The 117,449-nt window shown below is 41.4% G+C and overlaps 1 protein-coding gene across 1 annotated transcript; it reads left to right on the top strand.

The window, feature by feature from the left end:
- Nucleotides 1-19,866: 19,866 nt before the first annotated feature.
- Nucleotides 19,867-108,163, top strand: chsy3 (chondroitin sulfate synthase 3). Its single transcript, XM_056265571.1, has 3 exons — nucleotides 19,867-21,092; nucleotides 22,715-22,998; nucleotides 106,048-108,163. Exons 1-3 carry the CDS (start codon nucleotides 20,486-20,488, stop codon nucleotides 107,608-107,610), a joined length of 2,454 nt encoding a protein of 817 aa, XP_056121546.1. The 5' UTR covers nucleotides 19,867-20,485; the 3' UTR covers nucleotides 107,611-108,163.
- Nucleotides 108,164-117,449: the final 9,286 nt, after the last annotated feature.

Genomic DNA, 117,449 nt, shown 5'->3' with positions numbered 1-117,449 from the left:
TAGCTGGCCCAGTGTGTTGTTATTGGCAGCGCTAAGCGTGTGTTCGGGAATTGTCACTCCCCTTCATAACCGCAAGCTCTACTCAGATGTAAATTTTAACAATGGCATCAATTTCAAACTCAAAGCCCGATTCAGACCCTGACAATGTTAACGAACAAGAGGATTGTGCTGAATGGATTTAAAGCACAGACTTTGCAAGCACGAATTTCACAGGACATTTCAGAGTGGTGTTTTTTTGTGTAATTTTCTTATAGATACGATGTTATCCACCATTTATTCATATTTGTCGGAAAACTATGGTAATACAAACAGTAATCATGGATTGAATCATCATAAGGGGTGGTGAACAGTCTTACAAAAGCGAGAGCTTTCAAAAGCTAAAGTAAACACTACATCAATACTGTAATTTTAGTGAGCAAGTTTAGCAGAGGCAAATAATAAGACATACTTGCAAGTTGTGATTCATAAACAACAGATTGTCCCGAGAAAATGGGAATGGCTCCGTCTTTCAGGAGAAGATTTTGTGCATTTATATGTGTAATCTCTTCTCGTCGGCTGTTCTCCGTAAAATGTGCAGCGCACAGACAAACGTTGAGGTTATAATGTTCAGGAACAGGGTTAAAAATAAACCTTAACCATTAAGTTCCTCAGCCTTAGGACAAACTTTTTCCGGGGTGTAAAAAACAGGGACAACAACACTCCCTCTTCTCTAAAGCAGCCCAACATGGCCTCACCCCCTTTGTTGCGTGTTCCCAGTGGCGGGTTTATGTTCATTTTAGGGTTGGTGATGTCACCATCCCGGGAGGAAGCTCGCTGTAGTCCCTACCAGTCGTTTGTTGTAGTCCTTAAAAAACGATTTCTATAAAAGAAAATATCTCCCTTTGCTCTGAACTTTGAACGTCATTACTTTGCAGATTTTGTTTATGCTCAAAAAGGCAAAATTACACACTAACTAAAGTTAAAAAAGTGAAATCATAATCAAGGACCCCTTTAACTGAAATTCAAATGCACATTTGATGTATCCTTGACAAATGTTTATCTATATGGTTCAGAAGCTTGCAGAGACTCTGTTATGTGGCTCTAAAAGAGGGAAAGGACTGTTTGTGCAGAGACCTACTGCTATATTACCTGGTTGGAATTACACCAGTGGGATTTAGTTGTGTGTCCAGGATTTGGGACTACATAGTTTAATTGATCACTGGGACATTTTCCAAGACTGTTCACACATCTACAACATTCAGATAATACCTTTTGTATTATGAACTATATTACTGCTGTTGCATTCTATGACAGTTTGATACACCTTTCATACTACATTAATTTATGTTTTTGTTTATTGCTGCTGTAGTGTTTTGGTGGTTATAGTTTCATTATCTTGGGTATTCAATTCAATCAAACAAACTATAATTTATTTAGCAATACTTAATTGTTTGGGGTTTGAATTTGATTTTGGTTGTTGGTTTGTTCTAAGCATTGAGTTTAGTGTTGATTTGTTTTGCTGTTTTTTTTTTTTTGGTTCATTAATGTCTTAATAGTTACCATCCAGTGTTTCAATATAGTTGTTTACTCCCCTATTAAAGCAAAAGTGAATCCCCCGTTTTATGGAACTAATGGCTAATTAAGGTGGTGAGGTAGTTACACTGCAACAGTTCAGCTGAACAACAGCAAACACTTCACATCATGTATATGTCATTTGGTATAGAGGAGTGGGTCATACAATTTTTTTGATCTAAATTGCATTTTGTGTTTTATTTCACCACAAGGCTTATAAAAACATAACCAGCTGGGTTAAATCTGTAGTTGATTGTTGTAGTTTAGGCTTAAATTTGAAATGTTACTACCTTTTGGAAATAATCCATTATCCCATTATGAAATGAAATGAGATAAGGAAGAAGTGCAATCTTCATGTGAACAGATGTTTTGTGAGTCTGAAATGCACACTACAGGTTACGCCTCCCTCAATGGAGAAATTAATTTCTTAAGTGGATTTCACTGATACAACCTTTGAAGCAATCTTTTCAAGTACATGATATATCTATATATACATTTTGTAAGGCAAACTGATATTGTATTATAATCAGGTATGTAATAACAGCTATTAATGAAACACTTAATTAATTATGCAATGAAATTCTGGCCTATTGTATATTATTTTCAGCTAGAAAACTTAACCCCAACCCTAAACACAACCATACCCCTTTAATACAATTAAAGGCTGGTTGCTTGTAGATTTACTTGTAGTTTCATATTTAAAATACTTTTAAAAGTGTTCCCAGGGGGAGCGGCTCTGATGGCAGGCTCTTTCTTTGTAGGGGACGTAACGGGCTGGAATAACTTGTGGTGGGTTTGGTTTGTAGTACAGTTGTACATTAGAAAATTTCATACATTTGTACACACAAAAGGAGAAACTGGTGTGGGTGAATATTCAGCTTGTGCAGTCATTGCTTTCTTTATCCCTAACGAAATGCATTATATGCAAGATTTGTCAGATAAACAGATTTGAGTTTTATATGTAGCAACCAGAAACATTTTTCATCAGGTTGTGTGCCGCTTAATGTACAATATATTCACAATAAGACTTAATTAGGCCAAATACCAAAAAAAAGGGTTTATTTTTATCTCTTTTGTTTTGATTAAAGCTACAATATGTAATTATTTTCACCGCTAGGGGTCGCTAACCTCTTACAATAACAAAGGCTTAGATTGATGACGCAGTGAATAAGCGGCATCATGAAACTTGTCATCATGTCGATGGCTCTAATAATGTTTATGGAAAATAATGTTTATGGATGAGTGAATACATTGATGTTGTTAACATGACTGTGGTGTGAAGCAATGCTCGAGTGCTAATGAGAGACAGATCTCAGCGCCACACCAACCTCACCAACACAGGATCCAGCAACCTTGCATTGTCTAGCCTCTGAAGTCACCAATCAAGCTTCCGTACTGGTCGTTCATCAACAGCAGCTTGAGAAATTAACTTCACTTACCGAAGAACTGGTGAGATCCATGCGGTCCCTCACGACGCAAACCGCCGACGGTGCTCAAACCACTGCACCTCCAGTTCAACCATCGTCCAGTGTGAGTAACATTCCAGCTTCCAATAATCCTCGTTTATCATTACCCGACAAATACGACGGCTCGTCAGCAACATGCAAGGGTTTTCTTCTGCAAAGCACTCTGTATATTAACCAGCAATCCTACCTCTTTTCAAACGACGACAGCCGGGTCTCTTTCATCTGCTCGCTGCTGACTGGAAAGGCGCTGGAGTGGGCGACAGCGCTTTGGGCAGGTGGTCAGCTTACTTTCCCCTCTTATGACGACTTTCTCGCCCAATTCAGAGAGGTTTTCGAGCATCCAGCCGGCGGAAAGGAACCGGGCGAGCTGCTACTGTCTCTTCATCAAGGAGGATCTTCCATCAAGGAAGAATGCGCAACAACCTGTCTTTACTGCGCCCGTACTGGTCACATGAGGTCGACATGTCCTGTAAGACCCACCTCGAGAGATTCTGCTGCGGTGAGTTCCCGTGTTCGTTCTCTCAATTCTCTTACTTTAGAGGTATCTTTCTGCTCTGATGAGGGTATTGTTAATGTAAATGCATTGATTGATTCGGGGGCAGCAGGAAATTTTATTGACCTCGCTTTTGCTAAAACTCATAATTTCTCTCTCAAACCATGTGAACCCCGGTTGTCAGTGGCAGCATTAGATGGACGACCTCTGGGATCAGGCAAGATACAGTATATCACTCAACAGTTAACCCTTAATGTCGGCACTCAGCACTCGGAGACCATCCAACTTTTCACCATAAATTCACCGCTGCACCCTGTGATTCTCGGTTTCCCCTGGCTGGAGAAGCACAACCCCTACATTTCGTGGTCTGAGAGGAAGGTAATTCAGTGGTCATCTTTTTGTTTAACAAACTGTCAACCTGCTGTCCTAGGTCCTGAAACGGTTTCCAGCCGCTCCGAGAATCCTGACCTGTTGGGGGTTCCCACTGAATACCATGATCTTGCTCTGGCCTTTAGTGAAGGAGAGGCCTCTCAACTTCCCCCACATCGACCTTGGGATTGCGCCATTGAACTTCTTCCTGGAGCTAACCCGCCCCGTGGGAGAGTCTATCCGTTGTCCCAACCTGAGACCGACACGATGAAGTCTTACATTGAAGAACAACTCGCTAAGGGCTTCATTACTCCTTCCACTTCTCCTGCCTCAGCTGGGTTTTTCTTTGTCAAGAAGAAGGATGGAGGTCTCCGTCCTTGTATTGACTATCGCAGTCTCAACGAGATCACTGTCAAGTACCACTATCCTCTGCCTCTGGTCCCCGCTGCATTGGAGATGCTCCGCACCGCCAAGTTCTTCACCAAACTGGACCTGCGGAATGCCTATAACCTGGTTCGTATTCGAGAGGGTGACGAGTGGAAGACGGCTTTCTCTACGACCACCGGGCACTACGAATACCGGGTTATGCCGTTCAGGCTTTCTAACAGTCCCTCTGTCTTTCAGGCCTTCGTAAATGAGATCTTCCGGGACATGCTGAACCAGAGAGTCATTGTCTACATCGACGACATCCTCATTTACTCTGATATCCTCGAAGCACACGTCCGGGATGTGCGAGCCGTACTTCAACGCCTCATTGACAACCAGCTGTATGCCAAGGTCCAGAAGTGTGAGTTCCACCAGACCCGAATTGCGTTCCTGGGGTATGTCATCAGTGCTGAAGGAGTCATCGTGGACGACAGTAAGGTCCGAGCAGTAGTCAATTGGCCTCGACCCACCACCGTGAAAGAATTGCAGCGTTTCCTGGGCTTTGCCAATTTCTACCGTAGATTTATTCGTAATTTCAGCACCACGGCGGCACCTCTCACATCCCTCCTACAGGGGGGGAGGCAACATTTGAAGTGGTCTCCAGAATGCTCTTCCGCGTTCGAACGGCTCAAGGAGAAGTTCACTACGGCACCCATCCTTCATCATCCGGACCCCGAGCGTGAGTTCATCGTGGAAGTGGATGCTTCGAATTCAGGAATCGGCGCCCTTCTGTCCCAACGACACGGTAGTCCTGCTAAGATGTTTCCATGCGCCTTCCACTCTCGTAAGCTCACTCTGGCTGAACGCAACTACGATGTGGGTGACAGGGAGCTGCTGGCCATGAAGGCCGCCTTCGAGGAATGGAGACATTGGCTGGAGGGTGCTCGTCTGCCTTTTACTGTCCTCACCGATCATCGCAACCTCGAGTACATCAGGTCAGCAAAACGTCTGAATGCCCGACAGGCCAGGTGGTCTCTCTACTTCTCGAGGTTCCACTTTAAGATCACGTATCGCCCAGGTTCCAAGAATGGCAAAGCCGACGCCCTGTCTCGCCAATTTGACGGTAAATCCGATCATCCCAAGCCCAAGTACATTTTGCCATCTACCCTCATCGTAGCACCTGTTCAATGGGACATCATGACTGAGATCTCTGCCACACAAGGGAATCATCCGACCCCTCCGGAATGCCCTCCTGACCGAGTCTTCGTACCACAGGATCTCCGCACTCGTGTTCTTCAGTGGGTACATTGCACTCCCAGCGCTGTTCACCCGGGATTGCGGCCACACTTCTGCTAGTCACTAATCGTTTCTGGTGGTCCACTCTTCACGCAGACGTAGTCAAATTCATTCGTCAGTGTCCTACATGCAACATCTCAAAGGCCTCCCACTTAACGCCGGCTGGACTTCTTCAGCCACTTCCCGTTCCTCAACGGCCATGGTCCCATATTGCAGTGGATTTCGTCACTGATCTGCCTTCCTCTCAGGGTTTTACTACTATCCTCTCAGTAGTTGACCGATTCTCCAAGGCATGCAGGTTCGTTCCCCTGGCTGGTCTACCCACAGCACTCCAAACCGCTGAAGCTCTTCTTCACCATGTCTTCCATTTCTATTGATTGCCTGAGGATATCGTTTCAGATAGAGGATCCCAGTTCACCTCCCGGGTATGAAAAGCTCTCTGCAGTAAAATGAACATTAATGTCAGTCTCACTTCTGGTTACCACCCGCAGGCCAACGGACAGGTGGAGAGGCTAAACCAGGACCTCATCCGCTTCCTCCGAATTTACTGCCACCGTAATCAACAAGACTGGAGTCTCTTCCTTGTGTGGGCAGAATACGCCCAGAATTCTCTCCGCAAGCCGTCAACACGTCTCACGCCCTTCCAGTGCGTGCTCGGGTTCCAACCTCCATTGTTTCCCTGGTCTGGTGAGCCCACGGATCTCCCTGCGGTGGACGCATGGTTGCAGAGGAGTGAGGAGACCTGGAACACCGCCCACGTCCATCTCCAGCGTGTGGTACGTCAGTTCAGTTCAGTTCTGTGAAAAAACAAATATATAACACCAAAATATGTTTTTAAAAATCTATTCTATTCTATGCCATTTTGTAATATAAATAGTGTCAGTCTGTGTTCATACTGAAAATTCCAAATAGAAAAAGTGCACTTTAAATGCCGGACGAAGCACATAATTAAAAGAAAAAATGAGGTGTGAAAGCACCTCGTTAGCATGATTATCGTTAGCAAGATTAAAAGTGTCTGAAAAAATGTGAAACATACAGTAGGCCTACCTATGTCATATCTGCTGTTGGTGATTATGGCCAATTGTTAAATAGCGCTTACATTGACTGAGCCAGATGGCTGCTCTTGAATCACTCTCACTGTACTTTCAGTACAAATATTGCATAGCTCTTTGTTGAGTATCCAACTAAAATAGATCAACATAATTCTACGCTTTATATGGTGTACATCAGGGGCGGGATGCGAATACATCACTGTGTCCCACTAAAATACCATTAATGGAGATTACTGTATACTGACCTGAAAATGATCATATTTCATCAATCATGTGTTGTGTTAGAATCACTCATGCAAATAATTGTTTGCAGCAGTTTTTCTCATCAAAATAATAAAGAAAGAAAACAAAAAGAGATAATTCATATTCATATATCTATAATAGCAGGTTATAAAAAATATATGTGGACACTTTTTTTGATGGATGGCTTGTGCCTCAATAATGATGAAAGGCTAGAAACGCCCCTGTGTATTACTGATGGACTAGTTCAAATGCTGTTATATTGGTGAACTTTATAGGTCATTGTTTCCTATGTACAATGATATCTACATCAAGCAGTACAAATACTGTGTCTGACTCGATTTAGGGTTCAGGCTTTTCAGAATTGACAAATCTGCATCTGGATGTTAATTGCTTGTGTCAAAGACCCACTGAAGTGCCTTGAAATGCACAGCATTTTTCAATACGTTGACGTAATTTCCACTGAAACAGGAAGACGGGACATATCGAACAGCTCCTCCCCTTTTTTGTTAAATAGGCAATAGCGTTTATATCACAGCTCAGAGCGTTGAGCTCAGTAAAGCTTCAGTTTCCTCCTAATCTCTAACCGCTTCTCCTCCTGATCTGCTCCATATCGCTTTAAAATACAGCTTTCTGTGCAGAATACAAATGGGTCTGATAAGTATTCTGGTCTGCACTTCATTCGCCCCGATGGAAAGCATATTCACAATGTCTGAATCGTTCCCTGTCCCCTATATAGTGCACCATGGGCCATTCACAATGTAGAAAATAGTAATTGTGTGAACAAGTGACCGATTTCAGCCGCTTCAGTGTCTAGTTATAATGTAGGGGGCGGAGCTTCAGATTCTAAATAGCATTTGATTGGACAGAAAATCTGATGAGAAGCTGAAGTGCAGAGTGATGTCATCAAAATCCATAATTGATCCAAATTGGCGGAAGTGAGTTTTGATGCTTATATGTTTTTAATGTGAATTTTGTCATTGTTTTGGAGCACACTAGCTTATACCTAACAGTAAGACTAATATATTCATTCATACTAAAAGCCCAAAAACTTCCATTTGGGGGGACTTCAATTTGAAAGGGATAGTTCAGAGGGATTAGTTCATTTACTCTGCTGTTGCTCTAATGCAGAATGAATGCTCTTCGTTCGAAACCCAAACGAAAATAGAAAACGAAGCTAGTACACCTTTTCACTTTTCTGACTTAATTACCTCAAATGTCCCTTGTTAAGATTTTATTATTGATTGCATTTTATGTTGGAGCTAGTAAAGGTGTGGTCACTTTTGTTACATTTCTTTGAAATTACACCGGCAGAAAGGTCCATTGGCCATTGCCAGCAGTGTAGTGAAGTCATGTATGAAGCACAGCTCACACAAGTCACTTTCACAGCTTTCTGTCGGTCAAATCTGGCAAATTCCAGTGAGAACTTGGTCCCACAGTGAAAGTTTTGACCCCGTGTGGATTCCTATTGAAATGTCTGGAATTCGCCTGTGAAAATTCTCCGAACGCCAGCCAATTTTACTGCACCTTAACTCTGTTATAAGTGAAAATGTTTTCTGCTTGTTGTGATGTTAGGAATGCTTTTTCCGGGGTGAAGCCTCAACTCGTTTCTAGTGCGAATACTCAACAGCGTTTATGAGCACCGTTGATTCAAGACACACATCTCAGCTTTTCAAAAGCCATGGTGCACTGCAGTCTCCAGTCTCACGGCATCCCAGACTTCAGAAAAGCTGAAAAACTGTGGCCATCTGAGATTGCGTTAGAGATAAAGGTTACAGCACACTGTGAGTTTATATTTGCGCCGTCAGTTGTTTGCTTTTGGCATCTGAGAGCTTTTGGACCTGGAAACAGCGACTTCAGACTTTACTAGCGGATTGAGACACAAAGTTTAGTGAATATGTACATTTTTAATTATAGTCAAGATGTCAATGTCATTTTTTTTACATTCATTTATTACATGAACATAAGGTATGTGTTTCCATGTATTTTGTTGAGATGTCTTTTCTTGTATAGCCTATTGTATACAAATGGTTGATTTTTCATATGGCTCGTATTATACATTTTTTTTTATGTGTATTCATTGATATTAATCTATTACTAGCTTTTCTTTCAGGTGCATGCAAGTGTACGCATTAAAATGGATCTATAATATGTAAACAATTCTTATTTTGTATTTGGTTCAGTTTGTTTATTATAATAATAGACGTTAATGTTAACCATAGTAATAACATAAAATAAAATAAACAAATAAAAATAAAAAACTAATTTGGTTCCTGATCAGGGAGCCATTTTAAAGGTCTGTCTCGATCATAAAGCCCTCCAGTGCACTGAAACATTCACTTCATTCAGCAATAATCTCGAAACGCTCCGCTAAACCCATTGATGCCCGCCACGTTCCCTCACTGGATATGATGTCACATTTTTTTAAGCTTCTTAGCCTTGTGATATATGGATTAATGGCATGAAACATAAAGAGCACAAGCCATATCAAACATTACATAAGCGATACGTATTGAAACACTGACTTTTCTTGAAAAGGAGTTTGTATATTCTGCTGTATATTCGTTCTTCTGCTATTGAAGGCTCCGCACAACACGCTTGCGTATCAGACAATGTGCAAGCAACGAATTGAGTTCTCACTTAAATAACTGCTTTTAATATAAAGCATGTAACATGTAAAAAAACATGCTTGATAAATTGCCAAATTAAGTCCTTTTGATATTTCAGTAAGTTTTAGAGTAGGCCTATGTTATATTTAATGCATAATTTATGCGGTTTGGAACTTCTTGTTGCGTTGTTCAAAATGTGTCATGGACTACAATCCCCATGATCCTCTCTGGCACCTGGTGCTGCACACCTGTCCATCATCAGCACTCCATTCACCACACTATTAATCCCCAGCACACACAGCAGCTGCGTCCGAAATCGCATACTATATAGTAGATGAAAAACAGTGACAAAAGCAGTATGTCCAAATTCACAGTACTGATAAAAGAGTAGGCACAAAAGTACCTGGATGACCTTCTTCCAGCGAGATTCTGGTGTGCATATCATACTACATACTTTTAGCAGCCCTGAAGTATAATTACTCAAATTTAAAATAAGTGCCTACTCAAGAGAGTATGCTATTTCAGACGCAGCCCTGGTCTTTAGTCTGGCCTCATCTGGAGCAATGGACCAGCTGACCTGTTCATACTCGCCTTCATGGCCTCCTCATCTCCATACACTGATTGTCCTGTCCACCCTAAGCTGGTGTGTGTGTGGTGTGTATTGAGGAGATCACACACACACACACATGTAAAGCTCTGAGAAAAGCACTATATAAATGTAACAAATTATTATTATTATTTGAACAATCTCCAACGGTGTCTCCTTTATATCTCTCCAATTCAACTGTGTGTGTGTGTGTGTGTGTGTGTGTGTTCCACTCTCCGCCTGCCAAAAGATAAGACTCAAGTTATCGGTTGATCTGTTCAATACACCACTAGTTATCCAGATCAATACACCCCTGCCTTGTGTTTATTCTGACACTGGTTCAGTAAACTCACCTGGACAACATGTTTGTTTTTGCTTCGAGGAATAATGTGTTGATCACCTCAGTTTGTTGATGGCTTATTTATGTTGACAGGACTATAGGATAATAATATGTGTTAATATTAACGGGTTAAATCCAATCAAAAGAAGTAAACTGCTAAGATGAAAAGAGAAAAACAGCAGTTTTTCGGCAGGAGGCTCATCTTTCACACACCGAAACACTGAAAGACTGACAAACTCTCAAAAATTACTTATAAAAAAAACATGTCCTCGTAAAAGGATTATTGATCAAATCTAAGTTTTATAAAATGTATATAGACCACTTGATGAAAATTATTTAAAAACAAACATAATAACTGAGGATGTGGTATCTGGTAATGCAGTTTTTTTATGGGATCAGAAATGGCTTAATATCACCACTAGGAGGAGTCATAATACAAAAGACATATCATATCAAACCTTCTTTTTTTTGTCATTATAATGTTCTCTCGGTGTGTGTAACTGTGTGAGTTCTCTCGGTGTGTGTAACTGTGTGAGTTCTCTCGGTGTGTGTAACTGTGTGAGTTCTGTCGGTGTGTGTAACTGTGTGAGTTCTGTCGGTGTGTGTAACTGTGTGTGTTCTCTCGGTGTGTGTAACTGTGTGAGTTCTCTCGGTGTGTGTAACTGTGTGTGTTCTCTCGGTGTGTGTAACTGTGTGAGTTCTCTCGGTGTGTGTAACTGTGTGAGTTCTGTCGGTGTGTGTAACTGTGTGAGTTCTCTCGGTGTGTGTAACTGTGTGAGTTCTGTCGGTGTGTGTAACTGTGTGAGTTCTCTCGGTGTGTGTAACTGTGTGTGTTCTCTCGGTGTGTGTAACTGTGTGAGTTCTCTCGGTGTGTGTAACTGTGTGAGTTCTCTCGGTGTGTGTAACTGTGTGAGTTCTGTCGGTGTGTGTAACTGTGTGAGTTCTCTCGGTGTGTGTAACTGTGTGTGTTCTCTCGGTGTGTGTAACTGTGTGAGTTCTCTCGGTGTGTGTAACTGTGTGAGTTCTCTCGGTGTGTGTAACTGTGTGAGTTCTGTCGGTGTGTGTAACTGTGTGAGTTCTCTCGGTGTGTGTAACTGTGTGTGTTCTCTCGGTGTGTGTAACTGTGTGAGTTCTCTCGGTGTGTGTAACTGTGTGAGTTCTGTCGGTGTGTGTAACTGTGTGAGTTCTCTCGGTGTGTGTAACTGTGTGTGTTCTCTCGGTGTGTGTAACTGTGTGTGTTCTCTCGGTGTGTGTAACTGTGTGAGTTCTCTCGGTGTGTGTAACTGTGTGAGTTCTGTCGGTGTGTGTAACTGTGTGAGTTCTCTCGGTGTGTGTAACTGTGTGTGTTCTCTCGGTGTGTGTAACTGTGTGAGTTCTCTCGGTGTGTGTAACTGTGTGAGTTCTCTCGATGTGTGTAACTGTGTGAATTCTCTCGGTGTGTGTAACTGTGTGTGTTCTCTCGGTGTGTGTAACTGTCAAGTCAAGTCAAGTCACATTTATTTATATAGCGCTTTTCACAATACAGATTGCATCAAAGCAGCTTCACAGTGATAACATGAAAGTAGTACAACACAGTTCAATAATATTGTTGAATATTAAATATCCCCAACTAAGCAAGCCAAAAGCAAGGCGACAGTGGCAAGGAACCAAAACTCCATCAGATTGGATGGAGAAAAAAACCTTGGGAGAACCCAGGCTAGTCAGGGGCCAGTTCTCCTCTGGCTAACAATCATAGGGTTTTAAAGAAGCTTTACAGTAAGTCCATATCAGAGAGTACCTGGAAAAAATACATTTAGTTAATCATGTAATATTTAGGGGATAACATATCGCCGGCGTTGAGTCGTCTCTTCGCAGGCGTTGAGTCGTCTCTTCACAGGCGTTGGTCTTCTCATCACAGGCGTTGAGGCATCCGAAATCCCCGTGAGAGGCAGGATACCAAACTGGAGCCTACGAACGCCATTTTTCTCGGGACAAGCGTCCCGAGATAACAGCAGAAAGGCAGATGGGAAATAATTAGCATAGCTGATGTTCATAATGATTTCCATTACACGGGAGTAGGTGTTAGAAAACCATAATCTCACAACTCTCCGTAACCCGGCGTGTGAGAGAACTGTGTGTGTTCTCTCGGTGTGTGTAACTGTGTGTGTTCTCTCGGTGTGTGTAACTGTGTGAGTTCTCTCGGTGTGTGTAACTGTGTGAGTTCTCTCGGTGTGTGTAACTGTGTGAGTTCTCTCGGTGTGTGTAACTGTGTGTGTTCTCTCGGTGTGTGTAACTGTGTGTGTTCTCTCGGCGTGTGTAACTGTGTGAGTTCTCTCGGTGTGTGTAACTGTGTGAGTTCTGTCGGTGTGTGTAACTGTGTGAGTTCTGTCGGTGTGTGTAACTGTGTGAGTTCTCTCGTGTGTGTAACTGTGTGAGTTCTCTCGTGTGTGTAACTGTGTGAGTTCTCTCGGTGTGTGTAACTGTGTGTGTTCTCTCGGTGTGTGTAACTGTGTGTGTTCTCTCGGCGTGTGTAACTGTGTGAGTTCTCTCGGTGTGTGTAACTGTGTGTGTTCTCTCGGTGTGTGTAACTGTGTGTGTTCTCTCGGCGTGTGTAACTGTGTGAGTTCTCTCGGCGTGTGTAACTGTGTGAGTTCTGTCGGTGTGTGTAACTGTGTGAGTTCTCTCGGTGTGTGTAACTGTGTGAGTTCTGTCGGTGTGTGTGTAACTGTGTGAGTTCTCTCGGTGTGTGTAACTGTGTGAGTTCTCTCGGTGTGTGTAACTGTGTGAGTTCTCTCGGTGTGTGTAACTGTGTGAGTTCTGTCGGTGTGTGTGTAACTGTGTGAGTTCTCTCGGTGTGTGTAACTGTGTGAGTTCTGTCGTGTGTGTGTAACTGTGTGAGTTCTCTCGGTGTGTGTAACTGTGTGAGTTCTCTCGGTGTGTGTAACTGTGTGAGTTCTCTCGTGTGTGTAACTGTGTGAGTTCTCTCGTGTGTGTAACTGTGTGAGTTCTCTCGGTTTGTGTAACTGTGTGAGTTCTCTCGTGTGTGTAACTGTGTGAGTTCTCTCGGTGTGTGTAACTGTGTGAGTTCTCTCGGTGTGTGTAACTGTGTGAGTTCTCTCGGTGTGTGTAACTGTGTGAGTTCTCTCGTGTGTGTAACTGTGTGAGTTCTCTCGGTTTGTGTAACTGTGTGAGTTCTCTCGTGTGTGTAACTGTGTGAGTTCTCTCGGTGTGTGTAACTGTGTGAGTTCTCTCGGTGTGTGTAACTGTGTGAGTTCTCTCGGTGTGTGTAACTGTGTGAGTTCTGTCGGTGTGTGTAACTGTGTGAGTTCTGTCGGTGTGTGTAACTGTGTGTGTTCTCTCGGTGTGTGTAACTGTGTGAGTTCTCTCGGTGTGTGTAACTGTGTGTGTTCTCTCGGTGTGTGTAACTGTGTGAGTTCTCTCGGTGTGTGTAACTGTGTGAGTTCTGTCGGTGTGTGTAACTGTGTGAGTTCTCTCGGTGTGTGTAACTGTGTGAGTTCTGTCGGTGTGTGTAACTGTGTGAGTTCTGTCGGTGTGTGTAACTGTGTGAGTTCTGTCGGTGTGTGTAACTGTGTGTGTTCTCTCGGTGTGTGTAACTGTGTGTGTTCTCTCGGTGTGTGTAACTGTGTGAGTTCTCTCGGTGTGTGTAACTGTGTGAGTTCTCTCGGTGTGTGTAACTGTGTGTGTTCTCTCGGTGTGTGTAACTGTGTGTGTTCTCTCGGTGTGTGTAACTGTGTGAGTTCTGTCGGTGTGTGTAACTGTGTGTGTTCTCTCGGTGTGTGTAACTGTGTGTGTTCTCTCGGTGTGTGTAACTGTGTGAGTTCTCTCGGTGTGTGTAACTGTGTGAGTTCTCTCGGTGTGTGTAACTGTGTGTGTTCTCTCGGTGTGTGTAACTGTGTGTGTTCTCTCGGTGTGTGTAACTGTGTGTGTTCTCTCGGTGTGTGTAACTGTGTGAGTTATCTCGGTGTGTGTAACTGTGTGTGTTCTCTCGGTGTGTGTAACTGTGTGTGTTCTCTCGGTGTGTGTAACTGTGTGAGTTCTCTCGGTGTGTGTAACTGTGTGAGTTCTCTCGGTGTGTGTAACTGTGTGAGTTCTCTCGGTGTGTGTAACTGTGTGAGTTCTCTCGGTGTGTGTAACTGTGTGAGTTCTGTCGGTGTGTGTAACTGTGTGAGTTCTGTCGGTGTGTGTAACTGTGTGAGTTCTCTCGGTGTGTGTAACTGTGTGTGTTCTCTCGGTGTGTGTAACTGTGTGAGTTCTCTCGGTGTGTGTAACTGTGTGTGTTCTCTCGGTGTGTGTAACTGTGTGTGTTCTCTCGGTGTGTGTAACTGTGTGAGTTCTCTCGGTGTGTGTAACTGTGTGTGTTCTCTCGGTGTGTGTAACTGTGTGTGTTCTCTCGGTGTGTGTAACTGTGTGAGTTCTGTCGGTGTGTGTAACTGTGTGAGTTCTGTCGGTGTGTGTAACTGTGTGTGTTCTCTCGGTGTGTGTAACTGTGTGTGTTCTCTCGGTGTGTGTAACTGTGTGTGTTCTCTCGGTGTGTGTAACTGTGTGTGTTCTCTCGGTGTGTGTAACTGTGTGAGTTCTGTCGGTGTGTGTAACTGTGTGAGTTCTCTCGGTGTGTGTAACTGTGTGAGTTCTCTCGGTGTGTGTAACTGTGTGTGTTCTCTCGGTGTGTGTAACTGTGTGTGTTCTCTCGGTGTGTGTAACTGTGTGTGTTCTCTCGGTGTGTGTAACTGTGTGAGTTCTGTCGGTGTGTGTAACTGTGTGTGTTCTCTCGGTGTGTGTAACTGTGTGTGTTCTCTCGGTGTGTGTAACTGTGTGAGTTCTCTCGGTGTGTGTAACTGTGTGAGTTCTCTCGGTGTGTGTAACTGTGTGTGTTCTCTCGGTGTGTGTAACTGTGTGTGTTCTCTCGGTGTGTGTAACTGTGTGTGTTCTCTCGGTGTGTGTAACTGTGTGAGTTCTCTCGGTGTGTGTAACTGTGTGAGTTCTGTCGGTGTGTGTAACTGTGTGAGTTCTGTCGGTGTGTGTAACTGTGTGTGTTCTCTCGGTGTGTGTAACTGTGTGAGTTCTCTCGGTGTGTGTAACTGTGTGAGTTCTCTCGGTGTGTGTAACTGTGTGAGTTCTCTCGGTGTGTGTAACTGTGTGTGTTCTCTCGGTGTGTGTAACTGTGTGTGTTCTCTCGGTGTGTGTAACTGTGTGAGTTCTCTCGGTGTGTGTAACTGTGTGAGTTCTCTCGGTGTGTGTAACTGTGTGAGTTCTCTCGGTGTGTGTAACTGTGTGTGTTCTCTCGGTGTGTGTAACTGTGTGAGTTCTCTCGGTGTGTGTAACTGTGTGAGTTCTCTCGTGTGGGTAACTGTGTGAGTTCTGTCGGTGTGTGTAACTGTGTGAGTTCTGTCGGTGTGTGTAACTGTGTGAGTTCTCTCGGTGTGTGTAACTGTGTGAGTTCTCTCGGTGTGTGTAACTGTGTGTGTTCTCTCGGTGTGTGTAACTGTGTGAGTTCTCTCGGTGTGTGTAACTGTGTGTGTTCTCTCGGTGTGTGTAACTGTGTGAGTTCTCTCGGTGTGTGTAACTGTGTGAGTTCTCTCGGTGTGTGTAACTGTGTGTGTTCTCTCGGTGTGTGTAACTGTGTGTGTTCTCTCGGTGTGTGTAACTGTGTGAGTTCTCTCGGTGTGTGTAACTGTGTGTGTTCTCTCGGTGTGTGTGTAACTGTGTGAGTTCTCTCGGTGTGTGTAACTGTGTGAGTTCTCTCGGTGTGTGTAACTGTGTGTGTTCTCTCGGTGTGTGTAACTGTGTGAGTTCTCTCGGTGTGTGTAACTGTGTGTGTTCTCTCGGTGTGTGTAACTGTGTGAGTTCTCTCGGTGTGTGTAACTGTGTGAGTTCTCTCGGTGTGTGTAACTGTGTGTGTTCTCTCGGTGTGTGTAACTGTGTGAGTTCTCTCGGTGTGTGTAACTGTGTGTGTTCTCTCGATGTGTGTAACTGTGTGAGTTCTCTCGGTGTGTGTAACTGTGTGTGTTCTCTCGGTGTGTGTGTAACTGTGTGAGTTCTCTCGGTGTGTGTAACTGTGTGAGTTCTCTCGGTGTGTGTAACTGTGTGTGTTCTCTCGGTGTGTGTAACTGTGTGAGTTCTCTCGGTGTGTGTAACTGTGTGTGTTCTCTCGGTGTGTGTAACTGTGTGAGTTCTCTCGGTGTGTGTAACTGTGTGAGTTCTCTCGGTGTGTGTAACTGTGTGTGTTCTCTCGGTGTGTGTAACTGTGTGAGTTCTCTCGGTGTGTGTAACTGTGTGTGTTCTCTCGGTGTGTGTAACTGTGTGAGTTCTCTCGGTGTGTGTAACTGTGTGTGTTCTCTCGGTGTGTGTAACTGTGTGTGTTCTCTCGGTGTGTGTAACTGTGTGTGTTCTCTCGGTGTGTGTAACTGTGTGTGTTCTCTCGGTGTGTGTAACTGTGTGAGTTCTCTCGGTGTGTGTAACTGTGTGTGTTCTCTCGGTGTGTGTAACTGTGTGAGTTCTCTCGGTGTGTGTAACTGTGTGAGTTCTCTCGGTGTGTGTAACTGTGTGAGTTCTCTCGGTGTGTGTAACTGTGTGTGTTCTCTCGGTGTGTGTAACTGTGTGAGTTCTCTCGGTGTGTGTAACTGTGTGTGTTCTCTCGGTGTGTGTAACTGTGTGAGTTCTCTCGGTGTGTGTAACTGTGTGAGTTCTCTCGGTGTGTGTAACTGTGTGTGTTCTCTCGGTGTGTGTAACTGTGTGAGTTCTCTCGGTGTGTGTAACTGTGTGTGTTCTCTCGGTGTGTGTAACTGTGTGAGTTCTCTCGGTGTGTGTAACTGTGTGTGTTCTCTCGGTGTGTGTAACTGTGTGACTCCACCCTGTAAAGCAACAGCGCTGTGAATGGCGGAGCTGTCGGGTGAACTGTAGAGTACTGTGAGTGATTCTCTTCAGAAAACCACTGCTCTATTTCTGACTGCTATAATAACTGCAGCCTGACCTCTAGTTGCCTTTGTGGATGTCAGTTTACAGCTTAAAAAAGCATGATCTCATTTTAAACGGTTCTGCTGATGCCATGAGCACTCCAGGGTTTCAGGGTCTTGTTCATCTGGAATATGGTGAAACTAACGGTGATCTTCCTCAGATAGATCTACACATGCACATATTCATGAATACTGTCAAATGAAAGATCGGAAAGAAATAGCTGATGAAATATCATAGCTGATTAAATTTTATCTGCTGTTGATAAACGTTTTTATTCATTTGTCCAATAATATTTAACTAATTAAATATACTAACTTCCTTGATATATAGTTTTGATAAAGACAATTCTTTAAATGTTTTTGCTATTTAAGTGGTGCAGTCAATGCCAAGGTTACACATGGTCTGAAACAGAGCTGATAATCCTAAAAAGTAATAAACCATTTTAAAATGAAAAAAAAAAAAAAAATCTAAAAATATACATGTCTGAAGTTAGCACCAGATAATGATTAAATCTAATAAAAAAGATGTGGTAACCATGTAGTCCACAGTCAATACACGTCAGAATGCTACGAAGACATGAATGCTTTTTACAAGTATAAGAACCACATAATTCCAACAGTACATCAACGCACCATTAATGCCATAAAAGTCGGACAAAAACAGATGATTTTTTTTGTGCGCCTCTAACTACAGCAGTGTGGTGTCTGGGATAAGTATATCTGCCACACCAGGGGTGCAGCTCCGGTCTGATGAGAGGAGGGGTCAAAACTGAGTGTGTGCCGATTATAGGTCATATCAAACACATTCTGATGCAAAAAAGTCCAAATGTTTTTATTTTTATCATTTTGAATTTGTCAGGAATTTTATAAATAGGGAAAATTGTGTCAAGTTGTCACAAGGCCTTCATCCAGGAACCCGCATTGTGTTGCTTAAATCTGCTGACAAGAATAACAAAGCCTGAACTCAACAGACACGAGCACTGAACAGAGACAGTGAGTGGTTCAAACAGATATAAGATGTCAAGACAAAACATCTCAAACATGACACAGCCCTTCTTAAATTTTCTTTAAATTCATTTTCTGATTTTTTTTTTTTAATGTTACATATTTATCTCGGTTATTTACATTCTGGTTCAAAGAATACCTTTGTGCATAATGGTCGAGGTGTTTTGTTTGGAAATGAGGATTACTGGAAACCGGCAGGAGGGATTTCAGATCAGTTTTCAGAGTACGGTAAATATTCCACTTTATCCACCACCATTGGTTTTTTGGGGGGTTATTTTGCTTTCTTCTAAAGTTTTCTCTACATGATTCAGTGCATGCATTAACTTGTCCAAATTACCGTGAAGTAATTTAGATAATTCTGTTAGTTTGACCAATTCATTGACTAGAATCAACTCAAATTAGTGAGTTATTCACCAGTTGGCCATTGCTATTTCAGACTCTAAATGATGTTTTATTAACAAAGTTCGGGAGGAGCACACGCAGATAATTAACAAGAGTGGAGAGCACTCAGCAATCAATGATAAGAGGCATATATCCTCAGCAGTCTCACCTCTATTCATCGACTGTTTTAGCAGCATCCATCCACCACCCCTTCTCCACACTTCTTGTCCTAACCATTTACATACCGGGGTGTACTCTGGGTACTCTGGGTACTCTCAGTACTCTGGGTTCGGGCCGAATTCCGAGCTCGGAGCCCTTTCCCCGGACAGCACGCCAAATATGCATTAAACTTACTCCCTCTAATTGTATGTAAGTGAGAACTAGTGAAATAGCAGACAGAAAATATGCATCATGTGATCACTGAAATATTGAGTGTTGGTAAAAGCTGGAATACACTACACAACTTCACAAATCTGAACAGATTTTAGATTAACAATACCCAGATGACGCACTGCATATTGTTAAGTGTACAGACAGTGGCAAACACGTTGCTATCACATAATACCATGGAAGCTGAGGAGTCATAAAGCTGAGAAATAAAACATACTTTAAAACTATGAGCTCTTTTCTTACATTCAAGTTGTTCCTTGTGCTTGAATTGTTAAACAACACCCAATAAAGGATTTTCATGTTGGATGTTTTATGTCTTTACACAATGTATTTACAGCATACATGCTACAGAACACTTCATTACCAGTCAAGAAGTTCCTTATCAATGTACTATTATAATGAAAATATGGCAATTCGGATGCTAATGACTGTTTTCAAACAAGTTTCCCTAATGTTTTCAATGTTTAAGGTAGTCCCGCCCCAAACTCACACCATTGGCTCAGGCCGTTTCCAATCTTGATTTATTTATTTATTTATTGACAGGCCTCTCAGTCGGGTCTAATGTTGTTGATTTCTGTCAGGTAGCTATATATGTTATTTATAGTATTAAAACATCACTTAGGCCTACAACTGTGACTTATTTTTGATTTCTTGGCTACACTAGTCAGTCTTGTGACTTTTAAACATCGTAGGCTAAGTAGTTAAGTCAAATATTCAGAGTCAATAAGCCCAGAGCAGTGAAATTCCTGCCTTCTGTGTATTTCCCAGCTAAAGTCAGCCAGGGAAGAGAAAGCTTCGCTCCGCCCCGCGACGGAGCGTGTTTGTCCCGTTACATCAGTGCGCCCACAGGCTCAAACCCGGAGACACGCGGGAGACGCGACGAGGAAAAGTTCCGCGTCCTCGCGTCAAACTGTGAGGGGAAATGTCGAGTGTTTGGAGACCGAAGCGGCTGAACGCGGAGAGAAGGGTTACGCGAATGCGGTGTATCTTTACAGTGAGGTGAGGGAACAGAAAGGCACAACGCGAGCGTTCACCGCTTGGGAAAGGAAGCGTCAACTTTATAAACGTTACAGTGTGACGCGTTTTCACTTCAGTAATGTGGACTGGCAGCGACCGAAAGAAGAAACACTCCTCACAGGGCGAGAGAGAATTGACCAGAGAGCTGCGATATCAACACTTGGATGGATTTGAACCGTGATCGATACATGTGAAAGATGTTTAGCTCACGTGTAACGGGACAACACTCCGCTTCGGTCGCGCGACGTGCACGCGAACGCACTTTGCAGATGTTAGATAATCACAGGCGTCAGTCGTTTGACTCCAAACTGCACTGTATATCAGTTTGAGGAGACTGCTGTTTATGAGGGATCTGCTGTGTTGACTGTGCGATGGCCCTCAGGTCGAGGAGACCGCTGGTGAGCCTCATCGTCGGGGTTTTCCTGGGCTTCACCGCCGCGTCGTGGCTGGTTGTGCCCAGAGTTGTAGAGATCAGTGCGAAGAACAGAAGGTCCTCGGTGTGTTCATACTACAGTAACAGCAGGGCTCAGGCTGAAGTTTCAGACACCTCCTCCTCCTCCTCAACCAGTGGCAGACACAGGCATCTGCAGCCAGTCTTCTCCAGCCAGGAGGGCAGTGATGAAGGGGAAGAGGAGCAGCATGGGACGGGGAACAGCAGTGACAGAGCTGCACCTGAGCCTCAGCTGAACAGCTTCTTGTATGTGGGGGTCATGACGGCTCAGAAGTACCTGTCCTCCAGGGCCGTGGCTGCCTTCAGGACCTGGAGCCCCAGCATCCCGGGCCGGGTGGAGTTCTTCTCCAGCGAGGGGTCTGAGCAGATCCCCCTGCCCACCCCTGTGCCCCTCGTCTCGCTGGCAGGGGTGGACGACTCCTACCCTCCCCAGAAGAAGTCTTTCATGATGCTGAAGTACATGCACGACCATTACTTGGATAAATATGAGTGGTTTATGAGGGCTGATGACGATGTCTACATCAGAGGTGAATAGCTGAAGAGCGAGAGTGAAAAGAGACATTGCTGTGTTGAAGCATTTTGATGCATACATAGCTCTTTGGAAATATTTAACTTTTTTAAATAATGACTGAGTTAAAGTGCCTTTTTCTGGAAAATTATAGAAATAACAAAGTTATGGACGCTTGTAGGGCCATTGAGATTTGCATAGTTCTGGGCAACGATTAATCGCATCCAAAATAAAAGTTTGTGTCTACATAATATATGTGTGTGTAGGCCTACTGTGTATAATTATTTTGTATATATAAATACACACATATCCATGTATATATGTAAGAAATATTTGCATGTATATACTGTATATTTATATATATATATATATATATATTTATATATATATATATACATTATTTATATTATATATTTATTTTATATATAAAAAACACATTTTTCTTAAATATGCATGCATATATGTGTATTTATATATACAAAATAATCATACTCAGTACACACACATATATTATGTAAACACAAACCTTTATTTTGGATGCGATTAATCGTTGCCCAGCACTAATTGTGACATTATTTTAATGACAGTTAAACTTCCCCCAATCTGTTTTTTATGGCAATTCTAACTTGATTTAATTTTTACAGTAAAATAATTCTCTAAATATATAACAATTTAAATGATATAACATTATTTTTTATATATTAGAGTAATCAGAATTTAAATAATGACATGAAAATAATGTCACAATGTTAATAAAAATAATAAACCTGAAAGCAGGCTTCATTTTCTTTATGCAAAATATAATGATTTCTATTTCCGGGGTGAAATATGACCCAGATAGGCTCTTGGTGGTTTTTTGTGAAATTAACCCAGATGATTATCAAATGCAACATATATTTGATATATTCAATCAACATATATTTGGTGAAGACAGTAGTTTTTTTCCTCAATAAAAAGGTTTTACACACAAAGATATGAATAATACAAAAAATCACGTCAAATCCGGATTACAGCTATTTTACATATTTTTATTTCACACGTCATCTAATGTGACAAGACTGTCTATGATGTGTTCTACACTTCATTAGAAATGTTGAGGACGTTAATTATGGTTAATATTAGTATTAGGGCTGCACAATATATCGAAATTATTGAAATATCGCAAATGTATATCGCAACAGCTTGCAATAACTGGGGTCATGAACAAAAGACAGAAAATCACTCACAGGTCTTGATTGAATAACTTTTGTAGCTTTAATAAGAATCAGTATATATTTAATTCATTCAGTAAAGACTAAGCAGTGTTTATTTTTACATTTGATTATTCAGTTTCTGTTGTTAAATAACCCTAATGTAGGCCTATATAAATGAAGATGACTTGACTTTCAGAAGTTGTTGGTATGTTTTCTTCTTATGTTGGTTATATAATTTTAAATACTTTTTAAAGAGAATTAAAGTTTATTTTACACACTTTAAGCATTATCATATCGCATATCGTATTATTTAATGAGTTATCGCATTTCGCATTTTCCTTCAATATCGTTCAGCCCTAATTAGTATGTTTGAGAATATTAGTCATTGAGAGTTTGTGTAAATGTTCCTGCACCTCATGGTTTCCTCCTGTGCTCCCGGCTCCTGCAGGCGAGCGGCTGGAGCTGTTCCTGCGCTCTCTGAACAGCAGTACGCCGCTGTATCTGGGCCAGACGGGGCTGGGCACCACCGAGGAGCTGGGTAAGCTGGCCCTGGAGCCCGGGGAGAACTTCTGCATGGGCGGTCCGGGGATGATCTTCAGCCGGGAGCTCCTCCGCAGGATGGCGCCGCACATCGGGGCCTGTCTCAGGGAGATGTACACCACTCATGAGGATGTGGAGATCGGGCGCTGCGTCAGGCGCTTCGGAGGGACCCAGTGCGTCTGGTCATACGAGGTAACGCCGGTTAACATCCTCATGTGGAATTTGGTTTGAATAGGGTGAATTGTGCTGCTCAATCTTTGAGTCTCTAGAGGTCGAGTTTATCTTAACCTCTTATTACTCCATGTTTATATTCTGCTTTTCTGCTTCAAGACACTACAGGCAGAAACAGTGTTTTTTCATGCATCTGTCAATTTTGGGCTTTTTGGCTTTTCATAAAGTGTTTTTTCAGACTAGTGGAAAGAAAACATCCAAAATACACTTTTAACTGTATCTTTTAGAGCACTTTATCTATTTGTGTCTGTAGATTTCAATTACAGTATCTTTAAAAGCCGTTTTCTCAAAATGAGTTTTTCCTCCTACATTGAGCCAGAAATCTCCACTTCACTAACACTGACTTTACAGGTTTATTCTTATCTATATTCTGAAGGTTTTTCAAATTTCTGATTTGTGCACTGATAAATAGAGAGATCCAAAATCCCCTCTGTAAAAACCTTTGACTCTAATATATATATAAAAAAAATGAAACAAGAATTTTGACTTCATCCAATGTTTAGATTTTTGCTCTAGAAATGCATGCAAATTAGTGCATATTTAATTAGATAATGCCTCATTTGCATATTTAAACATACAATTTTTTGCAATTATTAATGTAATCAATCAACTGGTAAAGTATGGTGATATCTATTAGTTCTTTGTCACCCTATTCACCTGGGATGTCTTGCTTTAAGACATGAGTATGTGCAGGTCAGGGTTAGGGTAGTCTCGCGTGCCAGAGCTTCAGACTGAAGGCAGAAGGTCTGGACTCTATCGCAGCTTTTCTTGGCCAAGGACCGCCCGCCCGAGAGGACGTTTGACTGACGAAACGCAACCAATCACAGTTCGTTTTATTCCGTGTCATGTTTAGTGGCGTGAAAATATAATATCGATGTCCCTACTCTCTACAATAAAAGACTGGCGTGCATCTAATAAATTATTCATTCAGGGAGGTTGTGCAAGTGTACTGCAACAATGAGCCGCGAACTTCACATACTTCTGAAAATCCAGCGTTTCGTTGATCCTGGTAAGCGCTCATTGTCACAGTTGTAAACACAACGGCGTTCTTCTTGAACGAGGGGTTTTCACGACACACACACATCTCCCGGACATCCTGCATAGTTCAACCAATCAGATCACGGCTAAGAAACTCCTGAAATGTTTCCAGAGAGTGTGCCATATGCATCAGGCGTTCAGCCAGCGGTCCGTGAGGCTGAGGCGGAGACTAGGGTTATGCTGGATTGTGTGTCAGCTCAGATTTGTTGTTGCATGCACCACTGTAACATTCCTCTACTTTTAGATGTCTCTTCTGAATATCATTTGCCAGATTACAGTCCAGACATTTTAGCCGACACTCTCAGATGGGTAACTTAAAGTTTGATTTAAAAATGTGGTACACACACATCTGCGATCCAGATAGTAGGGCCCAAATAGCCTTGTGTATGTCTTGATATGCAAGAAGAGTAGGAATGTGGATAGGAAAGGATAAGACCTGATGCCAGCACTTTCATATTGTTTCAACATCAATTGCAAGTTATTGACATTCAAGTAGACCTGGTTTAATTTCATCAGGCTGTTTATTTTGCTTATTTGTAGATATTTAGATATAGATATTTTATACCGAGGTACCAGAGACTTGTATCTAAATTCATTCATAGATGCTAGAAACATAAACCCTTACCTGTTCTTTTAAATATCAGGTTTCATTTGAGTATGAAAATTAATCTGCAGGTTTCTGTCTGTTATTGAAAGTACGAAGACAAATGATGCTATTTTTTGGGCTTTTTAATATGTCAGGCATATTGACACAAGTATTACACCCAGTTTGAGAGGTTGATGTGGAACCAGTTATACTGCATACACACAGTGCTGTGTTGAAGGAGCAGTTGTGTTTTTCTGGGATACTAGTGGTTTGCCACATGACAGACACATACTCCTGCATAACAGTATCTCAACAGAAATGAGTGAACCGGTCTGGCATCCGCCGTGTGTTTATTGCAGCTACCAACTATACGCGGTCTTGGCAAGTGTGCACTTGTCTTTTTTATTTTATTTCTGCCAGTTATTGGATGATATAGTGTCTGTCAGTAAATTATTGAACCCCAGTTCCCCATGTTAAGCTCTGCATCATGAACAGGCATGGACATCCAGCAGGTGTGTGTGTGTGTGTGTTTGAGTATGTACATGCAGCAGGTGTGTGTGTTTGAGCATGTACATGCAGCAGGCGTGTGTGTGTGTGTGTGTGTGAGAGCATGTGCATGCAGCAGGTGTGTGTGTTTGAGCATGTACATGCAGCAGGCGTGTGTGTGTGTGTGTGTGTGTGTGTGAGAGCATGTGCATGCAGCAGGTGTGTGTGTTTGAGCATGATGTGCATGCAGCAGGTGTGTGTGTTTGTTTGTGTGTGTGTGAGCATGTGCATACAGCAGGTGTGTGTGTGTGTGTGTGTGTGTGTGTGAGCATGTGCATGCAGCAGGTGTGTGTGTGTGTGAGCATGTGCATGCAGCAGGTGTGTGTGTGTGTTTGAGCATGATGTGCATGCAGCAGGTGTGTGTGTGTGTGTGAGCATGTGCATGCAGCAGGTGTGCGTGTTTGAGCATGATGTGCATGCAGCAGGTGTGTGTGTGTGTGTGAGCATGTGCATGCAGCAGGTGTGTGTGTTTGAGCATGATGTGCATGCAGCAGGTGTGTGTGTGTGTGTGTGTGTGTGTGTGTGTGTGTGTGTGAGAGCATGTGCATGCAGCAGGTGTGTGTGTGTTTGAGCATGATGTGCATGCAGCAGGTGTGTGTGTGTGTGTGTGTGTGTGAGCATGTGCATGCAGCAGGTGTGTGTGTGTTTGAGCATGATGTGCATGCAGCAGGTGTGTGTGTGTGTGTGTGTGTGTGTGTGTGTGTGTCTGTGTGTCTGTGTGCGTGCGTGTGTGTGTGTGTGTGTGTGTGTGTGTGTGTGTGTGTGTGTGTGTGTGTGTGTGTGTGTGTGTGTGTGTGTGTGTGTGTGTGTGTGTGTGAGCATGTGCATGCAGCAGGTGTGTGTGTTTAAGCATGTGCTTTCACTCTGGCTGCACACCCATGGCTTTGAAGCTGTCATGTGACTAGCTAAGAGCAAAGCATTGTGACAGATTTCTAATCTGCATTCGCATGACTCACAATATCCAAGCGTAGATTTTGCAGTCAGATTTTGTGATGTTTCCAGAGGGACATCCTATACTTTTTTCTGTATACTGCCAGACATTGGTTTTGTGGTAAATTTTTGACTGACAGAACATTTAACCAATGAGAAGACGATTCCTCCAACGTGTGGGACTTTCACATTCCACATGTAGACGTTTAATATAACAGCACTTCTTAACATCATGAAATTGTTCGTAATTATTTTTAAAGGGGGAAAGCAGCGAGTCACGCATTGGTCTCTATTAAGTGAAGCATTGCTTCAGCTTTGCCCAAAAGTGTAGCATTGCTGGCCAGCTGAACCTTGAAAAGTGGAGCTCAAAGTTAAAAAAAATAATTAACGCCTTGTTTCATTACATCTATCATTTAAGGAATCAGCTTTTTTGAACGTTTTCGTTGAATGAACGGTTTAATGACTCACTCAAAGACAGTCCGTTGGCATAACAATGTAACTGCGCGCTGAGTGACAGTCTTTCAATGCGCAGAGACGCTGTTTAGTTTCGGTTACATTGGTTACATTGTTTTTGTGTATGCTGATCACATCATAACACGTATTTATAGCAACAAATAAATATAAATAAATAAATGGCGGTAATACCGCATATCGCGCTATTGAGCCACTCAAAATTACCGCAAGGGAAATTCCTTCACCGCGACAGCCCTAATCAGCAGCCTATGGCACACGGAGGGTTAATTGCTAGCACATGAGCAAAAGAGTGAGAGCGAGAGAGGTGTACAGGTCCTTCTCCAAAAATTAGCATATTGTGATAAAGTTCATATATTTTAGATTCATTGCACACCAACTGAAATATTTCAGGTCTTTTATTGTTTTAATACTGATGATTTTGGCATACAGCTCATGAAAACCCAAAATTCCTGTCTCAAAAATTAGCATATCATGAAAAGGGTCTCTAAACAAGCTATTAACCTAATCATCTGAATCAACTAATTAACTCTAAACACCTGCAAAAGATTCCTGAGGCTTTTAAAAACTCCCAGCCTGTTTCATTACACAAAACCGCAATCATGGGTAAGACTGCCGACCTGAATGCTGTCCAGAAGGCCATCATTGACACCCTCAAGCAAGAGGGTAAGACACAGAAAGAAATTTCTGAACAAATATGCTGTTCCCAGAGTGCTGTATCAAGGCACCTCAGTGGGAAGTCTGTGGGAAGGAAAAAGTGTGGCAAAAAACGCTGCACAACGAGAAGAGGTGACCGGACCCTGAGGAAGATTGTGGAGAAGGACCGATTCCAGACCTTGGGGGACCTGCGGAAGCAGTGGACTGAGTCTGGAGTAGAAACATCCAGAGCCACCGTGCACAGGCGTGTGCAGGACATGGGCTACAGGTGCCGCATTCCCCAGGTCAAGCCACTTTTGAACCAGAAACAGCGGCAGAAGCGCCTGACCTGGGCTACAGAGAAGCAGCACTGGACTGTTGCTCAGTTTTGCATGTCATTCGGAAATCAAGGTGCCAGAGTCTGGAGGAAGACTGGGGAGAAGGAAATGCCAAAATGCCTGAAGTCCAGTGTCAAGTACCCACAGTCAGTGATGGTCTGGGGTGCCATGTCAGCTGCTGGTGTTGGTGCACTGTGTTTTATCAAGGGCAGGGTCAATGCAGCTAGCTATCAGGAGATTTTGGAGCACTTCATGCTTCCATCTGCTGAAAAGCTTTATGGAGATGAAGATTTCATTTTTCAGCACGACCTGGCACCTGCTCACAGTGCCAAAACCACTGGTAAATGGTTTACTGACCATGGTATTACTGTGCTCAATTGGCCTGCCAACTCTCCTGACCTGAACCCTATAGAGAAACTGTGAGATATTGTGAAGAGAAAGTTGAGAGACGCAAGACCCAACACTCTGGATGAGCTTAAGGCCGCTATCAAAGCATCCTGGGCCTCCATAACACCTCAGCAGTGCCACAGGCTGATTGCCTCCATGCCACGCCGCATTGAAGCAGTCATTTCTGCAAAAGGATTCCCGACCAAGTATTGACTATTGAGTGCATAACTGAACATAATTATTTGAAGGTTGACTTTTTGTTTTTGTATTAAAAACACTTATTTTATTGGTCGGATGAAATATGCTAATTTTTTGAGACAGGAATTTTGGGTTTTCATGAGCTGTATGCCAAAATCATCAGTATTAAAACAATAAAAGACCTGAAATATTTCAGTTGGTGTGCAATGAATCTAAAATATATGAAAGTTAAATTTTTATCATTACATTATGGAAAATAATGAACTTTATCACAATATGCTAATTTTTTGAGAAGGACCTGTATGTATTTAATTCAGATAAAGTATCGTGTACCTGTACTGCATACAGATCTACATTTTGAGGTAAACACTCAGGTAACACGGCTTGTTATATTATGAGTTATACCTGTTATTAACCCTCTGGGATCTGAGGTGTTTTCTGGGCCCTGGAGGTGTTCTGACATGCCCTGACATTTGTGCTTATTTCTGTTACTTATAACATTTTCATGGTTCATCAAGTCTGATTACACTGTAGCACAAACTCTGCTACAATATTATGTGAGTAACATGGATTTAAAAGTTTGTAGTTTTGAGAAAATTACATGTATGCTTGGTTTGTGAAAACAATCAAGTCACTGAAATAAGGCCATAAAACCAATACTGAATATTTGTTCACAAGACTCTTGAAAACTGTATCTTATAGCCTAGAATTTTTGCTTCAAAACAATGTGTAAATCATCCTGCCCACTCAATCTCATAAAACAATATATTGATTTTAAATTTGTAAGACATATTGTGTAAGAAAGCTTTATGCGAGGAGGGCGTGAATCATCATCAATATTGATGTGTTTCACACCTGGGAAGACAAAGATGCCTCCCTTAATGGCCCTATCAGCTCAATAGGACTAGAAGAATGTGAGGAGATGGGAAGCTGGAGCGGACTCAGGAGCTGGAGCGGACACTGGAGTGGACTCTGATTTGGCTTGGACTGAAGCGGATTCTGGATTGGACTCAAGGATCACAGGAAGAATGAGATGTCTTTCAGGCGTTGTTCTGCTGTATAGGAGAGCATAGAGAGTGCTGGACAATCAGTGTATCATTCGTTCAGTAAATTTTTTTTATTAAATATTGAAAGTAAAAACATTTGAAAACAGTTCCTTTTTCGTTTTTTTTTTTCCAAAAAAAACGAAAAACAAGAATTCAGCTTGATTTTTTTTTTTCGTTCTGAGGTAGAAAAATTAATAAACAGCTTGAATGTTCAATTTCTACACTTGGGCGGGAATGAAACTTTCCTCTGATTTGTCAGCCGAAGATCAAACTGTTCCTTCATCAGTTCTTCCTCAGTTCGCACAGCAGAATAAGAGTCCTCCACTGCTGCAGTTGTGCGGTTTCTTAACGTGTTTATTGCAACTACATTTCATCTTTTTCTCATCAAACAACCAGACTAACGAATGGCTCGACACAACCCGTACCGGGGAAGAGCCTAGACAGGGCTTTCTTCTGTATAGACCAGCAGTTCTCAAGTGCCAGGGGGTCCGTGAAATAATTAGCTATTTCCCTATATTTTCCGGACTGTAAAGTCACTTTTTTTATCATGAAACACGCTGTGATTTATTCCTAAAAAAAAAAAAGAATGAACACAGACCGCAAAGTGAAAACAACAGGCAGCAATGACGGTGAATGTAGACGGGTGACAAGCAGGTGACAAGCAGGTGAGGATCCACACACACGTTAACAGTCACGGAGTAGAAATAGTAACTTCCCTTTGCCCTGCAGATATTCCTTGTGGGGACTGGTGAATGTGGGAGATTGAAGAGGAGACAGGATCAAGGAGCAGGACACAGAGGTAAGTATACTTCAGGTAAGTCACGAACTAAACGATAGCAGTCTAAGCATACGACGAGACCAGACTGTCTGTGTGTGTGTGTGTGTGTGTGTGTGTGTGTGTGTGTGTGTACCATCCTCCTCTATTTAAAAAGGCACAGCTAATGATAATTTTAAGGGAGGGGCCCACCAACCACACTTAATATCATGCACCTTAAATAATAATAAACCAAGCTTAAGGAAGTATGCCCACAGCAGTACATTTATGTATTTATCTGAAATAAAGTTTGTACACAATCCAAATAAACGACCAGATGAGGTATACGAAATGATTATTGAATAATAGAAGAACACCATGAACACGCCTGAGAAGAACACCATGTTTCCTCCTAACAAAACAATCTCCCTTCCTCTACTTCTTCACCTGGCTTTAAGCTAGAGGAGAAGAGCAGCTTAGAGCCCTTAGAGCAGTGGTTCTCAATCCTGGTCCTAGGGAGCCACTGCTCTGCACAGTTTGTATGTCTCCCTCATTTAACACACCTGATTCAGATCCTCAGCTTGTTAGGAAAGAGCTTTATTAACTGAAGTGGGTGTGTCAGATAAAGGAGACATATAAAATGTGCAGAGCAGTGGCTCCCTAGGACCAAGATTGAGAACCACTGCCTTAGAGGATGGTAGTATTACTACTAGGGATGGCCCGATACCGATACTGGCATCGGGGATCGGGCCGATACTGTCCTAATATACTCGTACTCGTACTCATAAAAAATTCGCCGATACCACGCACCGATACCACGTACATTTTGCAAAACGAAACTGGCCGCCGCGAGTGCTTTGTCGAGGTGAACTGAGGCATAGGAAAGTATAATGTCGGCGGTTTGGGCTCATTTCAAGATAAGGGATGATGACAACAGCAAGGCAAACTGTGAGTTATGTTCAGCTAAGGTGTCGAGAGGAAGGAAAGAAAGTACATCGATTAACACCAGCAATCTAATTAAACATCTGAAGACGCATCATAGATTTGATGGCCGAGCGCGCGCGCGGGCGGTAATGCACTCACTCTGTGTGTGCGGGTTGCGCGAGACAGTAAAACGATTCGCGGGACTCCCGCAAACTAGAAATATCTATGAATAAAACATAAAAACTAAAAGATTTTTATTCATCTCTTGCAGAAAAGCAACAAGAACAACTACAACAAAATAGAAACGATTTACAGGACAGAGTTTCTATTCATAACATGGTTACAGCGTTGAGCGATGCAGCCAATCACAGACATATGTGTTGATTTCTGGAACGCAATGACCAATCAAAAGCATTTAAGATAGACTCCCCTCACCGCTCTAAACGGACTTTTTTGTTCAGTGCTGAATTCTGTATGCTGGCAAATCCTCTAATTATAACAAACAAAGTGTGGATATTATGAAAGATTCATTGTGCAGTCAGCTTAATTGACAATAACAGAGATGTGTGAGATTGTGATGAACTGTCAGCTTTTAGGATTTATTAAGGGAGCGCGCATTCAGTCATGCCAGACCATGCACGCAGTAGCTTGCTTGCTTTTATGTTAAATTAACAGTGGTTTGTGTGTTAATACATTTATTATTTTACTAATTTTTATTTATTTTTAGACTTGTTAAAACAAGCAGAGAAGAAAATAAAAACAGTCTTCTAACCTGTGTTCTAAAATAGTCGTCTTCTTTTCTGGGAGCCTATTACTTTTGCGGTAGAAATATCGGTATCGGTACTCGGTATCGGCAAGTACACAAATCTAAATACTCGTACTCGTATCGGTTTGAAAAAAAATGGTATCGGGCCATCCCTAATTACTACTAGCACCTACTATAATTCATAGTAACAGGACTATGGGCTGTTACATACCCCCCACCATGTGTCCCACTGCCAGTGTTGCTCTTCTACAAAGGATGCAATCATGGTTTTCGACCGGCATGTTGACAAGAGGTGCTGTGGTTTTGGAAGCATTTACAATGAACATCGTGTCAGGCAGAGCATTGTGACTTTGAGTTCTTGATAATACATCCGGTTCAACGTTGCACTGTCCTTTCCTGTATCTTACCGTGAAATGGAATCCTTGTAATCGTATTGTCCAGCGAATGAGGCAAAGGATGGCTTTGGGTGCTGAAAAGCCCATGTCAAGGCAGCATGGTCAGTGACTACTTCGAAGGGTCGACCTTCAAGGTATAGCTACTTCTCTACAGCCCAGACTACGGCCAAGCTCTCTTTCGCTAATACTGCGTATGCTTTCTCTGCTCCTCTGAGCAATCGAGAGGCATAGGCAATCACATGCTCTTCTCTTGCTGATTCCTGTGTAAGAACCCTAAAGGTGATGATACACAGGGCAACTTTTTGAACAATGTTGCTGGGCAATGTTGCCGTCAACGGGCAACCAGATGAGACACAGGGCCCATGACCGATCTAAATTATCCAGATAGAAATGTATTGCCCATTTTTAATGGGAAAGTGCCCAAGCAACAATCTCTCGGCAAGATTGCCCAGCAACATTGCTCAAAAAGTTGCCCTGTGTATCATCACCTTCAGCCAATGTCACTTACGTCGGTCTGCACTCGGAAAGGTTTGCTAAAATCAGGTGTTAAGACAGGTGCTTGTACAAGATCCTGTTTGATTATGCCGAACGCATGTTGACATGGCTCTGTTGAATTTTTCTGTTTTAATCCATGTAGTGGTGCAGCTTTCTCTAAAAAGTGGGGAATAAATCTGTGGTACCAGCCTGCCAATCCTAAGAACCTTTGGATGTCCTTGATGGATTGAGGTATAGGGAATGTGTTGACTGCAGAAACTTTAGATGGATCGGTTTTTACACCTTCGTCTGAAACTATGTGACCAAGAAATGCAAGTGATCTCTGGATGAAGTTACATTTCTTAAGGTTAAGAAACCTTGTGAGTCTGGCTTTATGGAGACATGTGAAGACTTGGAGGTGTTGAAGATGTTCTGCCATGGTTTTGGAATATACAACGATGTCGTCAATATATACCATGCAACACTTGCCCTTCACCTCTCACGTCAATGTTCCATTAGCCTTTGAAAAGAGGCAGCGGCATTTTTCAGGCCGAAAGGGAGACAAACACATTCATATAGCCCTATGGAAGTTACAAAAGCGTTCTTCTGAATGCTGTCAGACTCCATCTCCAACTGCCAGTAGCCACTTTTGAGGTCCAGAGTACTGAAGACAGTGGCTCCATTTAGTGATTCCAGGATATCCTGTATCTGGGGCATAGGGTAGGCATCTAGGTGTGTCTTTGCATTCATTCCACGGTAATTGATACAAAGTCTGGATCCCCTGGCCTTCTTTTCTCACCACTGGAGAAGCCCAAGGAGAAGTAGACATTTGAACGATCCCTTTGTCCAATAAGTCCTGTTTTTGAGCTTCAATGAATTGTTGTTTTTCAATGGAGACCTTGTATGTACGTCGCCTTACCGGTACTTCATTAGTGGTAATGATGTGGTGTTTAACAAGGTTTGTCCGACCAATTTCTCGGGTACAAACAGTAGTCCAGTTTAACTGTCTGTTGATCTGTGTCTGCTGCCAGTGTAAGTTGATGCATGTTCTGACGAGTTTCATCACTGCAGATATATGAGGAAATGGCGAGGTAAAAATGCATAGTAAGGGTGGATGTCATGGTTGTGGAAGGGAAGGGAAAAGTATTTACTTTCATAACCCCTTCTGTTGTGGGAATGCTGTACTGAGCTTTGTGAAAGTCTAGCACCATTCCTGTCTTTAACAGAAAATCCATTCCAAGTATGACTGGTACTGTCAGGTCAGCATCCTGCATAATGAAGAGTATCAGGTCTACTGATTGTCCCTGGACTTCACACTTCCACTTCACCTTACCAATAGCAGTCTGACTTTGTCCATTGGCCAATAGAAAAGATTGACCTTCACTGGGTTGGTTTTGCTCTTGGTGACACAAGTGATTCCAACAAGACTCCTGGATCAGCGAGAAAGTGCTACCTGTATCAACCATGGTGATGGCATACCTGTCTTGTAAAAGTATGGGAAGGGTGATATTCTTATAATCATGTTGTACAGAAGTTTGAAAGGATTGCACTACTCAATTGCTTGCATGCAGTGGTTTTCGCTGAGGTTCTTGAACTGCGGAGGCTTTCTCCTTGTGTTCCTCCACATTAGCTTATCTCCAATACCTTTTGGATTAATCGATATCTCTTTCGATCTGAGTTCCTATCCTGATTAATTCTCCAACGTCCTTGATGGTTCCGCTTAGCAAACTAGCAAGTCGTGGATTACAGTTTCTACTTTTCAGACATTTCTTTTGTCCACCTCAGACACAATGCTCGATAGTGAAATGCAAAATCTCTGATGCTTTTTTTGGCACCTTGTTTCCTCTCCAACATTTGCCTCGCTGCAACATCATCAGAATCCTCACTTAAAAATGAGTGTAGAAAAGTTTCTTTAAACTATCTCCAGTTGTACACATTCCTTCGTTCTGCCAACCACCAGTCCTTTGCAGTACCTTTAAAGTACAGCAGATAGTGAAGCAAGGACTTCACCATCACTAAGGGGACGAACAGCGAAATACTCTTCGCAGCGTTCAATAAATGGTAAATGGTAAATGGACTGCATTTATATAGCGCTTTCACAGACCCTATGGCCACCAAAGCGTCTTACAATTTGCCTCACATTCACTCATTCATACACCGACGGCGGTGTCAGCCATACAAGGCGCCATCCAGCTCGTCGGGAGCAGCCAGGGTTAGGTGTCTTGCTCATGGACACCTCGACACTTAGTCAGGTGGAACCGGGGATTGAACCACCAACCTTCCGGTTTGCAGACAACCTACATGAACCACTGAGCCACTGCCGCCAGGGTCAAATATGACAAGGTCATCCTCTTGGATATTACTAAAGCTGGGGAAATTGAGTTTCTCTGGGGGGTTATACTGTACTGTGGATTGGTTGCTCTGAGTTGGTAGGCAGTGATGTGAATAATGGCGTTATAAATAAACGCCGTTACTAACGGCGTTATCTTTTTCAGTAACGAGTAATCAAACGAATTACTGTTTCCCCCGTTACAACGCAGTTACCGTTACTGACAAAAAAATGTGGCGTTACTATAATTGAACTCACTGAAGCGGTTTTCATCCGAGTAGGCTCTCTCCGCCAAAGTTTTTTCTCTGGTGTGTGTGTGTGTTTATGAGGCGCCGGAGTGGACAAAAGCGAAGCGAAAACAGTTGGGCAAGAGAGACCGAGGGTGTCCGAGCATTATATAGTTTCTTTAAAAATAAATGACACATTTCAGCATTAGACAGCATTATCTATAGCCTATTGGTATCATCTGCAACGTTAATTAATTGACATGGTTATACAAATAAAATCTAAAAAATAAGCTACAGGGAACGTTCTGTTTAGGTTATAAAATAAAACCCGAAAATAACCTGCAGGGAACATTCCCAGCATCTTTGTTTGACCGGTTGTAAACACGTGCGGCAAACATGTCTAGAATTTGGCTTAAATAACCTCTGATGATGACGTTTGCTAAAAATAAACCCCCAAAATATTATATTTTAGTATTATATTTTTTTTTGGTACATTATTCAGTATTATATTGAGAGAGCACTTGTTAAACTGTTTACTTTTGTGAGGAATAAAATACTTAGGCTACAGTATGTCTACTAGTTGTGAAGTTGTGTAACAGTTTTATCATTTAATATGCACAAAGAGTATGTATATTTTTTATTATTATTTATTCATTTTTGGTACATTTCTTAAGAATCATAATTTATTTTTAAACTAATTTGTTGGCCAGTTGGGGTCTGTGCGATATTAAGTATAACCCATCTATTATGTTTTATTGTTCTACTATAGTAATGCTAATATTTAGAATAATATATTGAATTTAATAGGCGTCTCTCACATTGTCCCACAGCAACATTAAAATAGAATAAATTATTATTATAAAACATTGAACACTAATCTACACTATTAAGTGTCCATTTCATTAATTTAACATATTTAATACTGGGGGCATCCAAATTATTTGACATGGGCCTATTTAAATTTTTTTTTTTTAAAGTAACGCAATAGTTACTTTCTCTGGTAATTAGTTACTTTTTTAATGATGTAACTCAGTTACTAACTCAGTTACTATTTGTGAGAAGTAACTAGTAACTATAACTAATTACTCTTTTTAAGTAACATGCTCAACACTATTGGTAGGTGACTGGATTGCACACTGTTTGTTAGATTTCCCATAGAAAGAGGAAAGTGAACTGTGGAATTAGGGTCTGGGGCAATTGGAGGGGATGAACACGGCACCAGAGATTGAAATTTATGGTCCAATTGACAATCTTGTCTCTTCGAGCAGTCTACTAGAAACAAACTCTGTTGTATTATTTTCATGTTATCACTGTGAAGCTGCTTTGATACAATCTGTATATAAGCGCTATATAAATAAAGGTGACTTGACTTGACTACTACAGATTGGCCCAGCTCTTGGACAAGCAGTTTTAGTTGTTTTTTTACTTTATCACACTCGCGTTGTAACTGGTAAGACATTCTCTCCTCTATGATTCTACAGCGGCTTTCAAATTCATCCAAGGAACATTTTTCACTCACCCGCTGGCCGAAATCTTTTAGCTAGTCTTCAATCGAAGTGAACCGTTCTGTCAAATGTTCTATCATGGATGTGACTGAAGTGGATGGGTCGTTGTTTGGTTCATGATCCATCTCCGGTGGTGGTGGAGGTGGAAAATTAATGTTGTTAGGAATGTCTGGAGCATTATCCCTAATTCTCTCACTTTCCTCATCCGAATCACTATATAGGTCACTGAAGGTGTTGATTAGATCTTTTAGGGGTTCCCTCCACACGGTGAAATGTTCAGCAGAAAAGCCTCATCCCCATCCAGAGCAGTTTGACTGGCCCTTCTGTGCGACATTAATACTGGTTAAGGTTGCAAATATACAGGTTTAATGGTCCCTGTTTGGGCACCAATCTATAACCGTCTTGCTCTATATAAAAAGGCACAGCTAATGATAATTTTAAGGGAGAGGCCCACCAACCACACTTAATATATGCACCTTAAATAATAATAAACCAAGCTTAAGGAAGTATGCCCACAGCAGTAAGTGTGTGTATTTATCTGAAATAAAGTTTGTATACAATCCAAATAAACGACCAGATGAGGTATACAAAATTATTATTGAAAAGTATTGGCATGAAAAGTAAGAATTGTCATTAAAAAAACAACAACAGATGATGAAAACAAAGCAAAAGAAAAGTCAGAAATGTGTATAAACAAAACCAGTTGGCATAAAGGCAAACAACATCGCAATGAGAGAATTATAAATGAAAAGAAACTTTATCCGATTAGAAACACGATTGTCCTTTGATGAATGTCCTTTGTACTTAACGTAGAAGAAGATGATGACAACGACGACGATGATGATGATGATATATGGTTCAGTGCATGCATGGTTCAGCACGATAGTCCAAAATGTCAACCATCCACTATGTGCTCCCAAACAAATGCCTTGGCTTAGTCCTTGATTGAATAATCTCAAAAACTCCACTATATGGTGCAATGTAGAAGTCTCGAAGTGGAAATGCTTCCCGTATCCACACAGTGAGCATATTTGTAGTAATACAACTACCAATAGATTAGATTAGAGTGTTAGCTTGCTAACAACCATAAATGACATCAAGCAAACACAAGAAACTAATTACAATTAATGGGTAAAGTCTATTTAGAAAATACAAAGAACAAACCAAACATACGATGACACTTACATGGATTGAGTTTAAAACACTAATTTTTCCCAATCTGGACTCTTCAGAGTTGAAGGTAGCCTGAGAAGAACACCATGCTTCCTCCTAACAAAACAATCTCCCTTCCTCTACTACTTCAACTGGTTTTAAGCTAGAGGAGAAGAGCAGCTTAGAGCTCCTAAAGGACTGTAGTACTACTACTACCACCTACTATAATTCATAGTAACAGGACTATGGGCTGTTACAGTAGCTATGTTTCCATCCACACTTTTTTATCCGCATTAAGTGATATCGAATGAACAATGCCTTATGGAAACAGTAAAATTATTGGCTCAAGCCTTCGTTACTAGCTCTAAAATTACGTTTTGGAATTAGCAACGGAGGCATGGGATGAGATGCATAGGAAATTAGTGGCACCCCTGGTAAATATGATCAAAAATGGCTGTAAAAAATAAATATGCATTGTTTATTCTTTTGATCTTTCATTCAAACAATTCACAAAGATCTAACCTTTCATTGAAGTTAAAGAATTGAAAGGGGGGGGGGTAAATCACATTACGAAATAAATACTTTTCTTCAAAACACGCTGGCCATAATTATTGGCACCCTTTTATTAAATACTTTTTGCAACCTCCTTTTGCCAAGATAACAGCTCTGAGTCTTCTCCTATAATGCCTGATGAGTCTGGAGAACAACTGACAAGAGATCAGAGACCGTTCCTCCATACAGAATCTCTCCAGATCCTTCAGAGTCCCAGATCCAATGTTGGCGCTTCTTCTCTTCAGTTCAGCCACTCATCTTCTATAGGGTTCAGGTCAGGGGACTGGGACGGTCATGGCAGAAGCTTCATTTTCTGCTCAGTTACCCATTTTTGTGTTGATTTTGACCGTTGTCCTGATGGAAGATCCAACCACGGCCCATTATAAGATTTCTAGCAGAGGCTGTCGGGTTTTGATTTTTTATCGGTTGGTATTTGCTAGAATCCATAATACCATGTATCTGAACAAGATGTCCATGACCTCCAGCAAAGAAATAGGCCCACAACATATAAGATCCTGCTGTATATTTAACCGTGGCCACGGGGTACTTATTATCCCTGTTTGCACCAAACACATTTGGTGGGTTTGCTGCCAAAAAGCCCTTTTTTAGTTTAATCTGACCTAAGAATCCATCTGACAACTGAATATGCTGGAGTTTATTTTTGGAGGAGCGAGGAGGTTTTTCTTGAAACCCTCCCAAACAACATGTGGGGATGAAGGGGTTGTTTGATTTTTTTTAGGCGTTTTAGGCTTCCAAGGTGTTTTGGTGAAAAACATTTATTTCATAATATTTTTGATCATATTTACCAGGGATGCCATTAGTTCTGACCACAATTGTAATCCAACGATTCAAATAAAGCTTTCCTGTGCTGTGTGTAAGCTATTAAAACAGAATTACCCAAATTATGAAACAATTAGATTTATCTATATGGCAGTTTATATGGCAGATTTCCTGTGGTATCGAAAATGGTATAGAATATTGATATTTTTCAAGGTATCGTATCGAAGTTGGAAATTGCAGTGTATTGTGACAACACTAACCTGTAGTATACTCATATAAAGCAAAATATGTACTATATAGAAAAAGTGTTTAATTGTTTATATCGTTGCAAAATATAAACTATATTATCGCCCAGCTCTAATCTGCTAAATGTGACTTTAGGGCATGAAGATATTGGGATATTTTAAACATTAGCATCATTATTTTCTATAAAACTGCTTTGAAATCCACTATACAAATAAATTTGACTTGACTTGGTTTTCTCCCTTCAAAATGGATTTTCTCCCTTCAAATGGATATCTCTCCAATCTAAAAGTACAGCTGGAGACAGACCTTTTCCACCTTTCGCTCAGCCAGCAGTGCCCACTGTAAATGCTCCCGTAGACATAGATAGGATGGGGTTTGTGCTTTGTCTGCTTATAGATATGGAGAGGGCTTCTAACGTCTTTTCCATCACACTGCAAAGAAGACTGGCCAACCCATACGATTCCCACTTTTGGCCACATGCCCGGAGCCTGTTTCTGTAGGCCGGTGCTGATATAAGGCTTGATGATCTCCACAGCATCGGCGCGTGAGGGGTCGCCAGAGTCCAGCGGGTCCATCTGAGAGATGGCTTATCATGCAGCTCAAGACAGGAACTGACACGGCAGCATTATGGCTCTGATTCATTCAGTTGCAGTCAAATGTATTCCTAAGAGACACAAACGCTGACACACAGCGTTTGCTGAAAAACTCACATCATTACTTTAATACCTCAATGACATGCTTACAAAGAGTACCGCGCTGTACCAGATGGTAATACCATGGTACAAAATGATGACCATATTTATGCGGCATGTTATTTCTGCAAGCATGCTTTACGCTAAGTACAGATTTAAGTATCATCTGAAGAATAAAAATGAAGGTGATGCTGAGGTCATCTGGCTGTGTTATTGGCTTTATTTGGTGATAGCTAGCAAGAAGAAAAGTCTTTAATTTGACATTGAAGGACAGGAATATTGATCAGTGTTCCTTCTTAAAGAGATTACTGAACATGGCACATTTGATTGTGAGTTTTGACTTGATTCTGACTTATTTCATGTGGTGGAGTATGATCGATTATAGACTCTGAGAGAGTGAGCTGTGTTTCTATCCCATAATGCCTCAGTGCAGATTTCCTCCCTGCAGACTTAAAGGCTTGATGTTGTGTGGGTTGAGCTGTATCTTCAAAATGTTTCTAGTCTGAGCAAAGCAAAAGCAAGCAAATATTTACATTAATCACACACACACCTGATTTCAATGTTTTATGGGGACATTATGACTTTCCAGAGTCATAATGATTTTTATACTGTGCAAACTGTATATTCTGTCCCCTAACACTAACCCTACCCCTAAACCTACCCAACACACACACACACACACACACACACACACACACACACACACTTACACACACTTCCTGTTTAGACTCATGATATTTGGGTGTCAATATGACCCCAGACATTTATAGAGCAATTGTATACAGAGCAAAAAATATTTTAATACGAATTATATATTTTTTTCCATTAACTTCTCATCTATATGTTTATGCTGTGTTTTGGGAGATATGAAGTACTTTTTTTTTTTTTTTACCTATTTACTACAAAATAACTCAACCACACCATTAGCATGCATATTAAATATTACATTATTATGAAAAGAAAAACACTTTAATGATGATCAAAATTAAATATGAATTGTTTCTGGATTTGTTGAGGCAGATTTCTGTCATCTGCTGGTTAGAGAGAAATCTGTAGGAAATACAGTTTTAGAAAAAAAAAGTGTAATTACCATATACATCCATTCATTTTTTTCCATTCATTCATATATATATATATATACACACACACATCAAAACAATATCTGGATGTTGGCCACATCCAGAACAAACACATCCAGCGTTTGTATATGTATATATAAGCAGATATGAACAGGAGTGAAGAGTGAACAGACACCTGTGTATGTGTCCGCGCGCATGTGTCAGCAACAGAAGATATACAAAGGTAGTTTCCAAAACTGGTGTATTGGTAGGTAAAGTGGTGCAGAAGCGACAGCTGTAGGTGAGTAATCGAATTCTGAGAATTGTAAACAACTTAACCTGAATAACAACAGTCCTTTTCGGACGCAGGTGCAGGCAGGTATAAAACAATGAAGACAAAAGATGACTTGAAAACAGGATAATCCACAGGTAAGTATCAAAGGTAAGTTCAAACAGGGTTGTGCAAACCGAGACCAGACACTGAGGGTAGGCTGTGTGTGTGTGTGTGTGTGTGTGTGTGTGTGTGTGGTGTGTGTGTGTGTGTGTGTGTGTGTGTGTGTGTGTGTGTGTGTGTGTGTGTGTGTGTGTGTGTGTGTGTGTGTGTGTGTGTGTGTGTGTGTGTGTGTGTGTGTGTGTGTGTGTGTGTGTGTGTGATGGCTGACTGAGTGCAGGTGGGGACCAGGAGGGATGCTGGGAAATGTAGGTCTGTGGTGACTGGATAATGTGACAGCATGTATGTGTGACTGATCATGTTCATTCCACATTGCACTTGTACTCTAGCACTTCATTAGTGGAGTGTTAATAGTGTAGTCTTGGGATTTAAGAATCAATATTGGTTAATCAAAATGCAATTAAAGAGCAATTAGGTTTGATTAATAGATTTTCTTTTTAACCCAGCCCTAGTGTAAATATGCTTTCCATTGCGACGAATGAAGCTGGTCAGTGTACTGAAGCCTAAAATGTGTTTTAACATCACTATTAGTAAGAAAAGTATGATCACTGTGTAACACTTAGACTTTGTGCCCGATCCATCGCGGCGGTTTCAGCCTCGTCCCAGGAGAGGCCGACGGCTTGCAGATCTTGAATGATGTGCTGTGCCAGGTGATGTTTGGGCGGCCTCGCTTCCGCTTTCCTTGCCTGAGCCTCCACTGTCCTTGTTAAACACGCTGTCGGTTTTCGTGGGATATGGCTTGCAAACTGGACCCGGCGTTCTGTAACTACGCCTGCGAGGGGCCGTGACGATGCTCTGCAGTAAACTCCGTCATCCGTTATGTGATCGCCGTATGATATCCGTAGGATGCGGCGAAGACAGCGTTGGTGAAAAACGTCGAGTCAATGTTTAATACGTGGGTAACAGTTTACTTGAAGGGGTGTGCATAAGACTGACATGACACTTTCATAATCATGACAGGACACATGTTATGAATATGAAGGAGGTTTTATGCATGTTTATGACAACTGTCATTAAGTGTCTTCGCTCAATTATGACATTTTTAATGCAAATATGACATTGTTTTAGATGTCTTTATGACAACTTGACATAAACCAATACATCATAACCTGTCAGTGTCTTTGTCATGACAACTTGTCATAAATATGTCATAAACATGACATAGCAGATTAATTATCAAACTTAAGAAACCACTTAGCTTTATGGGTTAACATTACATTAAACTGTCATGTGGTTGGTTTTGACATTGGCTGTCATAAGGCCATTATAACTGTGTCATGAATATTTTTCTTGACCTCGACTACAGTGGTACACATTGAATTTGTCATTAAAATGTTATAATGCCTCATGACAGCCAATGTCAAAACCAACCACCTGACAGTTTAATGTAATGTTAACCCATAAAGCTAAGTGGTTTCTTAAAGGGTTAGTTCGCCCATTTAAGACATGAAGTTGTATGCAATCCTTACCAGCGCTATAGTGCATACACACTGACCCACTCTGCTGTCACCTCCCTGGCTAGAGTTCTGGCCGCTGGAAGTTTTTCAATAAAGTACTCCCGGTTATTTTCCGGTGCCACAAAACTGTGCGTTTTTACGTGAAAAAAATATTTGCGTTTCAAAGTTTGATTAATTTACCACACAAAAAACACGCCGGTCAAAATTCATACCTCAGTTTTAATCAGCACTATTTTCTATCCATTTCTATCAATCCGCGCGGCTGTCAACGTCAACAGTGCGCACGTTCCGATCAGCTGTTGATAGCGCGACTCGCTGACGACATGTCTGACTGCGAAACTTCTGATGATGAAAACAATTTTAGCACAATGTCAGACGGATCAGATGATGAAAGTAATTTTAGCACAACGACAATGTTATTGATTGCAACACAAAACCTCAATTGTGTGTGTGTTCAATCAATTAGTTTTCTCAGCAAATTGTACCAATATCGCTATAGCTATAGGCTATACTGTTTTTATATTAGACATCTTTTCACGTGTTTTATAATGGAGTCTAATCATCAGCTTGTTTACCGTACAGTTTAGACACGGGATCATAAAGTTAGTAAATAGAGCTTACCCGTGTTACTGGTACAGCAAAACTCTTTAATTTTCCTTTTCCTCCTTGATTGGGGATGTAATCGTCTTCGCTGAAGTGAGCACTACACACACGAAAATCCTTTATTTTGGATATTTTAGCTCCCGCAGAGTAGCCGATGGCAACCAGCCAAATCAACAACACGCGCTTGCACCCCCTGCTGGTGAGGTCGACTAACAGCAGATGGAGATTATGCTCGGTAAGCTGTCTCATAGTTATATTCGAAACAGGAAAACGATGGAATCTGAACTTTGATCCCGGCACATCCTTGTGGTCACAGCCTGGGAATTTACAAGTTCGCACCATTGTTAATTTAATACTTTTTACGTCGTTGTCAATCGATTGTGTAAACACTATGGAACAGCTGATCGGAACGTGCGCACTGTTGACGTTGACAGCCGCGCGGATTGATAGAAATGGATAGAAAATAGTGCCGATTAAAACTGAGGTATGAATTTTGACCGGCGTGTTTTTTGTGTGGTAAATTAATCAAACTTTGAAACGCAAATAATTTTTTCACGTAAAAACGCGCAGTTTTGTGGCCCCGGAAAATAACCGGGAGTACTTTATTGAAAAACTTCCAGCGGCCAGAACTCTGACCAGGGAGGGGACAACAGAGTGGGTCAGTGTGTATGCACTATAGCGCTGGTAAGGATTGCATACAACTTCATGTCTTAAATGGGCGAACTAACTCTTTAAGTTTGATAATTAATCTGCTATGTCATGTTTATGACATATTTATGACAAGTTGTCATAACAAAGACATCTCAAACAATGTCATATTTGCATTAAAAATGTCATAATTGAGCGAATGACACTTAATGACAGTTGTCATAAACATGCATAAAACCTCCTTCATATTCATGACGTCATGATTATGAAAGTGTAATGTCAGTCTTATGCACACCCCTTCAAGAAAAGTGTTACCGCTTAATCTTTAGGCTGCTGGAATTGGTGCGCCAGACGGGGTGGAGCGGCGGATAAACTGCGAAACCCTTTCCGATTCGAGAGACCACATCGCCTTCCGCATCCCCATCGCTGGCCACCACACTTCCCAGAGAGATGAAGCTGTCGACTTCTTCAATCTGTAGTTGCCCAATACGGACTGGCATGTTTGAACATGCAGACCCAATGCGTATAATCGTGGTCTTCGAGGTGTTATTTCGTAATCCAACTCTCGAGGCCTCTTCGTGCAGACTTCCGGTCACATCTCTGAGGATCTTCAGCGTTCGGCTGATGAGAGCGATATCGTCGGCGAAGTCGAGGTCTGCAAGGCGACGCATGTCCGTCCATGATAATCTAGAGTCCGCATGCTGGTCCACAGCTCGCCGCATAATGAAACCGATCACAAGCAGAAACAGGAATCAGAAGCAGTGTATAACATCCTCTTTATAACGTCTGTCTTTAAATGCACGATATTTAAAGTGTACCTTGCAATAGATCCACTTTAGCTCAATCAAATATACAGTACTTCAGTATATCTTTAGTTGCACCTCAGCACTATTTCTGGATTACTAAAGTGCATTAAGTACAAAATTAGTTGCTCCAATTAAGCAGACTTTAAGTATACCAATAGTACAATTTCAGGGTATTTATATAGAGTAAATGTATTTGTAGTGTACATAGCATAAAATTAATGTATTTCAAATATATTTTAGTATATTTAATTTTCACTAGGGTGCATGGGTAGTTCACATGAATAATTCCTGAGGTAATTCACTAAGTGTGGCTGCTTCTCACTTCGTCTTTCACAGGCAGTGCAGGCGCAGGTACTGTAGGAAATGTGGCAGCGGGAAAGCGAGGAATGATAATTTGCAGTTTAGTAATGCAATGACTCGGATGTTGATTTAGTAACTGTTCTGGGCTGCTTTTCCCAAAAGCATTGTGAGCCTAAGTTGACTGTAGAGACCTCTGATAGCAAGGGTTTCTAGTCTACTTATGATGCTATTCCAAAGGAATATTAGGCCTACAAGCTCGGCATCGGTTCACTCTTCCACATATTCCTGTAGTTTATAGATACAGGTGAATTTAAACAATCAGCACTAGAGACCTTTATTGCACCTTATTTCTGCATTTGGAACACAGATTCCCTTGTGAGTGTCATTTTCACAAAAGGCTGAAATGTATATACAATACATATCTCATTATATGCTTAAACTTTTCGGTTGTGTTGACAAATTAACATTTTGTATCATTTTGGATGGATTCCCCCAACCACCCGCATCTAAAAACTTGGTTCTGCACGAATCACATAGGCTAAATTAGGCTTCAAAATGATGAAATTCACCAAAAGGCAACAACTTTGGGCCACTATTATTTTTTCATCTGTAAATGACTGCAAATTCAGGTTATGTCAGTAAAACATATTATATATTTTCAGTGTATATATAGTATAACACGCCATGAAAGGGACCAAACAAACAGAAGTCAACAAGCCACTTATTTATGCTTCTATCTGTACAATGTGGTCATGCTGTGCCTCTGCAAGGGGTAATTCTGTCCTCGCACAGCTTCAGGATCAGTGTGAAGATCACTCTTCTGGTAAATGTACCAACCTAGAGCGCTTGGCTTCCGGCCTCCAGTGAAATGGCTCAGGTCAATTGAATTACTTTCTCTTTTCTACTACACTCTATGTGTAATGTTAGACTCAATCACCGCCTAGATTTAGACATGCTGAGCCTTTCTCCATCACATGTGCTTTGATATCAAAATGGTCAACAGAAATTCAATTCTTTTGAGAGGCAGAGAGAGAAGAGTGGGAAGCAGGAGTCTTGTGGTAATGGAAAATTACTGCTTCACAGCCTTGTCCCGTAATGTTATAAACCTTGAAATGGAGACATGTGAATACAGAGACATCGGTGTTCTTTTCACTCAGGTTTCCCTTTAGTTCAGAGGGCACTGAAAGAGGGCTGAGTTTGGTCCCTCTACAAAAGTGCAAACACTCCCTCTCCTGCTCTTCAGTCATATTTGACCGAAATTTTTTACATTTTTTTATTTATTTTTTTATTTTTTTATTCATCGGAATGGTACGAAACTTGGTAAAGGTTTTGGTACTTGTTGGGTGAACACACACCAAAAAAATCATGGACATGATTCGAACAGGTTAAATGGTCCTGAAAAAAATAGTCACACTTGTGCTCCTCGCGGTCAAAAATTAGTGCATTGGAAATGAATGGGAGACGAATTTCATCTAGTGGAAGCATTTGGTACTGCGGCCAAACTAAATCTTACTGAAAGCTCATTTTTTTAGATATCAGCCTGAAATTTTGAACACAACTTTAGATATATGGCTTTGATTTTCTCACAGTTTTATAGTAACATTGCACATTTTTCATAACAATAAACGTAAAATTCTGTAACTTTTTCAAACTTTTTTCACTTCATCAATAATCTTCCAAGTGTCGTCTTTGAAAAGAGATCAAACTTAAATCTGTGCTTCTAAAGCATTCAAGATTTACGAGTTAAGTTGGAAATGTAATTTTCAGGTCTATGCTCAAAAAGTGAATAAATGGATTATAAATACAGTGTAAATATAATTTAGTAGGCTACCATAAAATCCCCTAAAAATACTAAATATTAAATAAAAAAAACATTATCGAACTGAAATATAGTACATTCATTTAATTGAAATAAAAAAATGAATTTAGGTCGGTTTTGACTGAATTTGACTGACTTAAGCTGTTTCCAGCACAATGGTGGTTAACACACCAAACAAACCAGAAAGCAGCATTGAAAAGGACGTGCAGCCAGAAGAAATGGTCAATCTGTGTGTAGAGCACCAGAGGGTTTAGATTGACCATTTCTTCTGGCTGCACGTCCTTTCAATGCTGCTTTCTGGTTTGTTTGGTGTGTTAACCACCATTGTGCTGGAAACAGCTTAGGACACATGAGCCACAACTTTAATCATGGTGCTCAGTTCTATCTAGAGATAGTGAACAGATCCATAGGTATTTGCGGTGAACATTCACAGTAAATATTCCTGTTTGTTGTGAATAGGCCTTGATGAGGGGAAAAATAATGTTCTTGTAAATCTGCGGCTCTCAGAAGTGCATGTAAGGGAAGAATCAAACACCATCAGTGAGACATGAGGATCCGTGAGCAGCTCATTATGTGTTTCATCTTTGATGAACATGCTCTCTTTGAAGTGTGTCACCTGACTGTGAAGTATTCTCAGAGGATCTGCTTATGAATCTGAGTGGCGCAGACCGGAAGCGCTCACTACTTCAGTCATATCCATCCCAGTGTCCTCAACCATTCCCAGGAGAGCTGGGGAAACTGCCTGAGCTTCTGCCACAGGAGATGCATGTCCTCCCAGAGGCATCCTGGACTAAATGATGGGAACATCAAAGCCTTCCTTCTGATATGTCCTGCTGGCCAGCGCAGCCTGTGATGTGAAAGCTAATGAAGTTGCATCTGCAGGCAAGGTCGAACTGATGCAGTGGACAAGTGAGCTCACGGGCCCTTGGAAGATTTCTCTTCTTCTGGAATTATCAGGAGTTTTGTCATAGACATTGTCCATGATTCACTGCATGGGCCAGTGAGTTTCAGAAAGTAACAATGCCATTCAAATCCCCCTAATCGATCTAATTTTCAAACCGATTTAAATCAATAATGCATGAACCTGTCAAGACAGACCTACAGAAGCATTATGATTAATACATCAATGTGATTTTTTAACTTCTCCACTCTTAAGCTCTTAAGTACCTTGCACCTTTGTATGCTTGCCATTTTCAAACACGTTTTTAGCTTTAAATCAAATGCTGTAATGTGGTGATTCATTTCTCTATTATAAGATTGAAATGTTTGCTCTTCACTAGATCTTTCCTAGTTTATCCGTTTAAACACACTGAGGGATGAGTTTAAATTATTGTCTGTGATGTTTGACAGTGTGCTATGGATGAGCTCCATAGGGGAGTGTCTTGTGTGTTAAACATTTGACTGAGAGATAATATTGCTGAACATCCCCCTGTAGTCAATAATTGTATCCCTTAAAACTCATCTTTGATCACCAAAATGACATTTAAAAAAATGTTCCTTGAAAAAAATTCTTCATGCCTTAAAATATCTTGAATGTAACTCGACACTCTTGCCTCATTTAGTGTATGCGGTTCTATGAATATGCAAATGAGCCCCGCCTCCACTCACTCCCTCAGCTCAGAGATCCACTGGTTGACGATCACACGTTGATCTGATTGGTTACAAGGTCGTTTGTGACGTCAGAAACACCAGCGATTTCACACCGTGTTTTTGAGACTGTCTTTGGTTCACTGCAGTTTTAAGCAGAAAATACTCAGCAATGCTGTCGACTTATGAACTTACACATGGTTTGTCTTAAAGCACATTAATAACACCACATAGACATAATAAACAACATTAAGCTGGATTTTCTCCACAGGGGGACTTTAAAGGAACGGTCACATGATTCTTTATTGATTTTGATCTAGTTAATAGAAATTAATTTAGAAATTGTTTTTCAAAACATGCTCGGCTAAAGTCTCTGAAACAGTCACACACTACCGTATATCATTGCAGGTCATTGTGTCACTCACAGCCTTATCATGAAGTCAGTCTGACCCATCTAGATTTTGTTCCTCATATTGGTTTCAGTGGTTTAACAGCAGGAATATGTCTCCACATGCGGTTCTAGAGTTACGACAATAACAGAAAAAACCCTTTTCAGCTTGCAGAGAAAACAACAGTCAGTCCTCTTTTCTTTAGCAGACCTTCTGTATCTCTTCAGATTAATTAGATCAAGTTTGTCACATCGTGGAACCTAAAAAATAAAAAATAGTGCAATTTAGAAAGTGCTTTTTTTTTTTTTTTTTTTTGCATTTCCTAAAAGAGTTATTATCCGCACTAGTCAAAGCCAGTTTGTAGTGACGTGATGCTTGGCAAGCATTTTTTTCCACTCTCCGTATAGATCAATTTAATATGATAATGCACCGACAGACAGTTTTTCCAGTGAATGCTCCAGGTTTGCTTTAACTGCTGATTGCCACAACAGGGAACTACATTTATCTATTGACCCATACAATAATAGTCTTCTGCTTCTTCTGTCCATCTACTAGTCCAGTCTAAACATTGTGCTCTGAATCAGATTCATCTCTTCAAACCCATCAAGCATTAATTGCTTTGGTTATTGAGCTAATTTTTATTTCCATGTCCATTGTTTGCAGTGGCTGAACTTGCTCTAAGAATTGACTCCTTTAGCACTCATGTGAGGGAAGCCTATAGACAGATGTTCAGTTCTTCATTGTATCACCGGCTTCATCTCCATAATCTAGACTGATTCTTCATCTGTTGTCCTGTCAGTGTCAGTGATGATCTGCTCATCCGGAAGTGTGATGGATGCGGGTCACTTCTGTGTCGGGGCAAGGGCAGTCATCCATCATCAAGTGTCATTGAGTTTATCTCTTATGTCACCCAGAACAGGAAAGTCTGCCTGCGCGTTTAGGGAGAGTGGATTGATCGATTGTTTTCTACAAAGTGCATTTACTAATAATATTACATAATTTGTCTCATGGAAATTTGACAGTAAGGCACTGAGTTTGAGTTGGTATGCAGATGTAAATTTACAGATATTAACAACATCAGTGTAAAATACTTAAAAATGCGACCTTGATTCTACTTTGGATTTGGTTTTATTAAAATCCACTGTTGTTCTTCCACAGTATCATACACTTGTACATCATGGTAACTAGGATGCACCAATGCCAGCATCTGTATCGGGCCTGATACTGCGCTCGTGTTCTCGTACTCATTAAAATGCTCCGATGCCAACAACCGACACCACGGAGTGCGTTCAGCACAGGGCTTGTAAAAAGAAACACACGCAACAGAGCAAACAGAGCAGAATGGATATATCAGAGAAGGATGTTTTTGAAGTAAATGTATCAAATTAATAGATTGTTGTAGCAATTTAACTCAAAAGGGAAATATTAATAATTATTCATTAATTATTCCCGCTCTCACGGCTCTCGGCCTCGTCCTGCTTGCCACAATGGTATTTTTATGAAAAACATTAACATAAACACATTTAGTATAAATATAGCTGCCTTCTAACTGTCTTGGCACAATGTTTTTCTGTTTTCAGCATCAGTGCTATTGGGAATGTCACATGATTAAGATTGGTCCGTGTGTAAACGCACATGTCTGAGCTCGAGCTGATAAATGGTCTGTGCACAGTGTTGAAAGAGTAGCGCTTTTGGGGCGTTTGGTGTACACAAGCGTAATGTGTGTTTTGTATGCTGTGACCTGTCCATGGTGGACGTGCTACGGCCGACTCAGTTTAGCCTGAGAACAGCGTGACTAAGCTGATTTCCCAGCTAGACCAGCACTAACCAGCATAAACCAGCCTGGACCAGCATGGAATTAATTCATGCTAGATTTTTCAGCAGAGTTGCAATATTTTTTTTTTAACAGTTATAACAATATTTTCTGCACATGTGGCACCTGTTTGTGGTCTCTTTTTTTTTTTTTTTTAAAGTGAAGGCTCATGTTTAAGTGAGTGGACATTCATCAGCATCATCAGTAACTAACACATGTTTCTGGCTCTCGTCAAGTCCAGGGGCCTCATGTATAAAACTTTCCATAGATTTAATCCTGAAAGTGTGCGTACTCACAAAAGATTTCAGATAACTTATAAAACCATGCATACGCCAGGACCTGCAAAAAATCACTTTATACAACCTAGTCAGCAGAAATAACCATATATGGAGCTCACAACACCTAGTTTTACCATGCATAACATCATCTGCTAATCGTTTCCATATTCCCATCTACGTGATACAAGTTCAACGGTCCAAGACATTTGGAAAATATGAGATACGGACTATGTGTCGTCAGATTACATTGCTAAACATCATTCAGCATCCTTGCCTTTAAGAATAAATAGTTAATAAAAAAGTTTTAAGAGAAGAGTCATTCTCAATCTTTTCAAGTGGCCGAATAGTATTTTTAAGCTTAAGCTTTAAAGGCACACTGTGGAACTTTTCAACCTTTATAATATATTACCAAAACCCATTGAGATGGTACATCGACTTACAATAGGTTGAATGACACGTCTGCCGTAGCCTGAAGGTGTCTGTATCGCTTTTACTAGCACTATGTAACTTCGGGGTTCGGGTAGGAACCCGAGCACAAAAAGAACTACAAAATTCGACCGCTTTACGGCATACGTCACTTCCCCCACCACTTCCTCAGATTCTGACGTGAGTGCTCAACTCGCGTTTGATTGCCGTCTGTATGTTTTCGTCATGGCCGAACCAACAGCTACAAGGAAGAAGTCAAAGGTTTTGTCAGAGGACACCAAAAAAAAGAAAAAGGCATAGTGACAAATGAAAAGCCAGGACGAGGATCACCATTGGTCCAGCTTTCGCTCGCTGGCGTGAGCTAAAAGCCCCGTTCACACTACACGCGACACCATTCATTTCAATGGTGAGCGGGCGACTTCCGGCGACACGCGCGACAGCGACCGTTGGCGACTAGATGGGGCGTGTCTGGCGACGCGACAAAGTTGAGAAATTTTTAACTTTATAATTTTTTTTACTCCAAATAAAGAGCGATTTTCGCGAGCGACAACCAATAGGAGTGGAGCGCACGTGATCCTTCTCCTCAGCCCCTGAAGTACTGCTGGAACCGGACTTCATCCAGCCGCAGTTCCTGCACCAGCCGGTGGTACTCGCCGTGCTGTCTCCGAGCCCGAATGGTCTCGTGAACCCAGATAGACCGGCGTTTGCGCTTATGCCGTAGATAAACGGCCGCAACGTGAAAAATCGACTTCTGTGTCTCGTTCATCTTCATGCTTCACTAGGCTACAGACGTTTTTATGTACGGAGTATATTTATATTTAGTATTTTCCCTCCAGAAATTGTGTTTTTTAGTGGCAAGAAAGCTGATTCGCTGTCTTTTGGATGTCATACTAGTCAACCAGTAGTGGGAACGCCCACTAGCGACCTCATCGCCAGCGACTGGCGACTTGCAGCGACAAAGTCGCGTGTAGTGTGAACGGGGCTAAAGGAGGAGGAGGGGTGCCCGACCGATGCTGACGCTTGCCTGCACACAAATGCCGTTTCCAAGGTGACACAGATAAATCATATAAGCAGTGTAGTATTTTCTGGTATTCCGGCCACAGCCGATGGTGTTATGAGTGTAATAAAATGCCCACAGCCCATTGTTCATTTCTACACACAAACACAGCCCGCCACAGTGCAGGGCTCGAACAAATAAAATCGACTCATGTCAAATGTACATTAAATGTAGTGAACGTTCCCACGACTCAGTGCCCACAAACACTACACACAACATGTCCCACGGTTTCTGTAAAACGAAACCAACACACATAAGTTACAGTCAGCTCAGGCCGACGGTGTTTTTAGTGCAGTAAATGTGCCCGCCGTCCCGCGCCCACATTCACTCACAGACATGTTAGCACTAAGCCGCTCGCTCTCTCTCAGCAGACTGCTATAAGGGAATCGAGCGCGGCCAGGCTGCCCTCCTCAAACACTGCAAGCACACACAATCTAAAGACACGGGAGGCTGACCCACTGTCTATTTTACTGTCTATGGTCTATGGGCGGACCGGTTGACTGTTGTTGACTTTTGCGACAGTGCTGCGGAGCTTGTGGCCTCTAGGGACGCTAGACGTGAAAGTTACAGGTCGAGCGCCACTAGTGGCCAAAAGTTCTGCAGTGTGCCTTTAAGAATAGCTTTAAGCAAAACAAATTTATGCAATTTCTCCTACAAGGTAAACATATACACTCACCGGCCACTTTATTAGGTACCCCATGCTAGTAACGGGTTGGACCCCCTTTTGCCTTCAGAACTGCCTCAATTCTTCGTGGCATAGATTCAACAAGGTGCTGGAAGCATTCCTCAGGGAGTTTGGTCCATATTGACATGATGGCATCACACAGTTGCCGCAGATTTGTCGGCTGCACATCCATGATGCGAATCTCCCGTTCCACCACATCCCAAAGATGCTCTATTGGGTTGAGATCTGGTGACTGTGGAGGCCATTTTAGTACAGTGAACTCATTGTCATGTTCAAGAAACCAATTTGAAATGATTAGAGCTTTGTGACATGGTGGAAGTAGCCATCAGAGGATGGGTACATGGTGGCCATAAAGGGATGGACATGGTCAGAAACAATGCTCAGGTAGGCCGTGGCATTTAAACGATGCCCAATTGGCACTAAGGGGCCTAAAGTGTGCCAGGAAAACATCCCCCACACCATTACACCACCACCACCAGCCTGCACAGTGGTAACAAGGCATGATGGTTCCATGTTCTCATTCTGTTTACGCCAAATTCTGACTCTAACATCTGAATGTCTCAACAGAAATCGAGACTCATCAGACCAGGCAACATTTTTCCAGTCTTCAACTGTTCAATTTTGGTGAGCTCTTGCAAATTGTAGCCTCTTTTTCCTATTTGTAGTGGAGATGAGTGGTACCCGGTGGAGTCTTCTGCTGTTGTAGCCCATCCGCCTCAAGGTTGTGCGTGTTGTGGCTTCACAAATGCTTTGCTGCATACCTCGGTTGTAACGAGTGGTTATTTCAGTCACTGTTGCCCTTCTATCAGCTCGAACCAGTCTGGCCATTCTCCTCTGACCTCTGGCATCAACAAGGCATTTCCGCCCACAGAACTGCCGCTCACTGGATGTTTTTTCTTTTTCGGACCATTCTCTGTAAACCCTAGAGATGGTTGTGCGTGAAAATCCCAGTAGATTAGCAGTTTCTGAAATACTCAGACCAGCCCTTCTGGCACCAACAATCATGCCACGTTCAAAGTCACTCAAATCAACTTTCTTCCCCATACTGATGCTCGGTTTGAACTGCAGGAGATTGTCTTGACCATGTCTACATGCCTAAATGCACTGAGTTGCCGCCATGTGATTGGCTGCTTAGAAATTAAGTGTTAACGAGCAGTTGGACAGGTGTACCTAATAAAGTGGCCGGTGAGTGTATATTTTAGGATGTTTATTTATTTTAATGTAAACAGATAGGCCTTATTTTTTCCTGTGTAAATATTGGGAAGAGCATGAAAGTGGTCATCATTAGTCTGCACACGACACCAACAGCACCTGCGTTCAGCACAGCTTGTACAGTAATGTGTGTGTGTGTGTGTGTGTGTGTGAGAGAGAGAGAGAGAGAGAGAGAGAGAGAGAGAGAGAGAGAGAGAGAGAGAGAGAGAGAGAGAGAGAGAGAGAGAGAGAGAGAGAGAGAGAGAGAGAGAGAGAGAGAGAGAGAGAGAGAGAGAGAGAGAGAGAGAGAGAGAGAGAGAGAGAGAGAGAGAGAGAGAGAGAGAGAGAGAGAGAGAGAGGTTGTACAGTACTGTGTCATCGGACTTATTCAAACCGGAAACAATGCCAATGGACCGTTCAATGGCCGAGTAAGTCCTTCACTCGCTGGCTGTCATTATGCCATTATGTTGCTAAGCCATCTGTGGAGTCAAGTGCTCATCATTGATTATTATTCGCGTGAGAATATTTTCTCAGAACATGAGTTCTGCCAATTAGAACACAATTCAAAGCTGAATTATCATGCGCTAAGCAATCCTCGCTGTATTTAAAACATTAAAACACAGCATGCCACAGGAAAAGTGTTCAAAAGCAGCGCATCCACTACAAATATTTCAATTAAAATGAATATAAAAAGTGTTGTAACTTCTGGATAATGATTTCATGAAACTTCAGTGCTGAACTCCAATAATGAAAGTGGCATATTTAAACTAAATGTGTATATCAGATGTAAAGCGGCGTTTAAATCATTCTGTTTACTTCATTTCTTCGCTCACTCCAGTAAAGAGTGCGAATGCTCGCTCTAGAGTGTCGCACATATTTACGGCTAGATCATTTTTTATAAATCCAGATATGTGCGCACATTTCAATGGCCATTTTGTGCGTACACATTATAATCAAATATTTGAGGATGTTTGTCAATGACTTTTCCAGGGCAAAAGTCATACTTTTTATTCTTCCTTGCAGTTTGCTTACTTGTCAATCAAAGTGTGTCCCCAAATTTAACTTAACATTAATTAAAAGCAGTCAAGGAAATAATTTCAATTCCTATATCAGTTCCTCTTTAATAACAGAAATCTCCTCATATCTAAAGCAGGATATTTGAATTATAACCATCTCTGAAGATGGTCAGTCTATAAACTATTATTCAGTATGTCAAACAACTTCAAAATAAACTGCAGCTGAAACAAGGTTTCTGTAAAAAAGTGTTGGTTTCTGTCGAACATCAGCTGAGTTCCTCGTAGGCACGACATGTAGACAGTTGTATTAAACAAGTTCAAGTTTTCTGGCCAAATCACAAAACCTACCAGTAAATGTGACGCTCTTCGTCTGTCTCTTTGTCTGCCCTGTCATTGCCTTCTCTGTAATCTGCTCACACAAGTCCTGTGTGTACAGTGTGCTAAACTGTAGAACGTAATGTTACAGATTATTGTCATAACATCATCTGGAGAAGTACTCATCAGTTTAACTGACGTTCGGTCAGGCCAGAATATCTGTTAAAAAGCAGATATACTCCTGTTTGTCTGAAGAACATCTGTTTGACATGTTGACAGTTGACAGAAGATTCATTTCAGGCTGCTCCTCAATGCTTAAATCAAATCGTATGAGTGATTTGTAACAGTGATACTGGGCCAGAACCCCATAAACAGCTATTGATTGTCAGGATGTTGTTCATTTATCAGCCCCATTCACACTGACAGCAGTTTCATCACTGACTGGTGGTCTCTATAGGAGTTTCTGCTGCTGCTGAGCGAACATTATTGGAGGCCTGCATATCTTATGATAATCTGATCACAAATAGCCTGTATTTTGGCAGTAAAACTAGGATGCCAATGTTTTTTTGGTAAGACCCCAAAAACGGCAAAAACTGCACATTATCAGTGGTGATCCATGAGGGAATTTTTAAGATGTGCTGTTGTTTGGAACTTGCTTACCCATTGTTTCTGCAGTATACATTAATGGCAGTTTTGTATGCTTTTCATTGTACTATCAAGCTAAGGCGGGATATATTGAATGGCTCCTCCCCCTTTTCAAATAGCCAATAGCGTTTAGTTTACCTCACAGACTGCAAGTCGTACTTTACAGCACCATGGAAGCGAATCTGAGCGCTGATGATACGTTGGATTCAATAGTAGAGGTGTGAATAAATTCTAGAATTTATTTAGAATAATTAAAAAAATTCCATTCTTAACGGAAACCGTTGGATAAGGGAATAAAACTTGAGCGTTTGAGCAACCGAACACACATCTCCAGCCCATTTTGCTCCGTGTCTGTCAACGGTTGCTTTCGCCAGGTGGTGTTTATAGCATAGGGGGCGGAGCTTTAGATTCTAGAGAACATTTGATTGGACAGAAGATGTGATGAGAAGCTGAAGTCTGCGGTGATGTCATAAAAATCCCTGATCCATTTTAAGTTTTGAATGCTTATATCTCCTAAGGAACTGTTCGTTATTTATTTAAGGGGCCACCGGAGGAGATTTGAGATCTGTTGTCAAAAAAGACTTCGCCCTCTGACCCTCCCTTCGCCAGCAATAATTTTTTCTATGACCCTCCAAAATGATTGTGAAAAAAGGCATGACCCTCCCCGATAATTTATTAATTACTGGTACTGGTTTTGGCAAAGATGTTCAGATAGCCATTCCACGATAAACGACTAAACTCCTGCTTTCTCATCTTGCGGCTGTAACGAATCCGATAGACCAAACCTACAATTCGGTTCGTATCACGATTTTTGTGATTTAAAAAAAAAAAAAAAATCATGTTTTCGGTGCTGATGCAGTGGTGACGCGTTCATGTAAAATGTAAGGGTGGCGCTGCCAATACAGTATCTTAAAGCTGCCACAAAGAACCAGCAAAAGTAATGATTATGAATAATTTTAAGGGGACATTTTAATTGTTTATTAATAAACAAGTCTTTGTCAGTGTGGCTGCAATGTAAAGGTGATTATGCTGACTCGCGATCTTCGCAGTAGCCTAGTGAACTCGCCAGAGAGAAATGCACATTTACGGATTACAGAAGCAGAGTCTGTAGGCCTAGTCTGTTTTCTTTCGTTTAGAATTATTCTGTTAAAAAGTAGACATGTCAAGCTTTCTATATATTTATCTGTAAAAGTTTTAAAGTCACTTTCAGAGCGGTCATTGTCCGTAACGGAGAACTGTCACGTCAGTAAAAAAAAAATTCCCTCATAAATGCGAACACGAAAAAAATAAAAAAAATATTTTGTGTTATTAACAGTCTCAAACCAGGACAATTCGATGATTGTTGTGGTTATGTCTTATTTCAACATATGTGTGCTGCATGCAACAATTATTAATTAAATCCAGGTAATTGGTTGATGAAAAATTTATTAAAATTAAGATACAATTTATACAAAACGAAATTCACTTTAAAGAAAGGCTTTCTACAAAACAACATTTAATGAAATGGTCAAAATCATGTCTGGCCATGTCTCCCGATATATTGCGTATAGGCTATACTTTTCATAATAAACATATGGAAAAAAAACATTATAATAAATATGAAACTAAATGCGCTTATTATGGCTACAACACATAGGCTACAGACTCTATTTGTACAAATTGCTGCACATTCATTTAATTCAGAATTTTGCACACAAGTTGAAAGGCATTTGTTTGTGCATAGTAAAACATATCTGCAACATTTATCAATTTCACTGATAATTGTGCGTGCATGTATTAATCAATATGATACTAAAATCATAATAAAGTAGTAGGCTTCCCTTTCAATAGTCCAAATTCGCGCGCTGCCATTTTCGTCTTTCTTCTGTGGATTTCTTCAGCTCCTGGTTGGTCAAATTCAGATAGATCGACAAATCGGCTCATTCAACCGCACAGCGCACACACCTCACGAATTCAAGCCTACAGCTCCCGAACTTTTTAGACATGTTTAAAAATTATCGTGAGGTCGAGAGGTTCGGCTCGGCTCGTATCTTCCTACACGACACGAGCCGCAACATGCGAGCACAACCGATTTCCACGCGATTTCTCCCGAGTGAAAAAAATCTGCGAGCTCGTAAAACAGCAAAAAATCGCACCGTGTAAGCCCGCCTTAAGGGAGTATGAATATATAAACAGACGTTTCAGTATTAAATGCATTTTCTGAGAATTTATATTTCAAGTTTTGACTGCAAATGTCACGTCCACAACGCTGGAATTGCCCAGTTTTAAAGAATTTATCCTCAAGTTTTTTTGGTGTATAGGTCTACGTATTTTATTATGTTAACTTCAAATAATACGAATAGTAGCCTAATTTAAAAATGTGGTAGCCCTATGTCCAAAACATCACACTCCACTGTTATTGTGGCAATTTCAGTAGATTTGCTCACTAACATTGTTGTGGAAACACAATAAGAATGGAAACTAAAATAGTATCGTGCTACAGCGCACATCAGCTGCAGTTCTGGCGCCTCAGTCCCATTACTGTAAAACTCGACGTACATTCACATCACATGTTAATGCAGCGGTAGACTAGCACTCACAGGACACTGCACTTATTCGCAATCCCAAAAGTTCATTATTTGCTCGTGCTTTAAAGCTTTGCCGGGTAAACATTTCATTGGCGTTCTGTTCTAATGCACTTTTTCTGAGCGCGTACTGAAGCGCGCGCGCACTGTCAGACAGCGCCAAACTGGATTTTTGTTGAGTCAGACCCATCTGATAGCGGTGGGGGGCCGAGACCGAGAGAGCTGTAGCTACATGGAAAGAAATATGCACCAAACAAGCCACTTTGAAATTTAGCTGTTTTGATGAATACAAAAGTTGGGTGACCCTCCCCTATAGACTAAAAAAAGTTGGATGACCCTCCCCTCAACAAAGAATAAAAAGACATGACCCTCCCCTATTTTCCTCCGGTGGCCCTTTCCATAAATTCCGAACGGTCCCTAAATGCAAATTTTGTCATTGTTTTGGAGCACACCAGCATAACCTTAAGGCTAACATATTCATACTAAAAGCTAAAAAACGTACATTTTGATTTCATTGGGCCTTTAAATTCGTCTTTTTGTATTGCATTACTGTGGATGTTACTCAAGATATCCCACGGCTGCAATTAACATTCATGCATTTCCGTGGGCCGCTCCTTTGAAGTGTTCCTCCTCATCCCGTCAGATGCTAAAAATACTTGCAACAGTAATTGTGCAGTTTCTCCCTCCATAAAAACAACAAAAGACCTGATGAAAGTCATGCATTTGCCATATGTGAGATATAATCATCATATCTATATATACTGTTGGTTTTGTATACATGTAATGAGCATAATTTGAAGAAAGCACCTAGATGTCTTTAAATCATCTACATTGTCTGTGCTGTCTGCTTCATGGGCTCTTTCAGCTGTTGTCTGGAAGCTGTTACCAAACTTTTCTGTCAGTTTTCTCAGTGTATTTGTTCTTCAATTGACTTCTACTGTGCTGGCCTGAACAGAAAGATAATGAGAATCCCATTAATGCCATTAAACCATTTTAAAAAGTGACCCAACTTCTGCCTCAACCAGTGGAGTGAGTTACACCATGGAAGTTGTAAGAAAAAATTATGTGGACGTTGAAGATCTCAAAAGTGAAGTTTATTACAGCATAGCAGTGGCAAGGTACACGAAGCACCTTGGGTTCACCGGCGTCAGAATGAACCCAGAAAATCCAAATCTCAAACCTCTAATCCTGTTACAGTTGACCACTCTTAATGTAAATGAAGTTTCTCCTGTTGTAACAGCTGTGGTCTGTATTTTAACAGAGAATGTCTAATATGGGGAGAACTCCCACTCACATTAAACTTCCGGGGTCTGAACTGGTTGCAGTTCCACTCTAGGTCCATATGAGGGCGCTCACAGGCGGAGTGCAGAATGAATGGAGCTCTATGGAGCAATACCCCTAAAAATCCACTTTTCTCAGGATATAATTTTTTGTCTAGTAATTTGAATGTTGTATTCGAAAGAAGATGCAACAAAATTACACATTACTGGGTGTTAGATTTTTCAATGACGTCATACACATCGTACGACCAGAAACCTGCTTTACGGCAATCCTTCATTCACTGGTGCTTTCGCGCATAGACAGACGAGAGAAGCCGCGAAATTTAAAAATACTACTGTTATTGTGTCACGAAATGTAGTTTTAATAGTTTTTCAGTCGACAATGTAGTTGTTTAAAGCTCAAATCTGTGGTTTATTTATAAAGATAGCGCCTATTTAAAAGTTTGATCTGACGTTTTCGGAGTTGTGAGGACCAGTCTTTCACCGGGTCTCAGCGCTCGTCTACCCCGCCTGGAACAGCCTTTCCTCGGCTAGTGCTTGTGACGTTCGCCGCCGGCTCTGATGTCTCTCTCTAGTAGTGGTTAAACATGAGATATAATTCGTCTTGTGTATATCTAACGGGCGATCTTTGGTCTCATTAATCGTATCATTTGTTCCCTGGCAAATCGTTTTGGCTGAGGGCAAAGTGAAGTTTCATAACTTTATATTTTGGCTATTTTAACGTTGTATCCTGCTGTGTCTGAATGGTTTACTTTATTTCTTGTCTTGTATAACTTATTATACCTTTTAGGCTACTTATACTGTTATAATGTCTCTTACTGATCAATAAAACTGAAATTTAACAAAAATAGACAGGGTTGTGTCATTTTATTTTATATAGCCTATATTTAAATAGCCTTTTCATTACTATTTTATTTGCTGTATACTGTTTGTTCATTTTTTTATTGACTAAACTGTTTACTATTACTCACTGTATCTTATATTTACTATTTGCACTGCATTGTAGTTGTACCATATCGTATTACCATAGATAAAGGATCCATCAGTTATCTTTGTTATTGCTAAAATCGGGTCAATCACAGAAAATGTTTTTTCCACAATAAGAACACAATCGCAGCAACGTTATTGAGCTTTGCACTTTCTTTTCTCTCGAGGCATCAACTACACATCTGACACGGGTAAATATCTTTTTTTACAGTCTATGGTAAATACATTTGAGAGAGTTCAGTCCGCCTAGGCCTTAACATTGGTCCCGCTTCGGATGCCATCAAGCGATGTCTCTGGTCGTAATCAGTCCTTCACTGACCAATCAGCGTCCATTAGCAAAATGCTAGCGTGTTATGGGCAACAACAACTCAACCTGTAAGAAATCGAAAGGGGATAAGCACTCGTTCATTCAACCTTCGACCTATAACCCATGTTGAACTTGCAGAACCTACATTCAAATCTGAGATTTCTCAATGACAATCGGGTAAAAGAGACAAATTTAGCCGTCTAGCCCCATTGACTCCCATTCATTTTGCACTCGGACGATCGCCCCCAGTGGAACTCTGGTGGAACTACAACCAAAATTCGGTACAATAGGACTTAATAGGGAGTGGCCAGGCTTTCCGTAGACGGGCTTTGATGTTAATGAAGTTGAGACACCCCATTGTCTGAGAAGGTTCTCTGTGTCCACATCCATTCCCATTCTACAATTGATGACCATTTGCTCAGGATGTGATAAACCCAAATAGTGAAGCAACAATATAACTTGACTTCATCTCTACGATAATTAAGCCATTTTGGGGATGAGCTCATTCTAAAATATATTTTGGAGTGGAATCTGGGTCGAGGCAGACTACAATTTCTTATAGTCCCCTCTCTGATGCTCTTGGCCCAAAAGAAGCATCACATGCACTCCCTTCTCACAGATTACACCCCCCTTCTCTATCGGGCAGGTGCCCAGTGGTGGTGAAGCCCTGCCTTAGGTCGTCCCCCTCTGGCCACCGGAGAATCTCACCCGTCATTGGGTCGACACCTCATGCACACTGGTTACAGCTTCATCCGATTTGGCAGAATTATCAAAGAGACTCTTCTAAAATTAGGTAATATGATACAAACATTTTCTTTGGTTTGGGTGAGAAGACATTCAAGGACTATCACAGTCCTAAAGCGATTATTGACGTATCTGCAATTCGCCGTTTAAACATAGAACACACAACATAATGCATTGGAAAATAATTATGAAGATACATACACAAACAGCCGTTTTAAAGGTTACATCCCAAATCAGGGGCGAGGCCAGAAATGTTAAAGTGGGTGAGCCTTCATAAAACAGGGTGGGCAGTGTAGCGTACGAAAACTGCATGCCAAATCACACACACAAAAAAAAAAATTCCAACGCAGGATAACGTTCCATAACAGCAAATAACAACATTTAATATAATAGCGAATAACAACATATATACTCTCTATATGCACATATACACTGTAACAAACACAATAACAGTCACATTTTCTGTCAAGTAGGCCTATAAAAGATTTTCTTTACTTCATATATTGAGAAAATATTTGTTTTTACATACATTTACATCTACCTTCTTTTACATGTCCTCCACTTTAGCTCCTACAATATTAGTCTGAGACGACGGGGTTTTTTATTAAAAACGGAGATGATCTCATCGTAATCAAGTGTCTCTGTCAGTTCACGTTCAAAGGAGAGAAGAGATAAATTGTTTAGGCTTCCAGGAAGCATTGAGGACCGTAGACATGGAGAACAGTCTTTCAACACTGCTTGATGTCATTGGCAGAGTAATCAGTGCTCGTATCATTTTGTTAACGTTTGGAAAGATGTCCTCAGGACTGTTATCCAATACGTCCATGAGTGATGTGAAGCCCTGTCCAGACTCCAGCATCCGCCTTCCGTTTCAGTTGCTGCATGAACACTGCAAGCTCAGCATCACCAATGTCTATGCTATAATGTTTGCACGCAGCTGTTAGTGAGTCGATGTCTCCAAAAGAGTTGGCACCAGGTGAACAGCCAACAGCAGCATGATTTGTCTCCATGATTTGTCGATCCAACACCTCATTCCACAGATGCCTCAGATCTTCATCACTTTTAATGTTGCCACCTTTTCCAAGAGTGCTTGTGACTACGGAGGCAGACAGTTTAGCAGGAAGTTTCCTTTCTTGCGAGGCAGTGATGTCCCATTTGTGTATGTCTTGTTTTTCCATTAGGTCTTGTGTTCATTTCAGCACTTTTTCAAAATCGTGCTTCGTGTTGTCCCTGGACACTTTTAAATTTGATTTCAGTCCCTCAATTAAATGAATGCAGGCTGTGACCAATACAGCGGGTGATTGTAAACCTTTTGTTGCAAAATCGCTCATCTACATTTTTTTCAAAATGTTACTAGAAGAAACTAGAACTTCTTTGTTTGCATCTGTTGCAAAAGAGAGTCAGCTTCTAGTTTAGTTAGACCATAGGTCGGCAACCCGCGGCTCTAGAGCCGCATGCGGCTCTTAAGCGCCGCCCTAGTGGCTCCCTGGAGCTTTTTCAAAAATTTGAAAATGGAAAAAATATTTTTTGTTTAAATATAATTTCTGTAGGAGGAAAAACATGACAAATATTCTTTAAGTTTTTCAACGTTGTAAAAATGTGCATAATAAATATTTAATTTCAACATTTCTGTCAACGAAGAATTTACGTCATAGACTGTGACACACGTGTCTGTCAGATCGGCGTGATGCTAGACCGGTGGCTGACAAACAAACAAACAAACCGGCGGGTGTGTCATGGGCCATGGATCCCAAGGGGAAAAAGAGAAAGATAGCTGAGCACTCCCAACGCAATAGCGTGCGGCGCGGGACTAGATTTGTTGGCCGAGTGCGAGTGCGAGCGCGGGCGCGTGCGGTAATGCACTCACTCTACTAAAACTAAATAGAAACGATTTACAGGCCAGAATTTCTATTCATAACGTGTTTGCAGCGTTGAGCGATATAGCCAATCACAGACATATGTGTTGATTTCTTGAACGCAATGGCCAATCAGAAGCATTTAAGATAGACTCCCCTCACCGCTCAAAACTGACGTTTTTGTTCAGTGCTGAATTCTGTATGCTGGCAAATCCTTTAATTATAACGAACAAAGTGTGGATATTATGAAAGATTCATTGTGCAGTCAGCTTCATTGATAATAACAGAGATGTGTGAGATCGCGATGAACTGATGTCAGCTTTTTAGGAATTATTAAGAGAGCGCACTTTGCGCGCATTCAGTCATGCCAAACCATGCACGCAGTAAACTGCTTGCTTTTATGTTAAATTAACAGTGGTTTGTGTTTTAATGCTTTAATAACAAATCATTTATCAGGAGGATGTATGGTGGCGACACGTAGGCTAACTTGAAAGTATTTGGAGGTACAGAAAAAAGTGTATTTGCGGGCGGGAGCGGGACAAAACATAAATGTTGTGGGCGGGAGAAAGAAAGTTGAGAACGTCAGTTATAACGACCCACGCATTAAAAAATGGTCGGGTTAAAATCGGGCTCGGGCTCATAATTACGTTTAATGTGTCGGGCCGGGCCGGGCTTGATTTTTTGGGCCCGATCTAAGCTCTAATTTGTAGCCTACTTATCATTTTGATACTAATAAAGCTAATATAACACTTACAGCATGTGTTGCCTTCATTATAAGGCTTATATAAAGGTTTTAATTTTTTGCGGCTCCAGACAGATTATAAATTCATATCTGCAACACTGCTGAGAACAAGATTGAGGCGATGTGAACAACAATGTACATAAACACCATGAGGGAAAGTACGTTTAAGGATGACCTGCACAGCGCCTTTTGCACCTGACATCACAGAGCGTCCAGGTTAAGTGGTGCTAACATAGGTATTTTCTCTGAAATCGCATCAGCTATCATGTCACATGTATCCAAAAATCCAATGGCCCTTTCTTTCACAAGTCCTCCATGCAAGTATCGAATGCAAACTGCAAAAAGCTCTCTTTTCGAGAGATCTGTACACTCGTCTGCCATAATGGCATAATATGTGTTCGGTGTCGCATGCAACTCTGTTCTTATCTTGCGCAGCAGCAAGGAAGCGGCAGACTCAAGTAAATCATTCTGAATCATCGTCGCATTTTTAGGCAGCTGGTCAAGGTGCTTTTGAATTTCCTGATTATAGTTTGAAAGCAAACGGAACAATTCCAAAAAATGTCACATTTAATGCTTCCTCACTTTCTCTGTGACCGCGCAATGGGATATCTTGCTTGGCACAAAAAAGCACAATATCAAGCACAACTTTAATGTGTTCCCGATTTCTCTCCACAAAAGATGCGTTTACTTTGTCTCTGTTTAGCTGATCGAGAACTGTACCTCTGCCATCGGGCTGTTGACTTTGTCTGTAAGCAGCAGTTTAGCTTGTGAATGCAGATGTCCTTTGCTGTCCTAATGCTTCAAACAGGCTTGGCTCAGGTGTTTCCAATCTTTAAATCCATCTTGCGTAAATTTCGCTTTACTTTGCTCAGGAAAGTGCCTGCAGGGCTTACAGAAAACCGCATCACTGGATGTACTGTATTCCAACCAGCTGAATCTCTCATACCATCGAGAAGAAAAACATTGCGGTTTTCCCGATATTACTGTGAATGGAAATTGTTGCAATTTAGGTTGCACGGGGGGCTCGGACAGGTCAGACAGGTCCTGTGGTGGGGTTCCAGAGACATTGGAAGTTGACTCTGTTGGTTCATTAGATGCCCCATCTTTAATTATTGCCGACGTGCCAATCTCATTAGCAGGAGATGCAGATTCAGCTGCAGGTGGTCTAGCTTCATTTGTAGACAGCCCAGATTCATTGGTAGACCTGATTTCTTCAGGTAGTACACTTGAAATATCCAATTTAGGCTTCTTAAAAAAAATCCAATTTAGGCTTCTTAAAAAATCTACTGATTGGTATTTGCGTCTCCATTTTCAAATTCATATCTACAAACGTTCGAATCGTACTATTGTCACGTAATAGGCGGGACTAACAGCAACTGACGAATCATATTCACCTTTTTATTTTGACAAGCATATGTGCTTATAGGGAGAGGGAAAACTACGAAACTTGCATTTAATCTTTCCTTTAACAAACTTTTAACTGTAAAAACTTAAGTGTGATAAGAAGTTTATTCTTATTATTGTTGTTAATAAAATAATTGTATACATCTGTTTGGAAAATTGCCAACTTCTGATTGGGTGGGCCACAACTCTAAGTACTTCGTAGCTTCGCCACTGTCCCAAATTAAACCAGAATAGGCCATATCTCCATCATGCATTTGTTCAGTCAGGACCACTATTGTCAAATACGATTGACAATTCGCCTTTGGCTAAGCCACACCCTAAAATGTAGATTGACCAATCACAGCGCAGCCAAGAACGAGCTCCCACAGAGGTCCGACACTTTTTCACAGCGCTCCATTGACTTTAACTCAGGCGTCTCATATTTTTGGTCTCGGCAGGCTATTACCGTCGTAGTTTTATCAAAAAATATGATTAAGCGTTCGTTGTGCCTGGGGCATTTGTAACACAGATACGCGTTTCCCAGAGAGGTTGGAGGGGGGTGTCCGTTTTTTTTCCTTCCCAAAACCGAAGTCAAATCCTGACAAGTGTCGTCTTTGGATTAAACTGTGTGGACGTCCTCACAGTCAGCTACGTTAAACCCCTCAACAAGCTCACTTGTGTGCTCTAAAGTAAATGTTGCTTTTAACCTTAATGTGAAGTTATACTAATTAGACCGTGTTATGCTGTTAGGTTATGATTTCGGTTCTCTAACGTTAACGTTACCCTAATTAATGAAGAATGGTGCTAGCAAGCAAGCTTAGCGATAAGTTATCACGTAACGTTAACGTAAGTCAGGATTGTATGTTTTGAGTAGCGGCTGGATGTTAGCTAACTTTGTTATTCAAGATACAAACACCTAACGTTAATGTTACAGACACGCTGTGGTAGTTTTGAAGGTGACTAACGTTACCGCCACCGTGTTGCCACAGTCCAACATTATTGTTTAAATTTCTTTAAAAAAATGACCAAATTTGAAAGGTGAGACTTTGTTTAATATGTTTAATATGAAAAGTAACCTGGTCTGTCAGCCTGTTGTCAGTCTCCTCTCTGCTCTGCGATGTATTTTTCACTGCTTGAGAACATGGTGTGTGCGTGAGAGCGGCGTAGTAGCTTGACGGACATAGCGACAGTAACTAAGGGGGGCGGGGCTTAGCCAAAGGTGAATTAGCATGCAGTTTGGATTGGCGTGTGGTTCTGTTTTGGGTGAGATCTCCCTGAGCATCCAGTCAGCCTAGCATGATAAGAGCAGCAATAACCCCCCTTAGGGGAAACATAACAGAACCAACATGAATGTATGCAGATATCATTAATTCAAGATTTTAAAGTACAACATAATTTGAGAATTTATTCTGATTTAAGGGGATCATAATGCCGAATCCTGACAGAGACAGGAGAAGCTGGGGAGGGAGGAGGGTAATGCGCTCCTGAGAAACTCGACAGCTGCTGATAATACTGAAGAGCTTATATATGTATACAGTGATAGGCGTCATATTCCTATAGGTAGAGGATCAGCTGATAATACTGAAGAGCTTATATATGTATACAGTGATAGGCGTCATATTCCTATAGGTAGAGGATCAGCTGATAATACTGAAGAGCTTATATATGAATACAGTGATAGGCGTCATATTCCTATAGGTAGAGGATCAGCTGATAATACTGAAGAGCTTATATATGAGTACAGTGATAGGCGTCATATTCCTATAGGTAGAGGATCAGCTGATAATACTGAAGAGCTTATATATGTGTACAGTGATAGGCGTCATATTCCTATAGGTAGAGGATCAGCTGATAATACCGAAGAGCTTATATATGTATACAGTGATAGGTGTCATATTCCTATAGGTAGAGGATCAGCTGATAATACTGAAGAGCTTATATATGTGTACAGTGATAGGCGTCATATTCCTATAGGTAGAGGATCAGCTGATAATACTGAAGAGCTTATATATGTATACAGTGATAGGCGTCATATTCCTATAGTTAGACGATCAGCTGATAATACTGAAGAGCTTATATATGTGTACAGTGATAGGCGTCATATTCCTATAGGTAGAGGATCAGCTGATAATACTGAAGAGCTTATATATGTGTACAGTGATAGGCGTCATATTCCTATAGGTAGAGGATCAGCTGACAATACTGAAGAGCTTATATATGTGTACAGTGATAGGCGTCATAATCCTATAGGTAGAGGATCAGCTGATAATACTGAAGAGCTTATATATGTGTACAGTGATAGGCGTCATATTTCTATAGGTAGAGGATCAGCTGATAATACTGAAGAGCTTATATATGTGTACAGTGATAGGCGTCATATTCCTATAGGTAGAGGATCAGCTGATAATACTGAAGAGCTTATATATGTGTACAGTGATAGGCGTCATATTCCTATAGGTAGAGGATCAGCTGATAATACTGAAGAGCTTATATATGTATACAGTGATAGGCGTCATATTCCTATAGGTAGAGGATCAGCTGATAATACTGAAGAGCTTATATATGTGTACAGTGATAGGCGTCATATTCCTATAGGTAGAGGATCAGCTGATAATACTGAAGAGCTTATATATGTATACAGTGATAGGCGTCATATTCCTATAGGTAGAGGATCAGCTGATAATACTGAAGAGCTTATATATGTATACAGTGATAGGCGTCATATTCCTATAGGTAGAAGATCAGCTGATAATACTGAAGAGCTTATATATGTATACAGTGATAGGCGTCATATTCCTATAGGTAGAGGATCAGCTGATAATACTGAAGAGCTTATATATGTGTACAGTGATAGGTGTCATATTCCTATAGGTAGAGGATCAGCTGATAATACTGAAGAGCTTATATATGTATACAGTGATAGGCGTCATATTCCTATAGGTAGAGGATCAGCTGATAATACTGAAGAGCTTATATATGTGTACAGTGATAGGTGTCATATTCCTATAGGTAGAGGATCAGCTGATAATACTGAAGAGCTTATATATGTGTACAGTGATAGGCGTCATATTCCTATAGGTAGAGGATCAGCTGATAATACTGAAGAGCTTATATATGTATACAGTGATAGGCGTCATATTCCTATAGGTAGAGGATCAGCTGATAATACTGAAGAGCTTATATATGTGTACAGTGATAGGCGTCGTATTCCTATAGGTAGAGGATCAGCTGATAATACTGAAGAGCTTATATATGAGTACAGTGATAGGCGTCATATTCCTATAGGTAGAGGATCAGCTGATAATACTGAAGAGCTTATATATGAGTACAGTGATAGGCGTCATATTCCTATAGGTAGAGGATCAGCTGATAATACTGAAGAGCTTATATATGAGTACAGTGATAGGCGTCATATTCCTATAGGTAGAGGATCAGCTGATAATACTGAAGAGCTTATATATGAGTACAGTGATAGGCGTCACATTCCTAAAGGTAGAGGATCAGCTGATAATACTGAAGAGCTTATATATGTGTACAGTGATAGGCGTCATATTCCTATAGGTAGAGGATCAGCTGATAATACTGAAGAGCTTATATATGTGTACAGTGATAGGCGTCATATTCCTATAGGTAGAGGAACTTCTCGATGCTTATATCTGAAACAATAATCAAAAGAAGAGGTTCTCTTTTCCCCCACAAGCATCTTTTCACATTCAATCATCAAAGTCATAGAAGTTTCATCTCAAAACATCAAACATCGGTAACGTTTTTAAAAAAAAATATTGTAAACATAATGCCATTAAAACATTTATTATAAGTTACAACTACATATCAATGCTAATTAGATTAGATTTAACTTTATTGTCATTGCACATGCTACAGTACAAGGCACAGTTATGAGTAATGGAGTTACTAGGGGTAGAATTCAGCAAGGAAAAAGCTGTTCATAAACCTGCTATTCCTGGTCCGGAGGCTCCTATAGCGCCCCCCAGAAGGTAGGGGGTCAAAAAGTCCATGAGCCGGGTGAGAGAAATCTTTTATAATGTTGTGTGCTTTCCAAGTTCGGGAGTGCAGTTCCTACAATGCGTTTGGCAGTTTTCACCACCCTTTGCAGTGCTTTCCGGTCTGACACAGAGCATCTTCCATACCAAACTGTTATGCAGTTGGTCAGGATACTCTCGACGGCACATCGGTAGAAGTTCATCAGGATTTCTGAGTAGAGATGGTTCTTTTTCAGACTCCGCAGGAAAAACAGGCGCTGGTGAGCCTTCTTGACCAGTGTGGAGCTGTTGCTTGTCCATGTAAGGTCATTGGATATGTGAATCCCTAGGAATTTAAAACTAGTGACACAGTCCACTACCTCTCCATTGATGAGGATGGGTGTGTGTGCTCCACGTTTCTCCTTCCTAAAGTCTACATTGAGTCCTTTGGTTTTCTTAGTATTGAGCAACAAGCTGTTATCAGTGCACCATGCAGCTATGCGGCCCATCTCCTGTAGGCTGACTCATTGTTGTTCTTGATGAGTCCGATCACCGTGGTGTCGTCTGCAAACTTGACAATGATGTTAGAACCATGTACAGGATCGCAGTCATAGGTGAAAAGGAAATAGAGGAAAGGGCTCAGCACACAGCTCTGTGGTACACCAGTGCAAAGAATAAGGGTAGAAGAGCAGTGGTGGTCTAACCGAACATACTGGGGTCTGTTGGTCAGAAAGTCCAATAGCCAGTTGCAGAGTAATGTACTGATACCCAAGTCTCTAAGTTTGGTGATTAACCTGGATGGGATGACAGTGTTGTACGCGGTGTGTGTGACGCCTAACCCCAGCTGCTCCCGGCGAGCTGGATGGCGCCTTGCATTGCTGACACCACCGCCGGTGTATGAATGAGGGAGTGAATGGGTGAATGTGAGGCAATATGTAAGGCGCTTTGGTGGCCATTGGGTCTGTGAAAGCGCTATATAAATGCAGTCCTTTTACCATGTTTGACAAGGTGTAAATGGCTTCTTCTTTATTTCCTTTCAACAGTGCCAACTGGGTTTCTAAATTGCCTATTTTCTTAAGGTGAGATAGTGAATAGGGTAACATTTTTAACTAGCAGATATCACCATGAAACTTTCCCAGTTGATTACCTACATTAAGATAAATGTATTAAAAAATGTATTACACGTTTTCTATAATTTAATGTTTAAATATGCAAATTAGGCATTATCTAATTAAATATGCGCTAAATCTGATTTTTAGATAAAGCCTGATTCAAAATAATTTTTTCATTGTGTTCACATATTAGATGGGAAAAAATTCCGGAGGGATTTATGGATATCTACTTTTGTTATCCTGTAAATCAGAATATACTGTCAATAGCCTTAAAAAATTGATTTTCGCCATGTTTTTTGGAATAAAATGTTATATAAATCAGGCTAGGGATAATATATTTACAAATATAAATGTCTTCATAATATAACTAGGTACAAGACTGGAAAGTTTGGTGTATATAGGTGCTACTGAAGTGGAGATTTCGGACTTGGGAGTATGAGAGAAGTCATTTTGAGAATCATGTTGTCAGAAATTGGCATCAGCCAATGAGATTGCGCATTTAGAGTTAAATCCCCCCTTTTACTTTCACGATTGGTTGCTGATAAAAAAGGAAATGACCATATTTGGATCTGACAGCATTGTTCAGGAGAGAGAGAGAGCTTTCTAGCGGTGTGTGTGATGACAGGGTGCAGATCGCGATAGCGGAGCAGCGGGATGATTTACAACGCCAACTTTTGTTGAATTTATGAGAAATCTACAGACGCAAACAGACAAAGTGTAGTAAAATAAAGACCTAAATGTGTATAATATTCTAAGTCTGAAATATCCCAAAATGACTTGATATTTAAATGACTACATGATATTGAATGATATTTAAATGACTACACATTATCTAGTTGCATTAAGATTTCCTTTAATCTAATCAGATGAGTGATGAAATTGGCCCTTTTATGGGGATGGGGGCGGAGGGCTTTCTTTCTAATGGAAGCGCTGCTGATGCTCCAGATACTGTCTAATGTGATATACTGTACACACACTAACATCTACTAAGCTCCCATTTTGTTTGAGCAATCTTGTGCATAATGCAGATGATTTATTAAGAATACTTGCAAAAACAGTCCTAATAGTTTGGACGCTGTTGGGACTCTAGACAGTTGGCTTCTTTTGCTTGGTTTTGTGTGCAGATATAACTCAAAGGCTCAGAATGTAGATGTCAGTTGGCTAATCATAGAAGATTTATTTGTTTGTCTTTTTATTATATTGCTTTTAGCTCCAGTGTATAAAGGTGCACCAGAGAAAGCAACTTTACATCCTAAAACCCCAGTGCACTATATCTGTGACTAAACTCATATGGTTTTGGAACGACGACGGTGAGTAAGTGATGACAGAACATGAACTACCTCTTTATTATGCATAATTAAATTATCCATCCATGCACATTTACTGTTGAAACTCTGTAAATGTCAGAATTAGTTTAAAATATTGTCTAGTAATCTATTATTGTAAGTATGTGAAGGCTTTTTGGATGCTAATTAGCTTTGATCACTGATGTTTATTGCTGTGAGATTTGAACATCATTTTAAGAAGGCTGTGTGAAGGAAACCTGTTTTAACGCCAGCCGTTGATGAAAGAGAGTAGATTGACCTCTTGATGAAATTAATCCGAGCTATTAATGATGTATTTCAGTTGTGCAGTTTTGCAGTCAGTCAAGGATAATCACATTATTTACGGTATATTTGATATTATGCCTGCGGGAGGATCAGCACTGAAAGAATCAAACTTCAAAGTGTAGTTCAGTCTTTAGTCTGACAACACGACATATCTAGAGCACAACACTTTTGTAGCATGAACAAATATTTTGCTTTTAATTTCTTTCTTTATTGAAACGTTTGCTCTGAGTTTGAGTGCAAACATGATATTGCGTATGTCTGTGTCAGTTTGTATTGACCTGAAGCAGATGTGGCTGTGTGTGGACATGAGCCTGGCATATAAAGGGTTTAATATGGAAGCTTGTTTCCGCCACAGAATAAAACATTTTAATAGATAATTAAACTTTTGATATTACAATTGCGAGTTTACAACTCGCAATTCTGACATTATAACACACAATTACGACTTTATATCACGCAATTCTGAGAAAAAAAGTCATAATTGTGAGATAAAAGGTCGCAATTACCTTTTTTATTTTTTAATCTGTGGCGGAAACAAGCTCCATATTTTAATGGTGTATACATTGCAAAGTCATTAAAGAGGACACATTATACCTTTTTACAAAGTCTTGATTTAGTTTTTCACTCTACTAGAAGAGGTATTGACGTTGATGCCTGTATCACATGTCTAAACCATAAACTGTAAAAAGAAGATGGACGACGCCCCTGCAGTCTCTTCCATTGGCCGCCAAAGTCCTAATATGGCACTGACATCTTGCGCAGATTTGGGACCTGTTTCTGCGCAGTAGTGAACGTGAAGTGGAGTCGCGATATCAAGGTCCCGCCTTTATTCTCTCAGCTAGGACAGTTTGCTTGCTGCATAACAACTCATTACGTCAGTGTGAAATAAACAGTTATGGACATGTAGAAATTAAAGCTGAAGCTCCAATCTCCTCCCGAAAATCCCCCAAAAGTCTGTTGGTGCCCCTGTGACTACTTCGTTTAGAGAAGCTGTCAATCACGGCTGTCAATCATGATCACATCCATCACATTCCCGTTTTTTTATAGCATCAAATGACTAACTAAGGCCAAACTTATTTAAAAAAAAATTAACACTTAAACTTACATGAGTGTGATAAAAACTACCTAAAATGACAGAAAACATCTTCGGAAAAAATTTATTTGAAGTGTAATTTGATTTAGTTTCCATCGCGTCCCATTAGACTTCATGGGGAGGCGGGGTTTATGAGCTGTACTGGGACCAGCCACCGGGGGCGTTCAAGACGCTTTGGCTTCACTTTTCAGGGCTTGTGCTTCGTCTAAACGCACCAATCTGGTTGGCTAAAGGTATGGACATATGGCTGTATGCTTGTTGAGCGCATTTCTGCACAGATCAAGCGGGATATAGAGAGCGTGAGATGCTGATATTACGGAGGATGACTCTCTGTTTTGTATGTTTGGGAGCAGAGCACAAAATTTCAAAATTTAGAATATTTTTTTTTTTAAATGAATAGGAAATTAAGTTACATGTATTTTCTGAATGTAAACTTCTTTTTTTTTTCTTCGCGATTTAACGTGGCTAGCCTATTGCCTGACGGCAGCTGCTCACGCTGCCTGATTATCGTGAAGTACGTTAGTAGGAATCATCATGGCAGAATCAAAGAAGCGTACAGCTAAGCCCAAATATGAAGATGAGCACAGAACATTTGTATCTGAATGGGAGGATTTATATATTTTAGGGATGGGACGGTATGAAAATTTCATATCACGATTATAGTGTCCAAAATTATCGGATTATCAATATTATCACCGTTTTGTTAAAATTAGATGAAAGTGTTCAAAAAGAACTGATGCTCACACTGACAACATTTCAACAAGTTTTATATTTGAAAATCAACAAACAACAAATAAAACAAGCAGCTCTATGCAGTTTTTTAAGCAAGATTCTATTCTGTGGCATTTCCTTCTTTATAATGACCGTCGTCAATAGCAACGCATTATTACACAGCGCACATCCATGTATCACAATTTGTTTCATTCAAATACAACTTGCCGTCTTGCGTCTCCCGTTTTATCGGAGTTGATTTATTGTTTACAGAGTTTGATAATATTGTTGTGATCATCTTGTCTGGACGATTGTTTTGTACGCTGTACAAAATGGATTTATAAACGAGTAAGATTTAAAACATTAATCTCAATTCAATATGTCCCCGTAATTATGTGGTAAAAAAAAAAAAAGTGTAGCTACAATGAAACTATACATTACTATCCCTTAAAATGTCACTCTTAATAATAGTCTTGCTTGAAGTTGTTCGTTCGTCTTTGGCTCAAAGCCACTTGCTGCGAACCTTTCTTCGCGGAAGCTTCACGTCTATTTTAAGTGGGTGACATAAAATATTTCAACTCAAAACAACATTTCGTGCCCAATTATTTCCCAGACGTAGTTTTGGTAACTTATTGAGGTCAAAGTTAACTTGCCTTGGGTGATGGTCACACAAGACGACTCGGAAGATTTTTAAGTGTTTCTATTGCAGCGACTTTTTGTTCGGCAGACAGGGTGACCATCCTCGACCAAGTTTCCCTCAGGACTTTTGTAAAAGCCAAAATATGACCACACCTCAGATTTGGTCCTCTTAAAAGGCTGAAAAATCTCACTGCCTTCCGCCATTCCTTCTCGAATAATAAAACAAAACATTGCGCGCTGCGCCTGCGTCAGACTGTTGCTGGCTTGACAGGATTTACAGTGAGTTATTAAAATCGCGATAATCAAACACGGTTTTAATGATAATTAAATTTTAAACAATAATACTAACCGTCAGTATATTTTAGCGTGGTTTATCGTGAAACCGGTAATCGTCCCATCCCTAATATATTTTTTTGTTGAATGAAATGGAAAACCATTCTGCTTGATATCCCAGACTTTGTTGTCGGATTTTATGGCTTCAAATCTTGAGCGGCATTTCACATCTCTCCATTCTACGGTGGCCCTGGAATTTCCCAAAGAAACAAACAGGCTGCGGTCAAACTTTTGTTAATGTTTGGGTCAACTTACATGTGTGAATCACTTTTTTCAACACTGAAACAAGTGAAATCAAAGCATCGCTCTTGTCCTGACTGACACACATGTGAAAGAGTTACTACGAGTAGCCACAACTGAATACAAGCCAGACTTAACAAAGATTGTGGAAACCAAGGAGTGCCAGCTGAGTCGAGTAACCTTTAGGTAGGCTGATACAAACGTTCAAATCCTAAGTTTTCATACTATTGTGTGTTATGTATTTAGTAATAAGTAATGAATTGTAATGGTAGTGTTATTGTAAGACACATCTGTTGTGTGGCTCTTTGCAGTGATCATGCTGAACAGGTTCGCCACCCCTGGCCTGGAGGCATGTTAAGTTATTACTCTACCAACTGCGGGACATCATTAAACAACTTGGTTGCCAGGCAAATTTGTGGTTTTGGAAAACAGTCTTGAATGGCTAGCTGATTCTTCACCGATGCATCGTCCTATGGTAGTTAAGCAGCGAGTTATGTGTGTACGGGAAACGCACCCCTGTCTCTATAAAACCCCTCCTCCTGAAAAGCTCGTTTTGAGGAAAATTGTGTTGTAGCTCGTTGTTTACATTACTATGATTGTAAATAGGTGTCATTTGTGTTTTAACAACATTCAGTTCACGAGTTCTTGATAAGGGAAGTTTGAATCTGTGAATATATTGCCAACTTTACTTAACTCCTTGAACTAAGCACTGACCGCATTTCTTTATATTTGAGTCCAAGTTCAAGCTCTACATGAACCGCCCCATTGTTACGGAGCTCTGAAACACCACCAGCGGGACATTAAACAGCAAGTGTTTGTCCGAACTCACAACAAGGTTTGCGAGAGAACGCTAAAGATTTGAAAAAAATTAATTCTCCCATCTCAATTTTTTCCCAGCCCGCTCCGTGATTTAATGCTTAAAGCAACACTAGGTAAGATTTTTTACCTTAAAATAATGTTTCCAAAATCGTATCAGTGGTTCATTAAGTCGTAACAGGGTGAAAGGCACTTCTGCCTCTGCTTTGCGGTCCTATATCTGCTATAACCACGCTATGCAAGATTGCCAGATCGGGTCGCGTTTCTGTAGTTCTAATGAGACATAAGAAAACTACAAATTTGACTTGCTTTACGTCAAGCGTTACAATAGTCATTATTTAGTTTTTCTTCGTTTCTGATGTCGCAATACATCATACTTTCATGAAATCATGCAACACACTCTAGCTTGTCTGTGGACATCGTTCACTCCAGAGCCGGTGCTGGATAAACAGCGAGCGTGCGTGCGACAGTAGGATGCGCTAGGCTAAAGTATTTACCACAGCGGTAATGGACAATTCCACTTCCAACCTGTAGGGCGACCGCAGAGGAAAAGTTACTTGGTGTTGCTTTAATAATGAGCCGGTATTTATGAGGTGCAGTGCCTGCAGGAAAACAGCAGTTTTGTGCGCGCACGTTTCAGATGTGATGGTTCTGCAGCTGGAAGACCTGCTGAGCGTGTGTGACTGACATTTTGAAACACTTTTTCTGGCTATTGCTACTGAATTTTGCTAGAGGTCACGCACTACAAAGTTACCCAAATCTTTTTGATTATCGCTGGCATTTCTGTTGTGTTTTTGGTCCACAGCGTTGGGCTGTTCGAACCGTGAGCAGCACAGAGCATTTTTCAGCTCGGCTCTGTGGATGAACACAGCAAGAGCTCAGAGAAGGTGAACTCATGGACCGATCTCCGTCACATGACACTGCTATTAAACAGAGCGAGATCCATTCAGAAGCATTTCAATTCTCAATAACGCTTTAAACGAATTTACAGCGTGCCTTTCAGTAATTATAGCGTAAAGTAAATACATGTAGGTATAAGGGAACATTATGTGAAGTTTGGAGAATAAAGGGGTAACAACCAGGAAAATTAACACATTATTTATACTGTGAGTGTTTTAGAACTAAAGAGTACTGGTTTTACTATAATGATAGGCAACAATTTTACTTTTGGGAGCAATTTAGCGAGAACACACACTTTTGTAATAATAGTGTACCAATAAATATAGGCTTTTTTAAAATTATGGGACACATATCAGTGCATTTATACAGTAATGTTTTTGATAGCAAAAGTGCACTGATTAGGTTTGGGCTTCCGTGTTTCAAGGCAAGTAAAACTAAGTTGTTGTTTTTGAATACTGGGGAAATATATCTTGTTCCATGTTACAGGGCAATACAGTAAAATAATCTGATATCACTGACTCTGAAACCTTTATTTGAAATGTACCAAACTTAAGATTGTTACCTATCACAATAATTGTCGAATAAGTACCCCTTAGTTATAAAATATTTCGTTTAAATTAAATACTTTATAGATACACTAAAATTAGGCTGTACATGTGTTTCACTTGCGCAGTACTTTACAGGCTGTAATCTACAGCGTTACCAAACTCTCTTAGTTTGAGTCTCATCAAACGAAATTCATAAATTGATCTATTCTTTTGATAGACAATATCTACAGCAATAACACATGCAGCTTTTTACACTGAAATGTGACAAGCTGCGATCTGTTCTCAGAGCTCATATCTGCTAACAGACTCTACCTGAATCTATAATGGACTATAATGACAAATCGATGATTTCAATAAAGAAACGGGTGGAAGTGTAATAACTCCACCTTGCAATACCAAAAATATATCCGCACACATATAGTACACTCATATACTATATAACAAATTTCAACTACAATGTGGACAATTAGGTATTAAGGTCTCAAGCATTAATGTAATGAATTGCTTTGAAACTATGTGTATAAGTGCTATGCAAACTGACTTGACTACTTCCATTTTGCAAAACCCGTCGTGTCAGTAAGTGCGTCTCCTCATTGAGAGACATCTATGTGTATCTGTGCGGGTGAACCTCACCCCCTGTCCTCCAGAGACACGCTAGCGACTGATGCTAGAGGCCGGCGGTCTTCAGCGTCTCATTAGCACACACAACTCCCATGCCATCTGTCCGCGTTTGAGCCCGGTGGACCCGCTGGCACGTCAGATGGAGGACCACAGCGAAGGGCACTGCAGGGATGTGGACCAAAATATTCATCATTTGTTGGACATTACATGTATCTTAAGTTCAACATTTATGTACATTTGCTGTTTTCTGTGGTGTAAAACCTTGCTTTAAATCCCCAAACCAATAATGAATGCTTTTGACAGGTTAAAGGAAGCATTGCGAGGCTCACGGGAATGTGGTAATTATAATGTTGTTGAAGTTAACTCAGTTGTATGGACCTGTTCACCATCTCTGCGAGAGCCAGGGTGGGGAATACAGAGATTTTCTTACAGCGATTTCAGTCAATGCTGTAATGTACACGCAATGAGCTTTGTAGCTTTGGGGGAGTAAAGAATAGCTAGTGCATGCTGTATTTCCATGGAAAATTAGCCACACCACTTATTTGACACCACTGGTTCCCTCCAGCAGGTCAAAATTGCATTTTTGAGAGAAAGAATTGCATCGGTGTGTCACATTTTAGTAAAAAATAAAAGATTTAAAGTATCATACAGTAAAACTAGCAAATTCTATACATCATAAAAGCAATATATACAACCGATTTACACGGTAAGCATGAATTCCTATTAGCCATCGCTATTTCATGCAAGCTTGCCTCCCAATCAGGGAATGTGTTTGTGAAAGTGCATGCAAACATGAGTTAGTTGTGTCCTATAGTGGTGCAGGGATGACCTCAAAACAGTTTATGAGTAAACAAAACAAAAGTTGACGATACTTTGACTTTACTTTGATTAAATTCAAATATACAACCCAATTTTCCTCAAAATGAGCATTATAATATAAATCGATCTCAATGAGCAGGCGGCGGAGAGACAAGTCTGAGGGACCGTCTGCAAAGGGCAGAAAAGATAGCCATTAACGTCAATGTTACACACTGTAGTGTCACCAAATTCAGTTTACACATCAGTGGTCTCCTAGTGGTCATACTAAACACGTAGTTTGAAAAAATTTGAACCTTTACACCCCTAGTTTCCCACAGACCTTATTTGACTCATACTCATTGAAAAAGCCCATCTTGAGGAAAGCAGTGGCGTATCAGTCTTCGGGTCTGATGTCATTCCTGCTCACTCTATTATATTTCACATTTCCCGTCAAATGAAGACCGCTCAGTTATGCCACGCTGGTACTGTTAATGGGCTGCATCCCACATAGTAGTCAAGAGACACATAAAGCATTTGTCTAACCAGCCATGACTGCAGGACAACACTTTGTCTATCGCATAATTGGTTTTTATATCTGTGGCCTGGTACAGGGAGCCGTGCCCACAGCTATATTTTGTTGGACTGATGTACCTCTCCTCATGCATATGAAAATGCGGTGGAGGAAAGACTGATTTTGGAAGGTTAAAATCATTATATTATATATTATATTATATTATATTATATATATATACAGGTGAAACTCGAAAAATTAAAATATCTTGCAAAAGTTCATTTATTTCAGTAATTCAACTTAAAAGGTGAAACAAATATATTATATAGACTCATTACATGCAAACCCCAAATTCAAAATTAGAATATTGTGAAAAGGTTTTCATAAGCTGTAAGCCATAATCATCACAATTATAACAAATAAAGGCTTGAAATATCTCACTTTGCATGTAATGAGTCTATATAATATATTAGTTTCACCTTTTAAGTTGAATTACTGAAATAAATGAACTTTTGCACCATATTCTAATTTTTCGAGTTTCACCTCTATATTATAATACAACATAATATATTGATTTGAAACAGATTTTTTTGTTCTCTTTCCTTCGCACTTTGTTTTCCCCTTTAGTTGCTCATAATAATCAATCTCTTTCCGAATAGAGGCAGTGTTTGTAGAGGTAGTGTGCTCTTTATTCTCAGTCCGCAGAAAGGCTTTGTGTTCCTCTTTCAGCGTCGGCGTGAAGCCTCGTGAGGGTTAATGCGTTCCCACTTCAGGCGGTTTACTGCTCAGGTCAGTTATGCAGATGTAATATTTGATATTCCTGGAGCACTTCAGCATGAAACTCCCACATAACTCTCAAAAACGCAGCCATTACCCCAAACACCACAGAACAGTAAAGCTGATCATGCTCAATATATGCTCAGTAATATATGCTGATTAAGACTGAAGATACGCTATCAGCAATGACCGTGACCCATTAACTATTCAAAGGCTTTGACTAAACACTAACAAAAAGATGTAGTAGAAAGGCACTTTCATGATGTGGTCTGTGATGAAGGCTGATGAAGCTTTATTTTTATTACTTTTATACTGTTATTCTTAATACTTTATTTTGTACAGCCCCAATGTAAAGGATGTGTACTTTATTCTTTCCCCCTGACATGAATAGTTAGAGCTGTATTGAGCTGTTATTAGTCGTTTAATGTCAGTGCAGATATTCAGTGGCTCATCTTTTTTTTATTATTCATTCACAGCTTTAAATGGTTTACTGGCAAGAAAGCACTGAGAGAAAAATATATCAGGCCGTCATCAATCATCCGTTCTATGAGAATCTTTGAGATTTATTCAGTGTCATATATTCTAAAGCATGAGTTTGCTGTTTGGACTGCCAGATGAAGCTGTGACTGCGTTTAGCATGAGTTTGTCTGAGCACTGTTCAGTTTAAGCCTGTGATTGTCGTTTCCACGCTGTACCTGCCATTAGTTGGGGAAATAGCCAGCCGTTCAGCGTGTGCTGTAGCCTTGGGTCTCGTAGTGAAGGGCCTTCTCCCTGGTGAACACTGAGAGCATTCAGCACTCTTATGCCGTCTGTGTTTGACTAATGCGTTCCTCTCATGTGAATGATTGCCTAACAGCACATTATGATTCATACAGGGATTATTTCTATAGACAGCCTAATATTATGAGCTGTGGGAGATATTATTAGTGCTTGTGAAACAGAATAATTGATGTTGCGGCGCTGCAGTCATTAGCATTATTGCACTAAATTCTGGTTCTTTGCAATTCAACATCAGTCCTTTTACACTTTTATTATCCAAAACTGCCTAAGGATTTCTTTTTGATATGTGCTGTGGTAATACCTTGGAGTACCATATTATTGTTGCATGAATATTTATTTACCTATATTCATGTATGAATTGGTCATACAGTTTGTTCTGGGTTGATCTATGTAATGCAATGATAATGCATTGACAGACAGGTGCAAACAGCAGTCTTTATTAATCCTTATCCACAATTATTTTTATATATACAAGTGATTATAGTGATTACAGCCACAAGTCTTTTCGGATATGATGCGACAAGCTTTACAGATGTGACAGTCGTCTTAAAAACGCCCTTCTCCTCAGTTTGGCCAGGCATCAAGCTGTGGAAAGAGACCGGGATGTCCTGAACTTTGGCCATTTAGGAATTATAAAGGCCAACTGAGCTATTCACTGTCACAATGTTGCTGAAGATAAAAGTTACTTTGTAAAATCTTCATATCACATTCCTGCAAAAAAAGAAATTCCTGCAATTTCTGTCCTGTGGCAAAACATGGGCAAGTGCATTTTAGACCAAACATTGGAGTGGCAATTGAGTGTGACTATCCCATGCAGGTCCCAGTACAGAACTTTTCAGCAGGGATAGCCAGGGATGGCCATAGTTTTGCTCTGAAATGCATTTTCAGATGCTAGACGGGGTGTGTGCAGTTGCGGAACAAGACTTTTGTGGGGTGGCCAAGGCTACGTTAGGGGGTCCATAAAGCGTGAAGGAATATCATGTGTAATACTTGTTTTCATTGTTTTGACCCATGGGTAACATTGTATTCTAATAAATAAGCTACCAAAATTGTAGATACCAGTGTAATTTCACAATTCTCAATTCCAACTTATATAACACTGCAAAAACTACAAGCCTAACTAATATACATTGAAAACATTATTGAAGACAAGTGAACAGTCAATAATAAAATAAGAACAGTGCTAAGAATTAAGTGCTTGAAGTTTTTCAGGTCTAACAGTCATTCAGGTACAGAAATTGAATAATCAAATGTAAAATAACATTGCATAATCTTCACTGTATAAATGTAATATAGATTAATCCTTGTTGAAGCTACTAAAATTTTTCATTCAAGGATTTTTATTTCTTTTGTTCTTTGATGAACTTTAATGACATAGGTGGTAGCAGATAGACTATATTAGGCTGCTGTCACTTTAAAGGACAACTCCGGCGCAAAATGGACCTTTGGTCTAATAATAAAATTGGTACCGAGTCGACCGTTCTCTGGGATTTGTTTTCATGATAATCGAATGTAAAGAGTTTTATCTCTAAAAACTGTTTAGCTTATAACGCTAGTATATAGGGCATAGAATACGTAAAAAGAAATCGCTAGTTAAGGCTCAAAATAGCCCCACACTAACGCGGTAGCATAATGAGGGTCCCTACATGCAAACCGAAGCATTGAAATGTTTGTTTTTCTGTTCAAGTGCAAGAAGAGCATACCTGTCAACACTCCCGTTTTTCCCGGGTTTCTCCCGTTTTTTAGCCCTATCTCCCGGACCCCTCCCGGTTTGATATTTCTCCCGGGAAACTCCCGTAATTTGCATGGCCCAAACTCCTTTATGAATAATCGGACCAATATGTTTGTCTAATGTTGACCAGTTGCCAGATCTTGTATTAAATGCATTATATTCACACAATTAGGGGTGTAACGGTACATGTAATCGTATTGAACCGTTTCGGTTCGAGGCTTCCGGTTCGGTACGCATACAAACCGAACAATTCCTAGGACCATTTTTCCTGCCGAAAAAATCCGCGCTGGCGCGATCACCACAACGTTGCGCAACATCAAATGGCAAACGTAATGAAAGCGGAAAGAAACTGCGCTACTCATTATATTGTGCTTTACGGACCGTTAGTTCGGACCAGCAACATCTGTGCAGCGCGAGCCGATCTCGATCAAGCGACACTGTTACAACACAGCGCTAAGAGATCCAGTGAAGAAAACATTTGAATTCGCCACTGAAGTAATAACATCGCTGCGAGATCTACTGAGAAGCATTCACATTTCTCCGTTATTAACCGTAGATCTCTATTAGATCAAACAGCGCTGACGTGGACACCAGGAGAAACATTGTGCCGTGAATGATCTAGTTATAGGCTTTAAGTCCACAGATCAGCAACATTCACCATGGATTTAATATAGTAACACTAACTGTAACCAGTTTGGCTGGAATAGTGAAATGCTTTCAAGTACTTCACACAGCTTTTCCCAGCACTTCAAAACTCAAATATTATCTAAATATTATATATATAAATATAGGCCTATATTTAAATGTTATTTTTAATGTGATGACCAAAACATTATTTGTTCATCCTTCAAAGATAACCCCCATTTATAAACCTGAATGTTTCAAGATGTAGGAAAACATAAACTTATTTAAAAATATTTTTTCTTTTAATAAATAGGAAATTTCTCTGGCATTTCTTTCTTTTTGCTGTATCGAAAATGTACTGAACCGTGACACCGCTACAACACAATCCACACATCATATACAATTTCAACCCGTTTGTCATCTCAAAAAGTTCACTTCAGTTTTGCTGTAAAAACTGCATAAACTGAAACAGGAAGGACAATCCATGTTATATCTCTCCATAACCGCAGACACTGGTATGATCCAGAGAAATAGGCTGTGTCTGAGCTAGCTAAGTGTCAGCAAAGGGCCTGAATGCTAATGTCAGTGTGGTATTTCAGGACAGTTCTGCCATAATGTATTCACCTACATGTCCTTCTAACCAATACATGTATCAGGACGAGAAGAAGATGAGATTTGACGACCCACACATGGAGGACTAGTGTTAGATGATGAAATCAAGATCAAGAAACACTGCACGTCACAAACCACATTATGAACACCGTTATGCAACTCACTTCCACTGCCCACCACACAGCATGATAAACAGCCTGCCCAAATGCATCTTGGCCAAAACTTCACTGTGGCCAGAGACGATAGAAGCAGTGTGCACACCTGCACCATGTTACACTGTCTGCCTTTTTGGACAGAAGGTCAAAGGTCAGTGTCAGGACTAATTCCACTGGCCTCATTAGGAAACGTCACCGTGAATATTTCATCATAATCTGGATATAGAGCGGCAGCAGATGTTATTGCTGTAACCTTGAGCTGCTGAAGGAAGCTCTCATTTATATTCTCATTTATAACGCTGTTCTGAGTGAAGCGAGTCAGTCCTGAGAAGAACTAAAGATTTACAAACCTACAGGGTTTGAACTTACAGCACAACATGTCGTGTTGCGTCTGGTGTGGACTGACAGATTGCTTGTCGCTGGAAACTTATCACATTGCATCTGGTTAAGATATTGGGCCCCATCACACACTCGGCACAACGCAGCAGCAGGCGCGACGCAAGTGTGTTTAGCTAGTTTCAGCCCGACGCAGTTATCATTTTCACGTCCTGCGCCACATTGTTTAATTTAGCAAATGCATTTGCACTAGGGCTGCACGATTTGGGGAAAATGTCATATTGCGATTATTGAGGTCAATATTGCGATTGCGATATAATAAACAAATGGTTTCATGAGTCAACTTGCTTGGTTCTAAAGCAAAATGCACGTACACAGATTAGTGAGAATTCTGAAATGTGTATTTCTCAACTTAAACTAGCAACAACAACTAAATGATTGATAACACCTATAATGATCAATAAACCATTGATAAAAACGACGACACCCCCCACATTTTAAACGTTAATTATAGCCATCCAACATTCAGTGATTCCATCAATACAATTGAAAGCTATCAACTTTATTAGGCTTAAAAAACCCCAGCTTTTAAATTAAGTGAACTTCAAACAATCCTCACATAAACCCATAATAAATGCCATATTTACCTGTGCCCTTCCTGTCTTAACAGGTAGGATGGAGGATTTATATACAGATTTATATACAGAAATTGAATAAAGTTATCAAACAGTCTGCGCTGCATGAATTATAAATTATATATAGACTAATCCTTATTAAAGCTACAAAACTTCTTTAGTCAAGAGCAGTGAGTAATTTTCTGTTCCCTTTGTTCTTTGATTAACTTTACTGACGGAACGCTTTATTCGCTGCTGGCCCTTTAAGAGCAGCCGTTGCCGAGACGCGGATCTCACACGCGCCTCATTCTCTCACAAGCACAACTCTTTTCGTCCATCATAAGACTGCCCTTATGTTATGAAGATAATCGATAAATCGACATTTTGGCATAATTGTGTGTGTTATTGTTCGTTCAAGCTCGAAAGAGAACTATATTCTGGCGCGCGTTTTTCTGTGAGTCACATTCAGGACATTCACAGGCAGCGCGCTCTCTTTTGACTTCTTGTCGTGCAAAATGGTTTTAAGGCATTTGCACGAATAAGAGCGGGATCATGTAACACTAGTCAAAGGATGACAAAAAAGAAGAGATGCTGCGTTAATAGCCCTAATTTGTTTATTTCATATAAAATCGCGGCATTTTGCGTTATATAATCGCATAGGTTTGACATCGCGATTACGATTGCGATACGATTAATCGTGCAGCACTAATTTGCGCCCATCTCTGGCCCATGGGCTGCTGGTCTGAGAACCAGGTGTGTGTTCAGGCGCATTGGTGGAGCGTTGCAGTTTGAGGAACTGAACTAGACTGAGCCGTTGACCAACTGAACCCTGCTCTAAAGTCAATGGCGCAGTATTTTTTTTTGTTATTTAAAGAGTGGTTTAGTAATGTGCGCCTATAGGCGGGTGCACAACACGCTACACTTTGTCCCGTGGATGATCAGCTTGCATGCTTTAACCTCTCACACACACACACACACACACACACACACACACAGCTTTAACCTCGCGCACGAGCAGATCTGTTTCCTCGCTAGAGAAGCGTTCAGTTTTTCCGCTTGCAAATTCCGCCGTGTAAATAGCAAATCCGTCATGGACGAGCGCAACTGGCTTTTAAAGTGAATGGGAGATGAGACTCTGATTGGTTTATTGCCCAAAACACACCCATTACTCATTAAGAGAATAGGGACGACCCTTTTAGACCATGCACTGGGCGTGCAGAGCATTTTCCCCATTGTTAACTAGCAAAAGTGGATTCGGACTCGCCCTAAGTGCGCTTGCGCCGTGCGCTTTAGACCATGAGCTTAGAAACTTAAAATAGGGCCCATGGTGTTCATACTATATTATTGAGATTTGAGTCAGTCAAATGACTCTCTCAGTGACTGAATTGGTCAAGTGGGTCTTGAGTTCTTGAGCTACTGATTTCCAACTTGATATGAACCCAGAGTTGCTACTGTGATGTGCACTAACGAAGCACTTTTTCAAGTATATATAGAGACATCAATGAAACTGAAACCAGAATTGTTCAGTTTCTTATAATTCCCATCCTACTCCTGCAGTGGTCTCCGGTCCTGACTGTCCTCTCTTTACTCAGAAGTTCCTTTGGGTCTACAGTAATCCACAGTTATGTAAACTGCAGAATTGCATAACCTACAAAATCCTTGATATTGTTCAAAAATGTCGTACAGGTCCCTGTTCTCCATGTCCTCATGCTCATTATTCCAACAGACGGCTGGGGAATGACAGCTCTATACGTGAGGAGGGTGTGAAATGAACTGTGGCATACAGCCGCTCGAGTCAGTTCAGTCTTGTTGACTGAAGATATGAAGGTTAGGAGAGAGATGAACATTACTAGAATGAAAATAAAAGTGTTTGTTGATCAAACATGGAAGCTGAAGTGTGTCATTGCAGCTCCACTAGCATCACCAGAGGAAACTGCAGAAGTAATGACTTTCAGACAAGCTTCCTGAACACTCCCTCCATCTGCCACTGTCTCGCTGAATTATCATCTCGTTATCTGTCTTTCTACAGTTATTCTGCCGGCTAATGTGTTTAGAGTGCAACATCTGAAATTAAAAAACTTCTGATAATTGCATAATGCGTTTTAGTTTTAGAGGATTGACTTGGATGAAGCAAATGTGCAACCAGTCTACTTTTGACAAATGAGCTGTTCATTTCACGCCATGTGTTGTTTGGGCAGGTATATTTTTGTGAAGGTAATAGGAGTGTAACGATTCGATACCACGACACTGAACTCACGAAACGATATTATTGCGATACTCCAAGACACATGATAAAAGGTTAACAGAAAATGAACTGTTGGTTAAAATGCTAAATTTGGTGTTACATTGTGTGTGTAAATGAATAGGATGGACTTGGTGCTGAAACCCAAAGCACAGGACAATAGAGACACCAGAATAACAATATTCATGATTCTGGAGCTGAAAATACTGAATTATTTCAGATGAATATGCTCACACTCTTTCTCTGACTATATATATTGAAAAAATGTAGGCCACTTTTTACTGGTAACATCAGACATTTGGCATTATCAGGACCCACAAATATTCCCCCATTGCATTATTATACATTATATTCAACATACAGTAGTTTAATGTAGTGCTGACACTAAAACTCTGTAAACTTAATTTGTTCTCACGCTGAACAATACAGAATACATATTGTCATGGCGGTATATTGTGACACCATATATTGTTACACCCCTAGAAGGTACATATGAAGTAACAGAAGGATTTTGTGGTTGAATCATTAGGAATTAGCATATCTTCAGTCTTATGAAGAAGGTTTATTGCTTATCAATAAATGGAACAGAATGTTATTGAATGTATCTGAAACCGTAATGGAAGAGATCGTGTTATAGTGTATAAATGAGTCTGACAGCACACATGGCAGCGTCTCAGCTGGAGATCTCCTCGAGCGACACCCACTCACAGATGGACTGACTGCAGTCCTCTTCATCTCTCACTCGCAGAGATGTTTTCTGTCTCTGCCATTATCTGTTGTCAAACACTGTCGTTTAGTGTGGACCTATGAACCACATTTGATGCTCTTAATATACATGTTCAAATAACAGTGATAAATGCACTCAATATTACTAGACACATCTTTCTGAATAGACTATCCAACATCTTTGCATAGGTAAACGTATCCACGGCTCGTCTCTATTGCACGCGAGTAAGTGTTTTGTTTTCCATATAAAACCCTAATTTACAGACAAAGCATTATGAAATTGTTTACTGACGGTAAGCGATGTTGCTGTCAGATCCAATACAGTTGGCTATATTTGCAAACTCTCCATTACACTGTGTCTAGATTATAATCTGTTGTCAAATGCTCTGAACAAACATATAATCCTCAGACGTGTTTCAGGATGCCATTAAAATAAACCCTCCAATTGTTCCCGATGCTGGGATCCTTCAGAAGTCTGTACAGAGAGACAAACCTCTGTTTAAACTGAACGAAGTGACTGTTCTTCCACTCTTCCATTTGTCCTGTTGTCAGGAGTCTCTCAAGCGCGTGGAGTCAGTCAGAAACTGAACAAGCGTCCGTATACTGTATCAGTGTAGACAGCGTCAGTGATTATAATGAGTTCACGTCTTGTGTAGACGGGTATCAGCCGAAAAGTGACTGAACGCAAGTGGGCCGATGATGTGAAAGCATTCGTCGATATCTTGCTCTAGAGGCAGTCATATGCTAATGTGTTTGTTCGTGTGACGTCACAATATTAGAACGAGCCATTTTTGGAGCTTGATTGCATAAATGCTTTTTTTAAAGCTATGAAACTTGCAGGATGTTTTAAAGGGGGGGTGAAACACTCAGTTTCCGTCAATCTCATGTTAATCTTGAGTACCTATAGAGTAATATTGCATCCATCATATCTCCAAAAAGTCTTTAGTTTTATTATATTTATAAAAGAAAGATAGGCTGTACCGAGTCTTTCCGTAAAAAGCCGAGCGGGTGGAGGCGTGCCGTGTGGGCGGAGCTAAATAATCACGAGCGCGCGATACTATACGTGATCATGTTGTTTAGCCTACTTGCTGTGCTTAAGTTACACGCCGATAGACACACAGATATTTGAAGCAGTTCTACTCACCGCCTGCGGTTCCAATGCAAGACCGTTAACCTTTAGTGTTGGGACTGCTCCATCCTTGAGAACTAAACGATTAGCAAATCCGGCTTCGAACTGGGCCTTGTTTATAAAAAAATCATCCTCGAAATGCATGGAACAAACAAGAACACTTGCACAACTGTGTTGATGTTCTGGAAAAACAAACTCCATCCACTGGTCCCCTAACGCTTGATTCTTTGGGAATCTGTGCAGTGTTGTCTTGCCTTGGCAACCGAAAACACACTTCTTTGGTGACATATTGCAGCCGATGCACAGCGCTTTGATGGGCATGGGTGTTACGGCTATCGCTGTACAGCTGCGCGCGCGCCCTTCCGAGAGAAGTGCCCTAACGACCGTATAAGGAAATTCCGGCGCATCTGACGTCATACTCGAAAAAAACTTTCCGAAACTTGTGACAACCAGGAAGGAGTATTTCGAGAACAGAAATACTCAATCAAACGTACAACTTAATTTTTTAAACTTTGTCCATGTTTAGCATGGGAATCCAACTCTTTAACAGTGTAAAAAACTCACTATGCATGAAATAGCATTTCACCCCCCTTTTAACGGTACAGAGGCCTCTTATATATCAAAAGATCAAGTATATTTTTATATATAATGATCCCTCTAATATAATGAATTCATTCAAGTTAACTTGTTGTGGAAGCTTCAGCCTCACATTGCTCATCATTTATTTTTCTACAACTGTCACAAATTCCTGCTTTTCCATAGTGTAATTGATTGTGAGTAATATTGTGAAATTAGCCTTAAAACATGCACATTCAAAGACGCACATTTAAAAAATTCACCAGAAAGTATATCATCTGAGCGCCATAGGCTACAGTGTGGGGCACAGTAACTCTCACATGCTATTAAGGAAAGTATATGAAATTGGGTTGCAGCTTATGTTTGCTATGTTTGTAGGATGACTTGATGGCGTAGGCAGAGTGTGTAGAGTGAATAGTCTGGTAATTTCTCACTCAAACCTGCTTCTGCTTCTGATTGCTTTTAGAAGGAATAGCTGCCCATAACTGCTGGTCGAGGATCAGTTTTCTCCGTAATAATAGCACTCTGGCAAAACAGATTTGGTGTTTGTGCTCTTGAGAGCGTCAAATGTTTCAATTTACAATGTGTTTTTTCAGCGTTGAGCAATGTAGCCAATCACAAACATATGCAATGACCAATCAGACGTGTTTAAGTCAGGACTTGTTATCCAGTGCTGAGTTCTGCACTCTCGCAAATCCTCTCGTTCTAAGTTAACTTATAACAAACAATGTTATGCAGAAACACTGATGAAACTCGCTTCTGATCACTTGATTTATCTGCTGCTCCTGAGCTCAGACTGCAGGCGTCAATCCAAAGTCCATTAGACTCACAGACAGTCTGATTCATGCTGCCAAAATGTTAAGAGCTTTCAGGAAACAAAAAGCTGATTGGCTGACTTTACTTAAAGGATTAGTTCACTTCAGAATGAAAATTTCCTGATAGTTTACTCTCCCCCACGTCATCCAAGATGTTCATGTCTTTCTTTATTCAGTCGAAAAGAAATGAAGGTTTCTGAGGAAAACATTCCAGGGTTTTTCTCCATATAGAGACTTCAGTGGAGTCCAACGGTTTCAGTGCAGCTTCAAAGTCTCGACACGATCCAGCCGAGGAATAAGAGTCTGATCTAGACAAACCAGCGGACATTTTCTAAAAAAAAAAATTACATTTATATACTTTTTAACCACAAATGCTGGTCTTGCACTAGCTGTGATGCGCCACATATTACGTAATCACGTTGAAAGGTTAGTCGGAAGTACCGACCTACTGTAGTGTTTACAAAGCAAAGACTAAGTCAAATGCCATTAAAAAAAAAAAAAAAAAAAAGGTAAACCAACGATGTTGGACGATTTTGAAGTTGGAGGAGAAAATAAGACCCTACATTTTTTAACCGGAACACACGTGACCTTTCAACGTAATTACCCAACGTGTGGCGCATCACAGCTAGTGCAAGACGAGCATGTGTTGCTATAGCAACAGTGGGCTCCCGGCACATTTTTGGTAGAACGAAAAAAGAGCATTTTATTTAACGTTAACCCGTACCCCACTTGATTTTTTTTACTGGCACTTTTCTATTCATACTGTTTTAATCCATCATTTCTGTGATCAGACTCACTTACCCATTCTTTGCTTTAAATAACTGAAATAACTTCTGTGGGCACTTGTTGCTTCTCCTAACATAGTGTGAGACAGAAAATATATTATTTTATAACATTCTATGATACATGCTATGTCGACTAGCATTGCATTATAGATATACATAATTCTTATGAAAATACCCATGGTGGCTTATACCAGTGTGTTTATTGTCTTCATGTTTCATCAGACAAAACATCTCTATCTACATGTTAATCAGCTGTAGTGATATCTGATGTCTATATTTCCATATTTTCAAGGGATTTCCTGGAACGTCATAAGTTTAATACTTCTATGAATCTCACTTGTGGACTTTCCACGCAAGAGCCCCCTCTGGCTTCCAGTATGAATGAAACCGAAATTACATGAAAGTGTTTAGTGCTCCATGTTGTTAACATCGCCTCATTTTGGGTAAAAATAGAAAAATAATACTAAAGTACTTTGTAATGTAGTAACTTGAGTAATTTTTCAGCAAACTACTTTACTCTTTCTTGAGTCATATTATTTTTCAGTACTTCTACTAGTAAAGTAAATAGTTTCTTAAGTAGCAATACTTTTACTTGAGTACAATTTCTAGTACTCTCTCCACCACTGCACAAGACCAATGTCAGGATGAAATGAACCTTTCCTGAAACACTCATTTCACATTATTTTACAAACACACATATACACTCTGTGTGAATACACTGAATATTCATATTCCCTCAGTCTAGTTGTATATGTCCTGCTGTCTTTGCTCTGATGATAGTTGATGCTTTCCTCAAACTCATGCAAACTCATTTCTATTGTGCTAGTAAACATCTCATTCTCATTGTGTGGACAGAATCAATAAACATGATTTCTGCTCTTTTCATGTCCACTGCCCTTGAGGACCGAGTACAGCTCTGCTTCAGACACACACTGCTGGAGGAATATTCAGCTTTATTTGTGCTGTAAAATGGGCTCAGAAGTGGGCTCGTTTCTCAATATTTGCTGAGCCACCAAAATTAAGTTAACTTTCAGGGATAGTTCCCCCTAAAATAAAGATTTTGTCATCAATTATTCACCATCACGTTGTTCCATATTTTAATTAAACCTGAGAGATTTCTGTCCCTTCATTGAAAGTCTGTTCACCCAAAGCTTTCAAGCTTCAAAAAGTTCATAAATGTATTGCAAAACTAATCCACATGAACCAAGCACTTTAATCAAAGTCTTCTAAAAAGACATGGTCACTTTATACAGAGTTAATTAGACCTTGATTCACATATAAACATTGATCAACCCACATTCATAGAGCACATCAAATATGGTTCATGGAAGCACAAACATACTTGTTGACGTCCGAGAGCAAACCTCACTGGTTCAGATTCACACATGATGAATTATGATTTAGTTGCATGTTTTGTTATTCATGTTTTTACCATATATGGTGAATTAATAGTTAACCAGCTGTGTGTGAATGTTCCATGATTTGGCTCATAATCTCTGGGCTTGAAGCCAGCTCTCTACAGAGAGAGAGAGAGAGGAAGAGAGAGATGTCTGTGAACAGTTGCTCTCTGAGGAGCGGATGTCATCGTTCATCCATCTCTCCAGTATTGAGTGATGAATATCATGGCTTACAACTGATCCTCACACTGAAGTTCAAAGGCAAATCAATGTCTGCGTGGTGGCAAGATCTTCACAGAACCCTTGATTGATTATCCTTGATTATCTAGTTGATTTTTTTCTTGCTGTTGAATTCCATTTTTATTCGAGCATATTTGAACATCAGTGATTTGCAGATCAAAGTCAGTGCGAGTCAGTTTATGAAGCACGATACTGTCTGTGAAATGAGCACTAGAAATAAGTAGTAATGATGCTTCTCTTCACTAGAGCTCTCAAATCTATTATTTGCATGTCTCATGCCATGATCGATAGTGATCTGGCAAGTTTATGCTGAAAGATTTGAGAGCAGTAGCTGCATTTCACTTGATACCTGAACAGAAGGGGCCCTGAATGAGTTCTTGTTTTTAATATTTATATGCCTATATTTATTTGTTTATAACTCAGGATATAGAGTGCTGTTCTCCCAAATATCAGCGCTATTGTAACCATGATAGCCTATTGATTTTATACAACAGTGAAGAGCTAAAACTGAAAGTTGTGTGTAAATGGACGTTTTTAACCAACTTTTTCCACTATTGTGGCAATTAAATATTCGCTTAGTTATCACCAAAGCTCGCTCTATTTTGCCGTAGGTCAGTAAACCGTTATGCTGCCCCAGAAAGCAGGTTCATGATGAACCTTCATGCACATACACTGCCTGTGAAGTCAATGCCTGATTGGGCAGTGAGGAAACAAGTCAGTCCTGAGCTTTCAGACACAGTCACAATTGCTTAATCCCTAAAATGCCTTTTAGGTTTCACTCATAAACTGCTGCCTACATCAGTCCTGCAACAATCCTACGCTACAACGAGCCAGACAATGAGCCAGATTTGGAATAAATGAATGTGAACCCCCTGCATTTCATATTTTAATAAACGTTTCACTTTCTGAATTTGAAACTGCATCACTTTCCTTTAAAGGCTGCATGATGTGATCTCCCATGGAGGACGCAGTCACAGAGAAACACATGCCGCCTGTGGCATTTTCATTTGTCCCTTGTTGTGTTGTTCTCGAACCCGCTGTGCAAGAAACACAACACTGTCAAACTGAACGAGTAGTTGTTCCTCTGAAGACTAAAATCACTCTTCATCCTCCACTCACATTCTCATCTCCTCATCCAAACGGATAACAGCATCTAAACACAGAACACCCCGGCTGTGAGTGAAATTGCAGAAGTCTTAATGGTGTTATTGCCTCGTAGCTCAAGGGAGAAGCGAATGAGATTCCTCAGATTGAGTTAATGTGCTGGAAATAAGCCTGTACTTTGTTGCACCAACAGCTTCACTACACTTCTGTCAGGACCACTATCGTCAAATACGATTGACAATTAGCATACACTTTAGATTGGCGGTGTGATTCTGTTCTGGGCGAGAGCTCCCTGCCCATCCGTGCAGCCTAGCATGCATAAGAGCAGGGAGAGCAGCAATAACCCCCCAAAACAAAACCATATGCCAATATCCCCCAAACCCAACTGACTGCGCAATCCTGGATGCTTTTGCACTTACCTGAGTGAGCCAAGGCAACAAGCATGTGCCAATACGAAAAGCTTGAGCAACAGCATGTTACCAACAATACCGGAAGCCTTAAAGGGATACTCCACCGGTTTTTTGTATTAAAATATGTTATTCCCTTAACTAAGACGAGTTGATACATACCTCTCTCGTCTCAGTGCGTGCACTATATCGCTCTGTATTGCCGCAAAACTATGTTAGCACTTAGCTTAGCCCATGCATTAAATATGGGCCAAGCAGAGAAGCGACCAAACACTTCCACGTTTTCCCTATTTAAACACAGTTACTCGAGTAGTGTAACTCGACCTAGGCTGGTGACACAAAATAAAACGTTGTGTTTTTCTAAGCGTTTAAAATTGATGACTATATTGTATGGCGGAATACCATAGCAAATGCTTTTGAGCAGTTCGACTTTGCGCAATAATATCATCACTCGTGAAAAGTCCTCTTACCGGCTCCCGCTTCCTCTCCCCCTCCCTCTTATTTCCGTCAATACAACCAACGTGACTTTTACCACCTGTGCTATTAGCAAACTGCAGATCATTTGCAATGGCGGACTTTGTAGATGATTATGACTTCTTTGTAGCAGACCCAGAGCCATATCTGTTTGAACCCGAGTACACGGAGGAGGAATTAGCTCTGCGTGCGTGCGTGCGTGCGTGCGTGCGTGCGTGCGTGTGTAAAGACGCTGCTGGAGACGTTGTTAGTCCCAATGCTTGAAGCAGAACATTAATAACAGAGCTTCGTTCTAGAGTTGCAAAATCACTTTCTTCTCATTTATTCTAGTGTTTTAGTGGAAATGTGTGTGAGATTGAGCTGTGAAATACAGGAACTTCACAGCTGTACTTCAGTGCAGGTCTAACATGCTTTAATACAGACGCCAGGTGAGGTGTAAAGCCTGAATACATTTGCATAACTCTAAAATAAACAGGGACCAGTTAAACTTATTGAAAATAGTCCTGTGAAGTCTATTTGAAGTAATACATATTTTTCTTTCTTGAACTTAATGAAATTATATTATCTGTTTTAGAGCTGCTTCACATTTGAAATTAAAGTTGCAAGCAATTAAAATTGAAATGGTTTCTGAAATTGAAAAATGTTGCGATAGTTTTATCCCTGTAACGCTGCTGTGAAACGATCTGTATTATAGAAAGCGCTATATAAATAAACGTGACTAGACTTGACTTGACCCTTTCTCCTCTTACTCTTCCACATTTCCTCCTGCCTGTGCTAGACACATCACATGACTGGACCTGTTCATGTTTCATAGCAGGTTTAATGCAGCAGAGAGGGTGTACTGTGTCTCATCACTGATCCAGCCTCACTTTTGCTTGTTTTTCCTACACTTATTCAAATACACACCAAATACAAAGTTACGCTTTTCAGAGCTGAGTCTGAATTCGAGTTTTGCTCTGGAGACACTAGATGCTTTATACTGGATGCAAAACATCCCGAGCGACCGACCGCAGCATTTATAACCCGACCACTAGAGCCCAGAGCCAACTTAACATTACCTCCTGTCAGCAGACAAATGACCAAAGGACTCGTGGGTTAAGTTGCAGACGTCAGCATTTATCAGCCATAGAGCTTTAGCTTAATAATGTTCAGCTTTCCTTCTTTAACACGATCACTCTCTGAGCATTGTTGCAAGCAATTTAGTGTAATTCACTGTTGATAATCCAAACATGGTAGGATGTGAGAGAGCTGAGGGCATTAGCGGATCCCGGGGATCTGTACGTGATGCTGAAGTGTCTGGACCAGAGGATGTGAGAGAGCTGAGGGCGTTAGCGGATCCCGGGGATCTGTACGTGATGCTGAAGTGTCTGGACCAGAGGATGTGAGAGAGCTGAGGGCGTTAGCGGATCCCGGTGATCTGTACGTGATGCAGAAGTGTCTGGACCAGAGGATGTGAGAGAGCTGAGGGCGTCAGCGGATCCCGGTGATCTGTACGTGATGCTGAAGTGTCTGGACCAGAGGATGTGAGAGAGCTGAGGGCGTTAGCGGATCCCGGTGATCTGTACGTGATGCAGAAGTGTCTGGACCAGAGGATGTGAGAGAGCTGAGGGCGTCAGCGGATCCCGGGGATCTGTACGTGATGCTGAAGTGTCTGGACCAGAGGATGTGAGAGAGCTGAGGGCGTTAGCGGATCCCGGTGATCTGTACGTGATGCAGAAGTGTCTGGACCAGAGGATGTGAGAGAGCTGAGGGCGTCAGCGGATCCCGGTGATCTGTACGTGATGCTGAAGTGTCTGGACCAGAGGATGTGAGAGAGCTGAGGGCGTCAGCAGATCCCGGTGATCTGTACGTGATGCAGAAGTGTCTGGACCAGAGGATGTGAGAGAGCTGAGGGCGTCAGCGGATCCCGGTGATCTGTACGTGATGCAGAAGTGTCTGGACCAGAGGATGTGAGAGAGCTGAGGGCGTCAGCGGATCCCGGTGATCTGTACGTGATGCAGAAGTGTCTGGACCAGAGGATGTGAGAGAGCTGAGGGCGTTAGCGGATCCTGGTGATCTATACGTGATGCAGAAGTGTCTGGACCAGAGGATGTGAGAGAGCTGAGGGCGTCAGCGGATCCCGGTGATCTGTACGTGATGCAGAAGTGTCTGGACCAGAGGATGTGAGAGAGCTGAGGTCGTTAGCGGATCCCGATGATCTATACGTGATGCAGAAGTGTCTGGACCAGAGGATGTGAGAGAGCTGAGGTCGTTAGCGGATCCCGATGATCTATACGTGATGCAGAAGTGTCTGGACCAGAGGATGTGAGAGAGCTGAGGGCGTTAGCGGATCCTGGTGATCTGTACGTGATGCAGAAGTGTCTGGACCAGAGGATGTGAGAGAGCTGAGGGCGTTAGCGGATCCTGGTGATCTATACGTGATGCAGAAGTGTCTGGACCAGAGGATGTGAGAGAGCTGAGGGCGTTAGCGGATCCCGGTGATCTATACGTGATGCAGAAGTCTCTGGACCAGAGGCTGTGAGAGAGCTGAGGGCGTCAGCGGATCCCGATGATCTATACGTGATGCAGAAGTGTCTGGACCAGAGGATGTGAGAGAGCTGAGGGCGTCAGCGGATCCCGATGATCTATACGTGATGCAGAAGTGTCTGGACCAGAGGCTGTGAGAGAGCTGAGGGCGTCAGCGGATCCCGATGATCTATACGTAATGCAGAAGTGTCTGGACCAGAGGATGTGAGAGAGCTGAGGGCGTCAGCGGATCCCGGGGATCTGTACGTGATGCAGAAGTGTCTGGACCAGAGGATGTGAGAGAGCTGAGGTCGTTAGCGGATCCCGATGATCTATACGTGATGCAGAAGTGTCTGGACCAGAGGATGTGAGAGAGCTGAGGGCGTCATTGGATCCCGGGGATCTGTACGTGATGCAGAAGTGTCTGGACCAGAGGATGTGAGAGAGCTGAGGCCGTTAGCGGATCCCGATGATCTATACGTGATGCAGAAGTGTCTGGACCAGAGGATGTGAGAGAGCTGAGGGCGTCAGCGGATCCCGGGGATCTGTACGTGATGCAGAAGTGTCTGGACCAGAGGATGTGAGAGAGCTGAGGTCGTCAGCGGATCCCGGGGATCTGTACGTGATGCAGAAGTGTCTGGACCAGAGGATGTGAGAGAGCTGAGGGCGTCAGCGGATCCCGGGGATCTGTACGTGATGCAGAAGTCTCTGGACCAGAGGATGTGAGAGAGCTGAGGGCGTCAGCGGATCCCGGGGATCTGTACGTGATGCAGAAGTGTCTGGACCAGAGGATGTGAGAGAGCTGAGGGCGTCAGCGGATCCCGGGGATCTGTACGTGATGCAGAAGTGTCTGGACCAGAGGATGTGAGAGAGCTGAGGTCGTCAGCGGATCCCGGGGATCTGTACGTGATGCAGAAGTGTCTGGACCAGAGGATGTGAGAGAGCTGAGGGCGTCAGCGGATCCCGGGGATCTGTACGTGATGCAGAAGTCTCTGGACCAGAGGATGTGAGAGAGCTGAGGGCGTCAGCGGATCCCGGGGATCTGTACGTGATGCAGAAGTGTCTGGACCAGAGGATGTGAGAGAGCTGAGGGCGTCAGCGGATCCCGGGGATCTGTACGTGATGCAGAAGTGTCTGGACCAGAGGATGTGAGAGAGCTGAGGTCGTTAGCGGATCCCGATGATCTATACGTGATGCAGAAGTGTCTGGACCAGAGGATGTGAGAGAGCTGAGGGCGTCAGCGGATCCCGGGGATCTGTACGTGATGCAGAAGTGTCTGGACCAGAGGATGTGAGAGAGCTGAGGGCGTCAGCGGATCCCGGTGATCTGTACGTGATGCAGAAGTGTCTGGACCAGAGGATGTGAGAGAGCTGAGGCCGTTAGCGGATCCCGATGATCTATACGTGATGCAGAAGTGTCTGGACCAGAGGATGTGAGAGAGCTGAGGTCGTCAGCGGATCCCGGGGATCTGTACGTGATGCAGAAGTGTCTGGACCAGAGGATGTGAGAGAGCTGAGGCCGTTAGCGGATCCCGATGATCTATACGTGATGCAGAAGTGTCTGGACCAGAGGATGTGAGAGAGCTGAGGGCGTCAGCGGATCCCGGGGATCTGTACGTGATGCAGAAGTGTCTGGACCAGAGGATGTGAGAGAGCTGAGGCCGTTAGCGGATCCCGATGATCTATACGTGATGCAGAAGTGTCTGGACCAGAGGATGTGAGAGAGCTGAGGGCGTCAGCGGATCCCGGTGATCTGTACGTGATGCAGAAGTGTCTGGACCAGAGGATGTGAGAGAGCTGAGGCCGTTAGCGGATCCCGATGATCTATACGTGATGCAGAAGTGTCTGGACCAGAGGATGTGAGAGAGCTGAGGTCGTCAGCGGATCCCGGGGATCTGTACGTGATGCAGAAGTGTCTGGACCAGAGGATGTGAGAGAGCTGAGGGCGTTAGCAGATCCCGGGGATCTGTACGTGATGCAGAAGTGTCTGGACCAGAGGATGTGAGAGAGCTGAGGGCGTCAGCGGATCCCGGTGATCTGTACGTGATGCAGAAGTGTCTGGACCAGAGGATGTGAGAGAGCTGAGGTCGTTAGCGGATCCCGATGATCTATACGTGATGCAGAAGTGTCTGGACCAGAGGATGTGAGAGAGCTGAGGGCGTCAGCGGATCCCGGGGATCTGTACGTGATGCAGAAGTGTCTGGACCAGAGGATGTGAGAGAGCTGAGGTCGTTAGCGGATCCCGATGATCTGTACGTGATGCAGAAGTGTCTGGACCAGAGGATGTGAGAGAGCTGAGGTCGTTAGCGGATCCCGATGATCTATACGTGATGCAGAAGTGTCTGGACCAGAGGATGTGAGAGAGCTGAGGGCGTTAGCGGATCCCGGTGATCTGTACGTGATGCAGAAGTCTCTGGACCAGAGGATGTGAGAGAGCTGAGGGCGTTAGCGGATCCCGATGATCTATACGTGATGCAGAAGTGTCTGGACCAGAGGATGTGAGAGAGCTGAGGTCGTTAGCGGATCCCGGTGATCTGTACGTGATGCAGAAGTGTCTGGACCAGAGGATGTGAGAGAGCTGAGAGCGTCAGCGGATCCCGGGGATCTGTACGTGATGCAGAAGTGTCTGGACCAGAGGATGTGAGAGAGCTGAGGTCGTTAGCGGATCCCGATGATCTATACGTGATGCAGAAGTGTCTGGACCAGAGGATGTGAGAGAGCTGAGGTCGTCAGCGGATCCCGGTGATCTGTACGTGATGCAGAAGTGTCTGGACCAGAGGATGTGAGAGAGCTGAGGGCGTTAGCGGATCCCGATGATCTATACGTGATGCAGAAGTGTCTGGACCAGAGGATGTGAGAGAGCTGAGGGCGTCATTGGATCCCGGGGATCTGTACGTGATGCAGAAGTGTCTGGACCAGAGGATGTGAGAGAGCTGAGGGCGTTAGCGGATCCCGATGATCTATACGTGATGCAGAAGTGTCTGGACCAGAGGATGTGAGAGAGCTGAGGGCGTCAGCGGATCCCGGGGATCTGTACGTGATGCAGAAGTGTCTGGACCAGAGGATGTGAGAGAGCTGAGGGCGTCAGCGGATCCCGGTGATCTGTACGTGATGCAGAAGTGTCTGGACCAGAGGATGTGAGAGAGCTGAGGGCGTCAGCGGATCCCGGGGATCTGTACGTGATGCAGAAGTGTCTGGACCAGAGGATGTGAGAGAGCTGAGGGCGTCAGCGGATCCCGGGGATCTGTACGTGATGCAGAAGTGTCTGGACCAGAGGATGTGAGAGAGCTGAGGGCGTCAGCGGATCCCGGTGATCTGTACGTGATGCAGAAGTGTCTGGACCAGAGGATGTGAGAGAGCTGAGGGCGTCAGCGGATCCCGGGGATCTGTACGTGATGCAGAAGTGTCTGGACCAGAGGATGTGAGAGAGCTGAGGGCGTCAGCGGATCCCGGGGATCTGTACGTGATGCAGAAGTGTCTGGACCAGAGGATGTGAGCGGAGTGGCAGCAACTTCCCTCCGCGTTCAAGGCATTCAATCATGCTTTGAAATCTCGCAAAAGTTCTGTTCATAATATACAGGCCTATTAAATGATCAAATAAATAAATAATACTAGGAGAATAGTTTCAACGTGGTTTATTGGAACACTGATTTGCAAACATTTTTCCAATGACATGCCAAGCTTATTACATGGTAATCAGCATTAAAAGTTAAATATCTTTGCTGCTTTTTGCAGTGTAAATTTTATCTACGGGTCGCTACATTTATTACAGATTTCTGTCATTCGAAATCATATACAGATAAAGTAGCACTGTAAGATTACATTTGTTTGAATGCATTAGTGAGAGAGCGATTGCGTGTGTGAATAAGTACCTGTTTAAAATGTGCTTTCACCCGATCATATTCACTAGCATATCTAGAAGGGATAAACGAATTCCTTGAGAACTATAAACTCCCGCTTATGTCCAACCTTCACATTCTTTCCAATTTGAGTGATCCATCTGTATCATGCTAGCTAAATGTGTTTAACGTGTGAGTTCTTGCTAAGAATGCAGTTACAGTATGAGCCGTTGGCATGAACTGTAAATCCTGCTCCACTCCCACTCCGCTCCGCTCGCTTACTCTGGTCTGAACACCGCAGGGAACTCGCTTCATCTCATCAGAGGAATGAGGAAGACTGTGGTCGCTCAGGTCTGGAGGTCTGGTGTGAAAACAGGGGAATTACACCACAGGCCAGTGTTAGTCAGTCTCTCAAACAGCACCAGTAGTGACGTGCTGGACGAAGCTTTCAGAGTGAAGTGCAGGAGTGTGTGTACAAGGCCGGTCAGGATAAAGGAGTTAGTGTTTGAGCCTGAGCGTTAGGAAGCACATCAGAGCACTAGACCTGCAGACAGTAGTGCTGCTGTTCGAGGGAGTCATCGAGTCTAACGCACGGGATTCATCTAATCATCATAATGCACGCTAGAGGCGAGGAGGAATCATTTCTCCATAACTTGTAAGCACGACATGAAAGGCGTCTTGAGGAGTTATGACTTCATCGGCTGTAAGGGTGACTCAACTGTTCTGTTGCAATCAGGAGTTTGTTCACTGTGAGAGATGGAAAAGGTGTTAAACAGCATCACACAATATTGTTTTACAGATTAAATCTCTCTGCAACACTTGATAGTATCGGTCAGTAGTGGCTTCTCTGTACATTTGTGTATAATGACAATAAACTGTATAAATGGCTGTTGCCAGTGATTTCCTAGATACTGCAGATGTAATAATAATGCAAGTCAACTCATGTCCGCATATTTATATATTTGGCAGGTAGCTATGTATTAACTGGGAAATGTACAGTCAGCCCTGCTTGATCAGCCTATTGGGGATTATATTGCGATAAAAGGTGATTAAAGAGGCACTTTAAAAAGTACACTTAAGCTGAGTTAAGTACAATATAGAGGATTCATTATCTTATTTTCTTAGAAATAAATAATTGAGCCATTAAATCTGCATTGTAGGTAAGCTTACAATAAAGATTTACATCTTGTATATAAAACGAGGTTCATCTACTATGCCGGCAGGCATGCTGCTTTTAAAAATATGCCTTGTAGGACTATATTAGTTTATTCTTTTTATATGCATTTAAGAAAATAATTTATTGCAGGGTTTTTGCAAAAAGCAACGTTCTGAAACATCATTTGAACACTAAAGCCATCCTTACGCCATTTGAAGGATGTTAGTAGTGTTTATCACACCTGGAGAATATGTGGCTCTTATGTGGTCGTGTGAACGCATAAGTGGCTTCTTACAGGTTTTTAAGGGTATGCATCTGTATGGGAGAACACAGGCCAACTGAAGTAACAGAAAGGTGTGGAGAAAGCCGTTACTGGCCGTGCTGCATGAATATGCGGGTTAATACAAATACAAATACAAAATCTGGCACACTTGGATGCTCTTGCAGGTTTGCGTGTGAGGGCGAGAGCTGATATAAATTAATCTGGCACTCTGATGCCTTACAGATGTTCAATTTCAACAGCTGTACTACGTTTTGGTGGCCTCTCTTTCAGGCCTATCCACTCTCTCTCAAATAATATCCTGAGTTAACACGGTCTCTTTGTCTAACCACTATTATTTCACATTAGGCTAAACGGGGTTGGTCAAATTTTCCATTGACTGAGCTTGGCTAGAACACAGTCATGTCCTGCTTTCCAGTATATCTCATCCCAGTGGTGGTGTGACTCATGTCGTGCCATAGGGGAGATCAGACATGAGCAGCAGATGTGAGAGAACAGAGAAGCACAGGGAGTAAATCCCGTGTCCGAGAGCTGACTATGCCAGGATCTACCACTTTCTTATAATGCGAAGAAACACAAAGCTGACGTAGTGAGCATTATGTGTGTGAGACACTGTATGGGCATGGATATTTCTTAAGTCTGCCTCATACAGTGGCGTTTCAGATCATTCTTTTGGACTTTAGACTTTAGACTTTGTTGCCACCAGAGAGGTTGTGTCTGAGTCTCTCTAAATGCAAAGTGGTAGAGAGTTCATATAGCCAAGATTTAAAAAGTGGTTTTGATGCCTTTTTCCATCGACAGAGGATGAATTTTTTAGCTACCACCATTCCATATCGGATGGCTTTTTGATTTAGATGACCGAAGCCATGAAGAGAGCTAGACCAGCCGAAAATAGCAATTGCTGGGTCGGGGGAGAGGTCATAAGAATAAGTCTCACAGTCGAGTCTGAAGATTTCGCTCCAAAACTCGTAAAGCTTTGGGCATGACCAGAAGAGATTTCCCAGAGAGCCCTCGGTAGATTCACATTTGTTAGTACTACTTACTATAAAAGTTAGTACTATAAAAGGTACTTCTTTATATTGAATTAAGTTGGTGGCTTAAGTTACTAGAACATGTGTTTATGACCTTGATAGACTCTGTCCAGTCCTCGTCAGTTATCTGAATACCTAAATCTTTTTCCCAGGAATCTTTTAGATATTATGTAGATATGTCGAGCTGACCGGTAAAGACATCCATAAAACGGTAAATCAAACTAGGGGCTTGCACTCAATCTTTTGATTTAGATATACTTAAAAGTAGATTGAATTATTCTAAGTATACTTGGCTTTTAGTTTACTCTTTTGATTGTAAAGCCTATTAAATACCTTTTTCACAGTTTTACATACTGTCTCATAAACTTACATTGTTTGAAAATATTGATTTATAAAGAAAACAGATATGTTCCTAAGTGTGTGAATTGTTGTGTACATGGTAATGTACATAGGAATTTACTTCAAATCCACTTAAAGTACAGTTAAAGGCATATTTCAAGTGTAAAAATTAATGATAACACTTACTCATCTTAGTTAATGTTTTAATTAAGGTGTTGTTCATCCATGAAGTCATGAATGAAAAACGTTGAACTCGTGTTAGTTCCTGATGATTCATGAGATATCAATGCATGAATGAATGCATAATTCATGCATGAATTTATACATGAATTCATGACAATTCATGTACCCTTACCGCAAAGTGCTACCAAATTAATACCTAAATAGGAACATAGTAGTATACTTAAAATGCAAAAATAATATATAAACAGTAAAGTATAAGTACAATGTTAAGTTCCCTTAATTTGCAGTCACCAGCCTAAAATATACTTGTAGTATAAAACTAATAAACTAGTAGTTTACTGAGAGAAAACTTCAAAGTGTACTTTCGTAAACAAAAACATGTGCTATTACAAGTATATGACTATCAGTATACATATAAGTTCAATTGTAGTATAGTTGCAATACAATCAAAAAACTTGGTTGTAAACTAGTTGTGTACTCAGTTTACTACACTAAAAGTAGTATGGAAATATTACACTTACAAGTATACTACTAGTTTATTGACATTAGTATACTTACTACATAAAGTACTGTAATATACTTGAACTATACTTATTTGGAGTATACTTTAAAAAATGAACTGGAAGTATACCTATTTTTTGTAAGGGTCTGCAAAGTAGTGGATTTGAGGAACTCTGATCAGGTGGAAGGAGGAATTCATGCTTGTTGATGATAAACAAGTGCATACGGGTGAGGCTTTGGGTGTCACTATAAGTTCTAGTTCCTTTATTTATAAAGCACATTTAAAAACAGTCCGAGGACTGACTGAAGTGCTGTATAAGTCACTAAAATACTCAAGTTGTCCTCTTCTTTCTCTCTGCAGATGCAGCAGTTGTTCTATGAGAACTATGAACACAACAAGAAAGGCTTCATCCAGGACCTCCACAGTAGCAAGATCCACAACGCCATCACGCTGCACCCCAACAAGCGTCCAGCGTACCAGTACCGTCTGCACGTGTACCTGCTGACCCGCCGGCTCTCCCAGCTGCGGCACCGCACGGTCCAGCTGCACCGGGAGGCCCTCGCTGTGAGCCGGCTCGGCAGCGCCGCGGTCCGGCGGGAGGACCAGCAGCTCGGGGCGGCGCCCTCATACACACGCTACCGGCCCGCGGGGCGCAGCGACGTCCTCGAGTGGGAGTTCCTCACCGCTCGGCACCTGTACTCGTCCAGCAAGAAGCAGATGCCCCGTCAGGGCCTCGGAAACCTGGTGCGCTCCGCACTGGAAGACACCGTGCTTCAAGTGATGGAAATGATCAACGAGAACTCGAAGACTCGAGGTCGCGTCATAGACTTCAAGGAGATCCAGTACGGCTACAGACGTGTGGATCCGCTTCACGGTGCTGAGTACATCTTGGACCTTCTGCTGCTCTACAAGAAGCACAAGGGTAGGAAGGTGACCGTGCCGGTGCGGAGACACGCTTACCTTCAGCAGTCCTTCAGCCGGCCGTTCTTCAGCGAGGCGGAGGAACTCGACGTCTCCCGACTGGAAGACACCATCAACGGTGACTCGCGCTCGCTCTCTTTCCTCTCCAGCCCGCTCAAGATCTTCTCCTCCTTCCAGGTCTCCGAGTCCACACAAGTCCAGGGTCAGACCAAAGTGCACTTCCTCGTCCCGCTCACCGGTCGCTATGAAATCTTTGTGCGTTACATGGAAAACTTTGAGAGAATCTGCCTGATCCCCAACCAGAACGTGAAGCTGACCATAATCCTGGTCGACAATGATACAAACCCGGATAAGGAGAGACACCTAGAGCTGATAAAGGAATATCACAACCGATATCCTAAAGCAGACCTGTCTATCATCCCTATGACGGGAGACTTCTCTCGAGGCCTGGCCCTTGAGATGGGCTCTTCTCAGCTGAGGAACAACTCGCTGCTGTTTTTCTGCGACGTGGACCTGGTCTTCAACTCTGACGCCCTCCAGAGATGTCGAGACAACACCGTTGAGGGAAGTCAGGTGTACTTCCCCGTCGTCTTCAGTCAGTATGACCCCAAAATTGTCTATGCTGGTGACCCTCCTGAAGACAGCAGCTTTGTCTTTACCAAGAAGACTGGATTCTGGCGAGATTATGGATTTGGGATCACCTGCATATTCAAAAGCGACTTGCTTAGAGCGGGGGGGTTTGACACCTCAATACAAGGCTGGGGTTTAGAGGATGTTGATTTGTTCACTAAAGTCATCGATTCTGGCTTGAACGTGTTTCGCTCTCAAGAAGCAGGTATTGTGCATATTTTTCATACTGTCTTCTGTGACACGCGTTTAGAGCCCAAGCAATACAAAATGTGTGTCGGGTCCAAAGCAAGCACTTACGCATCCACAATGCAGTTGGCACAACTGTGGTTGTCCAAACATTTAGGCGTCGGTTACAACAGGACTTCCTCCTGATGTCCCACCCAGGCCCCAGCAATCACTGGAGTTTACCTCAGATCTGCAAAAGTGCAAACTGCAATGCATTCACTGTATGTGTGGATATTTTTAGTGGTTCTGGGTGAATGTATGTCCTATCAAATTAGTCCAATCCAACTTTCCAAAGGTTTGTCCTTGCCATCTAACATTGCAGCATCTTCCAAGGGATATTTATTGCACAAGTCTAAAAAAAGAAAGTCATTTGTTTTCCATCTTGCGCTCATATCTTGAGGAGCATGTGTTTAATGAGGTCCTAAGGATCATGGAAAAGGTGTTTTCTGTATGTCATCAAATATAAACAACCTAGTTCACATTGCAGTGGTTATAATAATAGTAAACAATACAATAATAATACTGTACAGAAAGTACCAGAAATGTGCTTTAAATTTCCTCGCTGGGGGAAAGAGCCAGAAAAATTGAGTTCTCTGATTTATAAAAGGAGAAATACTATACCTTATTTCAGTATCTTTTAATGGATGTGAACTGTTTGATGATTTTGCTCTATGATATTACGGTACTGGTTACCATGTGACATCTATGTCTTTGATCTTTTTTCTCAAGTGCTGCAATGAACAACTTACATTTTGTTTTTGCTTTGTGGCTTTTATGATTTTTCCATTTGCTGGCAGGAAAAATTCAGTGGCATTGAAATTATTTATAATAAAAACATTGACATGCATATTTGAAATGTATCTGTCTATGGTTTAAATTATTACTCTTGCTTTTAAGCCAGATGTTGTGTGTAGGTTTTAGACATCCATCTTTTACAAGGAATGATGCAATTTTCAGGAAATCCTTTATGTGAAAACCAACAATCTGAAATTAATTCACTAGTCAAATATTAGCATCTTTGCTGTCAGAACTTTTCAGATATTGTGTGTGTGTCAGGCTGTCACGACTGAGCTAATTCTGTGGTTAGGAGGTCCATCTGTACTGTCAGTCCGCTTAAAACCCAGATCGTACATTGTGTTGATGTGTGTCAGCCAGTTGATCTCGCATAGTCCCCTGCGCTGTTCTGCTGCGTCACATCACCGTCCACATTATAAAGCTCACTATGCAGGAGAAGAGAACATGAGCACCTTAAATGTACAGTATCAATATATGTTACATTAGCATTACTGTAATTTTGTAAATCAATCATTTGTCTGGGACCGAAGGATTGGGAACTTGAATAAAAACCTTTCATCCCAGAGTGACACAGGTGAGTAAATAATGATTTTTTTTCTAATTTAAATGGAATCAAGAGTTTGTGTATGTTCTGTTGTTTTAATTCGAGTCTGGACTAAAATAGTATTAATGATGATTTAGAAGTACTCCTAAAGGGTTTTCACAGACTTATTGTTTTGTTTCTCATACAGTATTTTGTACACTCAAGTAATTTATGGTTAGTAGCTTTAAACATAGACATATAATCTTGAAGGTTATTTTGTTGTGGGTGTTGTCAGAAAAAAAAAAAAGTAAATGAGCCTCTTGCCCTTTGTAGTGAGCATGTGAGTAGTGGGCGAAAGCACTTATCACCCTGACAGGCGTGAGGGATCGTCCGGGCCGTCCTGCTTTAAAGGTTAATGTCTGGATTCATGAGGCATGAATACTTAATGAAACACAAGAGCTAGCTGGTAAACACTCCAGTGAACTGTGGCCTTACGCTGACTAGAAGTGCTTTTCATAGTGCAGTCGTAGTGACTTTCTTAGTATTATATAGCAACCCAACTCTCAAGTTGACTTGCTTTGTAAGTATACAGTGAAGTTGCTAGTAGGCATCAATAGTCAAGTCACCTTTATTTATATATCGCTTTTTACAATTACAGTGTTTCAAAGCAGCTTCACAGTGATAACAGGAAAATAATGCAACAAAGTTTGTTTCTGCTGTACAGCAGATCTTGAAGAAAAAATACAAACTGTATCAACCCATTTTGACAGTGAAAAAAATGAATGTTTTGTGGGAAAACATCGTCACTGACTCGTGCCGCCCGAAGTTCCCATTGGACCTGCTGTTCAGATCAACTCTCTCTCTCGTCACTCAGTGTCTGGCAGGACGTGACCTGGTCGATACCAGCTAAAAATTAAATGCTCATTTGCAAAATACAAAGCATTTCTCAGCTGTGTTGTCCAGTTGAAGAAACCCACACTGTGTGGCCAGCAGTTGCTGTCGCTCACGTAGCTTGCGGTGAGATGAGAACGGGCTTAAATTTGGCAACAGATTTCAAGGTGCAAAGATTTCAAATTGCAAATCTGAGAGGTTTTGACTGACTGTGTATTGGAAGTTGTGTAGCTGTTGTAGTATTTACGTATAAGTGCAATTTTTTTATTTCTAACTATTTGTCTGGAGTGTCAAATTCAGGCCACGGTGCAAATCTTAAAATTCAACTTCAGATTTTTACTTCACAAGTTTTCACTCCGGATCTGTAAGTGTATATTTTCATATTTATAATCTAATGTTCTCTTACAGCAGGGGTTTTCAAAGTCAAAGACAGTGGGCATTCATAACACAACATACACAATCCACCCCCTCACTGTATGAATTACATACACACATATTCTTCATAAAGCTGAAAGATATTCAGTCAAGAGCAGTGGATGATTTTCTTTTTCTTTTGTTTGATTAACATTAACGCTGTCACTTTAAGACCTTATGCATGGATCCAATATAATGATAACTTCTTCCAACTGTTTACTTTCACTTTAGACATAACTGACTGTTTGCGTGAATACTCACCAACACAGGCATTTTGACTCATAAAGGTGTGTATTTCACTCCATCAAGCACAATGTGCGCCACAGAAAGCCGCTTATCAGTAGGCTACTGAATTCAGCTCTCCGTTCTCTTTCTTCTCGTTCATCCATGTTTCTTTGCTGCTCTCTCGTGTTTAAGCACTGCACAGATATATTTACATACAGATAAACTATATAGACTTTGGAAACCGCTGTCTTAAAGTATTCCCTTCCCAGTCCACACACATCACATCCACAGAACTGTCCATAATGAGGTGAAGAGTAACCAACATTTAAACCTATTGATGCAAAAGCTACTGTTTCTCCACTTCATGGCTATAAACACATAAACAGAAAGACAGCACACAGATACACACATATTTCAACATTAACGTTGACCCTAATAAAGCCGTGTGTGTGTTTTTTTTGTTTGTTTTTTTATACAGGAAGCGTCTGCATCTGAAGCTTCCGGTCCCAGAACTGAAATGTCACCGCACAGAGTGTGCTTGTACATTACAGTGAGTCTGTGTGTGTGTGTGAGTCCCTGTGTGTCTGTGGCCAGGACTGTTTATCGGCTGGTTTAACAGCTCCACCAGCTGTGTGTGTGTGTGTGGTTTCAACAGGTTGTGTGTTATACAGTACATTGATGAATCTGCATTGGGAATGTGTGACATTAATGTCATAACACACAGGAATGTCACAACACACGTCCACATCTTCACTGGTGGGACAGAAGCCATCAGATCACACTAGAAACGGTGTGACTGTTACTGTGGCCATCAGTGCAATAATGAGGTGTCTCCTATATTAATAAATCAATATATCAATATAATATATCACATCTGTTCTCTTTTCTCTTCATTATTCCCATAATAAGTAACTGGGATTTAAAGTTACTTACGAATGTAAGTAATTCAGGACGTGTTAGTGACTTTCCTGTGTCACAGTCAATTATGACTAGCTATTTTAATCATATTTTAATCATCAAATTTGTTTTAAACTCTTTGTTTGTTCATTACTAGCGGTCATGCAGTTGTCAGCCTGTGGTAATAACATATTTAAAGTACACTTCAAGGCATGCAGTCTGATAGACTTGTTCTCTATGAGTGAGGACTAGCGTGTCTATCTAAACCAGTGTTTTCTGTTTCTCGCCCATAATAAACAGAAGTGTCACCTTCCTCTCGTGAGACGAGGAGTCTGCTGTTCTTCTGCCTGGTTTCTCTGCCCTATTCATCAAGTGAGATCTATTATACAACAGAAACATTACATTTCACTGTCCTTGTTCTCTGCTGTTCCGGTCGTCTGCATGACCTGCTTGCTGGAATTTATAGTAGAGAGGTGTATATTCTTCCTTTATCAGTTCTTAGTGTGTGTGTGTGTGTGTGTGTGTGTGTGTGTGTGTGTGTGTGTGTGTGTGTGTGTGTGTGTGTGTGTGTGTGTGTGTGTGTGTGTGTGTGTGTGTGTGCGTGTGTGCGTGTGTGTGAGGGAGAGATAGAGTGTGTGTATGTGTGTGAGAGAGAGAGAGTGTGTGTGTGTGTGTGTGTCAAGTCAAGTCAAGTCATCTTCATTTATATAGCGCTTTTAACAATGTAGATTGTTCCAAAGCGGCTTTACAGTGATAATAGGAAATTAAAGTAACAGAGATTGTTTTGGCTTTACAGCAGCTCTAGAATAAAGTTATTGTCCAGCTAAAGTTAGTTTTGATTGATTCACTTCCGTTGCAACGATCATTAGTTATTAACTTAGGGGCCGCTAACACGACACCGTTCTAACAGAAAACTCTTAAGTTCTCTCTACGCAAACTTTAAAAACACGAACCTGTGAGAGCGCTGATTGCGTGGACATGCGTATTTAGAGTTAATTTTATAGATATGTGCATTTGAATATATGTGCGCAGGCATGTAGTCCTTCCCTAAAACCAACCCTCAACAAACTACTTGTCTGGCCTCAAAATTTGTAATACAGAATTGTATCGCTTCGGCGTAGCCACGCGAACCGGAATTATCCCGACAACGATTATCTGTACAGAGGTAAAGGGAAGGAGGCCTTCACAGGGAGAGACTTGTGACACTTCAGGACTGCGTTGTCGTCGTGTACAGGCGCAGGTCCTTCATCAGATCTGGATACGGCCTGGATCCGGCGGACTGCGGTAAACCTCGGGTAATATTAGCGTAGACGCCATCCTTCTTATGATGTAACGAGTACATCAGGATTTATGGGGAGTGTTCCCGGTTCCGGCTGACCTAATCTATGCAGCCTAACATTGAATTATAGAAGTCTATAGTGTGTTATGTGTATGCTAGGCCAAAGAGGTGTTTTTCAGTCTAGCTTTGAACTGACAGTGTGTGTCTGCTTCCCGGACAATGTTAGGAAGACTGTTCCAGAGTTTTGATGCTAAATAGGAAAAAGGATCTACCGCCAGATTTTGATATTCTAGGTATTATCAACTGGCCGGAATTTCGAGAACGCAATAGACGTGAAGGACTATAATGCGTTAAGAGCTCGCTCAAGTACTGGGGAGCTAAACCATTTAGTGCTTTGTAAGTAATCAGCAATATTTTAAAATTTATACGATGTTTAATAGGCAGCCAATGCAGAGTGAACAGAACCGGGCTAATATGGTCATACTTCCTGGTTCTGGTAAGAACTCGAGCTGCTGCGTTTTGAACTAGCTGTAGTTTGTTTATTAAGCGTGCAGGGCAACCACCCAGTAGAGCATTACAATAATCTAGTCTTGATGTCATGAACGCATGAACTAACTGTTCCGCATTTGTTAATGAGAGCATATGACGTAATTTATATATATTTTTAAGATGGAAAATGCAGTTTTACAGATACTAGAAATGTGACTTCGAAATGAGAGATTGGTATCAAAGAGCACACCCAGGTTCCTAACCGACGACGAAGATTTGACAGAGCAAAGTGTTAGACAGGATTCTAGGTTATTACTTGTGGAATCTCTGTTTTTTTTTCAGAATTAAGTAGTCGGAAATTACTAGTCATCCAGTTTTTTATATCAGCTATGCATTCCGTTAATTTTGTGAATTGGTAAGTTTCGTCAGGGCGTGAAGAAATGTAGAGCTGAGTATCATCGGCATAACAGTGAAAACTAATTCCATGTTTCCTAATGATATCTCCTAAGGGTAGCATGTACAGAGTGAACAGCAACGGTCCTAGTACTGAGCCTTGTGGTACGCCATACTGAACTTGTGATCGAAAAGACATCACTTCATTTACTGCTACAAATTGATAACAGTCAGATAAGTATGATTTAAACCATGCTAATACAATTCCACTAATGCCAACATAATTTTCGAGTCTATTTAAAAGAATGTTGTGGTCAATTGTGTCAAATGCAGCACTAAGATCAAGTAACACTAATAGAGAGATACAACCACGATCAGATGATAAGAGCAAATCATTTGTGACTCTAATGAGAGCGGTCTCAGTGCTATGGTACGGTCTAAATCCTGACTGGAAATCCTCGCAGATATCATTTCTTTCTAGAAAGGAACACAGTTGTGAGGATACTGCTTTTTCTAGTATCTTTGACAGAAAAGGTAGATTCGAGATCGGCCTGTAATTGACTAATTCTCAAGGATCAAGATGCGTTTTTTAACAACCGGTTTAATCATAGCCAGCTTAAAAGTTTTTGGTATGTATTCTAATAACAAAGATGAATTAATGATATTAAGAAGAGGATCTATGACCTCTGAAAGCATTTCTTTCAGTAGCTTAGTCGGTATAAGGGTCTAACATACATGTTGTCGATTTAGATGATTTAACGAGTTTAGTAAATTCTTCCTCTCCTATAGCAATGAATGAATACATTTTTTCCTCAGGGAGACTACAATGCACTGCCTGATGCGATACTGTGGTATTCGGTTGCATAGTTATAATTTTGTCCCTGATATTATCGATCTTATAAGTGAAGAAGTTCATAAAGTCATCACTGCTGTGTTGCTTGGAAACTTCTGGGGTTGACGCTTTATTTTTTGTTAGTTTAGCCACTGTTTCAAATAAATACCTCGGGTTTTGTTTATTTTCTTCTAATAGGGTTGAAAAATAAGCAGATCTAGCAGCTTTTAAGGCCTTTCTGTAAGCAATTGAGCTCTCTTTCCATGAAATGCGAAATACCTCTAGTTTAGTTTTCTTCCAGTTGCGCTCCATTTTTCTGGCTGCTCTCTTAAGGGCCTGAGTGTGCTCGTTGTACCACGGTGTTGGACTATTTTCTTTAATCTTTGTCCAGACATACACCTAAGCGCAACACACACGTGTGTGTGTGTGTGTGTGTGTGTGTGTGAGAGAGAGAGTGTGTGTGTGTGTCAGCTATTAGCTCACTCCTCTCTTGTGAGTAATCAGACTGGTCAAACCTGGAGTAGAATTGGTTTAGGTCCTCTGCCATGTTGACAGAGTCTATTGTCCCGGATGACGCTGAGTTGTTAATGGGGAGGCCAGCCAGTGTTTTAACGCCTCGCCAGGCATCCCTAGCTTTGCCTTCCCGAAAGAGTTTCTCAACTCTCTCCTTGTATCCTTTCTTTGCTGATTTTATTTCCTTGTTCAGTCTGTTTTGGATGAGTTTGGACTCAATTCTGTTTCCTGAGTTGAATGCTATTTTCTTTTCATTAAGAGTAGTTTTCAGTGCTTTTGTAATCCAGGGTTTGTTGTAAGAGAATACTTTCACAGTTTTTTGCGGGACAATCCTATAGGTGATATAGTGGGTAACCACTTCAGTGGCTTCCTCAAGGCTGCTCCCCTGAGTCAACACCTCCCAATCTGTGCAGTCAAAGCAGCCCTGTAGAGACTCAGTCGCATTATCATCCCACCTTTTCACCAGCTTCTTGGTCACGCCCTCTCTCTGCAGTTTTGTACGATAAGCAGGGATTAGATGGACCACATTATGATCTGCAGTGCTAAGAGGTGTTTTTTGTATGCTTTGTATGCATTCTTTACATTCCCATAACAGAGGTCAATTGTTTTGTCACCTCTGGTGGGACATGTCACATTGTTGGTAGGTTGGAAGTGTCTTGTTTAGCCTGCAGCCATTAAAATCCCCTAAAATGAGAACGGGGCAATCTGGGGATGTACATTCAATCTGATGGACACGCGCCGCTATGGCCTCTGCCGCGCGTGTGACGTTGCCCGAGGGGGGGATGTAAACAAGTACTAGAGCCAGCTGACCAAACTCCCGGGGGAGATATTTGGGTCTGAATGACACAGCAAGCAGTTCTGCTCCAGTCTTTATTAAAATACACCCACAACCCACCCCCGTGTCTTTTCAGGCTACTCACTGTGTCCCGGTCCAGTCTGAGCGAAGAGCCGAATCCGTCCAGAGAGAGCTCGGAGTCCACGATCGTGTTATCCAGCCAGGTTTCCGTAAAGCAGACCAGACTAGCCTCTTTGTATGCCCACTGGCATGATATGTTTGCCTGTAGTTCATCCAGTTTGTTACGTAAGGAGCGAACATTGGCGAGTATAATGGAAGGTAGCGGCGGACTCTTCTGTGCCGATGAGCCTTTTCAGCCTCTGCTTCACTCCACCTCTCCTTCCCCGCTTCCTCGTCTGAGATTTCCGCTGGTAATCACGGCCCAGCCCGCGTTGTCTCGGTATCAACTCTCTGCAGTTATCCAAGTTCGGTGCTGGATAATCCATATTTCGAAGAAGCAGCAGGTCGTCCCGGTTGTACCCCAGAATTTCGACCCCATAGCTCCCAGATAATGCCATTAGCAGTTCGACCGCCCAGAGCAGCAGCAACATCAGCTCGCACTTCCTCATCATGAAAAGTGTACTTTACAAGCTTTGATCTCGCTATAATAATGATGTCCAGAAAGGGCAAACATTCATAGAAACCGTGACATTACTAATTTAGACACTTGCACTCGGGAACACCTAAATAACTAGATAAACTTAACACGCTGCAAGGCGCTCTCCACCTGTCGCCATTACAGCGCCAAATAAATTGTGTGTGTGTGTATTTATGTGTGAGAGAGAGAGAGTGCGTGTGTGTGTGTGTGTGTGTGTGTGTGTGTGTGTGTGTGTGAGTGAGAGAGAGAGAGTGTGAGAGAGAGAGAGTGTGTGTGAGAGAGTGAATGTGTGAGAGAGAGAGTGTGTGTAAGAGAGAGAGAGAAAGTGTGTGTGTGTGTGTGTGTGTGTGTGTGTGTGTGTGTGTGTGTGTGTGTGAGCGAGAGAGAGAGAGAGAGAGAGAGAGAGAGAGAGAGAGTGTGTGAAGGGAAAACTTTATGAAATGTCATGCTCATCCACTCTCATAATACGCTTGAAATCTAAAGCTGCTCAGAGTGCATGAAATGAAGACTTTACCAGAAAAGATCATTATTCAGAATTGAATATATTACAGTATAAGAGTGAATCTGCGTTAAGCTATGAAATGTCTGCATGAATGGCTCTGAAAATGATAAAGACAGATGTAGATGCTGTCAAGTGTTACTGCTTCAACAATAGTGTATAATAATTTTGTTTCATTAATATTTTCATATGATACTGTACGGATTGCTGGTAAACCCTGTTGAAGAGCTGCTACTCTGAGGAAGATTGAACAGCAGAAGCGTGTTCTGGTACATCTCAAGTGTGTGTTCATCAGCTCCAGACACACACTCCCTCAGAGATCACAGTTTCAGATGAAGAGTGCTTTACACTGCGTCTCAGACTGAGGCTCGCAGCGCCCCCTGGTGGATCATCTGCCTCGGGAAATATGAAAACATAACGGGGATATTATGGATTACTTTAATTAAAGGCGCTTTTGAAGCTTGACAGTCTTGACAGTGAATCTTCTGAAACGGTTTAATCTGATATGGCATTAATCAGCCTTCATAGCTTGTGCTATAGTGTGTGCTGGTGTGGATTTTTCATATTACCTATTTAGTTTTTGATTTTTATATTTGTCATTCCAGTTCAGTTTAGCGTTGCGTTTTCACTCTGTTCGGTGTGGTTGGTCAGAACAGACATGTGAGGAAAAACACTGCAAAAACTTGGTTGGCCCTGTTATATGAGGATATGTGTAAATATGGCATGTCTTAAATGAGGATATGTGTAAATATGGCACGTGTTATATGAGGATATGTGTAAATATGGCACGTGTTATATGAGGA

Source organism: Rhinichthys klamathensis, unplaced genomic scaffold (genome assembly GCF_029890125.1).
Source record: "Rhinichthys klamathensis goyatoka isolate OS25496 unplaced genomic scaffold, OSU_Roscu_1.1 h1tg000236l_1, whole genome shotgun sequence".
Lineage (NCBI taxonomy): Eukaryota > Metazoa > Chordata > Actinopteri > Cypriniformes > Leuciscidae > Rhinichthys > Rhinichthys klamathensis.
Note: the sequence above shows the minus strand (reverse complement) of the source record. Positions and strands in the feature narration are given on the sequence as shown.

Bases quoted from the DNA above. Each gene is read 5' to 3' on its own strand.
- chsy3 (XM_056265571.1), top strand. From the start codon at position 20,486: ATGGCCCTCAGGTCGAGGAGACCGCTGGTGAGCCTCATCGTCGGGGTT. The intron at 21,093-22,714 runs GTGAATAGCTGA...CGGCTCCTGCAG, and splicing joins TGACGATGTCTACATCAGAG to GCGAGCGGCTGGAGCTGTTC. The intron at 22,999-106,047 runs GTAACGCCGGTT...TTCTCTCTGCAG, and splicing joins AGTGCGTCTGGTCATACGAG to ATGCAGCAGTTGTTCTATGA.